We start from the raw sequence: 121,896 nt of genomic DNA, 5'->3' as shown, positions 1-121,896 counted from the left end.
ATTTTTTTTTTCTAAATTTAAGATAGTTTGGCTTGCACGAATTATAGGAATTGATTTATTCAGGGGAGAAAAGGAGTAAGAAAAAAAGTTGACAATGAACCAAACACTTGACAAAGTTGTGGCACGATTTGGTAACCAAACACGCTCTAAGCATTTGATGTTGTCCAAATTTATTGTTTGTAGAATTAGCATTTGCTCGAATGTGTAACAAGGCATATGGAATGCAATCAAATCTGTCAATCATTTAGCAGTGTTTTTCTCTCACAATAAATCAGCCAATAATACTTTTTGACATGACTTATTAGCCAAACGAACAATTGGTTGTAAAAGTCCTAGTGGAACTATAACCACACGGAGCATCACTTAAAAAAATTGGCAAAACCAAATATTGTGATGTGTTGTCGTCTCGGTAACATTTTGGTGCTAAATCAAATGGAATGCTTGCATTTTCTTCCACTTTGTATTACCGCGGAAACAGCAAATAACAGGCGCACGTCCGGGCTTCCGAAATCGTGCGGCATCGCCATCTCCACCGCTCCACGGGACACAGCACAATCCACGCTGCGACCTGCGACAACTACACGAAACCCACTTCTGATTTTCTGAAAAGGAGGTCACATATATACCCACTCCACCCGGCGCGTCGTCGCCGTCCGTCCCACCACCGGATCCCGCCCGCGCTGCCAGATCCAGGTGTCCAGATCCCCGAAGGGCGAAGTCCTGAACCCCCTGCGCGTACCCCCATGGAGCCCTCGCCGGCGCAAGCGGGCGCGTCGGACCGCGACCGCTCGCCGCCTCCACCTCCGCCTCCGCCGTCCCAGTCGTCGACCGCAGCGTCGATCTCATCGCCGCTCGCCGTCGTCTGCAGTTTCTGGAAAGGTGCGCCTCTGCCCTTGCTTGACCTTTTGGTTCAACTCGTCGAGTAAGCGGTGTAGGTTCGAGTTGGTGAGCTCCGGGGATCAGTTGAATGGGATGTTTCGAACTTGTCTCCAATTATTACGATGTAGAGATCGTACTCAGTACCCTGAAGCGCCGACATGCATTTGCCATTTCCATAGCCATCTGCTAGCATTTGCTCCGTCCACTTTATCAAATTGCTTGGAGTCTTTATCTGAATCTTCTCTGAGAACGTATAACTTTGCTTGACCACATTACTCAGCAATCCACTAGCACAAGTATGCAAAAGCAGTTTGAGTGCAAAAATGCTAGTCTTCGTCTCAAACTTGGCATTCTGATATTCCTGGAAACCATTCACTATCCTAGTGATATGCTTGTTAGGGATTTATGTAGTTGTACCATTAGAGTTTCCAGCATAGCAACTATCAAAAGTGTAAGGAGCTAGAGATTAAGAACCGGCATCCTGAGCTTCTGGTACTTTCAGTGCTAATTGAGGTTTCCATGTTGTAATTTATTTAGCCACGCTGAGGTAACTCTGTGACGTGACTTGGACTGCAATGCTATCAATGGTGGAAATTCTAACTCTGGCTTGTGTACTTTAGATTTTGATTTGGAGAAGGAAAGAAGCGGTTTGGATGAGCAAGGTTTAAAGATTGCGGAGAATCAAGAAACTAGTCAGAAGAACAGGCGTAAGCTCGCTGAGAACACGCGGGATTTCAAAAAGGCATCTTCAGATGAGAAGCTCAGTTTATTCAATTCTTTGCTGAAGAGTTATCAAGAGGAAGTTGATAACCTCACAAAGAGAGCAAAGTTCGGAGAAAATGCATTTCTCAACATCTATCAGAAGCTCTATGAAGCTCCTGATCCATATCCAGCTCTTGCTTCAATGGCTGTATGTTCTTTCAATTTTTTCTTCTGTTGTATACTTGCATTCTTCTAATTCAATTCTCTTATACTCCCAATCACAAATGTACTGTAAGAAGTCTGGAGAAGTCTTTACTCTTTCAAGGCTGAGATTGCACATCATCATGAAGCAACAGATGTCATCTCATTATAATTTTACTAACATATAAGATACTTTATATGATCAAAATTCATGCATAGCACCTATTTCATATGAAATCACCCAGTTGTATTCCCACCCCCGGAAAAATTTAAGGTAATTTTGTGCAATAAATGATGCAAATTTAACATTGAGAAATATAAGTGTATCATGGTAAATTATCAAATGTAAAAAATATGATAGTAGTTTGTGAAAAAGATGACGTGGTGTGGTTTCATCTGATAACATCATGAATTTTCAACTTCACTTTTTTTTCTTGATCTTGAATCAATTTCTCTAACAAGAGGCTTGTCTTCTGAATATGATAGGTGGGTTTGATAATCAATTCTAGTGTTAATGATCTATTGCATGCAGGATCAAGACCAGAAATTATCTGAACTGGAGACTGAAAACCGTAAGATGAAACTAGAGCTTGAAGAATACCGTGCTGAAGCTGCGCACTTGAAGAACCAGCAGGCAACAATTAGGCGACTTGAAGAGCGTAATCGCCAACTGGAACAGCAGGTCTGTTCTGTACTTCTGTCACCATTCAATTATATGCTCTACTATCAATTTATCATACATATCTTTGTTTTTTTACTTCTATATGACATTGATGTTACGAATATTGGTTTCTTGTCCTGTTTCTTTGTCAATCATAAAAAATTACTTTATCCATAGAATAATTCCAATTAAAATACTAGATTTCTCCTCATCTTAATGTGTTAGCAATTTTTTTGAGCATCACATTATTATCTACATTTTTTTTTGTAGAAATATGTTTCTTTGTGAGTGTTGTCTAAATGGTGTATAGACTACCAGTAGCAAGCATGTAGTCAGGGGTTCAAACTTCTATAAAAAAATACTTTACACTGTTCCAGATAAATTTATAATAACCAATTTGATTTCTCAAGCTTTTTACCTTTTTGCTTAATTAAAGTTTCTACCATTTTAGATGGAGGAGAAAGTAAGGGAGATGGTTGAAATGAAGCAGCGAAGCATGGCTGAGGATAGCCAGAAAACTCTAGAAGCCCTGAAAGATAGGTATGCAAAATCAGCTGTAATACTCCCTTTGGTTCAAAATAGGTGTTGTTTTAGAGTGGGCCATAAGAACTAAGAAGTTCAATGATACGACCATTTTACTCTCATTTTTATTCATACTTACGCGTGTGTATTAATTGGTCCGTGCATGACTGCTTACGTGCAACAGCACCGGAAACGAGACATGCTTGAAAATAAATTAGTTAAATTATGAAATTAAGTAGGGGGTAAGATTGGATAAAATGACTAAATTTGCCTAGAGATTTTAGAAAGGCATGTAGTTTGAAGATAGTAGAAGAGGCTATACTACATTTATGAAAACAAATTACTTTGTTATCACCTAACTCTTGACCTTTGCCCTCTCATTCTTGTAGGGAACGGTCGCTGCAGGACCAACTAAGGCAAGCTACAGAAAGTGTAAAGAATATGCAAAAACTACATGAATCGGCGCAAAGCCAATTGTTTGAGCTTCGCACTCAATCAGGTTTATTTCTTGTGACTTATATTTTATAAAACTTATAGTGAGTTCAAGAATCTCATTTTTTTTCCCCAGAGGAGGATCGAGCTGCAAAGGAGGCTGAAGTCAGCCTTCTGATGGATGAAGTTGAAAGAGCTCAAGCACGATTAGTCAGTCTTGAGCGGGAAAAGGTTGCAATTTGCAATTTCAGTTTAATGCTTTTAAGTACTGACTGCATAACTTGTCCAATATGTTACAATAATTGTTACCATCAGTCATGTGTGAATGGTTTAATATACAGACTGGTGTCAGTTATTTTTTTTGTGGCCATTTTTGTCCTTTAATGTTTCTAGTTTCTGTAGTAGTTTGTCTATCAGCCTGTATAAAATCTATGTTTCAGTGGCATGCAAGCAAGAGGAGCTTGTTCCCACATACCCACATACTCATTGTTGGTATGAGGCGAAGACATTTTTGGAATATGATTTGAACTTGGACTAAACTGTACCAAATCTTTCCTGATGATTTGCATCGTTAAGAGTCAGGGCCAAATTAACGAAACTAGGATTCAACCATTCAGGGACCAACCATTTTTTTTTCTGAGAAATAATGCTATGTAGTGGTACCTATATTAACGTTTCACCTTTTCCTATTTATCATGCGAACTTTGATTCCTAAATGTCAGCATCAAATTGTGGATAACTTCAAATGTGTAAAACTATTGCTTGCTCAGTGCATTGCCCAAGGTACCTTCTTTTCACTTCTTTTTTACTTGACTGCAGGGGGATCTACGTTCACAGTTGCAGACAACTAATGAGGATGCAAGCAAAAGTAGGTCAGTTTGTTTCCCCCCACAATTCATCCTGTGTACGATGTACAGAATTGCAGTAGTGCACTAGTGCTGCATTTTTTAGCAGTGGACTTCAATGGCTATTAAAAAATAAATTGAACTTGTGAACTACATAATTCTGCAGTGACTATTTGGAATCAAGTGATATACTTGAGAGTTCCTTGAACGCCAAGGAGAAGATTATCTCAGAGTTGAATGCAGAACTTCGCAGCATTGAAAATACTTTATCAAGTGAGAGAGAAATGCATGTGAATGAGCTTAAGAAGTTGACGACTTTACTCACTGAACAGGTACTAATTTGTTAAGTGGTCGTTTTGGACCAACTCAGTATTCTTGTTACTGATTAGCAAATACCAATCTAAAGATAATCTGTTTAATTTGCATGTATCTTCACGTAGTGTTCTAGAAGGGGGGCTACTCTGATAACCATATTTAGAAAACTTCCCTGTTTTTTTCCTTGAACATGCAGGAGAACTGCGTGTCATTACAGTTAGAAGAGAGTTTGTTACAGCTAGTTAGTTCTTTAGATTATATTCACACCTTTTACACATTGAACACCACCACAGCCTATCCATCGAGATGCTAATACCTCTCGCAACATTTGAAAACTTCCCTGTTTGATCTTTCCTTTATCTGTGAAGGTCACAAAGCCTTTATAGACGTTCATACAATGATCATAACCTGTTTAGTTACTCACCCATTGTAATCCATTGTCCAAAAGCAGTTCATGACATGCTAATATTTTTGCTTCCATCACTGTTCACTGGGCAATCTTCATTCACCTCATGTTTTATGGGTGATTTGGATAAACATGAGTAAATCCTTCAAGTTTGCATCTTGTCTTAGAAACAAGGACAGAATCATCATAGTGAGGAAAAATATGATGCATATTTTATTGCTTCTATTAGTATTTTTAAATATGTGAATTGGGTTCTCATGCTATTTCCTGATCTCTATGCAACTACCTCACCTATTTGTAATTTTATTAATTGATTTCCTATTTGTAGGAAAGTGCTCTTATGGAGTTGAAGAAAGAACTCCAGGAAAGACCTACACAAAAAATGGTAGATGATCTCAAGAAAAAGGTTCAGATTTTGCAGGTATTACAACAAAAATATCCTTGCTTACTGCAACTGGAACAATACTCACTTTTTCTGAGACCACCAATCCACCATTGTGTTAAACACTAACTCTACTAATTTCTAAATTCTTAACTGCAAGTCTGCAACTATATCCTATAAAAGGTTGTTCTCAACGCACATGCATTCTTTCAACTGAATCTAAATAATACATTAGGTCAGCTTCTTGTGTTACATTCCATGAGTAGATGACCCTAAAATGATATATTTAGGGTCCATTGTGAAGCCTTGTTGGTGGTGATCCTAAAAATAATTTATTTGCCATATGGTTAGCAATGTACCTTTTTGCCATTATTACATGTGATTTCATCTTTCTTTTGATTCTTTAGTCCTCCGTCCTGACACCCGTATTTCTTCCAACAGGCTGTTGGTTACAACTCCATTGAAGCTGAAGACTGGGAGCTAGCTACCAATGGTGAAGAAATGAGCAAGTTGGAAGCATTGCTTCTCGACAAGAACCGTAAAATGGAGCATGAGCTAACACAACTGAAGGTACCTCTAGTTTGGATGCTGTCAATTCTCTCTAAGGACATTAGTTTTTCACATGTATGCAAGGTTACAATGTATTTGTTATGTTTACTTGGTGAACTGGCTGATTTGCTTGTATTTTAAAGGTTAAAATATCAGAGAAGACAAGTCTTCTTGAGGAAGCTGAAAAAAAGATTGCTGAACTAACTTCAAAGGTCGAAGAGCAACAAAAGCTGATCTTGAAACTTGAGGATGACATACTAAAGGTTGATTTGCATGCTCCTTTGATAATGCACCTTATACTAGTTAATCGTAGCTTCCTACAGTTATCCATAAAATCTATAGTGGATATATGTCTTGTGCATTTAGCATGCATGAGACTTCAGCGCTGCAATCTGAATACTATCACTGTGTTGTTATAACTACATAATTCTATGTTTCGGAATTCCTAAGTTAGAAATCAAAAGGCTTCTATATTATTGCTCTACTTTTCAGAAAGGCATAAAATTGATATTCTTCATCTATGCAGGGCTACAATTCAACTGATAGGAGGGGCTCACTCTTGAATGACTGGGATCTTCAAGAAATCGGCTCAAGTGAAGCATCTGAGGTAATTTCTAGTTTAGTTTTGCTAATCACACCCTATCTTGCTGTAGTTTTGCAATAACTTTTGCTTATTTTAAGATATGCTGTGACTGTGAAGTTTGTTCTAGAATACTTGTATTACAATCATTTTCTGTATTAATGGTTGTACTTACCTTTGGTTTTTTACTAACAGCTTGTCAGTAAAATGATCCATTGCCAGTATACTGTATACATAAAAGCTCCAATGTTCTGATTTTGCAAACATGCTAGTAAAATATTTGGTAATATATGAGATGCCTGTGTCCAGAATTCACCATTCCAGATATTAATTAATGGAACATGTGAATATGCCAAGAAGTTTGCTTATATTGTGCTTTTTGTACATGTACTTTTGGCACTATAGTTGGCTATGAATGTATGCACTTGCTTCGAATTTTCATCTATCTACCATTATGATTTCAGTTTCTTAAGAGGATACATTGAAGTACTAAATTTAAGATAGATTATTATAATCTGACTCTATCTACCCTGTGTGTGATGGTCACTTTTCTCAGATTTATGTGTGCTTTTTATTTGCAGGGCTCTGATCCAAGGCATGCATCAGCAGATCAAGATCAAAGTTCGATGCTCAAGGTCATTTGCAATCAGAGGGATCGTTTCCGTGCACGTCTGCGTGAAACTGAGGAGGTATATTTGATGAATTTGTAGAAACTGGCAGCGTCATCTTATTGTTTCAACTTTCAAGTGAAATTGGTTGTCTAGTCCTAAGACCAATCTACACTATGGCTTTCTTTTCTTATTATTGAGGAAAGCTGAGAGCCACTGTATGTTTTACACTATTGGTGATCGGGGTTCAATCTTTGGAGTGATATTCATAGGAGTGAATATTGAGGTGGCATGGGGATTTTCGTTGATCATATTCATTGGCTCTGGCTTTGTCATGCTTCTCTTTAGATTTTGTTTTATCACGTGGTGTCTCTTGTCTACGTGAAACATGAAGGTGTGTCACTGATCAATTGCCATTTTTGAGGATCATAGGAACTGAGGAGACTGAAAGAGAAGTATGAGATGCTGACTGTTGAACTGGAAAAAACTAAAGCTGATAATGTGCAACTGTATGGAAAGATTCGATATGTCCAGGACTATAGCCATGACAAGATTGTTTCCAGGGGACCAAAAAAGGTTTATCACAAATCTTTTTGATGTAAATTTGTCTTATTTCCATTTTATCACATTTGACCTTTGTTGTGTTATTGCAGTATGCAGAAGATCTTGAAAGTGGTTCTTCTGATGTTGAAGCAAAGTACAAGAAAATGTATGAGGATGACATAAATCCATTTGCTGCTTTTTCAAAGAAGGTATCACTCACTTTATTGATAGATAACACATTATTAGAACTCTTGTTCTGTATGGTATTGCATATACTCTCCTTTCTGTTACCCAGGAAAAGGATCAACGATATAAGGAACTTGGTTTAAGAGACAAAATCACACTTAGTAGTGGTCGTTTTCTCCTTGGTAACAAGTATGACACTATCTTCCTTTGTGTAAAACTCATTCCTCCTTTTTTATTTATTTTATTCTGAATGCTGATTTTTGATATAACTGGTAGATTATTGTATATAAAAATCAAGTTAAATATGTCTTTATTTGTCCATTCGTTTTTATAATAGAAATTGGAATTGATTAGTATGGCTCTACCGTTTTGAAATCATGCTATGCTCATCACAGGCATGCTTAAATTTCATACATGGTCAATATGCAATGTCTAGATCTGTTACTTATTACTCCATTCCAAATTATAAGATGTTTTGGGTTTTGTAGATACATAGCTTTTGCTATATATTTAGATATATATTATGTATAGATGCATAATAAAAACAATGAATCTAGAAAAGCCAAAGCCAAAATGTCTTTTTAATTTGGAACAGAGCATTATTATTTTTTTGCTTCATGGCATGAGAAACTTGTTTGAAGTTGAAACACATATATATAAATCTTTCATGATACATGATCATATATGTTTGTTCTGCATAGCGCCATAATTTCTTTATTTTTGTCATGGAGTGGAATAGAACGAGGGATTAACATTGCCATCCATTTATTTCCACTCAGATATGCACGGACGTTTATATTCTTCTACAGCATCGGATTGCATCTCCTTGTATTTACATTGCTGTACAGAATGTCAGCTTTGAGCTATCTCAAGTAAGTGTGCAGTGCTACAGCAATTTAAGTTGTTTTTTTCAAACAAATTTCTAATGAGTTCCTGAGCATGGCTGACATGAATTATTTACACAGCACAACAACTCAGCATGATGAGATCATTCTGGATGCTGGCAATCAGACGCTATCGCACATGCTTTAGGTCAAGGTTAAGTTCCATATGACAGTAGAAAAATAGACCCTATGGGTTTTGATCTATAGGATCTTTGCATAGGATCATGACTGAGATTTCTATTGACTTGTTTACTCTGTTCCCTTGAGCGCCTGGATATGTTTCTGTAGATAAAAAAAAAGAGATTCCAGTTTTGGGGGCAGGCGTGGGCGGGGCATGGGCTTTGAACTCTACAATACTGTTGTATTACTAATTTACCATCTTGTTGGTAAATGAAAGCACACTTGTCACAAAGGTATGCCATACCATCATAATATTGTTTATAGAGTGAAATGTACCGTGAGTCTCTAAACTTTTCCTGTATTCTCATCTAGCTCTATGAACTCTCAAAACGATTTTTTGGGTTTCTTTTTAACTTTTCAAGTGGTTTATTCGAAGCGTGTGTTTAGATCCATGATTGGACCTAGAGTGAACTTAAAATCAACTTGAACCTAGATGAGAATGTAGAAAAAGTTTGAGTATTCATGGTGCATTTCACTGGTACGGATAGTATCCAAGTTTTAGAGCAGTATCATGAACTACCCCAATATGCCATAATAAAATAATAATAATAAAAAGCGGAGTACTATGAGCGTCCAATACGTATGTTCCTATTTAAGGTGAAACAATGGCCAAGCACGAGCGAGACATCCAGCTCCGTTACGTGGTTGTTCACTGATCACTGCAATCTTGTGCTTGACCCTGTGGCCCTCAGAAGCGGCAGCAACGCCGACCGAACAGGCCTGCAAAGCGGCGATCCGACTCGTACCAGCAGCAGACCTCCAGAAAGAGACGATTGGTGCGGCCGCGGCCAATTGGTGCGGAAGCGGAAGGCACCAAACGCGGGGCTGTGCAGCCATCAACGACTGGCTGCCGAATAGCCGCAGCCCGGCGAGAGCGTCTCGCCGGCACGGCAGGTGGGGCCCCGGTGGTACAGGGAGGTGGGGGCCACGGCGCCACTGGGGGGGAGAACCACCGGTCGTGGCATGATCGTCGCCTACGGGCCACATGCGTCCCATGGGATCGATGCGGCCACGTCGCCGCGGAGGAGCGGAGGGGGGCGTCGACGTGGGACCCCCGAGTCGCCGTCGGCGTGATCTGGCGTGCATATCCATGCGAGTAGCAGCGTGCCGAAGGTCCATTGCTCCATTACCATTGACACGTTGGCAGCAAGTATGCTTTGAGATAAGGACAACAGGTACCGTACAGACATTTAGATGCTGTCTGATATACGTGACTAGTTGCTACTACTTTCGTCCTAAAATAAGTTCTAAAATAAAATATTTTAGGTTTATGCTAAGTCAAAAAACTTACACAAAAATACTAATCTTTATGACACCAAAGTACTATTAGATTTATTATGAAATATATTTTTATATTCTACCTATTCGGTGTCATAAATATTATTATTGTTTTTCATAAATTTAGTCAAACTCAAAACATCGCTTATTTTAGAATGGAAGTAGTTAGGCTAAAAATTAGTATAGCTAACTAGTTGGCTAACAACTACTATGGTACCTGTCATCACTTAGTCCATCTATTAGCCTTTTTATTTGGATGAATTAGAGCTAATTTAAGCTAATTTTTAGCTAGATATCAATTAACCCTTCGTCTAAACGGGCCTTTGTTCACCCCTATAGAGTCATTACTAGTTGTTCTAAAATAAGAGAAAATAAAATAACATTCAGGAATGACATTCTGCTACACAACAACTTTAACTTGCTTTTCTCTAAACAAACTTTTAACTCTTTTCGTGGCACGTGAGTTTTGAGTAGATGCCAAGGCTTTCTAGTCTAAAACCAAATAAAGCGAACCACGCTTTACCAATATATACTTGCAACAACTCGCGTTGCTATGCTCCAAATGTTTCATAGTTGCATTTATATACATGTAGGAGAATAAATTCCTTTCTCCAGAGAATTTATAGAGAATAAATTCAACCATTCAAAAATAAATGGCCCACCAAGCGTAGGAATGATCAACAACAAAAAGGGGGCTGTCAATCTGTCGTACCTATACAACCTTTGTCGGTTTTTGTGAGTATTTGTGTGCGCGAGAGCAAAGCTCTCTTGATGGGGACTACATACTACTACCAATTGGGTCGACATGCTATCAACACCAACCTTTATCTAAAAACACCAACCGCTGAGAAGTTCTTCAAGCAAAGTGGGAACTACCCCGTATCATATTTCGCAAAAGATATCATGCAAGCAATAAAATGTTTTGTTTGCCTCTTTGAAAAACAAAAACTATTTTTGTTAACCTTTTTGCTGGTGCGGTGGGAGGTTGGGGGGATCTTATGCTCATTTTTTACTATCATTGAATACAAACTTTATGAAAGAATATGCATATATTATTGTGATTTTATACTAAATCATGATTAAGTTGTTAGGAAACAAACTATATAGTAATAGAGCTAAATAGTGCATGCTTAGTAGGCATCCTTTGCACTAGGATTAGAGAGCTTTAGGTTTGTGGGACAACCATTTTTTTACAATATCGAATATAAAGCTCAAGTCTTTTTTGACCTAGCTCTAGCTCTAAAGTAGTAGGATTCATAAGTTTGATTTTATGCATGTGTCTTCTAACAAAATTACTTGATCGAATATCTTCATATTACTTATAGCTCTGGCTCCAAGAATTTCTAGAGTAATGGGCTAGCTGAGTTGCATTGCGTGAAATACCAGAGTACATTACATATCCTATATATAGTTGTTTTAGGAGAGTACATTCAAAGCAATTTAGAATATAAGAGAGCACTGCTATAGTAGATTACCTAAAATTTGTCTACTATTTCTTCAATGATAGCGGGATAGGGGTTATTATCTCCTTGATTTAGGTCAAAGAATGCTTTTTAGATCTCTTAAAATGTTAAAAGTATAGGAGATGAGATAGAACATCCGCTGCAACACTTCCATCTCCTAAAATGCTACTTTTAAGTATAGGAGATGGATAGGATATCTGGTGGAGATCCTCTACTAGCTATGCGCAAGGTTGGATCGTGGTTACAAAACCATTTGAGTAATGTTTCTCTAGCTCAAAACTTTGTACTTCAAGATTAATTATTTTGCTAAAAGTTTGTACATGTTGCTCCACTACTTATAAGTAGTCACTTGGCTTGTTTTTGTTCTAGCTTTCTCCTGACTAAAATTTAAAGGTGGAACCTCAACACGGTTTGTAAATTAACACAAAACATGCAACTGAGTTGAAGGAAGTTAGGATGAAAGTACTACATATACACGATCATGAGAGCAAACAACAACGAAGACAATTCAACCTGTGCACATAATTGTACACGATCGGAGAAAGTAAAATATGCTCTTACCATATGAACTACAGGATTTGTATTGAGATATATGTGCACACACATTTCTCAATATGAATCTGCACTGAGATGTGTGCACATATTTTTCTTAATGCAAATTTAATAGTCTATGTGCTAAGATCATATGACCTTAAGGGAAAAAAACTGCCTTGACACAATCGAGCTGCTGAGTGCTGAGTCACCCAATAGGCCAATATCCCATGCATTCTGGACCTCATCGCATGCGGCATGCCCATAGAGGCAAGTGAGAGAGAGAGAGGAGAAGAGAGAGAGAGTAGCAGCACAGGCGTCCACGTCATCATCCATACCTCATGGGGCCCGCCGGAAATCCAACCCGTGACAGGCAGCCCAATAGCATTCCAGCCCAGCGGATTCCCCGTGCCGCGCCAGCCAATCGGCTTCGAGATAAGCATTTTTCCTGGGCCCACCTCACGCGCTGCTCGCTCCTCGTCGCTCCACGCAGCCCAAAAGCGCATTCAAGGGCCCCACGTGCCCGCTACGCGATCACGATGGCGGACGCCAACCCTCACTGACCTGTGGGTCCGGACTCTCGCGAACGGAGTTCGCAATTTTTATAAAGGAAAGGGCTTCCGAGCTCGCCCCCACACTGTTCCCGGTTTTGTTAAGCGCTCGCTTAACCTAACCGCCGGGAGCAGAAACTGTTCGACGAAATGACTACGAGCGCTGGGGCGGCGGCAGGCGCCGCGCTAGGCGCGCGCACGGCGCGGTCCTGCGACGGATGCATGCGGCGGCGGGCGCGCTGGCACTGCCCCGCCGACGACGCGTTCCTGTGCCAGACCTGCGACGTCTCCGTCCACTCGGCGAACCCGCTGGCGCGCCGCCACCACCGCGTCCGCCTCCCCTCGGCGTCGTGCTCCTCCCCACCGTGCGACCCCGACGCGCCCACGTGGCTCCACGGCCTCAAGCGACGGCCGCGCACGCCGCGGTCCAAGCCAGGGGGAGGCAAGCATGAGGCGACGACGCCCAATTCTATGGCCGCGGCTGCGTCGGCAGCGGTCCCCGACCTCGAGGCGGAGGAGTCTGGCTCCGGCATCGTGGGCGATAACGACGACCACGGGTTCCTGGTGGACGACGACGAGGACCTTCTGTACCGCGTGCCGGTGTTCGACCCTATGCTCGCCGAGTTCTACAACCCCGTGGCAGACGAGGGGGAGCAGAAGCCGCTCGCCGAGTTCTACAACCTCGTGGCCGACGAAGGGGAGCAGAAGCCGGCCTGCCTGATGCCGCCTCTCGTGGAAACATCGCCGGAGTTCGCCTCCGGCGGCTTGGCGGAGGCGGACGGGCTCTCAGGGTTCGACGTCCCGGACATGGAGCTCGCTAGCTTCGCGGCGGACATGGAGAGCCTCCTCATGGGAGTCCACGACGGGTTTGATGATCTGGGTTTCTTGGACGAAGAGAAGCCTCAGGTGAATGCGGACGCGTACTTGGAGGCCATGGCGGCGCCGGTGCCTGAACGAGAGGACAAGAAAAGGAAGCGGCCGGAGATGATACTCAAGCTCAACTACGATGGCGTCATCGCCTCGTGGGTCCGTGACGGCGGATCGCCGTGGTTCCACGGCGAGCGTCCTCACCTCGATCCTTACGAGTTATGGTCTGACTTCCCGGTAAGCACTACAGTACCTACACGGTTCAGAGATGGGCCGGGATCTACACATTTCTTCCACTCCCATGCGCTGTCTTGGGATAAATAACTGATCGGTTTCCTTTTGCCATATGAATCGCGTGCAGGCGGGAAGCCGGGGACTCCTCGGCGGCGCCGTCACCGCTGTGACCGGCGGCGAGCGTGAGGCGCGGGTGTCGCGGTACAGGGAGAAGCGGCGGACGCGGCTGTTCGCCAAGAAGATCCGGTACGAGGTGCGCAAGGTCAACGCCGAGAAGCGGCCGCGGATGAAGGGCCGGTTCGTGAAGCGCACCACGCTTCCGCCGCTGCCGAGGCCGCCGCCGCAGCAGCAGCAGAAGCAGCTGCCACGGGCACTGCCACACGTGGGCATGGTGCTCGCGCCACCTCCGGGAGCGAACGGGCGCTTCCAGTTTTGAGACCACGCATGCAAGCATGAAGAAACGTATGTGCATGATGATGCACCGATGCATCTATATCTAGCTCGTAGCATGTTCTTTCTACTCTACTACTTTTAATTGGGGATGAACGTACGTACGTACGTACGTACCTAGCGTTAGTTTTTTATCAGATACCCGTGCGTGCGAATTAGGGCTCCCCACAAGATGCTCCCTACTTACGACTGAAATATATCTGTATATGTACATGTGCAGAATTTCATGTGCAAATTAGTTAAGGAAGAGTATACTTATAGCTAGGTTGGTTGTTTTTCTTTTTCTAGTTTTTGTAAAGAAGGATCCACTAATTACAAAGGGGTGTAGATTTTGATGCCGCCATGCATCGGTTGGAAACATTGGAGCATGTGTAAAGGTCTGGAACTCTGAGCTTAGACTGTATAAGATTGAAGTGATGATATACTACGTTGTTTTTATTATGGTTTCTCAGTGATGACATACCATTTTGATGCGCCATCTTTGGTGATCATGCATGATCGTGGCCGAGGCGTGGGCAGGTCCTATATATATAATCTTGTAAATTAATATAGTAATTACCATAACTTAAAGTGGCTATAAAATAAGATATATATATATATATATATATATATATATATATATATATATATATATATATATATATATATATATATATATATATATATATATATATATATATATATATATATATATATATATATATATATATATATATATATATATATATATATATATATATATATATATATATATATATATATATATATATATATATATATATATATATATATATATATATATATGTTGGTTGTACTGAGATAACAGATTGTTTGTACGACTTTGCTCTCTGCTGTGTTGTTGTGTTGTGTAATGATTGAGATCCTTTAGGCTTTGTTTGGATGTTGTCGGATTCACTTCAATCCATGTGTGTTGGTGTGGATTGAGGTGGAATTTAGTTCAAGTTCCACTCTAATCCACCTCAACACATGTGGATTGATGTGAATACGAGTACATCCATTTGATGTGGCTATGGGCTTCGATCTCCTGTATACAAACCTTCTTTCGGACTACCGTGGCATTCTGCCTGTTAAGCATGCCAATCATTCGACTCCCCCGGCCGACAATAATCAACCGTTGCCTTACCGTGTTTCAATTAAGATTACATACAATACCCAACATATATTTGTTAGACTTTTCTTCGTTTCATGGCAAAATGGCTGTTTTATAGAGTCCATGCAACCTTCGCTTTGGGTATTATGTCCATGCCCCAACATCGTGAACTTAGCAAAGGTTAACTGGACCGTGGAGTCGATATTGTTCGATCGAGGGAACTAAAACTGTTGCAAGATCGACGTTGATTTACTTGCGGTTGGCATCATCACATCAACATAAATAGCGCGGTGCACATTGCTTAATTCATCTAACAGTTAGTGTACAAAATCAGAGATCAGAAATATGCAGTAGCACAGCAAGTAGCCCACCTGGATCTGGTCAAATATCTTCTACCAGCCGAGGCCCTTGGCAATTACACTGTTTAGGAGAGGTCATTATCCGGCCTACATCTTACAGGCATTTCCACACAACACACGCCCAACAACATGCCGTCTAGCAATGAACAAAGTACTCATATCGTAACGAGCAAAAAATGAAATCGCATGCGAATCATACATGTTTAGTAAAAGAAAATACATTCTGCGACAGCAATACAAAATCTTGATCTACTTACTATACTAGCTAATATTTTCTAGGCAGTCTTACAGTGCAAGAAAAAAAAAAGCCTCTGTGCAACAAACACCCTACGTTAATCACGTGAATTCCATCCTTACCCAACGATACAACTCAATAAATAAATTCTACATAAAAAGATAGTGGCTACATACAATTGATGTACACGAACGCCATTTACAAAAAGAAAAACAGACTATTTCTCAATACCCTGCTGCAAGTACTGAATCAAGTCATACCCTGCGGTAGTCCACTTGTTGTAAGCATCAGCACATGTTCGTATCATGAAGTTAGCGGCCTCACGTTCATTCATCTCTGGATGAAACCGCTTCCGAAGATTATTGATAGGATCTCCCCTGCTAAAGCAAGGAAGGCCACTGTCTATCATCAGGTTGACTGTACTTAAAATCCCATTCATATGCCTCCTTGCTGCTAGGTATCCTTTGACACACAATCTGAAAGCAAAATACTCAAATCAGAACTACTGTACATATCACACCAAAAAAAAAAACACAAACTGGTGGTGGGAGAATATCTGAGTCAACTAATCTTAATCAAATTTCAGAAACATAACACATCAGAGTTAAAACAAAAACAAACTACTGATCAGTTGGTTCCTATCATGAATGCATTAATGTTTGCTCCTCAAGTCTTCAGTATGACATCCACATCCACCCACAATTATGTTTAATCTTTTTTATTTTTTTCCAGATGTTAACAGTTCTCCTTAGCTGATTACAGTGCAGACCTGCTAATCAGCAGTTTTGGGTTCACAATCACCTGCATAAGTTGGTACTTTCATGCCCAAATATTGATAAGTATGTGCTCACAAATTGAAGGGAAGTGCAATATGGAGTCCACGGAGAAAATGGTTCAATCAAACTATGATCAACACTGAGGTTATTTTGTCTTCCAACCATCTTTATTCATAACAAGCTAGTAGGAACAATTAAGGTCATGCTTTTACCACCATAACAGTAAGTTAACTGTGAAGGCTGTGATGCAAAGAATTTTTCGTAACAAAAAAAGTCTACCAATCCTTTACTTCCCCTAACATTTTCTCTAGCTTCCTTTGCTGTGCTCTCACACATCTGATACTAAAACTGAATGGTGGCAAAAGTGTATACAAGTGCATTTATTACTAAGCATTCCTGGAAGAGCTCTTTCTGTGTTGAGGACAAATTACAACCTCACAGATTTAGTGAGTTTAAGGGTCCTGTTTTCCTAGATCGTATAGCTTCCTTAGTTTAGTTTTCTGCTGTCCCGCCCCTGGGTTTTTCTTTTCCTCTGTTGTTTCTCCTCCCTTGGAGGTTTTCTGTACAGCTCTGTTTTTAATAAAATCATACAGTGGGGGCCTCCCCTGCTGTATATCATTAAAAAAAAACTAAGCATACCAGTAACTCTGGTTCACTAAGGGCTCGTTCGTTTTGCCCTTGTTCCTTCTGGATTCATTCCAGGAGATCAAATATAATACAAATTATCATAGGATTCCAGGTTGGAATTAATCCAGGTGTCCATTTCCTGTGAAACGAACAGGCCCTAAGTGTGCAATTTATGCCTACCTGAGAAATTGGTTCCATGTATCACTCTTCATAGTTCCAGATGGATCCAGCAATTGAGTCATCTCGTGGCTTAGCTTGAAATGTGCACTCTCAAATCCCATATTACCTCCAGGTGAAATCTCCAAAATAAAACCAAAATCAATGTGGACTAATCTCCCATGGCTGCATAAACAAGGTGATGGTTAAGTTGCATATTCTGGACAAAACCATTCATTTAAAAAAACTTAGTGTGTCATACCTATCAAAGAGAAGATTGCCATTATGCCGATCCTTCGGTTGAAGGAGTAAGCTAGCAACAGCATATCCAGCACTACTGATCATAAACATTTCTCGAGCAGTTTCAAAAGAAGGTGAACCTACAGGACCATAATCTTGCTGAAATATCTCTAATAAACCACCATCAGTTGTTTCACCCATTTGATTTCTACTCCGAGTATCTGGGACCACCTGCAGCCACCTAGGATTAATAGTGGAAACCAAGAAACTAACCAATACCATTAGGTATAAAAGGAATATTCTAACATATCAACAAAAACAACGCACAGTAGCACATAATGAATTACTACCGATGCAATGATATGCAGGTCTCCAGTGTATACGAGAGAAAAAAAAATATTAGCCATGCAAATAGGAACTCTACTGACTGAACAAAGCTAAAGCAAAAACATTGAGAAACAGTGCAGTAAATCTTCCATGACTATAAAAACTAATACTTAAAAGTACACAGATCGACCACAACAAAAATAAAATCAGTACATTTGGCATCCTACCATAAATCTCAATCATTCACCAATATCAGAGGCTAAACTCGAATCTCAGAGATCAAGTAATGCTCACAACTTTGTATTTTTTTAATGGAATATAAATGTTATTGCTGAGGAGAAATTTAGAGCTTGGTTTGGTTGGTAGAGCCTCCAGCTGAGAGGCAACCCACCTGGGCTCAAACCCAGGTCCTCACAAGTCATGTGAGTACCTCCCTAAAGGAGGTCTTCTCCAAAAAAGTAGAAGTATCATGTAGTATAGTTTACTGTTAACACTTGAAGGGAATTTTTCTGCTTGAAGTTACTAAAAGTCTTTCATCTCTTGGGCCCTTGCACCAAATCTTCAAGATTTGCCAGTGCACACCTCACATTTGAGTGGAAACAAAAGGCAATTACACACTGATTGTTGCTTGGTGATTCGATAGGCCATACAGGTCAAAAAAAGTTGCAAAGATATGTTCACCTCAATTATGCCTCGGCCTGGTCCAGTAGGCAAAACACCATACGGAAAAAGATACAGGTTTAATCCAACAGCTTGAAATACATCCCTTAACAGAGCAATCACTTGCAGCGCCAGCACATCTTGTCTACAGTCATCACCAACCTGTCATATCAAAGAAACCAGCTAGTGTTCAGCAGTCGGTAAGTTACCAGTTTACCACTAATCTAGCTAAATGAAGAAATAGGACTGGTACACTACAATTTGGATAGGGTAAAATCATGAATGCACAATACTTTTTTTATAGGCTTAAGGTTTGATGCCTTCATATAGTCAAATGTTTAAGTAATTTTTCTAGTAAACTAAAAAGTTGGTAAGCTTATAGTTATTTAATAGTATACTTAATATTAATTAATAATATCAGTACTTAAGAACACACTCTTGAAGATAGAAATATGGAATGAGGTGTTGTGGATGCACAAGAGACGATGTCAGGGCCAGCTCCCACAACAACAGTAGGAGCTTAGCTCTTCCTTATTGTCAGTTGGTTAGGATCATTAGCTTGAGGCATAGGTTAGTTCAGTTTGTCAGTGAAACAGTGAGTTGTTAGATTGGATTGTTAGGTGCCAACTCTATATCAAGGGCTTTGGCAAAGAGTTAATCTAGCATAACAGAATCAAAGTTCCACCTAATAACTGTTAAGAGCATCTAACGAGGGTGAACACGCTCCATCTTTCGACTAATTGCAACCAATCCACTAGCCACATCATATTCATAAATGATTAAAAGATCTCAAGAAGTAAAGGTTGTTTGTGCATGTTAACTGCAAAGGAAATTATAATTTACCTTAAAAATACAAGCCTGTGGTTTTACATCATTTGGGTCCCCGTCACGGTCAACAACGTTAAAAGTAATCATTATTGGAACTTTTGCAGCAGACTGGAGAGGAATACCACTGTCCAACTGTATACCCCGTACTAACTTGTTTGTTGCAGTAGGTAGGTAGAGGTCATCACCTGGAATCGAAATCTTCTCCAGTTCCCTGCATGAAAATTATAATAAAAGTATGTTTTCAATTCTTTTCTTTTTGAAACATTACAATAACTCTAGAATTACCTTCTTATACCCGCTCTCCGCTCGTCCTTGGGAAGAGGGAAAAGGACACCAGAAATAGAGGTCACTTTGTCAAAGAAATCAAATTCTCTTTCAAACATGTCACGAGCCTCTGGAGTGAAACTCTCTATAATTTTGTCCTTAACAGCAGGAAGCAAGGATTGGAAAGCACTGCCCTGGAAAGAAAAAAATAATGAAACATGAACACTATATTTGTGACACCAATGTTTTGGCCTCCTGGGGTGCCGGCATCCTCTTTAGCTAAAATATCACGTAGTACACCTAAAGTTATGTGTAGCCACAACAATGCAGTTTAAAATTCATCTTTGATGTTGAGATTCAGAAAACACACTTAATTTTATGAGCACTACATACATGATTTTTGTGATGATCTTTGAAACATTACAACATGATATTTTAGCTAAATGAGGACGCTTGCACCGGAGGAGGCCAAATCTGCATTGATACCTGTATCTGTAACCTTCAAACATGAAAACAAAATTATACCATAGATTTAATGAAATCAATTGCTGCAAATTTCGTTATCAGCAGCAAACATCAACTATCACATGTTACAATCTACTCACTCGGTCACAAGTACTTAGGTTTCAGACAAGATTTAGTCAATCTTTTGAAACTATGACTATCAATAACTTTTAAAATATGTATTTAGAACATAAAAAAATCAAGTGTAGATTTTTCTTGAATATACATTCATAACATCACGACGACAACATGTGCAATCACCTCTTTGTGGTGCAATTATGCATTCAAATTATCATGAAAAGGAAATCCAAAAGGACTTTTCGCAGTAGTATACAAAGTGCTGTATCATTCTTTAAAACTTCAACTTCCACAACAAAAATTTGTTACAAGGTGCAAAAATAAGTTTGCTGGTATACACTATGTCTAGAGACATAGTAAAAACAATATATCCAGGAAAGCAACGTCTTATAATTTGGAACTGAGGGAGTACATATAAGTATACATGATTAATAAAAAAAATACACCAGTGCAATTGCTTTGCTTACTTTCACCCACTAAGTTAAATTATTCACTCCATGTTTAAATCCCATACGCTGTATGTAATAGCATTACATCATTTAATTGTTCAAGCCCATCATTTATGGACCATCACAGGCTGTGGAAATTCAAGATGATGTAATTAATTTATTTAGGGTCAAATAATCTTTGACTGGTTACTGGTTAGGTATTGGTTACTATCACCAAGGCAATGATACTCAAGCATTATTATGGCTCAAACCTTACTAATGAAGTTTAAGAAAAGGAGCGGAATGGAGAAAACAGTACTTCTTTTGCTAATGCATATTTTGATACGAAAAAGGAATGGAAAATCCATCTACATAAAAAAAAAAGAAGATAATACCTTCAGAGCCTCTGCATCTTTCTCAGATTCATCAACGTATTCTCCCTGCATTTCAAGTTCCAGACCAAAAAATCTCAGTGAAAGAATTTCACATAAGGAATAACTTAAATAATAATCAAAAAAACATCTTCTAAAAATGGGGGAAAAAGAGAGGATATGGTACAAGAAAATTTTCACCTGCAGATGCCATATTAAGATATGAGCAAATATATTACTTCTTCGAGTAGCTCCAAGCAAGTACCCTTCAACCAGTTTCTGATTGAGTTAAAAGGCATGAGAAATGAGATACATGTAAAAAAATATTTAAGAAAATAATATGGCTTCTATGAGCAATGATAAAGCAAAAGATGTAGACAGACGTTCTATGTGTAAGATGACAGAAACATGCATATCACTGAAATAATTCTCACCCCTTCATCATATCTGAGAGATTGTACCAACTGTGGCATAAAAAAGGTAACAGTCTCAGGGGGGTAAGTCTCCAAGACACGAAGGACATATGCCATAACACGTGGATGTCCTTTATAAGGAGGAGTAAGAAACTCCAATGCCTGTGTAACAGAACATGGAGCCCAGTGTGGTAGTTGCTGTAGCAGCACTGAATTTTCATCTACCGCCTTTGGAGTAATGAAAAAAGGTAATGCTTCAGGAATTGTACGAAGCTCCAGTAATCGTGTCTATAAAAGAAAAAACATATGAACATCAGCTGGCTTTTATCAATGAAAGAAAGCAGAAGTTAGAAAGATGTCAAATATGCATAATAAGTTACTAAACTCAGAAACCAAGTATATTACCCAATCAACATGGGTGGAGCTTAAACTCACTAGCATATTCCTACAGGACTATACGAATCTCTACACACATACTGATGGAACATGATGCAAAGCAAAAATAGTATGAAAATGAAACAGAACTCGCATGCGAAGAAAACAAAAAGAAACCTAGTACCAATTATAATATCTGAAAAGATAGCTCAGGAAAGAACTATACTTGTACCAACTAAGTGATCTCTTGCATGTGAAGAACAAACAAAAACTAGTAGCAATTATAATATCTGAAAAGGTAGCATCCATAGGAAAGAAGAACCATACCTGTACCAGCTGAGTAATCTCAGATTGCATTGTTGCATTTGTTGGAAACCTCAAAGGCATAGAAAGAGCAATTCGAGGATCAACAGCAAAAGCAGTTCTGACATGATCAATCCATTTATCCGAGCTGATTTTACCACGAAAAGTCGTCGTATCTCTGGCCACAGATAACATGAGACGCATGTTAACTCGAACTCAATAGGACCCAAAGAAACAAAAGGAAGATTGACAACTTAAAGTAGGGTAGTTACTTTGTATTTATAGGTTGTGCCCAGACTTCAAGTCTGTCTGCCTCATTCTGAGAAAGCGTCAGAAGTAACTGTTTACGCTTTTCCCTTGCAGTTGCATAGTTGTCAAGACAGCCCCAGACAGGATGAATCTGATCTACCTGCAACCAAAGAAAAAAATGGCAGAGAGAAAGGTTTATAATTTCAAAAAAAAAAATGTAGGAGATGAGTGAGAGAAGAGACAAAAATTTCTCTGAATTGAGGATGAGATCAGAGAAATAAATGGGAAACAAAAGTGTTGTTCAGTCATATACCATATTAGGTTCATCTTCACGTCCCTGTGACTTTGAAACAGAATCGACAGGACCACTGGTGCGCTCATTTTGTAGAAAATGGACAAATACTGACACTGATTGAGCTTCTCTCTGAGCATAAGTTTTGTTTTGAGATTCATACCACTCAGGCGCATAAGAAAACCATCCCAAAGCAGCACTGAAAAGACAGGACAAAGAAGATGCAAACTTGCAGCCGAAACAAGCATGAAAATTAAGAAATAATTACATACTCTACTTGACAGTAAGAGATAGTTGAAGCATAATTACTCCATCGGGGTAAAGGAGGGAAATAAACATTACTCCACCTGTGTTGTTTCAACATTGCCAGTCCCAAATCCAGATGGAGAAAGAATCCCTTCCCAGAAAGAGGGAGGGTTGTGATAGGCTTGGCAAGCCAATGTAAACACCCAGCCAAACCACTCGAATGGAGATGAAACACAATAGAAAAGTGTTTTCTCTCAAGTCTCAAGTGCATGTCTAAATTAAAATGAATACCATTTAAGGTTTTGTTAACTTGTCAACTACCAGTTTTGGTGATTGGTAATATTACATAGATATCCCTTTTGACTAAACCACCAAATTACTAAGAAATCACACTCAAAGTCCAATAGTTAACTATGAGTTCTGCAACTGATTTCTTGCAAAAATTGTATTTTTTATAAAGTGCCACAAACATATAGTTTTGATATAATTTTGTGATTTTTTTCTGTCATTGTAATTCAAGATTTTATATACACCCTTGACCTCTTCCTTTTGTTTTACCTTATCATTCAAACTATCAGGATTTTACAGATGAGACATAGAAAGCGATGTCAGAAACATTGTAGCATGCATATGATGAAACACCGAACCTAATACACATAATTATATAAGGACACAAAAAACAATGGAGTGAAGTAAAAAATTTACCGGTATACCCTGTCCTCTAACAACTGAAGCCCCATATTACACTTCTGCAAGTTAGATTGAGACTGACATGAGCAAAACTTCAATCCAAGGAGCATCGCAGTAAAGAAAGTGCCAGTAGCAGCAGGATGGTGAGAAAAATGAGCTGGAGACTTCATTGTTCCTTGTAACATCCGACCTAGAAGTAGAAGTTGTTCAATGCTGTCATGCCGAACCACCTGCCAGAATGGCACTTGTATAAGGCAGTGGAATTAACTATTCTAGTATCAAAATCAGTTGCCATACTTGCCAAAATGTGAAACTAGAATGCAACCGATGTGCAATCCACTACACTTGAGACTAAAAGTACTCCTACTTTGCTCCCTGAGTTCAATAAACTCTTCTTTGCATCTCATACACTGTAAGAACCTTTTACAGCATTAATTAGCTATTAAGCTGAATTTAGTCAATTTATTATGAAGTTATTTATAATATATCACAGAGTGAGGTTGAACATGTATGCACAGAGCAGAATAATTCAGACACACATAGACAGAAGTTCTAGAATCTAGACAATAAAACAACTTTTGAATAAGTGAAGGTAACAGAAGATAAAGTACAGACAATTCGGGAAGAACTTTGTTGTATTATTTGCTTTTCTTTTCGTTTATGTCACCCCTTAATCCCACACTCCAAAAGATCATGAAACAAGCTTAAGCGAAGCAGTATTGTATAGATCACAATGCCCTATTCGTTTTCTTCAGTGCAAAAACCTTCCACGCTCCAAACTTGTATGCAACCACAAATCGAATATGCTCAGATAATACAGAAAAAAAAAGAGAAAATAAGACAAGGTTGAACATCTGTTATTCTGTTATGCAAACAACAATTGAAGATATGTTGCATGCACACTAGTACCATAGTTTTAGCCATAAAAAACAGTGGCAATTCATAACATAAATGAAGAAAAGGTGAGATTATAACCTCAAACCGATCAATAAAGAAGCCAAGCCAGAGTCTATGGGCTATTATTGCTTCCACTGGGTCCTTTTCTGGCGGTGCCTCAGGCTCACCAGCGATAAGATGCGGCCTCAATTTTGCATCTGGGCCACAGTAATTCATATCCGACGCAAACAATCCACGCTTTGTATCTATGGTCCATAGCCACGCATCAACAAGTTCCGCAAGCACAAGAGGACCTAAAGAAGGCGCAGCCGATACAAGCCATGTCCAGATGTAGATTCCAGTCTCCATTGCATCAGGGGTAGAAATATAAGCAGGACACCAACATAGAAGCCGTATAAGCTGAGAAAACCCTTCCAGATTTGCTCTAGAATCAGACACCTACATGTTACAACATAGAAAAGTAGAATTAATCCAGAACTAAGAAAACAACAGGCCACCTAGGTCACTAGGTGCAAAAATGATCTTACCATATGATCAAGAAGTAATGCTGTAGCTTGAGAACATGTTTCACGAAATTGTGAATTATCTATTGGTTGTTTCTCCGCCGCAACAACAAAGTTCTGAAGAAGACTGACAAACTTGGAGACAAAAACTTCATCAAATGACTGATGAGGATTCCCAGATTGCGTGCCATGAGGAGACATGACCATGTTTACGCCTCCCATAGTACTAAACAGCCTTCTCATACCAGCAATCTCACCAGCATGGTTGCACTTCACAGTTGCACTCACTACTGCAGTAGATAGTACTTCCAAAGTGAAGTCAGGTGCTTCTTTTTTGGCTCCCGATGCTGCTGCTGCAGAATCCATAACTGCAGGAACATTGGCCGTCCTAATACCGTTCCAATCATTCTTTCCACTACAAATACGTATCTCAGATAAAAGTGAAACAACATCTGCTGTATGCTGTGTTCTTTGTACTCCACTTGGCTTGCAAAAATTTTCCTAAAAAATGCAATCAAAACCCTCTTCAATAGACATATCAGGCATTGGGTGCAAAACGAAAAGGACAAGTTACAAGTATGAACTTCTTATGCCAGCATAATGATGCATGTGGCATAAGTTTGTGCTATAGTCTATAGACGTTTAAAAGAAAGGATGATTTGAATGTGCAGTAATTCCTCACGGAAAATATAGAACACAAAAACAATCAGGCAGTTTCTTCTCCGATCATTTCTGTTGAGCATACATTAAGATGTGTATATCATTTGACACAACAGATGCCAACAAAGGACAGCTTTTGGTAATAAAAAATGGGATAATAAGCTACTGAACTGATGCAGTGATGCACCACTTAAGTAACCTGATGCCACTAGTGAAAGGTTACCTTCCTTATTTTCTGGCAGTATACAGAGTTACAGACAATGTTCCTTTATCCTACACTATATGTTATTAGAGCCACTCTGAAAACTCTGTTGATTAGATAACCAGAGACTTATTTCCATTCAGTATTGGAATGGAATGTGAAACCCATATGCAATAACCAAAAGTCAAAGCACAAATTTCAGAGATTATTCTTGCAAAATGTTCAAGCACAACATGCAAATGCTAAAATATGTAGCAAATTATTTGAGTCAGCAAAATTATTTTCATAGATTCTACTGATACGAATGCTAACCCAAAGGAAATAGTTTCCCAGGACATTCCATATCTAGCTAAGATAATCTGTCTTAAAAAGCAAATAGCCTCTAACAGATCACAAGGAACTCACACACAAGAAAACACAAACACAATGGTTTTGGTGGCTGGAATGACTTAGCCTTTTCTGATCTTCCTCCTAGCTTTATACAGTGCTGAGAGCAACGATTGTGGCTGTGATAGCCTCCTAATTAGAATATTACCCAAATAAACAGCCTACTACTCCTATTATTCCATGCTCAAATTAAGCTAAACTAAAGGTTATGAACCTAGACACTAGCATGCACCTAGACACACAGGATTATTTCCAACATGTCTGGTAACAGCCTCCAAAACAATAATAAATTGTGTGAGTCTGTGGTTTTGTAAGGGTTCTCACCCCCTTTTTCTCTTAATATAATCATACGCGGCTCTCCTACATGTTCAAGGAAAAAACAAACCAAAAAAATCCTTACCAGATAGCAAGAATTTCCACTTGTTTATTACTGAAGGTAGTATCAACAATTGAAAGTTACACAGGAGGAAAAAAACAATCCAGGAGATCACTATGCATGCATGCACAGTCAAACAGTTAATCAAAGTAGCAGCAGATCATGACTAATGAGCACAATTAAAGAAGAAAACAAAATGTTCCAAATGAAGTCAAAAACATACTGTACAGGAAATCTAATAAAGGGGAAAGGATCTACATGATAAGCAAGCTTAACCTCAACCAGACAAGCAATCGGCAACCTTAACATTGACAGGACAGTGACCATCTACTAACAGGAAATAAAGCATCAGCCTCACACAAACACAGAACAACACTGCTGGAACAAAAGTCTGGCTGAATAATATTGTTATTCATTAAACCTGTATAAGGCCTTGAGTGGTACACGGAGCATATGAAAGAGCACTTGTCAACCATTCCCTAGCAATCTTTTGATACAGTGAGCGTACAGTTGCAACCCAAGCAGGATCACTGACTGGACCAGAAGTCAACTCATTGTGAACAGAAATAAGAAGTAAATCCAAGCATGAAGAGTTCCAGAGGACCTGAAAAAAATTCAGAACCAGTCACATCGGTGTCTCAAATCGATAAAATCAAAACATGACAAACCAAATGAATGGGTACCTGTGGGAACTTTTCCTTCAGCTGCGTTAACAGCTTAACACTCACATCACGAACATGCTCATCTCTCTGAGACATGCTTTTTATCAGAAAGCAAGCATGAACAGAAAGAACTGATTCTCTAACATCAGCTCCTTCACCTATGTCAGATATGCGATCCTCCTGGTCAACAAAACAACAAATATAATCAATTTGCACAGTACCTCCTAGTTAAACGAGCAAAACACAACGGAATTTCATTGTGCAAATAAAATCCAAAATAGAAGCATTATGGAACACATGATGCATGTTGTCAGTGCCCAATTTTAAAACACTTTGTTCATGGATGAGCATTTACTTGTGAGGCATAATTCTTTATTTCAGATCAACAAAAGTAAGAATTCAAACATTATATATCCTTTTGCTACAACACATTTCCTAGCAACTTGAAGCTCAATACGAATCCTTGATATGAGCACCTACTAAAACTATCCAGACAACAGCAATAGTCTCTAGTATAGATACTGTTTTCACTATTCAACAGAAAATAACAGAGTACATATTTAGGGGCTGTTTGGTAGGCGGCATTGTCCAGCTGCCTGGGTCAGGCAGTGCCCCAGGCATTCAATTTCGGACGCCTGGGGACAGGATTACCTGCCTGGCCAGGCATAGCCTCGGAGGCCATGGTCCAAACAGCCCCTTAAACACAATGGCAAACAGGACTTCCAGCTTCCTACACGTTTCAAAGTAAATGATGGCATACAGGATAGTGTAACACATGCCAAATATGTTCCAACAGACAGCTAAAGTGAGGACTGTACCAGCCATGATAGCACTGTTTCAAAAGCTCTATGTGCAACTGCTGTCAAACACTGAATTACCGCCGGTGTCAAGTTTGGAGTGAGCAGGTATTCAAATACACAACTGAAAGCACTATTTGATCTATTCAATGTAGATGTAGCCGAGAGTATGCCACCATTGCAACTAAAACGCAGTATCTCCAGGAAAGCAACTGCAAGGAGGTACGTAGCTTTTACCCCTGAAAATAAAGTAAACAGGATTAATGGATACATCAACACAATTTCATCTGCCTAGTGCCTACTGTACCACTTAAAGACTGGCACGAATATGTCCATACCAACAATCCAGTCTAATTCTAATTCTAACAAGGGAAATGAATGGACAAACAATTATCTTTTGCTTTTCTTTTTGCGTCCAAAAGATACTAAGTTTTCCCTGTTTAAGTTGTTCCCCAGAGAAATCCATTTGTAAAGAACAACATGCAACAGATAAAATGCATTAAGCATATTGAAAAATGTGAACCTGAGGGAACATGTGTGTATTTATTTGCATGACTATTAGTCTGTTTACAGACCTTACACAGAACATTACAGTTAAGGACCTATGTACACCATACCTCATTCTACACATCAATGTATTTGAGTTGAGTTGCAATTTTCTCCAGAATTTTTTTAAAAAAATGCTAAACACTCATGAGAGGATAAAAACTGACCTGAAATAGTGTTCATTGCCGCTACCTCAACTCGACTTCCCAAAGCAGCAGAAAGTGCAGCTCTCTGCCCAACGGCAGAATTTTCATTACCATTACCACGGCGACTACCTGGGTTGTGTAGAGCATTTAACTCTAGCTCATCTTCAAGCCATTTTACAGAACTAACAACCTGGAATCAGGAAAGCATAAAGGATGTTAACATTGTATTAATCGCAGAAGAATACTAGCCATTTGCATGAAGTGATGAACAACGGACTATTAATCATAATTACCAACTTCTAATAAAAGGAGGGAAAACTTAAGAATTGGTAATCCAAGAATTCTTATCAATTATTATGGAAAACATCATTATGCTTTAGCAGATGGCACTTTGAAAGTTCGAAAAGGGAGCGAGACAAGTGACTGAAGTAAAGCTGAACAAGATGAAATAGCATTTAAATATTCATATTGGGTGGATGTCTTGTCCATCCAAATCAACTCTAAACTGCAATATTTTTTTATCTGAAAAAATTATGGTCCATGACAAATGGTGCATATCAGGAAGCATGCTGGCTGCCTGCAACCAATATGGCTGAATTCAAAATCAAGTTCCCGGTGCAGGCCTGGTTAAAAAGGTAGATCGGGCTCATTTCTCAGTTTCATAGCAAAGGCCAAAGGGGATAAACTGAAACTTGGACAGATGGAGTAAACATGACTTTTTCCGTGCAATGGAGATGGTACTGGGGTTCATTTGAACCAGCATGTAACAATAGAAGATATTTTTTACTTATGTGACCCAGTATAGTTGTTCTGTTAAATGCTCCTATTCAGAAAATATGATAAAACAGACCTTTCTACTAATGTAGTATTGGTTTAGGCCAAGCTACCTTAGACTAATGTAATTTCAACAGAACATGAAAATGAGTCAACGTAGGGACTAGGGAGCATAAATACCAATGACAAAAGTACAGAGTATGCAGGTTTAAATTATGGGGCATAAAAACCAATGATGACTGCTCTGCCACCCTCATTCAAAGCCAGCGTTCACCTAAACACTAAAAACAGTCAGTCATCCCCTGTTTAGCCCATTATTATTATTATTGGGAAATATAGCTATTTAATTAGCCAAATGGTTGTTTAAACAGGCTAAATGGCTGTTAAAAGGAGATGGTTGGCCACTGTCTAGTGTCTAAGTAAACAATGTTCAAAGCACAAGTTATGTTCACTAGTGCCCGGAAAGGAAGTTCAATTTTCTAATAACATAGCAAACAAAGTGTTTCTAGCTCTAAGCTCCGAGTAACTTACCAGAGGAGGTGTTCCTTGTGCAACACGTTGCACTGCTACAGACCATTGGCTGTTCCACATGTATGGTCCAGCTACAGCTTGAAGGGCTATAGCACTGCTTTCCATTGTACCTAATGAAGTGGAAACTGGTTTTGTAGGTGCCTCATTTTTTTGTATGGGTGGAGCCAGCCCAAATAATACAATGTAGAACCAAAGGTTTCGAAATAGTTTCAATAGTGATGGCTCAACAGTGGACACTGGATCAAAATCAGAACATATTTCAGCAACTGCGGGAAGTAACGGACCCATCAAATCAGCACCACTCCTGCATTAATGAAAATTAATATCAAAGCACACAATGTGTTAGCTGACTTTGTTATGAGTTATGACAAATAGACAAGCGTGAGACATAAAATCATGTAAAACAAATGAAGAAATGTACCAAAATCATGCATCACACAACCAGATGATAACAGGTAGTAACATGAGTTAGTTCCTCAATCTGCAATTCTGCATATTAACCGTTTACTCTTCACTTGGAAGCTAACAAGACAGCCTTTTCTATCTTTTGGTTGTCAAAGGCTAAGGTGGATGTCCTTAAAGCTTGTCTTGAATTAGAATCTAGACATCATGTAGAATTTTCTTTAAAAAGTCAAACTCGCATTTATTTACTACTTTGTGGTTTTGCTACCCTCAATAAATAGATCTAGCAAAGATCACCACAATAACTTGGTGTACTAGAGAACAGAACATATTCATTGAAATCACAGATAAACAAAGACATGTGCTCATGATTGTTCATTCACAAAGCTTACATAGATAACGGTCTAATCAAATATTATATCTCTGTCTTCAAACTTTTAACGTAGTATGTTGGTTGAAGTAACAAAAATTAACACAATCATTTATATGCCAAACCTACTCATGTCATTTTTATGTGATCAACCAAAATATTTTCAAGGTGACTGAAACCAGGCAGTACAGTTCTGGAGTAGAGAACGTAAGATGTGGTGCAATGGCAGCACTGCACATTACTGCAGGCAAAACTATAGCCTGCAAAGGTGGCTCCAAGGCAAAGCAGCAGCACCTCGGTGGCAACAGATGAGGGCAGTGATTAGTGTTGGAATATAAGTGAATTGCCCACCTCTCCCCATCAGCTTAAGCTTTTGGGTTGAACTGGTTGGTGCATGCAACTCAATATGGTATCAAAGCCATAGGTCTCGAGTTCGAATCCTGGTTAGCGCAATTAAATAAAATAATTGTTGCTCGCTCCTATTTCACGTCTGAGGCCTGAGGGAGCCTCCACGTGAGGGGGAGTGTTGGAATATAAGTGAATTACCCACCTCTCCCCATCAGCTTAAGCTTTTGGGTTGAACTGGTTGGTGCATGCAACTCAATAATTAGCTATTCACAAGCTTTCCACTTAAGCTGGTATATGTCTCAGGATTTGGTATTAGATGCATGCATATCTCACTGATTGGTAGATGCACATCATATGGTAGTTTCTATCTTAATAGGGGCCCTATGCCTGTTTAAAAGTCTGTCATTATATTCATTAAGCAAGAGTTGATCAGATAATTTGTAGTTTCCCTCTCTTCTCCAACTCGCCTCAGCCTAGGTAAGATACCATGGGAGAAGATACCCTCTGGATTCACACCCAGCCTTACACATAACAAGTTTAGAGAATCGTTTTAGGCGAGAGGTAGCACTTCATAAGATTTTTTTCCCACTCTGACAGAGATTCTAGCAGTAATTAGAGTTAGGATTCATCATCATTCATAAATTGTTGCTTTCATACAAATAAACTCAGGCACGCAAATTAGACTGCAGACATGACAGGAGTTTGTTTGCATCCAGCAATTAGTATATAGGCCATTTTTTTAAGACATAACGATATTTGAGCTCCATAGAAAACGTACATGATAGATAGAAACTAACAGCGCAACATCTCTTACCTCCCACTTTTAGATTCAGCAACTAGCCCCACATCTGAGCACAGAGACAGTAACCTATGACGATAATCAGACCTGAGTTTTGTGCTTGTGAGGTTGGAAGCAACAAGCAGAAAGCCTGCAGGAAGAGTCTAGAATGTCGTTTGGCATAGTTAGCATGGAGCATTGAAAAAAAAAATCACACTTCATAAGATAAACATATAGAATCAATTTTTTACAGAACTCATCGCATACCTCTGTTCGCTCAGTTGTTGCTTCTGATGGCACTGTATTGTTTTCTGAAGCCCCTAGAGCTTTAACTTTGTCAAGATAACTTCTTGTCATCAAGACAATACTCTCACGATATGATTTTTCAAAACCCAAGCACGCAACACGAGATATTGCATCTAATAACTGCAATATTGTAACCAAGTGAGTGCCAAAAAGAATGCCTTTGTTTAAATTGCGAAGTAACAAGAAAAAAAACAAAATTGTAAGGCCAAAATATGTAATTGAGTAGAGACAAAGTGTCATACTCGTAAACGCAATGAACTTGGAGATGAAGCATCACCCTCTTCTAGATGTTCAATGAAAAGGGGTAAAATCATGTCCACAACTTCCCATTTTTTCAAGCAAACACATAACTCAGCCAGAAGGCGTATGACATTAAGTCGAATAACTGGAACTGCCTCTTTTCCTTTGCCATCCTAGAACAGATTGAGTCAAGTAAACAATCAAGACAGAAATCTGACTAATGCTACTGCAATGCATATGTTTGGACATTTCAAATAGTAAATCTGCCAGCAGCTTGTAAGGTTAATTCTGCGACACAACAAATGTCCCAGTCCGAACCATAGAAGTGAAGTTAACTTTCAGAATCATCTCACCCCAACCATAATCAATTTAACAATCTGAATAGCTGTGCTTGCAATCTGCAACCATGCATAACGAGATGGGCAAGACTGTACTGGATCTGCTACAGCAGATCGAATTCTCCAAATCAAAACAAAGACCAACTACATGATAGCTACTCTGCTTGCAGCTTGAAATTTTGTGAAACTGGAAAACATTATCGTAAAATAAAGCCCACAAATGCATCAGGTCACAACACTGAAAGTATCAGCAGATGTTACAGATGGCATTCTAGAACAGCATGGTATTTTCAAATAGTTAAAGAGTGCTGCATTTTTAACACATTTACATAATTATACATGAGTTGGTCCATCAGATAAAAAAACTTTGCACTATCAGAACACCCCTGCTTAAAATCGGATGTTCTATAATCACTCAAGGCTCATGGTATAACAAAGTGTTGTTTTAAATACACCCTACAAGCAATCTGTATTGGAATATCCAAAAAGATCTCGGGCGCACTATGGCATGCCTACAAATGAAACAATGACTGGGATTGCACCGAGAAAAATATTTCACGGAACGTGAAAGAGCAACATCTAGTTACATTGATTTGTGGGTGCTGTCATAATTTAAGAAAAGATCCTGTGTCACAGGCTCACAGCAACTCTTCCTAGACCACAAAAATTCAATGAGTTAACTAATAAGAGAAAAGGGGAATACCTCCTCATAATCATTCCGCTCACGAACATAAGCAGCTAGACGCATAATGAATGTGTCAACAAGGGCCCTATCCTTTGTCCAGCCAAACTCTATGATCTCACAGCTCAACTTCACTACTGCTTCAAATAGAGCCCCAGGGCTACTACCTGCCATGTCAGCCTGCATCAAAATAATGATTTCATTAAACCACACCCCATGAGCACAGAAGTTTCTTTAGTCCAAGTAAGACACATGCCTGCGAACACGTGCTAACAACAAGCGGTTTTAAGGGAATCAAAAGCACCGGCAGGAGTTGGCCCCCGCGTGAGACAGTTATCTGGCTGATCCCATTGAGCAGTGTACAAAATAGGTCCTCACATATCTTCAGTTTCCGCCAGGATGACAGGATGCATGACTTGGTAGCCTCGATGAACCAAGCTAGAGTCTGCTGGAGCATATCCTTCGAAGACTTGCTATCTGTGTCCATGGTGGAAACGCTTCGCACCAGCACCACCACTGCAGCTTGGCAACACATCAATTTGGTGTTTATCCTTGCCCTGAGCTGTGCGCCTTGCTCCCTCCAGTCCCGCTTTCTAATCTGCAAGCCATCACCACAACAATGAGCAGAGCACAACAAGCATCAACACATAGAGGCACAAACGAAGGGAAGAATCTCACCTTGAGGAAATCCGTGAGTGATCGGACCTGTCGTGCAGCAGCATTCCTGACCTTCCCAACCTGCTCGGTCTCTAGCCCACCCTCGCCCCCAAGCATATGCACGATCAGCCTGAATGCGACTTCCTTCCGCTCCAGCTCATCGACCTTCTCCTCCTCGAACCTACGCACTACCTCCTTTACCCCTCCGTTCTCCTCGCCCGCGGCGTCCTCCCCCTTCCCCTTGGCCTTGGTCGGCGCCTCCTCGGAGCCAGGAAACTCGAGGAGCAGACGGGCAGCGATGGGCGCGGCATCCGCAGGGAGGAGCGGCAGGGGTGCCGCGGCGGCGGCAGCGGAGAGGAACGCGCGGGCGAGCGGCGCGGAGGCCTGGTCGGCGACGTCGAGCGCGGCGAGGAGGGCGGCGGAGAGAGCAGAAGAAAGGGCGGGGGAGGATGGGGCCGCGGCGAGGAGCGGGAGGAGCCTAGAGAGGAACGGCGCCGGGGCGAAGGACTGGGGCCAGAAGGCCGGCGAGAGAAAGGCGTGGGACGCGAGGAAGGATAGGAGTGGGGCCGGGGGCGACGCATCGCCTCCGACACCGGCGGCGCCCGCCGGGAGGAGGCGCGCCAACGCGAGGAGCGAATGGAGGTGCGCCCTCGACGCACGTTGCGGAGCTGCGGCGGCCGGGACGGCGGCGCAGCGGGAGGAGAGCCATGCGAGCTTGTCGGCGAGGAGGAGATCCGGGTGCGCGGCCACCAGGTCGCAGAGCTCGTTGAGCGCCTCCATTCCGGGGGCGGAAGGGGTCACCGCGGCGGCAATGCGGTGTCAGATCATGTGGCGGATCGGGGGACGGCGACGCGGGCGGGGCGGAGATGCGCTCCTCCCTCCCTCCCTCCCCCTTGGTTTTTCCCTTCCAATGACGCGAGAGCAATTGGTGGAGCCGAGGACGGGGGGAAGCCGGGGAAGGGACAGGGTGGGTGGACGGCTCGTGTTAATTTTCTCGGTTGACTCGGCCGCCGAATGTTTTGGGGCCGGGTGGGCGGCAGCCAGGCAGGCAGAGGAAACGGAGAAGAAAGGCACGCGACGCGATGTCCATGGCTCGGTGCGGTCGGGAGGAGGACGACGCGAGACGGCGAGGGCAGTTGCGGCCTCGCGGGAGGACGACGGGAGCCTGTCACGATTTTGACGCTGCCGGTGGTGGGCTCACACTCTCACGGGGTGCATTGATGATGATGGCATGATGCTGTCCAATGTCCACGGAGATGCTTCATGTGCAACCCATGTTGTGTATGGGCGCGCGGAACCATCTTCAGTGTTGTTGCTTGAAGTATTAAATGTTTTGTGCCCAGTACCTGGTTAACGCTAATGACCGGGTTGATATATAATGCATGGCGGACGAGTAGCTAAATAGTCTGCTTTAGTAAACATATGTTAATATGGATTAATTAGGCAAATAGATTGATCTCACGAATTAGTCTCGACTTATTATACAATTAGTTTTACACGATTCCTATCTATCAGGCGACTGATTTTCTAGTCGTGCGATGTAGCTCTGCTGCTTGCTTCCTGCTTTCGCCCAACAGGCGCCAATCATTCAATTCAAATCCAACAACAGTAAAGCGTCGCCTGAAGGATTAATTAGTTTTCAGGCACCTGTCAATTAGCATTTCTCTTAGTTTTATAACTAGCTCATGTTTAGTCTTTCTAATTGATATCTAAACATCTGATGTAACTAGCTCAAGTAGCCACATACTTCAATTCACAATCCTTATGGCTAGGTCCACAATGGAAGCTAGGTCAGGCCAGACTACCCCTAAAAGCTACAACAATGTGAGGGGTGTGTTTGATTTCTTAGCTTCGTTATAACATAGCTAAACTAGCAAGTCTTTCCATATTTGATTGTCTGGTTTATTCTAATACGGACACTTCTATTTCAAATTGGTAAGTTTACCCTTTTAATATGCTTCTCCTCTAAGGCCTTGTTTAGTTCACCTAAAAACCAAAAATTTTCAAGATTTTCCGTCACATCGAATCTTACAGCACATGCATGAAGCATTAAATATAGATGAAAACAAAAACTAATTGCACAGTTTGCCTGTAAATCGCGAGATGAATCTTTTGAGCTTAGTTAGTTCGTGATTTGACAATATTTGCCAAATAAAAATAAAAATGTTACAGTACCCGAAACCAAAATTTTTTAGAAACTGAACAAGTCTTAAGTTTCATTAACTAACTGATTCAATTTAACTATTCAGCTTATACTCCTTACTAATGGGGCTGAAAAAATAATCTAGTCTGAAAAGAATACTATTGTTCTCTAACTAGACAAATCTAGCTTCTTTCAGCTTAGATACAGTAAAAATGTCAGCAAGTCAAGACATCTTCTTTGTTTAGAAACAATAAGGATGAGACTAGTATAACAGATTTTTTTCACTCAAGTTTTTTACTTCTATTGATTCCTGCCTTCTTTTGAATTGGTAATGATCAGATAAAAAGAAACCAAAACACATATCTCAAACAGCAAGTTATAATAGCCTCATGCATACAACTCTAAGACATGTTCCAACTTTACACACATATATGTCACACAAGAACTATCTTACATATCGAGAATTATTTACATCTCTAAAATTTTGTCTCAACGGCATGTGTTGTGTCTATTCCATACTGAAAGCAGCATCCATATCAATGACTGCAGCTAATCCAGAAGCACCTTCTTGAGCCATCACTAGCATCCTTGCTGTTCACGAACGTCACAAAAGATGGAAAAATCTTTGATCCACTGTTATTACAACCATATCAAATCACATGGCATAAGCAGTAAGACAATTATTAAAGTTCAAAATTGAAATGTACAGCAACAGAATAACCCAAAATAGTGCTTCAGAAGAAAATTAATAATGGAGATAGTAATCTTGCAAGTATTTCACAAGCTATAAATCAAACACTTGCCCTGTTGCAGCTACTTCTGAAACTTATGACCAGTATGCCTGAGAAACATATATCGTTCTTTTGATATTACCTATGAAAACTACAAGTAAAATGCTCCCTCTATGATTCTTCATATGCTTGAATTATGAATTATCGGCTATTTAAACATAATACACCTCTCAAATGAATTCAGGTATAGTAACTAATAATAATAATAATAATAATAATAATAATAATAATAATAATAATAATAATAATAATAATAATAATAATAATAATAATAATAATAATAATAATAATAATAATAATAATAATAATAATAATAATAATAATAATAATAATAATAATAATAATAATAATAATAATAATAATAATAGAATTTAGACTCCATTTAGAACATGAGGATATCAGGTCAACTTACAAACAACTTCAAACTTCATGAGTTGTTGTCAGTTTTTTTTTTGTCAAACACTCTTTTCCAATATAGTTTATGGGTAAAGATATTTTTCTTCTCCTCTCACAAAGACAAGAGTTGGGATGAATTTAAAAAAGTAGCTTATCTTAGCTCTCTTCCCTATTTCTTTCTTTCATCTATGCACAAGCTGTTTTGCCAAATAACTTTTTAAAACAGCTCAGCTTTTTCTAAAAAGTTACTCATAAAGCTCTTTTCTAAAAAAACAACTTCACTAATAAAGTGAGTTGTGTCAAATAGAGCCTAAATGTCTAACGCCTTAGGAAGAAAATATTGGCTGAGCATTCTACACTAATCTAGGATGAAGGATCAAATGTTCATAAACTTAAAGATATAGAAAAACAAGGACTAGAACAGAGTATAGGAAAGAGAATGCACTACCCTGCAGACGAGGCTCATCCACCTCCATGTGGAACTCCTCTTTGTGCCTATTATGCATGTCATTTGTCGGCCTCCACTGCGCGCCACGCTCTATCCTCGGCACCGAGACGACAGAGTTGATCCTTGGCTAGAACATGGGTCGTAGATGCAGCTGACGAGGATGCACACAGACTCCTTGTCCACGAGATCGATACGACAACGCAGAGGTGCTCTAGCTTGTTGATTGTTGGATCTACTAGTAGTAGAGCATCGGTGGGGCCTTCACGGTCATCATGGATGGATCTGAAGGACGACTAGTGGCAGGGATGAGCAAGGGACCACCAACACCACCCACAAGGAGGTGTAGCAGAGTACTAACGACGAGGAGCAGACGGAGGTCACAGGATCAAAGATCAGGAGGTGACAGGATGGAAGACGGAGCGCTGGTCAAGTCTGGCTCCCAAAAATAGATGCCACATATTCTTGGAGGGTGGTCGGGCTACCTAGAGCCTAGTATCAGGTCCAAACAGATAACCAAATACTTCAAAAATAACTTCCTAGAGTCTGGTCAGAGGTTAGCTATCCAATTAAATAGGTCCATGTATGCTAGCTAGTACAAAGAACACGTCTAACACCATTTTTGTGTCGCACTTGTCCCGAGAGAGAAAAACCATAAAAGGTGTGCCTAGCTAGCTAGGTGGAGGCATGCTTGGTTTGGGATTCCCTCAATATTGACGCAGAGTCAGTTTAGGGGCTAGATCGTCCAATGGCCACACACGGCCTAGCATGTAGCGGAGGAAGGTCCCAACACGAGGCTGACCAACAGGTCAATGAGGCCGATATTAGACTCTTGGTTTTCACCCGATAAACCCACGAACACTTCTCGCGAAGACCCATCAGGAAGACGTGTGGTAGGATGTTCTAGGATCGGCAACATCACCTAGAATGCCATTGAACCTCGTCGAGAAAAAGTGTATTGACACCGATTCGGGTCACACACCAATAGAGAATAGATCGCCTAAAGGTCGCATTCCAGTGTAGCATGCAATGGTGGGAGGTCCCAACAGCAAGACCGACCAACAGGTCGATGAGGCCGATTAGACTCTCGTCTTTCGCTCGATAAACCCATGAACGTCTCCCGGGAAGATCCCATGGCTGAGGTGTTCTAGGTCGGGGTCATCTAGAATGCCAACAAACCTCATCGAGAGATGTGCCGAACAACAAAGAGTTAGAAGGGCTTGAAGTAGAAGATAAAAAGTAATAGGTATGGTTTTTGATGATTGGTTGTTAGATCTTTTAATTGGACGTCACCTTATTGTAACATCCCGGTCCAGAGCTTAATAGGATACTTATATCAATAAGTTGTAACTTTTCCCTGGAGCCTATTCAAAAGACTCTAAGGTTAAGTGTGTTTGGTCTGGAGCAATTTCGGGTGAGTGATCGACCGGGAAGTTCTTCCTGGTGCGCACGAGTGAGGACAAAGTGCGTAGAAAAACTGGTGTTGGTTTGTGAGAGTAGTCTATATTAAAAAAGCTGCCAAATATAAGCGAGGCTAATCGTGAAGACGGAATATTACACTTATCGGCACCGTTTGTCGCACGTAAAAGAGAATAAACTAACCTCAATTCTGTCCAGCGCTATCCATCATACGTCAAGAGTGAATAAAAACTTACCTCAATTCAGTTGGACCCTGTCCGTCATACGTCGAAAGCAAATAATAAACTGACCTTAATTCTGGTCATTCACCGTATCGCCACAGCCCGACTCGAATCCATCTATAACTCCATCCATCCCATGTATGTCATCATGTCTTTTTTTAAAAAAAAATATATAGTACAACACAGACACTCACAACACACGCACACTCATCTTTATGAATACACGTACACAAATCTTATTCCTATAAACACTTCCAAATGACTGAGCCGGCAGATCATAAAATTTATAAAGTCACCATAGACGCCTCACTGTCAAAAGAGACGTCGTCTGCCAGCCGAGTATGCAAGTTCCACCACTAAAAAAAACCTAACCAGCTTGTATGTATTTGTTGGGATCCAGATCATGCACATAAAAAGTAATTAATGTATGACAGCCGGTCAATTCATTGATGGGAAAGTGCATGCACTCGACACTGCCCAAGTGGCACAAGACTCGTTGATCTCGGACTCCCTGATCCACGCAGGCAAAAATTAAGCCTTTGCGTCCAAACATGTCTAGAATAATCAATTCGTAGCATTTTTCTTCCTATTCATGCGTGGACATATAAGAATATAAAATCTGCTTTTGATAGTTGTGTGATAAGCCATAACAGAAAGTAGCGTTAGACGATTTGTTATGAGAGAAAAACATTACTGAATGACTGGTAGATTTGACCGATAAGTTTAAGCGAACAGAGCTAGTAGCTAAACTCCATGTAACACAGGATTGTTCTCTCGCGCGCTAGACTATATCTATATACCATACAACTTCTGTCCGGTATAAAAGCTTCATAAAAATTGCTGATACTTTAGGTATGTTTTTTTTATGAGATCCAGTACACGAGCGTACATTCATCCCTATGAATGCACGCACGCCATCCTACTCCTATAAACACCTCCGAAGAATCAAGTTAAACCGATAAATCTTGAAATTGACAAAATCACCACAGGCATCTCGTTGTCGACGATTTGACTAAATTAAATTAGCTATTTGATTAGTACTTGATCCATATATAGCTTGAACGGTTGAACCAAATTTGAGTGTCAACAAATGTCCTCCTAAACCCTTGTTTATACGAACTTAAAAACATATAGCACTAAATAGCAATAATATCCAACTCATCAGCTACTTAGCATCTAAGATTGATTTATATATCGGTTATTTTTGTTCTAAAGACGATACATGTATTGATTGTTTATTCTGAAGGCTATATGTATATATCGGCCGTTTATCCAAGCCACTCTAGGCTTGCTAGAATTTCTTACAACGAGCACGTTCAAGCTTGCGCGTTGTGTCTTGGTTGAGCCCGAAGGGCACCTTGGTTGGAAATATTTGGACTCCAGCTTGCTGCTATCAACTCTATTTTTACTTGCACCAACTCTTTCCTCCTCTTTTTGCATAGAATTGAGCCAGATACTACGATTCCATAACGTGAGAAAAACAACCTACCTCCTCCCCTAATTCTTCACGTCACATTATTTGGAAATATTTGGACTCCAGCTTTGCTGCTATCAACTATATCTTTACTTGCAGCAACTCCTCCCTCCTCCTTTTGCATAGAGAGCGAGCCAGATACTACGATTCCATAACGTGAGAAAACCCATCTACCTCCTCCCCTAATTCTTCACGTCACATTATTTCAATTGCATCTGTTACTATTAATTGATCAACCACAATGTTGTTACCACATAAACACGACAAAACGCTGCTGTCGCAATAAATTGGCAACACATTCTGCTGCTGGTAGCCACGAAAGAAAAACAAAGAGCCCAACTTTCAGAACAAGATTTTTTTCTTTTTGAAGACACAGAACGAGAAGTTAAGATACTACAGACATGTTTAGATGCCTTCAAAATTCTAAAAATTTACAAGATTCACCATCACATCGAATCTTGTAACATATGTATGGAGTATTAAATATAAATAAAAAAATAACTAATTACACAATTTGACTCTAAATCACGAGATAAATCTTTTAAACCTAGTTAGTTCATGATTGAATATTGTTTGCTAAATACAAACGAAAGTGCTACAATGTCAATAATATTTTGGATCTAAACACACCCTACGTACATTGGCCATGTTTGGATACTCTATCTCAGCTTGAGGTTAGAGTTAGTTTCTAGTCCAAGACTAGCCCTGAACTAGCTCCTGAAGATGTATTTGGATGCAAGGGTTAAAATGACAATAAAAACAGCGGATCAATCGCTAGAGAAGAGGATAAGCTCAATCCGGTGCAGCCTAAGTTGGAGAAAAAAAGAATTGCTGTGGGCCCTACTAACTAACCCAAATAACCACCCCTTTGAAAGGATAGTTTTTATGGGTAGGCTAGTTGCAAAAAAAAAACTAGCTCTAACCTTCCTATTTGGCTACTTTTGGATTAGTTAAGCGTAAACTAGCACAAACTAGCTCTGCCCTGGATACAACCAGGACCACGATCGAAGGCAGCACTTTGCGTTGTGACGATCTACCGGTGACTTTTTAAAAAAACTTTATTAGTCTATTATGTATAAAAAATTAAAGAAATATGTTCAATCGATCACCAAACAGCTCATTATAAAAGGGAAATGTAAGACAATAGAGAAATGCTTCGTTAGTCATCTCACTGGCTTTGCTTAGCCATACTTCTCATCAGTTATCTACACTAGATCATCCCGTTTACGTGCTGTTATTGCACTTGGTTCCCAGTATCACTTCTCTTCCAGCGGCCAAAGCCACACCTGCAGATGTGTTCAGGGACTGGGCCCTTGTCTCCAGCAACCCAAGGATGCTCTGCCGCAGTCTGCAGGGTGATACGTTCCCCAGGATCTGCAAATCAATCACACAAGAAAACAAAGGATGTCCATTAGAGCACATCTGGCACCAAAACTCTGATATATCAAAATCATATGAGGATACGATTGCGTAAAAAGAAAGGGAACCTTTGCAGAGAAGCCTTTGGAGCAAATCAGCAAGCTGGGGGTTCATGTCATCAGGTATTTGCACAGGATCATTGGTTATCTATTCGGTGGCCAGGACTAAAGTGAGTTTCATGCATTCACCTTAGAATCAAAAGGAAATGAAGGAAACATCTTTGCACCTTATCATAAGTTTCCGGCAATGTATCTCCAAGAAATGGATAGTGCCCAGAAATCATACAATATAAAGTTACACCGACTGCCCAAGTATCAGATGTCCTACCATGATATGCTGAACCTGCACTGAGGTAAAGATAAAAACTTCGCCATATTTAGTGAGTCTATATCTGGTAGCCCAACGAACATTTGAGTACTTCTAAATTAATGAAGAATAATCTAGGCTGTTGTAATTCAGTTTATTTGTGATTCTGCAATCATGTCCAGGATATCTTGCTACCCAAAAATCACAGTTCTATAAATTTGGTGATTGACAAATTTAATGTGCAGCATTTTTGTTGATTGAAATATTAAAGGTAGGTAGTTGTACCTTGACAACACTCTGGAGCAGTGAAAACAGGAGTACCGGGAGATCTCCAAAGCATATCATCCTCATCCTACATTGTAACTCCGTCAGTACCACCATACCATTTTTTAAGTAAAACACCAAGACAAAAAATTTCGATAATCCAGAGGAATTCGCCACAAAAGCAAACACATACTTCAAAAAGATCAAGTGGATTTACTTGTGTTTAAGGAATGAAACAATATAAAATAAAAGTGGAACTACTGAGCAACAAAAATACTTCCAAAAGAATGAGGAAGCATCTTGGTTGTCAACTCAAGTTATCTTTAAAATCCTCAAAGAGACACAAGGAGAAGATTATATCTTTAAAAGTGTCACTTTGAGAAACTTGGAACCCACAGAGCCAAGTTTCTTGATCAGAGTAAGAGCAATTAAGTGATACAAATCATAATTTAGACAACTATTTTCAAGGATGAGTTCATTCAACTAAAAAAACATTTTTTCCTGACAAGAACAATAAAATTTCACTGAAACACACAAAGTTGCAGGATCATGGAAACACCTCAAAAACCTGGCTAACACTGAAGTCTCCTATCTTCACATTGCCTGAGCTTGTAACCAAGAGATTGTCTGGTTTGATATCACCATGAATAACATTCTGTGTATGAAAATGACAAGTTTCAGTGTCACATTCAAGCTAGGAAACATGCGGCATAGTGCAAACTGCATAACATAGAAAAACAACCAATCATGAGCACATGGTTAATGGCACATGTAAATAAGTTAAAAAATGGGAGAAAAGAAACATTAGATGGGAGTCTGGGAACTGTGGGATTTACTTTTCTAGGCAAGCATGATCTATCATGCACAGCAGTGATGAATAAACTAAATAAGAATTTTAGCATTGTTGTGAATCATCGTTCGCATTGTGTGCAGGGGATGGCCAGGTGGTGTAACTTCAATTAGGGTATTAAATAATTGACATGAGAGAAAAGAAGAGTTGAGAGTTATCGCGAACGATTTAGAGACTGGAGAGATGATTTCTTGCTTACTTTTATGGAGGATTTGGTCAGATTGGGTCCATCTCTATCTACCGTTATCTTTAACTTCCCAGCCCCTAGTAGAAACTAAAATGGACTCAATTGTTAAGTATATGAAGGCTCATCTAGTATAGGCCTATATGGCCCATGTGGCTGTCTATATATGACTATCTCCACTAATGGAGTTATCATCTTCCCTAATTCCAAAGGTTAGTAACATCGTACCAAAGCATGGTTTAGGGGTCGAATTAGGGCTAATCTGATCCCTAATCACCCCCAAGATCCATTTTTTTTTCCGGTCGCCGCACGCCCATCGCGTGTGCCGCCCATCGCGTTTCCTCTGTTTTCACGGGGTCGGCACATTGCCACCGTCGTCTTCACCTTCGCGCCTTCGCGTCTCGTCTCCACCTTCGCGCCTTCGCGACTCGTCGTCACGGAGCTGTCCGCTCTCGTGGGGACGCATCGCGCGCGGGGTCGTCGTCCGCACAGGCGTCCGTCACGCATCCGTCATCGCATCGCGCGCGGGCTTTTCTTCACGCGTGGGGACGACTTGCGTCCGCCCGCGGGAGTCGTCTTCCCGCGTGCCCTGCGCGTGCCCTGCCCATGGAGATTTGGAGCGCCCGCGGGAGTTGTCTTCCTGCGTGCCCTGTCCTCTTCCGCCCGTGGCTCTTCATCCCTGCACGCTGCACGTGGTCATCTTCTCTACCCGTGGAGATTTGGAGTTTCTTCCTCTGTTTCTGCAGAGACCATCTCAGGCTATTTCCAGTCACGGTGGTAACAGTTTTCTGTTACCAGACCAGATATCGCTCATGCAGTTCATATTTTGAGCTAGTTTGTGAGTGCTCCTACTTTTGTTCATTTTGGACATTTACTGCGTGTACTACGGTATTTAAGGGGGACAGCATCTCGATGTTTATTCTATGCTCGTAATAGTCCGCTTCAGCTCTATGCTTACTTGGACTCCACTTGGGCGAGTGACCCAACGGATCGTTGTTCCATCACCGGTTATTGTATTCTTCTTGGTTCCTCACCTATTGCATGGAAGTCCAAGAAGCAGACTGCTGTATCTCGCTCTAGTGCAGAGGCAGAACTTCGAGCCCTTGCCACTACTACTGCAGAGATTGTCTGGCTTCGATGGTTGTTGGCTGATTTTGGGGTTTCTTGTGATGCTGCCACACCTCTTCTTTGTGACAGTACTGCAGCTATACAAATTGCCAATGATCCTGTGAAGCATGAACTAACTAAACATATTGGTGTTGATGCCTTCTTTACTCGGTCTCATTGTCATCAGAAGACCATTGCTCTTCGATATGTGCCTTCTGAGCTGCAGCTGGCTGATTTCTTCACTAAAGCACAAACTCAAGAGCAGCATCGGCTTCACTTGATCAAACTCAATGCTTCAGATCCTCCAATTCCACCTTGAGTTTGAAGGGGGGTGTTAAGTATATGAAGGCCCATCTAGTATAGGCCTATATGGCCCATGTGGCTGTCTATATATGACTATCTCCACTAATGGAGTTATCATCTTCCCTAATTCCAAAGGTTAGTAACATCAATATAACAATACTTAACCTTCCTAATCATCTCGCTGAGTCCTAAGCAAAACCAACCTCAACTGTTGGTGCCATATACCACAGACATGGCATTCCCTCAACTATAATGCCTAAACTAATCTGTGGAATTAACCACATTGTTCACCATGTTGCTCCAGCCAGCACCCTCTGTAGCAGCTGCTGCTTGCGTCACATACTGCTGCCAGTGTGCAAGCACACAAGAAGCAAATAAATAATCTGCTTGACAGATAGACTGATATTAATGCTTACAGCTTTATACAACAACATAAAACCAAGTTTGATGCATACCACCATCTTAAATGTCAACCGTACTTGGACTAGTCCTTGAATGAGGACAGCATCATATTTTTAGATATATCCAATGATTACCTAAAAACCAAACGAATAGCAGGCAATTGGCAGTGCTCAAACTTATGGAAACTGACATCACAAGTTCAAGCTTACATATCCAGGACTTAAGTGTATTTATTTATGTCCAGTAGGCAGTGGCTTGCAGAAATCCATTGATCTTCCACAAATCATGAAATGACCATGCATTACAATACAAAACCAAGCCAGCATTTTCCAATGCAATGAAATACTGATTATAAAGCTAAAACAAGATCGGCAAAAAACAGTTCAGCCGCAACCACGGCCTTTACAAATACAAAAGGAAAAAGGAGGGGGGTTGTAGAAGAGGAAATACAAATGATTTTTCCAAAAAAAATGACACCCTGGAAAATTGTTTTCAACATGATGTACCTCAACTTATCTACCGTTGGTTTTCTAAATTGTAAAGTATGACATGGCACAGTATTCACCCAACATACAAGGTAACAGAAACAAATAAAAGACTTAAATCTTACATGAGAATGAAGATACTGAAGACCTGATATTATGTCTCGCACATAATTTCTTGCAGTAGCTTCCTCTAAACCATTATCACAAACAATTTTTCCTTCAACATACTCAAGAACTGGCAATCCAAATGGAAAATTGTAAATGACAACTGTGTAAAATAGATAAAATTCAAAGAGTAAAATTCATAAAACACCAACTATTTGTGCCAAAGTGTCAAGGAACTACAACTTCTGGGACTAGTTTCACAAAACTGAAACTACTTGAGGCATCAGTTTCACAGGCCAACAATATTTTCCACAGGGCTCACATGTTAGCCGTGCAAGCTGTGTGGACCCACATGTTGATTTTTGCGTCTGAGAAGAAATAATTGTAGTTCCGCGAAACTAATCCAAGAAATTGTAGTTCCCACACAAATAGCCAGGGGCGGAGCCAGCCCTGTTCAATGCTGTCACATGGACAGCAATGAATTTTTGTGATTTCCATTGTAATTTGAGGTTTACATATGAAGGTGACTCATAGTATAGTCGAGATGACATTGATGTATTTTTAGGCTAGATCCGCCCCTAAATAGCTGTAGTTTTGTGAAATTAACTCAATTTAAAATGCCATGTTTAGCAATAAAATAAAATAAAAAACATAATAATGAAAGCGTAATTACATACCCATGTAGAATTTATCTACGTTTGGGTCATCAATAACTTCAACAAGATTTACAATATTGGGATGATTTAGCATTTTCATTATGGATACCTGTTTCCAATGTCCAATACAGAAAAAAGGGAGCAAGCAATTAGAAAGCGTACAAAACAAACAATGCAGTCAATTATTAAAATAATATAAAGAGCATGGTACACTGCAGTGTGCTAACATAGGGCCAGTGACCACGCTTCTACATTTTGACAGGAAATTTCGACTGATTTCTAGCAATGGCTCAACCTCTTCAATTTCCATATTGGTCGTGGCTATCTATTTAACCTCTTGCAGTATCTCAAGACTAATAATGGTTTCGTGACTTAGAAACAGAAACGAAGCTACCATCCAGCATATTCATGGTAGTTAGCGTGCTAGGAATTCGTCTGGCAAAAATCATATAGGCAGAACTAACAATGTTAGCGGGCGTATAATTTTCAAATAGACAAAAGATACATGAATTTTGTTCCACGCTCCAATGAATCAATTTCTCCTCAACGGTTAAATGGGTTTCTATTGCACAATTAGTGCAGACGCTAATCAATAGCTGGGACTGGGACAAAAAGATTCATGGTTAATCAGAAGGAAACCAATACTGCAAATATATGTTGTTCGTAACCATTAAATAAACAAATGCATTCCTGATATGTGAGCAGGGTTGTTTCAGTTATGCTAAATGCCAAGGAGCAGGGTACCACCTAATTTGTTTTTCTTCAATCATAAAACAGTGGGTGCCCCACAACGAGATATCACACTGCAAAAGAAACTCTATTCCAATTGATCTATCTAAATAATTGGACACTAATTCTTTTATCATATTCAAATATTGGAAATGATGTTATCAATTAGCATTTCAAATGGTTAGCATGTGTATTGAGTTTGTGGCAGACCCTAGACAGAAAACATTTAAAACATGCAGAACAACTTTGGAAGAGAACTAAATTACACATGCATGACAAAAAAGGGAAAGAAGGTATTACATGGACAAAGAACCTGACAAAGTTACTCACCTCCCGAAGAACATCTGTCATGGCAGTTTCTGACCGTACAACATGCACTTTCAGCATGTAAGGCTTATTCAAGACCTGAAAGAGAAGGGCAACATCTAAAATTCCATCAATTAGACATCAGCACATGCACCGAGGACATGTACAACTGTTAAAAATAACAGTGCCAAGCAAAGAAAACGAGACGATAGACTTGAGAGATGGTTACAAATTCAGTCTTGAAGCAAGCAAATTAGCTAGCAGCCAAAAACATGCATAGGGTACACATATTAGAGAGAAACAAGTATAACTAGTAACTATCATTATTTAACAAGAATACACAGCATTGAAAGCCTGTTTATCATGGAAGGGATCATTAAAAGAAATATATGTCATCGACACGAGAGAGTAGCAGAAAGCAATACCTTCACTGCATATAGCTTCCCATCTTTCACGTTTCTGTATAGAACCTTTGGAAGCAGCAAAATAAAAGGAATTTAGACATCTATCTGGAGAGACGAAATAAGTATTAGCACATCCAATGTATCTTACCACTTTACCATAGCTCCCAGAACCAATCTTTCCCAAATGAACATATTGATTGACCATCTTATTACAATTTTCATCCTAAACATGGCAAAAGAGAAAAGGTTATTGCAGTGTCCTATGTGAAAGTTAAATGCTCTCATATAACTTGCTACCCTTCATTTGACATCCAAAAGCCAATATTAGAAACTGGCAATAAACCTGGTCAGGCTCTTGGATCCTAGCCAGAACAGTGAAACCCGTACTAAATTGAGTACTGGAATTACTTTCAAATGTCTCATGTTTATCTTTAAGAGACCATATGTAAATTGTAATAAGATTTTGCTGGGCAAATAAAATAGGCTATTCCTATCATGCCATTGGAAGGATGGATTAAAATTATTTGTTGTTTTAAAAAAGACTGATTAATTGTTTATCATCAAAAAATGGAAAGAAGATGCATCAGTCATAAACTCATAACCCATAATTGGTGTTTAGCTTGCTTCCCTGGCATGACAGGTCCATGTTCAGAATCCCAAACCTTGGTCTGAAGGGTATATTAAAAAAGATATCATTCCAGAAGGAAAGAAATTGATACATGCGTCAAAGTTTGATTCATGCATGGCTTAGGAACGGCAAAATGTGCACTTCTCGGTTTTGGAGCAAAAATGCATGTCCAGTCTATTTTTTTATAAGTACTGACAAGCATGACTAATAAGGATTACAAAAGGCAACTCATTCTTTCTGGAAGGGTACTGTGTGATCCTCAACAGAATGAACTTTCCAATAAGTTGCTCCTTTGATGAAAAGATAACCTTAAGCAAGGCCAAATGGTAAGAACATAAAAATTATTGGGTGGTGTTGGTTGCCTGAGATGAATGGAAACCAACTTCTTCCGAGCATTCAGGAAACTCAAGCGCGCGGCTCCTTATGGTGTAGGCTAGCTTACAAGAAAATGGTGGGCAAGGCTAGGTAAAGCCTGAATAGATAGATCTTCAAATATGGAAAGATAGTTGAACAAAAAAATAATATTAAGAGAATGGTACCTCAGAGCGAAATACTTTATTAGCCTCTTTAACTGGGACCTCTCTACATGCAAAGCCATTTTGGGCTCTTGATTGTATGATATCTTCAGAACTCTTCATTGGAGGTCCAGTGTCACTTTCATCAAGGTAGTCATTATCATCTCTATCGTAGAAGCTTTTATCAGGGTCGTCTCCATTGAGGAAGCTTGTATCAAGATTATTCCCATTGTAAAAGCTTAGATCAGGATCATCTCCAGTATAGAAGCTTCCGTCAGGATCTTCAGCTGATTGATCTTCCAGCAAATCTTGAGATAACATGACATCAGCATCTGGAGGCTGTCGTGCAGGTACACTGGGCTTCCTTAAAAAGCTAAAGCAGCCACAGCAGCCTATGTTGGTTAGATCTGCCATTCAGAACGTCTAGGCACCAGAAACCCTAGAACAAGAAAAAAGTAACAACGTTACCAAAAAGAAAAGAAACCATCATCAGGATAAGAAAGTCATGGGCTTGTCTGCTGCATTCCTTTACGGTTACTGCATCACCACCAGACTGTAACAGATTCTAGAAAAGAATAGACCACCGCAGAAAACTCAAAACTACATCGACAAACCATAGTTAGGTTTAAACTCGATCCTGTCAAACTACACAGGTCGGTCGAAGATTCTATCACCCACACAGATCAACACAGCCCAAACACAGTAAGCATCACTACACATCGATATGTACATTCTCTCTCGCTCAAAATCTCCATAAGCAATAGTAATATCAGCTACAGCAAACCGACAAGCACCTCGGCAAACACCGTCTCGATTCCAACTTCCAAGAGTCCCACGCGATCCTGTTGCAGCAAAATTGTCGAAATTGCGAACAGGGCTACATCAGCCCCCTCTGTCGCGACCAACGCCCGCCCTATTACTACCCAATCCCGCACCCACTGAGCTCGAGGGAGCGGTAAATACGGGAAGGAACGGAGGCAAATCGGACGAACCTCGGCGTTACCGGAAGTCCGGAACCGGAATGCGGAGGCGGGCCGGCAGGGAAGGAGACTCGCGTCGCGTCTGCTCTGCCTCTGCTGCGGTCGGTTCTCTCCAAATGAGTTTTTTTTATTACATGGTAGTAGTACTGTATGTATGCAGTAGTACTATCATCAAATCATCAAACGACTTTAATCCGTCATTACGGCAAAAGCAAATGCCTCACTGACAACCAGGGCGCATCCTCTCCAACGGCTGAGATCATCACGTCCCAGCATCAAACGGTCATGACCCCTCCCACCACCTCACCCCACCTCGAGGCTCATCAGATCCCCTGCGCCGAGATCTAAAACACCTCCCTCTCCCGTCGTCCATTGCATTCTCCTCTCTCTCTCTCTCTCTCTCTCTCTCTCTCTCTCTCGCGCGAGTCCCGACTCGCCCCTCCAGATCCACCCCCTCCTCCTCTTCTCCTCCAGATCCACCCCCTCCTCCTCTCCGTTCCTCTCCGCAGCTACAGCTAGGAGGGAGCTCGGCCTAGCCGCCGACGTGGCCGGGCACGCCGGGCCGGGAGGATGCTGACCAAGTTCGAGACGAAGAGCAACCGGGTGAAGGGCCTGAGTTTCCACCCGCGTCGGCCATGGATCCTGGCGAGTCTCCACAGCGGGGTGATCCAGATGTGGGACTACCGCATGGGCACCCTCCTCGACCGCTTCGACGAGCACGACGGGCCGGTTCGCGGCGTCCACTTCCACGCCACCCAGCCCCTCTTCGTCTCCGGAGGTAATTTGCTAGATCCTTCCTCGTCTCGCCCGTCTAGTGCGCGCTTCGCATGTTTAGCTCAATTTCTCTCTCGCGGATTGGTGGTGTTCCCGCGAGTTACGTGGTGGATGTTTGATGGTTCTGCGATTCGTTGATTGTGTAATCGTGGGCGCTTGGACTAGACTGGTTTACAAGTTCGTTGATGAGATCGCCTTTGGTGGGAGGTGCGGTGGTTAAGGATATATATATAATAGTTTGGTACGATGGGCTGGTCGAACTCGGATCTGGTGCTTGCTTCATCTGTGCATACAATGATCTGTATGGTATGGTAAATAATTCCTTAGTGTTTGATTTTTCCTTTGCCTGTAGTCAGTGGATTCTATATGATCTTTGAAACATGAGACAGAATACCTTGGTCACAAATCACAAAGGCATTCTCATTAGCGTGCACCAAGACAAAAACCAATGCTGTAATCGTGCTATCAATAATTGAATTCAGGCTAATGAAACTAAGACATCCTTCGACACATTACTATTGTTACTTGTAAAACTTATTAGTCTTCTAATATTCTGGTTACTGTGATACGATGCAGGTGATGATTATAAGATTAAGGTCTGGAATTACAAGACGCACCGCTGCCTCTTCACACTTCATGGGCACCTTGACTACATTCGCACTGTGCAATTCCATCATGAGTACCCATGGATTGTAAGTGCTAGTGACGATCAGACAATCCGTATCTGGAACTGGCAATCACGCACCTGTGTGGCTGTGCTGACTGGACATAACCACTACGTCATGTGTGCATCTTTCCATCCCAAAGAAGACCTGGTTGTATCTGCATCACTTGATCAGACTGTGCGTGTCTGGGATATTGGAGCTCTGAGGAAGAAGACAGTGTCACCTGCTGATGACATCCTCCGTCTCACCCAGATGAACACAGATCTTTTTGGAGGTGTTGATGCTGTAGTGAAATATGTCCTCGAAGGCCATGACCGTGGGGTCAACTGGGCCTCGTTTCATCCCACTTTGCCACTCATTGTTTCTGGGGCAGATGACCGGCAGGTGAAGCTATGGAGAATGAATGGTAATAGTCTTATTGCTCACTTTGCAATTTGCATGTCTTGTTTGTAGTTTTTGTGTACAAATGATAACTATTCAAGTATATATGATTTGATGTTTCCGCATGATAGAATTACCTAATAATATGCTTTTAATCATGGATATTTTTTCCTTTCTTTCTGTAATCTTTCGTTCACAGAACTTCATACCATTGGTAACTTGTTACTTTTGATTTATATTTAATATGTACATGTAAAATTGCTCTTGGAGGTTAAGTTTAGCACACAATTTAGCTGCTCAATTAGTACCTAGCATATGTGAAAAAGCGTATACATTCTACAAGGAAATGTTTGAAATGCAATAATTTATATTTATTTTTTGTGGACAGATACCAAGGCTTGGGAAGTTGATACTTTAAGGGGCCACATGAATAATGTGTCTTGTGTGATGTTCCATGCGAAGCAAGACATCATTGTGTCCAACTCAGAAGACAAAAGCATTCGCATTTGGGATGCCACAAAGAGAACTGGTATTCAGACATTTAGACGGGAGCATGACCGTTTCTGGATTCTTGCTGCTCACCCTGAAATGAACCTTCTTGCTGCTGGTCATGACAGTGGCATGATTGTGTTCAAATTAGAGAGGGAACGCCCGGCCTTCTGTGTTAGTGGTGACACTGTTTTCTATGTGAAGGATCGGTTTCTCCGGTTCTTTGAATACACTAGCCAGAAGGAAGTTCAAGTGGCTCCAATAAGAAGACCTGGATCAGTCAGCTTGAACCAGTCACCCAGGACGCTGTCCTACAGCCCAACTGAGAATGCTGTCTTGATTTGCTCTGATGCTGACGGGGGTTCATATGAACTCTACATTGTTCCCAAGGATTCTGCTGGCAGATCTGATTACTTGCAAGAGGCAAAGAAAGGAGCTGGTGGTTCTGCTGTTTTTGTAGCACGCAACAGGTTTGCAGTCCTTGAGAAGAGTAGCAATCAAGTTTTGGTGAAGAATCTTAAGAATGAAATTGTGAAGAAAAGCCCCCTTCCCATTGCGACTGATGCAATATATTATGCTGGGACCGGTAACCTGCTGTGCAAATCTGAAGACAGGGTGACCATCTTTGATCTTCAGCAAAGGTTAGTTCTTGGTGAGCTCCAGACTCCTGCTGTCAAATATGTTGTTTGGTCCAGTGACATGGAATCCGTTGCACTGCTGAGCAAGCATGCAGTGGTTATAGCTAGCAAGAAGCTTGTCCACAGGTGCACACTGCATGAAACCATCCGTGTGAAAAGTGGTGCCTGGGATGAGAATGGTGTGTTCATTTACACTACACTGAACCATATGAAGTACTGTCTTCCCAATGGAGACAGTGGGATCATAAAAACCCTTGATGTTCCTATTTACATAACGAGGGTTGTTGGGAACAACATTTTCTGCTTAGATCGTGATGGAAAGAACAAGCTGATTGCAGTTGATGCATCGGAGTACATTTTCAAGCTCGCCCTTCTCAGGAAACGCTATGATCATGTTATGAGTATGATTAAGAACTCCCAGCTGTGTGGGCAGGCTGTGATTTCTTATTTGCAACAGAAAGGTTTCCCAGAAGTTGCTCTACACTTTGTGAAGGATGAGAAGACCAGATTTAACCTGGCTCTCGAGAGTGGTAACATTCAAATTGCAGTTGCTTCTGCAAAGGAGATCGATGACAAGGATCACTGGTACAAGTTGGGAATTGAGGCCCTGAGGCAGGGAAATGTTGGTATAGTGGAATATGCTTATCAACGAACAAAGAATTTTGAGAGGCTTGCTTTTCTGTATCTTATTACTGGTTACTTGGACAAGGTCGGCTTCATGTGCAAAATTGCTGGACAGAACAACAATTTGATGGGACAGTTCCACAATGCATTGTATCTTGGGGATGCCAAGAAGCGTGTTGAGATCTTGGAGAATGCTGGGCAGATACCTCTTGCTTATGTTACCGCTGTCACTCATGGGCTCACAGAAATTGCTGAGAGGCTTGCTGCTGAATTAGGCGAGAATGTTCCATCTCTGCCTGAAGGAAAATCCCACTCACTACTGATCCCTCCTGCACCTCTCACAGCGTGTGGTGATTGGCCATTACTGAGGGTAATGCGCGGTATTTTCGAAGGTGGACTGGATGCTACTGGAAGGGCAGATCTTGAGGAAGACGATGAAGCTGCTGGTGCTGATTGGGGTGATGAAGACTTGGATATTGTTGATGCAAGTGAAGTGGTGGCCAATGGTGATGGTTTTGATGTAGAAGAGGGTGAGCCAAATGAGGAGGATGGTGAGGAAGGTGGCTGGGATCTGGAAGATCTGGAACTTCCACCTGAAACTGAGACTCCAAAATCTGTTGGCAATGCTCGCTCCGCTGTATTTGTTGCTCCTACACCAGGTATTCCTGTCAGCCAAATTTGGACCCAGAGATCTTCTCTGGCTGGGGAGCAAGCGGCTGCAGGGAACTTTGACACAGCAATGAGGTTGCTTAGCCGCCAGTTGGGTATCAAGAACTTTGTTCCACTGAAGCCCTTGTTTCTTGACCTGCACATGGGCAGTCATACATATCTGCGTGCGCTTGCCGCCGCTCCTGTTATATCAGTTGCAGTAGAGAAAGGTTGGAATGAGTCTGCAAGTCCTAACGTGAGGGGCCCTCCTGCACTTGTTTTCAGCTTCTCACAAATGGAGGATAGACTCAAGGCTGCCTACAAAGCCACAACTGAGGGAAAGTTCCCTGAAGCACTGAGACAGTTCCTTAGCATCTTGCATACCATTCCAGTTATTGTGGTGGATTCACGGAGAGAAGTTGATGAGGTAAAGGAATTAATTGAGATAGTGAGGGAGTATGTTCTTGGTCTGAGGATGGAACTCAAGAGAAAGGAATTGAGGGATGATGTGACCCGTCAACAGGAGTTGGCTGCTTACTTCACAAACTGCAAGCTTCAGAGAGTTCATATGAGGCTTGTGCTTGCAAGCGCTATGGCTCTTTGCTTCAAGCAGAAAAACTATGCAACTGCAGGACACTTTGCAAGGATGCTTCTTGAGAACAGCCCTCAGGAGGCCCAAGCAAAGAAGGCTAGACAGGTTCTGCAAGCTTGCCAGGACAAGAACGATTCTCACCAACTGAACTATGATTTCAGAAATCCATTCGTTGTTTGTGGCGCCACATATGTTCCTATCTATCGTGGCCAAAAGGATGTTTCCTGCCCTTACTGTGGATCCCGATTTGTTCCTTCCATCGAAGGGCAGCTTTGTACCATATGTGAGCTTGCTGCGGTTGGGGCAGATGCTTCAGGCCTCCTCTGCTCCCCTACACAGTCGAGATAAGCAATGGTAGTTAGAGGTCCCCTATATTCTTTCTAGTGTCAAGTTCCAAGACTTTATCATATATTTTACCAGGGAGTTTACTGATTGTAAGGAATAAGTATTATACATGTTTTTGTCGAGTTTTTTTCTTTTTTGTGTTCTGTTACCATAATTTTTGTTTGCTCAGAGCCTGCTGTCATCAGTCATCACCTGCGGTATGGTTTAGACTTTTGATCGACTTTGGAAGCTATGCTGGAAATTGATGTATGAGATGTTTCTTTCACTCTTTAAAATTCTTTTTTGGATGTCGCTGCGTTGCTTTAGTATATAGTCTGTGGAGGTAATCTTTGCTCCGTAGGCGGGCTAATGTGCTTTATGTTAAAATACCTCAAGCCTGAAAGAGTTTACCAGTTAAGAGTGCCAATCTCTCATCTCTTAGCCTCACGTATGCTTCGCATTATCAGATGGATTTGTTTGGTGGCCTCTTTTAAACCTCTAATCCATCAGATTATCAGATACAACCGGCATCAGGTTAACATCGTGGGATATTGCCTTCCATTGGCATCAGGTAAACATCGTGGCGATATTTCCTTCCATTTCTTCACTCGACGACGTTCGCTGCTTTATGGAAAAAAAACTAAAAACTGAATTAGGCTCTGTTTGGTTTGCATCGTAAACTTTTTAATCTCTGTCACATCAAATATTTAGATATATATTTGGAGCACTAGATATAAATTATTTGTGAAACTAAAAGCACAGCTCTAGAGTAATTTGTGAGACGAATCTTTTGAGTCTAATTAGTCCATGATTAGATACTAATTGCTAAATAAAACAAAAGAGTTACAGTATCTGTTAAACTTTAACACTTCTAACCAAACACCTCTTAGTTTGTTTTCCACATGATGGTGAATTCCAAATATGGGTACGGCAGCAACACCTAACATTCCAAAGAATGGGCAAGTTCGGACGTTTCTCCACAATATATCTTCACAAGAATTACAATCAACTTTATCTTAATCCTTGAGCAAATCCAGCTTAAGTTTGTGACGAGAACTATTTCAACATGTAAAGCATAGTTTCAAGTTACTTTTTAACCTTTAATCCAACAATGATTTGATACTTTGATTGCATAACTCATCTAGTCCCTCGTATCAATTCAAATACTTGTTTCTTCACCTTTGGCTATGTACATCGATTGCCAAATCATAGCTTATTCTTCACTTTCCCTTAGTTTCTCAAAGTCGTTTTCTTGATGTCTTTGCTTGTACCAACAATAAGCCTTCATTTGAAATCCAACTTGGAGTTCGGTAAAACAACTCCTTATCTTAATATTTTAGTAAAAAGAGAAAAAAAAGCTTCCTCTAGCAGTTTCATAAATCGAGAAAAATAGAAAGTTGTCAAATATCTTCTTCAACTCATAAATTTTCAAAATCGAGAAAACTCCCTATCTCTTCTCTTTGGACCTGTTTTCACGTCATTTCTCGTACATTCCTCTGGTCCGACCGTCGCTGGTATGTACCGGCCTCCATTGCCGCCGCCCTATAGGTCAACGCTATCGCTTCGTGCTTGCCTCCGTAGGTGTTATTGATCTTTGGTTCGAAAGCACAGCATGCTACCTTTACATGTGCATAGCGTGCTATCTTTATATATGCTCATCGCTTGCATTGGCCGGAAGACATGGATGCTAGGCACGCTTTGCGGCCGTACAAAGCTAGTGCTCGCGTCGGTGCCGATAAAAGATGCAATTTTCTTTTCAATTTTTTTATGAACAACATAATAAACCAAAAATCATTAAATATAGGCCCTATTATAACTTTTAGAAAGTTATTATAGGAGATTGTTGGAGAAGAACAACAATTAAAGTTACTATTTCTTTTATTAACTTGCTAAATTGATTACTTTAGCAAGTAAATTATACCAAAATCCTCTTATTTTGATCAATACAAAATCCATTATCATTTTTTATTTAGTTGCCAAGCCATATATGTGAAACCAACTCAAATGTTCAACTAATTATGTACTTCCTCCATCCCAATTTATAAGTCATTTTAAGAATTTTGGAGAGTCAAAGCATCTCAAATTTGACCAAAATTATAGAAAAAAATAGAAATATTTTTGACATCAAATACATATTACTATAAAAATATAAGTAATGAAGAACCTAATGATACTCAGTTAGTATCATAAATATTATTATGTTATCATATAATTTTGGTTAAACTTAAGATATTTTGACTCTCCAAGATTCTTGGGCCTTGTTTAGTTACAAATTTTTTGGCAAAATGAGCACTGTAGCAATTTCGTTTGTATTTGACAAATATTGTTCAATCATGGACTAACTAGGCTCAAAAGATTCGTCTCGTCAATTCCGACTAAACTGTGCAATTAGTTTTTATTTTTATCTATATTTAATACTCCATGCATACGTCTAAAGATTCGATGTGACGGAGAATCTGAAAAATTTTACAAAATTTTTGGGGAACTAAACAAGGCCCTTATAATTTGTGATGGAGGGAGTATATTTTCTTTTTGAGTGCCTTTATTAAGAAACGTAGGCTTTAATTTATATAGGAAAAAAGATAAATGGGGCCATTTTGAGAAATGGGGGTGTTAAATAGACTGTTTAATAATGAGGGAAAACTTGGACTTACAAGAAAATTATGGAACGCGTGCAAAAATTAAGATCTCGATTTTTTTTGTTTTTTTGCGATTTAAGATCTCGAAATTAACAACCGTTTTTCTGACAGACTGCGCTCTCACGAGTCACGCCACTTCGTACTGAAGTCTTTAGCGCGGGCACGGAGCGCCGGAGCGGAGAGGAGAGAGGACCGCAATGTCGTCGAGCGGGAGACTCGATCCAGCAGTCCCCGTCACCGCCATCGCAACCGCAGAGTCCAGGAGCGTGATAGGGGTGGAGACCCCAGGCCTGCAGAGAGTTCTCTCCTGGCGCAGTTCCGGCTCAATCTTCTCCGATGGCACTGATCCCAAGAGAGGCGTTTTGCATCGGATGGAGCTCCGGACCAAGGAAGCCACTCATGACTTCACCGCGATCAGAGACCACCTCACCGCATGCGTTGAGATGTTGGAGGAGGCCAAGGAAGAAATCGGCTTGTTCTATCAGATGCCGCCGCCGGAGATTGTCAGACACCGAGGTGTGCGGTGTGCCCTGGCCTGGCCTCTCTCTCTCACACATGCACCGTCTTCGTCAATTTTGTATTTTGATCTTTCGGTTAATTGTAATTGAATTGAATCCCCATAATGTTTTGCCAATCCAGATCTTTTTGAGAGAATATGGGGTTGGGAACGTTTTTTTCCTGTCTACAACCTGAGGTACCTTGAGGAATACTACCGGCGAAATGCCAGAGCGAGCCTCGCTCGACCGCAACCTATGCTATCCCTTGTTTCTCTAGTCTACCTGGTAACTCCATTTTCATCCTTACTAGCTTAATTTTTCAGGTTTCCATGTGTATTGCCTGATTGCTTCGCCAAGAATTATCAGCAATTTTAAACTGTTCCGTTGTTTGCATGCTTTCCAAGGGTCGCGAGAAACAGGTTGCCAGTTCTAGGCTGTCTGATGCCACCAGTGGGCAACAGCATGCCGATTCTGCTGATGTCAATGACAACTTGGCTACTATTCTCGTCCATTTGGTAACTCCACCGCCTGCCAATTAAGTACTAATATGCAGCCTTTGAGGCTAGGCTAGGTTTGCATTCGTTGGTTCTTACACTGAATTGATCTATCTTTTGCTTACTTTCTAAGTGCTGCGAAAAGGAGACCGAACTGGTATCTGAATGGAGGAAGCAGGGGTTAGATGGTGCCTCTCCTGAGATCAGGCTGAGCACCGCGATCCAGAAGCAAGTCATAAATCTTGTGCTGCCACAAAAGAAGCGTATCATACCTCCTGTTATTGTAAGTGTAGAAACAGCTTCGCATCAAGTTTAGATTCAATGCACTTTATTTATCTGTTTACTCCACTTGCAGCTAGATTGCATCAATTGTATCATGAAGGAAGCTGAGTTGAGCCTTGTGTCGATGAGGAAGGGGATAAGGAAGGGGTCGCTTGCTGATGACTGTGATGGAAACTTGAGCCAAAACATTCGTTATGAGGTGTTTTGTCTCATTAAAAAGTATTGGCGTGCACATCCGTCCTCTGCTTCTGTTGCTACCTGTGCTGTCCTGTTGGTAAGTGTTGGTGCCAGACCAGAAATGGTAGGTTTCATTTGTTGTATATGAGTATTTACTGTTTGATGGGTAACTTGCCTGAAAAAAGATGCAAACAATAATTTGAAGGGAACCACAAAGGAAGCTGAACAGATGTGTGAGAAGAGGAGGCAGGATAGTCTCTTATTTGGAGAGCATACCTTGACTACAAGCATCCGCTCGTTGGCCTTAGCTATGTTGTCTGATGATATGGATGCATATGTGCTTAATACAGCTACAACTGATGGCTTTTGCTATTGGGACTATGTTGATCCAGCTGCAATAGACATGCCTGCCTGGTACGATGTCTATATACTGATTGATATATTTCATTATATCTGAGAGGAATAATTTATAATGTTGCGAGGAGTGAGAAGCATATCAGTATTATATCCTCTATGTACTCTCTCTAGGTGTGAAAGTGCTAAAGTGCACGTCGATGGCTCTGATGAGTTAAGCAAGGGAAAACATTCAACAAAAAACAAGGTACAGCAATAAACCAGCGCACAACAGTTTGTTCTTATTCTTATATTCTGAATCTTTTTTTGCTGACCTGAACTGTTTGCTAGCTGGAAGAGGATGTGACTGTTTACAACATAACTAGAGGCTCTCATGCGTTAAGTAGGGAAATGCATTCAACCAAAAACAAGGTATAGCAATGACTTCACAAATTAACAGTTTTTGCTTACCTTCTGATTTTTTTTTCTGACTTGAGCTTTTTGCTAGCAGGAAGAGGATGTGATAGTTTGCGACATACGTGGAGGGAGGGTTGTATTGACTTAAAAGGCTAGTAGAAATTATAAGGCTATAGTGAAAGTCAGAAAGGCTTTCATGCATGCATAGAAACTTGGGGGAAGGGTGGTGGTTGGTTAAAATTAGTGAGCACACGGAGATGCCAATAAATTGAATATGGACACTAACAGGCGCCAATAGATCCAACAGAAATTTCAACATTAAGCTAAGATCTGCACATCTTCGCATTTTTTTTCGTTCATGACGCAATTACTTTGTTATTTCTCTCTTAGATTTTTTTAGATTCATCGACTGCTTTCCCCTTTCTGTCGTTAATAATAGCAACGGGCCGACATGGCATACAAACATGCGCTTTTCCCCCTTTCTCCCGTTCTTCTCCGCAAGCCGTGGCCACGCTCGCGTCCGCACCGCCGGCCCGTGGTCCTGTTCGTGCCACCGCCGCCCAGCCATACCCGCCCGTCTGCGCCTTGGCCAACTCCACCGCGCCCCCGGCCCCTTGGCGCTTCGCCGCCCCCTTAGCCCGGTGGCAGCTCCGTCTTCGGTCCGCCGGGCCCCCGGCCGTGTCTCCGCTCGCCCCAGGCCGGCCATCTCCCTTCTCGCCGCAACGGCAAGGGAGAAGGCGGCGTCCTTTGCCTCCTCTCACTCCTGTAGCGCGAGTCAATAAGAACTTGTGCCGCCGGTGAGGGGTGGCAGTCCCGCGGAGGACGCGGGGCGCCCCGCCATGCGCGCCCCGCGCGCTGCCGGCGGCTTCAACTCGCCGTGGACGATCACCATCCGCGCGGCGGCAGACCAAGGCCGGCCCCTCCGCGCCATCGCTCTGTACCTCGCGTCCCTGCGCTCGTCCTGCCGCCCCTGCCCCTTCGCCCTCGCCGCCGTCCTCAAGTCAGTGCCCCGCCTCCCCGAGCACGACGCTCTCCCCGCGGCGGCCTCCCTCCACGGGCACCTCCTCCGCCTCGGCCTCCTCTCCCATCCCTACCCGCACGCCGCGCTCTCTCACCTCTACTCCCGCCTCCTGCCCCCGCACCACGACCACGCCCGCGGCCTGCTCGATGACGCGCCCGCGGCGCTGCACAGCCACTCCCGCCTCGTCTCGTCCAACTCGCTCCTCGCTTCCCTCCTACGCGCGGGCGATATCACCGCCGCGCGCGCCATGTTCGAGGCAATGCCCGAGCGGGACGTTGTGTCGTGGAACTCCATGGTCGCCGGACTCGCCAAGGCCGGCCACCTCGACGAGGCCATCGAACTGTTCGACCAAATGCCCGAGACGAACGCCGCGTCCTGGAACGCCCTCGTGTCCGGGTTCATGGCACAAGGCCACTTAGCCCAAGCGCAGGAGCTGTTTGAGCGGATGCCCATCAGGAACAATGTTTCCTGGATCACGATGATCTCAGGGTATGCCAAGGCAGGTGACGTCCAAGCTGCTGCTAACCTGTTTGATAGGATGGATAGTAAGGACCTTTATGCATGGAATGCGATGATCTCATGCTATGCACAGAATGGCTGCGCAAGAGAGGCACTTGGCATCTTTAACAGGATGTTGAAGCCCCATATTTGGGTGGCACCCAATGAGAAGACTTTCTCCTCTGTCATCTCGGCATGTTCACAGCTGGGGGACTTGAGGTTCGGCTTGTGGGTTGAGAGTTTCATGGGGTATGTGGGGGTTCATCTGGATGATCACCTGCGTACAGCTCTGATTGATTTGTACACCAAGAGTGGGCAAATGGATAGGGCTTTTGATTTGTTCAGAGGCTTGAGATCAAGGGATGTGGTGTCTTACAGCGCGATGATTGTGGGCTGTGGAATGCATGGCAAGTTAAATGAAGCTATTTCCTTGTTCAAGGAGATGTCCAAAGCGAGGATTGATCCTAATGCAGTGACCTTTGTGGGGTTGTTGTCTGCATACAGTCATGCAGGACTATTGGAAGAAGCTCGTGCTTGCTTCACTTCCATGTCAAGCAAATATAAGATTAATCCTTCAATGGAACACTACACTATTATGGTAGACATTCTTGGGCGCTGTGGAAAGTTGGAAGAAGCATTCCAGCTGATCATGCAGATACCTGTATGCCCACATGCCAGTGTTTGGGGTGCCTTGCTTCTTGCTTGCAGGTTGCACAACAACATTGAGCTTGGGGAGGTTGCTGCTTCCAAGTGCTTTGAACTGGAGCCAAAAGAGAGTGGATATTACATTCTCTTGGGTAACATATATGCACAAGCAAAGAAGTGGGACAAGGTTAAGGGTTTAAGGAAGATGATGGCAGAAAGGGGTTTGAGTAAGACGCCTGGGAGTAGCTGGGTGCATGTTGCATAAATTGATTATATTGATCTTACTCATTTTATCATTTGGGTCAGTTAGTTGACAAATCAACATGCAACTCAGATTTTAGGCACTAAATTTGGGAAGATGAGGAGTCAATAGAAACAGCTGTTTAGTTGCCATCGTCCTGGAATCCCCATTCCTCATGTTTCCTGACTTCACTACGTGGGTTCAGAACCCATTGGAATCGGTTGTTCTTGTGGTCCTTCTTGGGAACTTTAGGGCATGTTCTTCAATCCAAATCACATCTGATCTTCATTATGTGTAGAAGATAGGAGGATAATGGAGGTTTAGATGCAAGAATATAAGAAAAGAGAATTCTTAACCAGCATGAACATGCGAGGTTATCTAATGCATATTTTGATGAGAGCAGTGTTGAAGATGTTATGTTAAATTGGGGAGACTATGAGCTATATCTTATGTTCTCTAGATGATACGGATGCTCCATGAAGATGTACATATCCATACTTGCTACCTGGAAAAGTTCAAGCATTCATCAGGAAACTCATAATTTGTCTGTTGCCAACTCCACCACCTTTTATTCAAGTATATCTGTACATACACTTTGCAATTTCTACTAGTAATTCAGAAACTTGGGGAAAGATATGTTGTTCTTGTGTGTTACATGCAAGGGGAGTGGTTGATGGTGGGTTAAAATTCATGGGCACAGGAGATGCTAATAAACTGAATATGGACACTAACAGGCGCCAACAAATCCAACAGAAATTTCAACATTAAGCTAGGATCTGCCCATCTTTGTAGTTTTTTCGTTCAATGATGCGATTACTTTGTTCTTTTTCTCTTGTTGGTTCTGTACAACCACCAGGGGGTCTATGCAATAGTCTCTTAACTTATCCACTGGTAGTAATCGTTCATCAAACACTTTCATGTTTGTATTCGGTTGACGGATGCTGTTGGTTATAGTATGATTTTGTCCTAACAGATTTGAGCAGCACCCTGCTCTTGCACTTGTTTTGCTATTTGTAATTCAGTACTTAGTAATTTTACCTCCAATCTTTCGAGTTACCAGATTAACAATAATTAACACAGCACTTCTCGGTTATGTATCACTGATGATTCACTAACCCACCCGTACCCATATCAGATACTTCAATACTATGATTCTCTGTATTACCACAATGTTTTCAAGAGTTAAATATCGCGGTACCCTTATTGCCGTGCTGGTATCTCATCGTACTTCTCTGTATTACCACAAGCTTTTTTGCACATGTTGTAATAGACCATTCCTTGTTCAATGATTAGACTAAGTAACCAAAGTAGTGCATAGGTTACATATATTATGTTGCTTTTCTCTGTGATGTTTTTTGGTGGGTAGATTGCCGTTACAATCTCATTATTTACCTGCAACTTTTTCCTGTGTCTTTTTAGCCTGATGACACATCTTATTGGTAGTCCATCCACTGCCAGCATGGATAATGATGTGCTGTACAGAAGCAGAAACTGTTGCGCCTCCCTGATGCTTCTGAAAACCAGAGATGAAACGCTGCAGTTATATTCTGTCATCTGTTTGAATTCATAATTAGTCCGTGGTTCATATGTCTATTCTGGAATTCATAATTAGTTCGTGGTTCATGCCTGCAGATGTTGTGCTATTCTGGAAATCATAATTAGAGCATGTTTGTTTGAGCTTATCTGCCGAATCTGTCAGCCATTCAACAGTGTTTTTCTCTCGCAATAAATTAACGAACAATACTTTTAACCATGACTTTTCAGACAAGTGATGTTGTACATTTCCTTTGCTTTGTTGGGTAATCATGTTAATAGTCTAGTCAATTTTACGAAGAAAGAAACGCGCTGCTGTGGCCTATTCATGACGCTCGCCAATGCGAGCAGCGTCAGTATGCACGCAGGTACCAGCTTTGCTGCTACTTTGCCTAACTGACAACCGGGAGGTAACCAACAGGTCTACAGAGATCTAAGGTTAAACAACCTCCACTCAGATTTGTAAACATCCAACTGCACGATGTTCACCTTCGTTTGCTGAATCTCATAAGCCAAATATTCAGACCTTCATCTATTTGCCCAGGGTTTCAGACAGCTCTATAATTGGACATCGGGAAGGTTAAAGTCGAAGCGAAGTTAAGAAACTCCACATTCTCCTGAAAGCTCAGGCCTTGTTTAGTTCGCAATTTTTTTTTGTTTTTGGGTACTGTAGTATTTCGTTTTTATTTGACAAACATTGTCCAATCATAGAGTAACTAGGCTTAAAAGATTCATCTCACAAATTACAGGTAAATTGTGCAGTTAGTTTTTATTTTCGTCTATATTTAATGCTCCATGCATGCGACCAAAGATTCGATGTGACGGAGAATCTTGAAAATTTTTGCGAACTAAACAAGGCCTCAGCTGATGAGCATATGGTGAACTGGCAGAAACATTGAAGGCGACGCCCAAACAGCCTGTAACTGCAGCCAGGCTGAAAATTCCCAACAAACTCCGTTAATTTCAAGGCTGCCACACTGAAAGCAGTCTACTTCCTACTCAAGTGAGATTTTATAACAGATCGTGATCTTAAGCTAACACGACTACGCGAGAAACATCACAGCCAGTAGCCGCAGCTTGCGTAAGAGACAAGCATCAGAATGTGTCATGCTCAGCCCACCTACCACTGTTCAACAGCCTTTGCTGCTGTAGCTGACTATCCCGTATCGCATTGGTGCCTCCATGAAACCTAGGACCGGCCAGTGTCGGTGTCACCATCGCCAGAACTGACATCGGACCACCGGTGATCAGCTTCTATACGTCAGCAGATCACACGCGTTTCATCAGACACAGTTGCCGTGTCATGTCACAAACAGGTGTCAGGTGTCACACCGATAGTGCTCATGGATCCCATTCACAATGCATCAGCACAGCAGCAAATTCATCATCGTCACTAACGGAACGGCAGATCGAAACAGGCTGATGGCAGTCGAAAAACACTATAAGCAAGCATATTCCATGCGACCTTTCGAACACAAAGGGCGAATGCGTTGCAGCAAGAACACAATCCACCCATCAGCCAAGGCAACTACAAGATCACTGCAATTCTTGGTTGTTGGCTGAGCTAAACAGAATTCCGTGGATCAAGACAAGACTAGCAAATGAAACGATCAGACTAACTGCATTGCATTGCGCGAGCGCGACAAGGAGACACAGGATACACCGCCGGAGCCACACCACTCCGGCCACCACCCACCCAATAGTAAGGTAGAGAAACACCACGAAACACGACACACCGCCGGCCGCCGGCACCGACGCCGAAGCTGCCTCCACTCAGACTCCTGCCCCTACACGCTCCCCGGATTAGACAACAACCACACGAACTGAGACGAAACCCACATCATCAGACAGACAAGAGCTGGAACAAGGGCAAAATGTTAGCTTGCGCCAGCTCGCCGCCGCCCCTGGGCCGGTCGGCCGGCCAGCCGGCGGGCGAGAGCTCCTCGGCATCACACGAAGCCGACCTCGGCGAACTGCGGGCGCGCAGCCTTGGCCGACGTCGGCGCGCCGGGGCGCGGCCGCGGGACCATCCCCTCTGGAAGCGGGTTCTTGCGCGGCCGGCCGCGCGGGCGCGGGATCTTGGGAGGCGCGTGCGGGTCCCGCGGCTTGGGCGGGCGGCCGCGCCGGCGCGGCGCTGCGGCGGGGGACGCGGCAGCTCCAGGCGCGCCGATGGGGGCAGCTCCGGGCACGCCGGCCGGGAAGCCCGCGGGCCGCGGCTTCGGGGGCCTCCCGCGCCCGCGCTTGGCGGGCAGCTGCGGCATAGGCAGAGGCTCCGGCTCCTCCTCCTCCTCCTCCTCCTCGTCGTCGGCGCAGTCGTCTTCTTCTTCTTCGTCGTCAGCCGGTGACTCCAGCGCCGGCGGGGCCGGCGGCGGAGGTGGGGGCGGGGGCAGCGCGTACTTTCCCCCCGCGACGGCGACGAGCTCCCCGGCGGCGGACATGCGCGAGAGGTGGGCGGCGACGAGCGCGGGGTGCGAGGCCGGCAGGTCGCCGCGGGCCTCCGCCTCGATGCGGCGCGCGATGGCGGCCTGGCTGGAGCCGTTCTCCTCGGCGAGCGCGGCGATCGCGGCGACGATCATCTGCAGCAGGCAGGGCAGGCGCAGGGGGGTCAGTCAATTCGGCAGATCGGCGTAGATCTGGCGGAAAGGAGCCGCGCAGAGGGGAGGAAAGGGAAGGAGAAGGAGGTAGGGTTGGAACGGAGGGAGGCTTGCCTCGGGGTAGGAGGGGGGCACGAGATCGGAGGAGCCCGGGGGCGAGCCGTCGCCACTGGAAGTGGGAGTGGCCATGCCTGCGGTGCGCTGGCCGCCTCGGCTGCTGGCTGTCGCTTCCTCTCCCTCTCCCTCTCGGCGTGTCTGGGCGCGCGGGGGTGGAGTGGGAATTGGGGGCGCACGGGGAGGGTGGGAGGGGGAGGGGGAGGGGAGGGGCCGCGAGCGACGACGCGGATCTGAGACTGATGAGTGGGGCGCTGCCGCTGAGGCCTCCAGGAATGCAAGTACAGTTTCGACAAGGAATCTGTCGGGTGTTCCGCGCGTGGTACCGGGGCTGACCCGGCCCACCCACCCGCGAGGGGCCTGCGCGGGCGCTCCCAGTCGGATCGCGGCTCGACTCGACCCGTTCGGCGCTGCTGGCTGCTGCCGCCGAGTGCCGCCTGCTGTCGACCGTGGTGGTTGACCGCGGCATTTAATTTGTTTTTTTGTGCGGCGGCTGACCAAACCAGGACACTGCGCCGTGGGAAAATGATGATGATTTGATGCAAAGGAGAGAGGGAAACTTCGTGGTGATTCTAATTTCTAACCGGTGGAGAAATATAAACATGGGCAAAACACTCGACGGCAAACCGTGAGAATGTCCGTTGTTGATTCTAAACGAGTGAAGAAATGGTGGTGGTCCACGTGACTACGTGCGCCAAGAGGACACGTAGCATGCGTCCCTCCACTTTAGAGCCGCCCATTGTTTCACTTTATAAATTGATACCTTCTTCTTTACTCTATCGATTGTGCTGCTTTTTATGTTACTAGTATGAGGTATTGCTGTTGCACATCACCTCTGCCTCTTACATGTACTCAAGTTTAACATATTTCAAATCAACTATTTCCTTTGTTTTCAAACTATTTTGGTTTTTCCAAATCCATTGCTTTTAATATGTACTGCCTTTCAGTTCAAATTGTAAAACATTTTAATCATTTCTAAACATATTGTTTTCGCTATGTATTTAAATATATACTATGTCTAAATACATAATACAAATAATCTTATACTTTTATAAAGTAAAACTCCACTAGCATTTTTTTCTTGGCATGCAGGGTATCCACCTTAGCAGCCCATTATCACTTGCAATTTAAGTTCACTAGCACGAACAATTATGATATTTGTGTCAACGAGACACATCATCCACTAATATATATTTAGTTGTCCACACTATCCACTAATATTAGTTTATAATCTCTTTCCTAAGAACTATATAAATACTTAAATTTTTATTTTAAATTAGTAGTTTCCCGCAGCAATGCATGAGGTGTTCTTCTAGTATATATGTATGAAAAAAAACCAAAATAACTTACATAATAACTTGTAAGAGCAACTCCAGCCCACCTCCTAAACAAGTCCCTATTTTAAATCTAGGGATTTGATCTAAAAAAATCAACTCCAACCCACCTCTTACCCGGGCTCCCATTTTCTATATCCTCCTAAATTATAGTTTCAGCCCCTCACATCAAGACCCCCCCCCCTATCCAGTGGGTCTCATCCACTTTCCTCTCCCCACCTATAAATCAAGACAAGAATTACAAATGGTGGAGTTGATGTAGAATTTGTCAATGACAGGTGGGTCCCATATAAAATTAAGACTTTGGTCTGTTTTTTATTGGAGTTGGGTTAGGAGCATTGGAAACGAGACGAGGAGTGTGAGAAACTGAGAAAGGAATATATCTAGTCTCAATTTGTAGTAGGCTGTAGCTACCGTTGTTTTTTCCTCTTAACTTTTCTTGTCTCCTTTCGCTTTTGGTAACAAACGCATATACAGGGTAAAAGAGGTGCCTCAATAAGCGGAAAACGCAAAGCTTTTCTTTCACACTTCGCTCCTTCAAATAGAACTTGAAATCTGGTACAGCCGCCGTACAGGTAATGTGTAGTAATGAACCATGCCCCAAAATCCGGACGGTAGAAGTTTATTGCAATCAGTTTAAGGTATAAAGTGTTGTCGAACAAAGAAGGAGAAAAAAAAACTAGCGTTAGCTGGCTAGAGACCATTGTTCAAGGACACGAAGTTCACAACAATGGTAAACAAAGCTATGGTAGTCGGAGAAAACGGAATGTTCTTATGCTAAAAGTAATACTACTACGTACTATTATTCCATACGCATTGTTATTCTTCCCCGTCGAGCTGCCAGTGCCACTTATCACTAGTTGCTTTTGTGAGAGCTTAGTTTAATTCATCACTGCCAGGCCACCCATAAACTACTCCTAGTCTTAGCGTAGAGATGCATGATATCACGAGGCACTTCCAAGTTAGGCAGGCCCATTGGGCCAAGATCGGGCCCACGAAAAACCCTATACGAGGCCACACAGCATGAGGCGGCGCTTGGCTTCGTGCGCGGGGAGGGAGCGTTTTCCAGCAAGCGGCGGCGGCGGCGGCGCGGTAGCGGGAACTGGGCGGCCGAGCAACCGATTGCCATGGCGTTCTGGCAGGCGCGCGATTTTCTCTTCTGCGGCGTATGCGGCACCCTCCTCACCTTCGACTCCGTCCACTCCGCCTCCTGCCCTCTATGCGGCTTCAAGCGCGGTGCCAAAGGTCCCTTTTCTCCTGTGCCAGTTCGTTGATGTGTGCGATTAAGCGATAATAATGACTAATATTTTCCCCCCCGGTTCGCAGAGATGGAAGGGAAACAAATACAGTACACCATGACCGCCGAGGTAAACTCACGGCTCCCTTTCCTGACTCCTGAGGCTATTCCCATCCCCTTATGTAAGCTAGACGAAAATGCATAGCCTAGAAGAACTTTTCTATCAAAATTTTCCCCATCCTGAACCTATGCCATTGCCAACCATACTGCTGAGGCCATTCGCTCTAGGTCTAGGGAATTTCTGGGAGGATAACACGCGACATAGGAAGATGGGCATGTTTCTGACATTATGGAAATTGCCGTGATTGGTGAGTTCTAGTGTAAATATATCTTGTTTAGCACAGTAACAGTTGAGAGCAACTCCAACAGTTTTGCAAATAGGTTTGACATTCTTATTTTTTTGTCAAAACTCTCAAAATCTACTGTTGGCAATTGGGCTTGGCATTTATAGCAAGTTGGCAAATTCTCCTCCTTTCTTGTCATTTATGCACACCTGGAATAGGCTTGGCATTCTGCATGCGCGCACTTTTATAGCAAGCTGACAACATGATGCTTCTTCGTTGATCTCCAGAACCAGTAGAATTTTTTTTGCCAAGTCAAAATTACCAAACACTTGGAGATGCCCTTTTTATTCCCTCCTCATATCGTTTTAGGAGTTGGCAAATAATAACATTTGCCCAACAAAATTTGCAAAACTATTGGAGTTGCTCTAAACACTGATGGCTTTTTAGGCTAGTGCATACGGACCATATGCTATATTGGACAAGGAATTTTATGGGATGTGTTACCAAGGAATTCTATGGGATGTGTTATCGGACTAAGCTTTTGCAGCATGCCGTAGTTGCTAAATGGAAATTTTAATTGCTGGACTTGAGGTGCTTTTTGGTTCAATGCTGGGAACAGTAATGGGAATGTAATCGACAGTGCTAGCTTTTACAGTGGAACTGAAAGCATCATTTGTTGGTTGGCTTTGGGAATGTTTTCATTTCCATTAGTGTTTTGATGGGAGCAATGAGAACTGCAATGATCAACATTAGGGTTTTGAAAATATGGCTAGGGTTTTGGAGAAAAGGTTGCTAGAGAGGGAGAGGGAGGGGACGGGGGATCGACACTCAGCAATACTCACCGGTGTGGATGCAGCAAGGCAGTTGGGGTCGCCGGGCATGGGTGCTGGTGGTGAGTGCAAGCAGAGAGGGGTCACGGAAGTGGAAAGTAGTTGCGTCTGTGCGGCTTAATTAGATAACAAAGGGAGGTGTATGGTAAAAATGTTTCATAGGACCATATAGGATCCCTTGTTATCGTTTCCAGCCCAAACCAACGTGATGTGTAGCAGTGTGAACCATTACAGGTGCAAATACGCTGAGCCAAACAGATCCTCATATCCTGTATGTGTTCAAGCAGAAACTAATTGTCAGATATACTGAAATAGACTGTTTCAATCATCAATGTGCTTCTTGTTTTTTACCGTGTGCTTTTTTGCAGGACATTCGAAGAGGGTTAAAGACACTGACGGAGGAAATTGTTGTGCAAAGACCAAAGGTAAGTAGTTTGTCCTTAAAATGTATTGCTAGTCGAATAATTTCTGTTATTCTGGGATATTCACAAAATCTGGTTTTTGCAAATAGACAAATAAAACCTGTAAATTTTGCGACCATCCAGAAGCCGAATACTACAGCTTGCAGGTTAGCAACCAATCCTTCAGCATTGGATGGCCAATCCTTCCTGGTTTTATGTATTCAATTATTGCTCCTGACACTGGAAATTGCAGATGCGTTCAGCAGATGAGGGAGAGACGATATTCTACACATGTACAAAATGTGAAAAAAATTTCAAAGACGACTGAGGGACTTTTCTACCACTTTTACGGATATGGTGTTGGTGCTAAAGAAATTTCCAGCGTTGACCTGACAAATGATGTTAAACTAGTAGTTGAAATCTACTCCTTGACATTGCTACATGGATGCGCAGATCCATGCGTTGTGCCAAACTTCTTTTGATGGACCTGTTTCGTATTTTATTCGAGTGGCTTCAAACTTTCCAATCGCTATTGATCTGAGCTGCATTTTCGAACCGGTTCGTCGTCATTGGCGTTATTTGTCGGAGCCTCTCTCTGTGGTAAACTTGTTCTTCAGTATTCTAATTTCTAAACAAGAACAGCAATATCTAAGCTCGAGCTAGCTGGGTTAAATGTCTAATCCGTATTTGACGGGGTGTCCATTCGAGTTCTTATATGTTCTTGTATGACATGACAGTGCTCTTGGCGATGTTAAAAGAACTATCTAGTCTACACGGCTACAAGAGTTCGAGTTCTGCGAGTTTAAGAAAGGTAGTGCGAGGAACAGGGTCGATCGTTTTCATCGACGACTATGGTTGCATGCGATATGACACGGACAAACCGTTGTGGTTCCAACTAGCTCCGCATACAACTACAGTGTATATAGACTAACTAGCAGGTGCCCCTTGCTTTCGCACGGGGCAGTAAGCGGGTTTTTTTAACCCGTTATGTTTGAAACCCGTAAATATTTACGGGTGTAACTGTTTTTACCGTGTGTTTGGTTGGAGAGCGGGGCGAGTCGGGTTGGAGCGAACCCATTTCCGTGGCTGTTTGGTTGGAGGATAGGAGGGTTGGGTTGACTCCAGGGTGGAATATTCCTCTTAGATGCGGGTTGGACCCGTCCGTCAAAATCTGACGGACGGAGCCGCTCCAACCGGGTTGGCTCCCACCAAACACTGAATTCCTTCATCCAAACACTGAATGGAGCCGCTCTGTCCCCAATCCTTCAACCAAACACTAAAACGGGTCGGCTCCGTCTCCAAAAGCAGAAGTGCAACCAAACACTGGATGAGTTGACTCCATCCCCAAAAATTGGGTTGGATCCAACTCAACCCACTCAACCCCAACCAAACACACGGTTAGACGGGTTTATTGTTTCTTATTGGGTAGTACTATGTCTTAATGAGTTGTACTGTTCCTTAATAGATTTGTACTGTTCTGTTAATGGGTTTACTGTTCCTTAACAGACTTTTACTGTTCTTTAACGGGTTTACTGTTAGCAGAACAATGTTCTGTGAGTGGGAACTGTCCATGAACAGTGATATGTGAGAGAGGGCTCCTTGTCTAGCTTTAGGAGTATAGTATAGATTAATCCATATAAGCAGCTTTTGTGTCACTAAATAATATGTTTTCATAATGTTTCAGCCAATAACTAGTCCATATAAGAGTCTCATATGAGATAAAAAGATTATTTCTCTTTATAAGCCTACGCAAAACCGAGAAAAAGAGGAAGGAGTAAGAAAAAGTAATATTTTTATTCTTTATGGGTAATCCATTGTTTCCCTTTTAAAGATTGGTATCACAATGTTCTAGCTATATGATAACAAATATTTTAATCCTATGAACTACCTTATTGCACACATATTTGGAATTTTTTTATTTTAGTCCTTTTTTAAACAATTTTCAAATTTGACACTGAATTTTTCTTTTTTTTAAAAAAAAAAACTAACCCTTTTAAACGCGCCATGACCTATGGCGCAACACTTTAACCCTGCCGCATCATGCATGCCGACACGACAGAGACGACACGTGGCAGCAACTTGCATGTCAGCAAATAACGTGGCGGACGCTGCCGCACCTCAGCCCATGGCGCATCAATCATGGACACGGCCCATGATCTCCCGGCATGGCCACGTCAGCAGCTCGATCGGGTCAATCGGGCTACGTCAGCACTCTGCCACGCCATCATGCATGGCGCGATAGTGTTAAAGTGTTGTGCCATGTATGGTGGCGCAGTCAAAGGGGTTAGTTTTAAAAAATATTTTTTCCATATCAAATATGAAAATAGTTTTAAAAAGGGATAGAAATAAAAAAAATAGTTGCTCTAACATCTGTACACCGCCGTTGGACTGTTACAGCCAGGAACTCATACATGACTGATCGGCGTTGGCCATCGAATTCTGAATTTCAAAAAACGCCGCTAGCGTTTGATATCTTATAATGTCGATCAATTAATATTCTTCTTAATGTCCCTTAATCTGTTGGGACCCTGGACACATTTAGCAAAATGCTATATTCCACGGCCATCAAAATGTTCCGAGCAGTTCTGGCTGCGCTAAATCCAGCAGGCTAGCATCTTCAACTTCAAGAGTACCCTATATTACTTCCCCATTTATGTTTTTTTAGGGAAAAAGAAAAAAAGCATCTCTAAGAGTACCTCATATCTCTTCCTCATCTATTGGCAATTAGCAATAGGTCAACATCAACCTTTGTCACGCATATCGCTCTTCCCCGTGCTTTCTTCTAAAGGTGGAAGGACATGAGAAAGAATAAAGAGGAGGAATAGGTTCCTGAAGTAAATGTATCAGAGAAAAATATAAAAGTGGTTATGATAATTTAGAAATAATATAAAAATTTTGATGTAAAATTATCTTCTAGTTTAGGAGTGGATTATTGAAAACTCTCGAAGATGGCCTTTTGTTTCTCCCGATTCCTTTTTTAGGATTTTCAAACTTACATGATTTGGGGAGGAAAAAAATATGATACTCTTGGAGATGCTCTTAATGAACCATTGTCAACTATCCGAACCCTTAAAGCATCTACAACAGTCCCCTAATACCACCTCTCATTCTCATACATGGACTTATTGTTTTTATAAAAATATTTATCAAAAATTGATATATGTATATTTTTATGAAAGTATTTTTTGAGATAAATCTATTTATATGGTTTTTATATTTCCAAACTCAATATTTGACTCAAATTTTATGCAAAATAATTTTTCTTTACAGATATGGAGGGCACTATTTTATCTTACTAGAGATGCTCTTATTTTCTTATCCAAACATATCCCAAACAAGATATACAAACTATAGAGGCCTTGTTTAGATGCAAAAAAATTTAGGATTAGGACACTGTAGCATTTTCGTTTGTATTTGACAGACATTGTCTAATTATGGACTAATAACTAGGCTTAAAAGATTCGTCTCGCGATTTACAGTTAAACTGTGTAATTAGTATTTTTTATCTATATTTAATGCTCCATACATGTGCTGTAAGATTCGATGTGACGGAGAATCTTGTAAACTTTTGGGTTTTTGAATGCATCTAAGGCCTTGTTTAGTTTTCAAAAATTTTTGGTTCATGGCACTATAGCACTTTCGTTTGTTTGTGACAAATATTGTTCAATTATAGATTAACTAGGCTCAAAAGATTCATCTCACGATTTATATAATTAGTTTTTATTTTTGACTATATTTAATGTTTTATGTACGTACCGCAAGATTCAATGTGACGGAAAATCTTAAAAAAAATTTAGTTTTTGAAGTGAACTAAACAAGGCCTAAACAAGAAAAACTGCTAGAGATGCTCGTTTCCCTACCCAAAGTCCAAACAAGGGATACAAGCTATCCTATTCCTACCCCTTATTTCCCTATCCCACCGTCTATTTTCCACAGTCCAAACTCCAAACGCCACCTCATTCCGCAGCCGAGGAGAGATCTCATCTCGGCTTCTCCGCCCCCGTCGCCGCCATGCCTCCCTCCCCATCCTCCGCCGGCGCGGGCGCCGCCTCGCCTTCCGGTTCCGCGTCCGCCTCAGCCTCCGATCCGACCCCGTCTTGGTGGGAGTCCGTCTCGCAGGCGCGGTCCCGCATCCTGGCGCTCTCCTCCATCCTGCCCGCCGCGGTCTCCCACGACGTGGCGGCGCTGGCCGACGCCGACCGCCCGGCGCGCGCGCTCCTCCGCTCGCCCGCGGCCTACGCGGGGCTCTCCGACGCGCTCAGGGCGGGCGGCGGCGCCGACGACCCCGCCTGCCACTGGCTCTACGACACGCTCCTCTCCGCCGACCCGGACCTCCGCCTCGCCGCGCTCGCGTTCCTGCCCCTGCTGGCGGCGCTCTACCTCCGCCGCCTCCCACCCGAGCTCCCGTCCTCGCTCTCCGGCTTCGAGGCCGTCCTCCTCGCTGTGTACTCCTCCGAGGCCAAGAATCGCCAGGGGAAGCCGATCCTCGTCCAGGTGCCCGACCTCTCCGTCCCATCCCTGTACCACACGCCGGCGTCCAGTCCCAGCTCCAAGTCCCCTCGCCGGTCGCAGCCCCCGCCGATTCCCCCTCCACAGTCGACTCCCGTGGTGGGAGTGCTCTCGCCGCCTCTGGAGCCCCAGGCCGCGGTGAAATCGACGAAGCGCGCCGGAATTATTGGAGTCGCATTTGAGGCCTACTACTCCAAGATTTCGCAGATGCCTGCTGCGTCGAAGGTGGATGCCTGCAATGCTGCGGCTGCGTGGGCAGGGCAGTACTGCAAATGCCGTTTTGAGCTTGATGAGAACGATCTGGAAGAAGAGGAGGGTGACTCTTTGGGGTCTGTCTCGCCAATGTCCTCAGAGGCTGAGAATGGGAAGGAACTGGAGGACGAATTGGCCAGGATGCGAATCAATGGAGACAGCAGTGGCCGGAATTGCAGTGAAGATGACAAGGAGGCGAGGGTGCCACTTCCCTGGGAGCTGCTCCAGCCAGTGATGAGGGTTCTTGGGCACTGCTTGCTTGCGCCACTGAACCCAGCCGAGGTGCGTGATGCCGCGGCAGAAGCAGTGAGGGTCGTCTATGCCCGTGCATGCCATGACCTTGTGGCACAAGCAATCTTAGCAGCCCGAAGCTTGATTGAGCTTGACAAGAGTGCACGAAAGGCTGCCAAGGCAGCAGCTTCTGCGGCTTCGGGGCAAATTGTTGCAGTTGGCACTGCCGGAAGCAATGCATCAAGCTCTAGGCCAAGTTCAAAGCCAAATACACCAAGCAAGCAGCGGAAGCCTGACACACTGCTCGTGTCCAAATGAAGTCAAATGCGCTACCTCCAGTAAGAGTGTTTGCGTATGGTAAAGAGTTTCTTCCTGATGAGTGTTGTGTGTGTGCCACATGAATATTGGTAAAAGTTCAGTAGACCTTGCAATATGTAAAATGTTATTATTGCCGCAAGACAGATGGCTAAGGTTGTTTCCAACTTGGTGTTGTATGTTGAATTGCTTATGTTACTTTTTGCATATAGTTCATGAATCAACATATAATTTGTGTTTTTGGTGGTTCGGCGAGGAGCAAGCCTTTATATATTTGCCATAGTTATTATTGGTTTTGCTGTAATGTTTATCTGAATATCTTGCAGCAGTGTGCGCTAGTAATTCTGTATGAAGGTGCTTTATTGTACTTCAAATTTGTCGGTTCCATGTACAAACAACAGCTAATATATGGATTTATACTCTTATTTATTCCAGCGAAATTTCATTGTTCAGTTTGATATGAGCACAAAGTTTTTACTGCACCATTGGGAGGTGTGTTGCCAATAGGCTCCGTTGGAGGAACATCTGGCAACGAGGATGAACGGTGCAGATAAGGAGGACGCCAAATCATTTTTGATTTGGGAAGTATGTCAATTGTTGTTCTTTAAATGAAACCAATGTGAGCAGGAGCAATATTGCACATTTGGAACGGATTATGTGACTATTTTAGCCATGCATGTTATACTTGTTCTTTTTTCCCCATTTACTTTAGTAGTTTAGTTAGACATTGATTTAATCCTTCTAAGAAAAGTTATTGATATTATAATGAAGATTCCTCAAGTGATTCCAATCAGAGGCAAAGTATCAAAATGAACTATTTTTCCTTATAGTTTAGGGGAAATCCTGAAGAAAGCTCAATGCCTCATTGACTAGAACGGTGCCGAGCAACCTCCGGATAGTGCAGTGGCAGGTGTGCAGGAAGAAGCAGAACAAGCTGGAGTTCCTCATGACGTGGTGGGATCTGCAGCTCGGTGTCTCTGTCAACCAGTTCCTGTCCATCTTTGCCTCGAAGAACTCTGACTTCAGGTACTCTTGTTCTGCCGCTGACTAGTTCCAGGCCGGGTGCCCGGCATTCGGCCGCTTGCTGCTGTGGGAAGCTAACCTTACTGTACCTCTTGGTCCTCTTGACCGTGCAGAAACTGAGCATTCGCGTTCTTGTTCATCCATGGTGCCAGCGAGGAGCTGAGCTCGCTGCAGGTGGTGGAAGCGCACACGATCCCGCAGCACTTCTCTAAGATGAAAACGAAAGTAGGACTCGCCCCTACTGCAATTGTTTCTTCTAGGGGTTCTGACAACTCGGTGCTCAAATCTCTTGATGCGAACCGACCGCTCAGGCCTACTTACCCTTTGATTGTTAATTCTTTTTTCAACTTGGCAGGATAGGGGCCTAATTCCACAAAGGAGAACAATAAAACCCAGATGCTGATGGCTACATTAGCGATCCTTACTTGTCCATAACTGTGGCTAGGGACTCGCTGAGGCAACGAGAAGAGGCCAAGAAGAAGCAGGCCGAGCTTACAGAATTGGAGAAGGAGGCCAGTGGGCTGAAGCAGAAGAACAAAGAGGAGCGGGTGGCCATCCAGGGCTTGGAGGCCCTCCTAATCAAGAGGAGGTGCTGAGTTGAAAAGTGCCGTTGATTGGAAGAGGCTCAGTCCGACTACAAGGCAGTGCTGGAGAAGATGATCAGAGATGCCATGCACCAGTAAGCATGATTGCTTAATTGAAAGAGCATTAGCACGTGCTATTCAGAAGTTTAGTGATGCTAATTATCTGTGAATATTTGAAATTCAGGTCCGTTGTGTACAAGGAACAACTTAGGCTGAACCAAGCTGCAACCAGCACTCTCATGACCAGATTGGAGGCCCAAAGAGCAATGTGTGACTCATCTGAAACTGAGCTCCATAAGAAGTACCAACGGAGATGATTTGGAGAGGCAGATAAAGCCAGAAAGGAAGAGGTATCATGTTGATGATGGATTGCTCGAGGAGAGGCACAGTGAGAGTGTGAAGTATCTTTCAGCAAGAAGATTGAGGAGTATCCCTCTCAAGCAGGAACTGAGGGTTTTCCTGGAGGAAGATCAGAGGAATTCAGACGCATACCATTCCCTAGGGGAAGAAGAAATTGGAGAAGGAACTTCAACTCGTTCTCCAGCATTCGGCAATGCCAGAAATGAACCACTGAAGGTGATAAACTCCCCGAGGAGATCTCCTTCATAGAACAGAACACTGTAAATACTGAGAGGCAGAACACTGGTGTGGGAGAAGCTAGAAGAGTTGGCCATCAAAGAACGACAACATAGCAGGAGACGGGAAAGAAGAGAGACCATGAGATCTAGAGGTACTGGTACACCTATAAGATCAAGAGATGACAAGGCTAAAACGACCCTGCAGAAGTGCTACGAGTCTAAAACTGAGAAATATCATGCCAGTGAGACAGTTTCAGTACCGAGGACCTCATCACTTCCAAGTCCACCCTATAGAGCAATGGGCATGTATGGAACTTCCAGGTATGGTACAGATCAGTCAATGCTAGTTCAAAAGAGTGAAGCACATCACCACTGAGGTTTTACCAGACCGGAAGATGATGAAAACATGAACCATGTTGTCAAAGAAAATGTGGATAAGTGGCTCCATATGCTCATGGATAACTAACAGGAAGATCATGCTGTATACCATTCTTCAGATGAACATGATAATGACGAGGAGAACGCTTCAGATGAGCAGCAAATGCAAAGCAGAATTGACAAAGAGAGCTACAGGAATGTTCTGATGAGATCGTTGAGGTCGAGGACGAGATTGTTTCTGACCAGGGAGCTGAAAGAGGCAGGAATAGCTTTGGAATTAAAGAGAGAGAGAGGAAAAGAAGATTTGGTTCCCTAGGTCTGGGTTTCCGGTCACTGCCATCATCACCCTCTAAGATCCTGGGAATGAAGAGGTGCGGGATGCATGGGCAGGAAGCCTAAGGTGGCTGGCGACGATGACTGCAGATATGGCTATGAGGATTCAGTGTCCACAAGCAGCAGCAAGTTCCTCAGCAGATGCAAGCAGGCAATCAAGAAAGCAGTACAAATAGGTCATTGCACCATACATGTGAAAACCTACTACTTATTCTTCTTTCAGTGTGTTCAAAATCGATGCCATTTGTTATAGTCTCGGTAACTGAATAAGTGAGTCAGCAAAGCTTGCAGACTTCTGTCTGACGCTTTGCCTGTTAGTTGTGTGATATTTTTTATGATCACCCTGATGTGATCAGATTAGTGTGTACAACAATTTTTTATTGGTTTCTTTGTTAGAAAAGATGAAAACTATTCCTGTTCCCGAGCTGTAGAAGTCTGAGATTAACAGCCATTGATCACCGTCCTTCAAGTACAACATCCCCATCTCATGACGTTGACTTGCGCCAATTTGCGTTCGGCGTCGCCGTGGCGGTGCTGCTCTTATTCGCCTTTGGCGGCGTCCGGCGTTCACCCTCGCAACATCGGCGCCCATGCCACTGCCGAACCAGAACGCGCTCCACTTGAAGAAGCCGCCGCCGCCACAGCTGCCGCGTCGCCGCCTCTCCGAGCTTAGCTTGTCCAGCTGGGCCTGCAGCGCGTTGCACTGCACCTGCAAACGTAGAGTGCGTATGTTTCAGTGTCAGTGTAGCCGATCTGAGCACTGAATCAAACATCGTGCGGACTCGGAAGCTCAAGACGACAACGAAGAAGAACCTGGAGGATGGAGCCTGGCGACGTCCTCGCGGAGGCGGCGCACCTCCTGGTGCTGCGCGAGCGCGAGGACCTCGCGCTTGGAGGGGCAGGCAGCGGCCGGGGAGCTCAAGCGCCGGGTTGGGGCTGCGCTGGCTGCTGAAGGAGTTGCTCAGCTCGGCGAGGCGGTTGAGCTTGCCGTGCTACGAGAAGAGAGCGCACCGGCATGCGCTCGTTCTGGATGGCGTGCGCCGCGGCTTCCGCCGTGAGCTCGCGCGCGTCGATCAGCCGGCACAGCGCCTTCCGCTCCCGGCTCCTCTTTCGCGGTGTTCGGATGCGCCTGTCGGAAATGGAGCCATGCCAAGGAATAAGGATCAGTGTCCATTTGTTTGAAGCATGTCACAGCACTTTTGGATTATCTTAATGCAATCTTAGAGAGTGTTTTGGTTCAACAGGGTGTCATGTGAGTACTACATGGTGATATCTCTAGTCATGTTTTTAGTTTCGTAAATAAACAAGAACAGTTATATTTAACATGTAGTGTAGCACATTTGTAACTATAGCACTTAGTGTCCAATTATGGACTAATTACGCTTAAAAAATCATTTTGCAAATTAATCTCTAGTCATGTTTTTAGTTTCGTAAATAATCTATATTTAATACTTTATGTATGTGTCAAGCATTCGATGTGATAGGAAGTAAGTTCAACAGTGCGAACCAAACAAGGCCTTAATTCTAGCAAATACAAATCATCAATGTGCATAGCCAGTGTATCATCGATTTGACATGCGAATTTTCACCCTTGACTTAACACCGTTTAAGTGCTAGAACCTGACAGAAGGCCATAGAAGAAACATAATTTTGAGTAAGTTCAAAAAAATCAGACCATACAAGAAAGATACATTTTTTTCAGGACCACACAAGTAAATGTCTCAGCTTCCTTTTGATGGAACCTGTTCTGTACTTCTATTAGAGTGTGCACATGTCTGCTAAAAGCTTTCCAATCGCTATTGACCTGAGCAGCTGAGCTGCATTTTCAAACCGGTTCGTCGTCGTCGGAGCCTGTATCTGTGTTAAGCTTGTTGGTTCTTCAGTATTCTAATTTCTAAACAAGAACAGCAAAATATCTCAAAAATATCTAAGCTCGAGCTAGTCAGGTTAAATATCCCATCCATATTTGAATGGGTGTCGATTTGAGTTCTTCGTCCTGTTCGTTTGAGCTTATCATCTAGAATCAGCATTAATTTTCAGTCATAGAACAGTGTTTCTCTTGCAACAAATGAACTTCAGCAACAACCGCAGAAACCATGAGCCGAACAGCTTCCTATATATGCGGACTGTGGCACGTTTGAGTTTTTGTATGACATGCCAGTGCTCTAGGCGTGTTAAAAAAAACTTTCTAGCCTACCCAGCTAAGGCAGCCACAATAGATGACTTATAAACTAGCGCTATTCTTTTTTTCTTTTAATAGAAGAGAGAAACTAGCTCTTGATTAAAAATTAAGCTCATAGACAGAAGATCATGTGAGTACTACATGGTGATATCTATATTTTGAGCTATATGTTAAAAGTTAGCCCTATTGAAGAAATTGGCTTTTGCTCTCTACACTTTCTAAGTCACTTTGATTTTTTTAGTACATCTATTTTACTACACATCTAATAAAAAAACAGAGCAACTTGCAATTTAGAATGAAGTAGCTTATATCATTGCGGGTTCCTTTGAATTCTGTCGGTTTAATATAACAGGTTGCATGCGACATGACACACCGTTGCGGTTCCAACTAGTTTTACATAACATATGTAGACAGCCGTTGGACTGTTACAACCGGTAACTCATATATGACTGATGGGCGTTGGGCATCGAATTCTGAATTGCATAAAACGCCGCTAGCGTTTGGTATCCTTATAATGTCGATCGGTTAATATTCTTCTTATAATGTCCCTGATTCTGTTGGTACCCTGGACACATAGCAAAATGCTATATTCCACGGCCATCAAAATGTTGTGAACAGTTCTGGCCGCAGGAAATCCACCAGGCTACCAGCTTAATGAACCATTGTCAGCTATATGCCAGAATGGCAATTTTCTGAAACCCACCTACATCTTCAGGGGTTGTATTCTGAATACAGTAACCTTGACCAATCTCCGCAAACCCAAGGCTCATAATGGGACTACAATTAAAAAAGAAAGGAAAGGAGAACAAAAAGACAGCGCTCCTAGGTCTCATGCCAAATTTGGTCAAGGGTGATTCACTGATGATGGCATGGCAATTGTCATGAAAACAAGGTAACAGCAAAACTGTACTCGGCTCCGCGAGATGTAGGAACAGCCTCGAACAGACCATGCCTCACACTTTGATCTGCAGAAGTGACAGTAACATTTTGAGAGATAATCAAGTGCAAATAGAAGAGGTGATAATAAGAGTGAAGTGCCTACTTACATGTACAAGACCTACATCACGCGAGCACCTTGTAGACTGTTTGATTACTCAAATGAGCCAACCAAAATTTTGATTGATTGCTACGTTTCTGTTCTTGGCGGTTGATCATCCTTCAATCCTTTGGTGAGCAGATCGTAGTTGATGGAAGCAAGTTGTGATAGATTCTGCATCGAAAATGGTGTCAGGAATGTTGTGGTACAATCTTCTAGGCAAGTTTTCAATGGATTGCATCGAAAATGGTGTCAGAGGAATGTTGTGGTACAATCTTCTAGGCAAGTTTTCAATGGATAGCAACTTCGTTTCTCAAACTCGCAGATCTGCGTATCATCATATTAAGAAGAAAGGATACTGCCCTCGTAGCATTCAAGATCTAGCTCACAGGTACTACAACTGTGATAACATTGCAAATGTTGATACTACTTGTGCAAATAAAGACTTTTTTTTGCCTATTTCTGAGATGCAAAACAAAGAGAGGAGTGAAGTGGCTAAAGTTGAGAGGGAATCAAGTAAAAGCAGACTGCCTGCTCTATGATAATTTAATCTTGTAAATTGCCAAGCTTCGATTGCTGTCAAAGACATGACACGAAATCATAGCCCAGTATATCTACCTTGAACGAGAAGTTGCTGAAAGAATAATTGACATTTGCACTAGATTCAAACTCATTGAGGCCCCCACTGTCCTCCCCCTGGTACAAGATATATGGAACAGTTAGCAAAGGAACTTAAAAACAAAAGGCTAGATCAACTATGCACAATACAGTATTCTTTTTGACTTTTTTTTCTCTAAGGTTAGTTTTTGTTTGTTGTTCAGCAAATAAATAAGAAAATTAGTCATACCATGTCATCTTGGCGGTTGCTCACACAACTACTGCTTCCACTAAGGCTTCCATTATCACTGGAATCCTCAAACTCGTATGCTTCATATATGTTTTCATCAGATGGATTCCAAGAATAGCGACTGGTGAAGTAGCTAGTATCAGATGCACTATCTGAGGAGGGAACAAAGGCAGCCTGCAAATGATTTTCTGTTATCCCTGGCATACATACAGAAACAATATGCACTACAAGTTTGAAGAGTTAGGTAAACTTTGCCCCTTCCTCACCTTCTGCCTAGCAAGGGTATCCCAGCTAATGTCTTTGAAAAACGGATGTTGTTTAACCTAAATGAAACAGGATTCCCGTCATGTCCATATCATATTTTTTTATTATAAAAAAAAAAGAATAACCAAGAAAGATGGTCTGTAGTGTCTTTAAAATACCTCTGAGGCACCATTTGCTCCTAGTCGTTGATGAGGATCTTCTGTCAATAATCTGGACAAAGTTGTTGTAAGATCTTCAGGTTAGTTTTATTTAATCATAGCAGAAATTAAATTGCTATAATAATTAGAAATTGGGTATGAACTAGATAAGTAGCACTGCAATTGAGATTTGTATTGTCGATAGCATATGCCTGTATTAACATACAACATCCGAACAAATATAAGGGAAAAGCCATAAAACTAGAGTAATTTAAAACAACATAACACAACTGATGGGAGAGAGCATATCCTATAACAGTTTGATGCTCTCATTCTCAGAATTTAATAGATAACATTGATCCAACAGCTAATAAAGTAATAATAGACTAATAGTTCATTGATGATTTAATAATCAATATATGGAAGAACATATTTATGTTCTCTTTTAAGCATATTTAAATAGTTAATGAAGAATGCTGGATCAAATAACATTGGTAATATGCGTGGACTTTGAAGCCTGAATTGCTACACTAAGTTAAAAGGAATGCCACAAACGAAAAGAAAAACGATTAACTGCAAAAAAAAAGGTGAAAAAAAATGCAAATCAAACATGCAAAAAACATAATGTGATTAGCCTTAAACTGCGTGCACTATTAAGATACTTGCAGACGAGCATAATTATCTACCAAATAGTCATTTGAACACAAGGGGCTATAACATGAAATCCAATATCACAAACAGTTGAGTGCTGAAAAAAGGTTTGACATATTTCTTACTTGTCAATTAAATCTTGTGCATCAAAACTCATCTCTTCTGGGACATGCGGCCAAGGTATTTTGCGATTCAGAATATTGTCAAAAATTGTCTACAGAAACAAGTAGAAAATAACAATAATGTTAAGCTAAATCTAAACAAAGTTTTCAGATAATTGATCTACAGAGAAGTCTGATATGATAATGGTGAATATTTGCTCCAATGGCCAATACACTTGATAATGAACACTTCTTTCCAGAAAATATCTAATGAGCCCTGATTGGCTGCAACTGTGTTAAACTGATAATTCGATGTTATGATTTATGACCATGTAAGAGTTACAGGAAGCATGATAAAACTAGCTGCAAACAATCATTCACTTAACATAATGTACAATACCTGGGGGTGTTCTGCATTGAACGGAGGTATGCCAACAATGAGCTCAAACAGAATGACACCAACAGACCACCAATCTGCACTGCAACCTAGGAGTATGTACATAATAATAAAGTAGTTAGTACCAAATAGTAATCAAAATGAATAGGTGTAGTGAGCCTAAAAACTGACTTTGCTCAGAATTTACCATGTCCTGTCCCCAAAAGAATTTCTGGTGCTAAATAATCAGGAGTTCCAACAGCAGAACGATTTTGTCTTCGTGCTCGGTGATCCATTTGCTCAAGTTCATTCATCTGAGGCTCATCATCTCCATACAGTGAAGCCCCACTAACAGCAGGACCAGACAGATCATCTGTGCTGTTGATCAAACCAACCTTGGACAATCCAAAATCTGTCAACTGGATAAATGAACATTAATAAGCAGCACACATAGAAAACACACTAGTACAAGTCCATAGAAGTATAAAAGGAAAGGATACTCCCTCCGTTCCAAATTATAAGTCGCTTTGACTTTTTTGATACATCGAATTTGCTATGTATCTAGACATAACATTGATCTACATACATAGCAATTTCGATGTACCAAAAAAAGTCAAAGTGACTTATAATTTGGAAAGGAGGGAATATTAAATTAGTCAGATGAAAAATTGAACAGTAAAAATAGTCCGTACTTGGCTTTTATGTGAAATACAACAAACTGATGCCAATAACTGTTGTCATCAATGTGGTTATCATTGTTAGAAAAAAATGTTATCATTATGCATTTTGATTGCAAGAACAGAACATATCAAATTGTGGATACATAAAAAATATTCAACCAGCCAGACAACAAACAAACAAAATATAACAAGGAGAGAAGGTTTAATGAGCATGTGCATGTCTCTGAACCTTAATATGTCCATCATGGGCTATCAACAAATTGTCAGGCTTTAGATCTCTATGGACTATGTGCATAGAGTGCAAATATTCCAAAGCTAGTACCTGCAGAACAAACTGATAATGAGACCAAGGGAACGAAAAAGATGGAAAATTAATGGATACCACAAACTTACAACTTCCGCAAGATATACACGAGCAACATCTTCATCCAGGCACCCTAAATTCCTCAGTAATGAGTAAAGGTCCCCTCCATTCAGGTATTCCATGACCAGATACAAATTCTCCCTTGAGGTAAACGAATAGAAAAACCGTACCTTCAAAAAGCATGAGGATTTCAGAATAAAATTATTAGTGTTCCAGAACAGGGCAGATTTGTATGTTCACTCACCACAAAAGGGTTCCTGACTGTAATCAAGATATCACGTTCAGCCAATATACTCTCGACAGCATTTTTCCGAATCATATCTGCCTTCCTAAGAACCTGCTTAAAGTAGACATCTTGTTAAATCAACCAACAAGATAGCAATGTATGCCCTGGAATGAAAGGAAGCAGGATGCACTGAAATATTTGTGAGAATTTTCTATTATGATTATACAGGAAAATAAGCTGATAAATGGTAGTGGAACTGGTGCCATGGTATTGCTACTTGCTAGAAATCTACCTACATTGTTTCAGCAGAGTCAGATCCCTCCTATGTTGTTTCAACATTGCTGGTACCAAGCCCAGGTGAAAGAGGAGGTTTGTGAGTTATCACAGACTTGGCAGGCCAGCTTAAAAACAGTAAAACACAGCCGCTCTTATAGAGATGAAACCAAAATTAAAACTGTTGTTGTATTGCTACTTGCTAGACGAAGAAAGCAATATGTCATATATTCAACAAGAAACCCATACCAGAAGTATTACGATTAGCAATAAAGGTACTTAGCAATAAAAGCTATCATGCAAAAGTTAACCCAAGAACAGCACAGACATGACAGGGTGCAATCTGAATCTGTAATAGACACTTGCATTTACCAGTTGTGAGCTCTCAGATGATATGCAGTAGAAAAAAGAACATTGAAATTGTTACATATCAAGACAAAGCCATGGTCCAGAAAACACAATTACAACTTGCAGCACAAGAATGCAAATATTGAAGTGGATAGTCAAATCATAATGGGTGTGGAAAGTGATCAGCCAAGCTGCAATAATCGTTTCCTCTTTAAAAGAATTGTTAACAAAAACTGATTACTGGATAGGCTTCAATGACAACCATTCGGCTTGAGTGTAACTTCGTGAGAACAGTTAATGAATCAATGGTGCAGGGACAAGGCAGACTCGCATTGTGGATCTGAAGGTGACATAAGGACATCAAACTAATTGGACAGCAATCACAGCACTAAGAAATATGTGCACACGACTTGGAAACAAAGTAATTGGATGAACGTGAACCCCATGCTATGAAGCAATACAGAAAAGTTTCAATTTCTGGAGCAGAACTACTTGCACAAGATCTGCCAGGGTATGAACCATAAGGCTAGTGCCTATGGTTGCATGAAAGAACAAAAAAGTTTGGGCAATGAATACCTTTATAGCAAAAAGATCTCCTGTAGTTCTTTTCTTGGCCAAGAAAACACGTCCAAATGCTCCACGGCTAATAGGTTTCATGATTTCAAAGTCATCAATTGAAGTGCGATCCTTGACTGGATGGACAGGACTTGCGCGCAAGCTACGAACAACGTCGTCTTCCTCATCCATTATGGTGCTTGCTGAATCAACCTTGTCCATATCGACTGAGTCACAGAGCTGCAGATACTTCTCCCTGAAGGATTATACAAATGTGAAGGATGGATTAATTAAAGAAGTTAAAATGTTAACATTACTGTGTTGATAAGCTTCGTAAAATGAAGTGGCACGCAAGAATATTTTTTATGTGGTCAGAATATCAACTAAAACAGAAGGCCAAGTCCAAATAATAATCACCTGTGTAGTTTTTCGATACGTGTTCCAAATGTCTGCACTGTGAGAGCCTCATGCTTCCTGCGGTTAACAATTTCTTGAAGATCTTCTATGCAGGTAACCATTTGGGATAATGCACTTTCTTCATCCAGAGGAGTATTCGCTATGCATCGTGCAATATCAGCAAGTTCAACAATCTGCACAAATTGAAGGAAATTATTACTATAGCAACTCCTAAAGTTTGATATCTAGATTCTACAATTCAAGGTGGAGTCAAATATCCAGAGTAAAAGTGTTAAACACCTAAGTTTGTTTTCCTTACAGGCAAACAAGGAATAATGTGAACACAAGAATGAGAACCTTTTCAACTACTACCAATACCAGCTAAAAAAACTAAGGCCCACTCTTACACCAGCAAGGACTGTAAAATCACTGTTATTAGATGAACCATCATTTCTGGTATGACCTATGTGTTGGAATCATGCACCCCTTGTGTTGCCTACTTGCCGTCTAAATCTTGTGCTCTCTCATATCCCAGAAGTATATATATATATATATATATATATATATATATATATATATATATATATATATATGTTTTTTCAGTCTGCACGCCCACCAGTGCAGAGGACATCTCAGACCATCAAGCTATAACCGATTGACCATGTCACAAACTTCAAATATTTCTGTGTCCTGAAGTCTGTGGACTTCTGAAGTTTTCAATTTTCACTGCTTCTGTTCTTTCTAGCAAATATTTGTTGACACGCCACTTTAATACACTACTCTAGACACTTTCAGAGTACCACAAATTCAATATGTTTGAAACTTCCATACAAACATATCCAGCAAAACTCAAGTCAGTAATAGGATTTACAAGATAAGCCAATCTTTTTGACGATATAATCATTTTGACTTTTGTTGTGGTCAATACTTTGCACATTTCACCAGAAAAAAAATGCTACTTCTTTAGTCACACATCAAATGACGAATTTGTAGCACAATCATCATCAGGTATGTGAAGAGAAAGAGATAAGCAAAATACAGAAACTGTATCTCTTACCTGCGGAAGATCATCACTCTCATTAATTGCATTTTTACCGGCTAAAAGCATGTCTATATGATTTGATCTTGGAGTTGTTAATGGAGACCTAGGAGTCATACTTCCCGCGGATGATGTAGCCATTCCATGATCAGATTTTGGTCCAAAACGAGTCTTACATGTCATTGAAGGAAGATTTTTAATATCATCCAATGAAATAGTGTTATCAGCCTCTTGGAGATAGTCAAGCATATCAGCAGATCCTCTTCTAGACCAATCAGACAGTTTAGGAGAGGGACCATCAGATTCTTCATTGATGCTTGAACTTGAAACTTTTGCAACATCTGGACTGACTGCAGCATTTGGCAGGTCTTTCGGTGAATAAGATTCTACCATCTTTTCTAGCATTTCCGCAACTCTGATTAAGCGTTCATCAACACTAACACCTTTTTGATCGCACCTGTCAGCAATTGCACAGACCCTTGAATGGTCTTCTACATAATGTGTCGGAACATATTCTTCACATATGCGGCACATTATTGAACCCTCTTCAGAAATATTTGGCTGGTCAGACCAGTGTCCCCATGAAGTTTTATGTTGATGCTTGACAGGAAGCTGTTGTTGTGGTAAAGATTCAACTGGACTGCTTAATTCAACATGGCTACTAACTGTAGAGTGTGCATCTGTTTTCTTATTAGGTGATTCCAATTTAGTAGGGGTAGATTCTTTTGGGACCTTTGTAACAGGCGATGGAAAAGGTTTCCAGGAAGATATCCGTTCTTTGGTTGGAGAATCAGGCTCTTTCTTAACATCTGTGTCAAGTGGTGGAAGAAGCTTAACAGGCTTTATCTCCTGGCTGCGCTTCCATTTCAAATTATGCTGCTCCTGACTGTATGATTTTCTTGCATCACTTTTACTGGCTCTGGATGTTGTGTCATCCGCACCTGGTGGAGTTAAAATCCGCCTATCTGCAGACTGTATAATCTTATCACGCTGATCGATAACAACTTCATCCTCAGCAAAACCACTTTCTTTGTGGAACTGAAGCAGCCTTGTGCATCTTGTAAGGATAAAAAGCATCCGGGTGTATAGTTTCTTCAGCACACCCATTGAGAGCTCCTGACGATGGTCATCCAAATCTTGCACTATACCTTCACACTGAAGCCAGAATTCCCCAGGTGTCATGACACAGCAGGTACGTGCAAGTATTAGCAAGTCCTCCAAGGTTTCTTTCCACTCAGGATGAGAGTCTGCATACTTTTCCATTACGCTAACCAAGTCTCCTGCAAAAACTGCCAAATCTGAATTTACCTCCTCCTTTGCCTTCTCAAATCTCACCTGGATAACTTTTATTACCTCCTGCATAGATAACAGGAGACAGTATTGTTATTACCTAACAAATATTTAAAAAACTGGAATGGGTAAAAGAAAAGTATCATTGATACTTGTCTCACACAAACGGTGGACTGGGATTACCTTTAAGTTGTAAATGCCCCGAGGTTTCCAAAAAGGAAATGGGCGCACCCCTTTAGAATTCAGCTCATGTGAAAAACTTTTTATATCTGCAGGGTGTCTCTTCCTCGGTGCACTAGTAGCCTGCATAATGGCTTTAAAGCGTGGAGACTCAGACTCCTTTGGTGTCTCACACGGATCATATGCACACTAAAATGCAAGCAAAAGGAGGCAAGGATGGATTAGCAATTGTTTATTTAAATGAAAGTCGTAGAAAAGAAAAAAATTAGAAATGTCACTACCGCAGCCTCTGGTATGTGAGTAGGTGTCCTCAAATCTCCAGAATGGTTCCGCTGTGCACTAGGTTTAGCTGTGTATGAGATGGATTAGCCCATGTATCACATAAGGTTGTGGAGAGAGAGGGAAAAATAGAACAAAGCCCCAAAAGGAGAGCCCACCAATTAGCGTTACAAATATTTTCATATAATAACAGACAAAAAGAGGGGAAATATTGGAGAAATTACTATGGGCATACACAAACAAGATATCTATGCTGCAGAAGAAGCATTTGACTAATATTTTTGCAAATCAAATCTGCAACTGTTAGATACTGTCCTATGGTCAGCCTCAATGCAATTTCATGTGGGATGTGCAGAAATATATAGGCACAGATCACATAAGCATAAGCTACTTGGGGTAGGAAATGGATCCTTGTAGTAAACTACTCTCACTCAACCACAAACTACCATCCAGGGTGCTGTGATTCTCAAACAGATTGATTTCTTAAAGTGTAATAAGCAATTCAGAGAATTGACTTCCACGGTTCCTATACACATTGATAACGCGTCAATGAAGTAATGTAAAGCATAGATGGTATCTAGCATGTGCTACAAGAATACTTCATCAAGCACATATCCAATGAGCTGTATATAGAGAAATAAACAGGACTTATGAGCTCGCTCGTTAGAAATGTCTTATGTTCAAAGCGAAAAAAAGAGCAAGCACTAGCTAACTCAACTTATAAATTATAACCCTCCTAGCTTGCTGATTTCACTTTAAACAGCTAGAAACTTCCTTCATTTGCACTAGTGTTTCAAGTGTGAACGGATACAGCATAGTAAGATGAATCGTGCAATGTTAACTCCTCCTAACATCTTAGTAAGCATTTGAGGGAGTAACTAATAGCTATTGTTTGCTCACACATTTTCCCTCACCCCTGCCTAAACAAGAGCTCAAAATAGCAAACTTTACCCCTAGCTTTGACACAATCAATAACCAGCTTACAGGCTCATTTGGAAATGAAAAAACAACAGACAGAATTACTACCTTTTACAGTGCTCTTCCCTCCTGCTCCCAAGCTCGTCCCAGCCGCACTTCGCGTCGGCAGCTCGGTCGTCTTCCCTTTCCCGCGGCTGCTACTACTAGTATCCGCCCAGGAGCTGACGCCCTTTCTCCCGCCGACGCCGGCTGAGGCAGCCGACGGTTCCGCCTGGCCCTGCCCGCGCGAGAGGTTGCTGCTCCCGAGCGCGGCAGCCATGCGTTGGCCCTCCTGCGGCAGCGGCCCGGATCTCGTCTTGATCCGGTTGAGTCCCAGCGAGGACGCCAGGATCGGCGACAGCGCCGCCGCCGACGCGCCACCCCCGCCCCCGCCGCCCGCATCCCTATGATGCGGCACGGACCCCTTCCGCCCATCACCCGCTGGGCTTGACGAGGCCGACGACGCGGCGCTCTTGGGGGCGGTGGCCGCGGAACCGAAGAGCTTGTCGCGCTTCTTGGGAGTCTCCGATTTAGTCTTCTTCTTATCGGATCTAGAGGACGACGACGACGCCGGCGACGCCGCGGATGCCGAGGCCGGCGCCGAGGTAGGCGTGCGTGGACTGTTGCTGCCGTCTGGGCTGGAAGAGGACTCCGACGACTTGTGTCGCGACGAGAAGAAGCGCCCCTTGAACACCATCGCGCCCCCTCGCCCCGCCCGCCGGGGAGGGGTTCCGTCGAACAGGCAAGGAGGAGCAGAAGCAGAAGCAGAAGCAGAAGCGAAGCAAGCGACACAGACAGACGGGGAGGAGAGCGTGCGAGCGGGGGAACCGGGACTGCGGCTGCGGGAGGAAATTGCAAGGACCGAAGGAGTGACTAGTGAGTGTGCTGGACTAGATACACAGCCTTAAGTTGGTATCAATTTTTTTTTACAGTATGTTTGGCTAGAGAGATAGGAGTAGAAGATAGTGTATGAATAAGATAAGACATTGATAGTAACTACTAACTAGGCAGACATAATATTATAAATTTATAATGACTAAAGATTTATAATAATATGCTTAAAGAGAGATGAGAGGATGACTGTGTAGTGGATATAGTAAGAAAAATATTGATTAGTAACAATTAACAAGTAAAGATGCAAGCAATACGAACATAAAGAGATAAGAACGTGCAAGCAGAAACATTCAAACTTTGGGAGAAAATTATAGGACTAGCAAGTGGGATGGGCTAGCTGTAGCATTACACAACTTTGGGTGACTATATAAGTTGTAATATACTTGATTAGAGAGAGAGGATGTCCAGTGAAGACAGCTGGCATGGTCTTAAGGTGATTAGAAAACATGCAATACATTGAGAGAGAGAGAAGAGCATAAATAAAAAACATAGAAAAAATAACTAGTAGCAAATAGGGATGGACGAGGTAATGAAAATTCGTGGTGTTATAGAGCAGTTGGTTCCACTCATAAATCGAATGGGACATGTCTGGTCTATGTGTACATATGTATCGATTGGAGAGGAAAATACAAAACAAATGAGTGAAAGTAGACTCGCGTTTCACAAAGTTGCGTGATCGAGGGAAAGGACATACTTGGTAGAGCTCTTCCTACTCATAATCCTCCAAAAGATCTTTTCTTTATGTTAAATTTCATATAGAAAGTAATTTTTATGGAAAATAAATCAGAATAAGCTACTTTTCAGCTCCATGTCCCCTAGTTCAATTTAGATAATCACTTTACAAAATCCACATATAGACACTTTGTAAAATACTACTTATAGAGTTCCTTGTACATTTACTATGAGAGATGTTTTCTGAAAGTTCTACCAAAAATCCACAAGATGTTTACAAAGAGAGAATACAACATAGATAAACATATAGTGACTACCAAGTGGGATGTATAAGACGATGGACCAAACAACGTCGCAATGCTATTGGGAGCTTAGAGCCGTCCCTAAATTGAGTAGGTCACAAATCCATGTATACGTATTTCTTTTATATTGATTTATGACTAGAGAGAAAAATTTATATACCTGCTAATGGGGACTTAAGATTTCATAATATTGGTGACCGAAGAACTTGTAAGATATTTGTAGAGAGAGGGGAGCGTGAGATGGCAAATCCATGGACAAAAATAGCAATTAAAAGCCGAGGTTGAACGAGGTGACAAAGTTGAGGTTGAACGAGGTGACAAATAAGTAGATCTTTGATGATGTAGATGTTAGATCCAGCTTAAATCAAATATGTCACCTTTAGTCTTTGTGTATTGTATACGAGTATTTCTCTATGTTGGTTTGATGACTAGATGGTATGCTATAGTGACAAGGCGATATAGACCAAAGGAGACATAAAATAGGGTACAATATGGCAGAGCGAAGACAACTAGCAGGTATTAGCGAACTAGACAACTAATGAATCAAGATGTGATACCATATTAGGACTGTGAATATATGCCCCCTTGCATCGAGTAGGCAATACTTGCTTCTACATATCAAATGTACTGAGGCTTACTCCCTCCATGTTCCTAAAGATAGTCGTTTTGAGGTTGTATTAAGTCAAACAATTTAAATCTTTGACTACAAATAAATTCTTTTGGGTTGAGTTTGAAGATATGAAAGTGATGAAAGTAGATTCATATTGAAATATGGTTTTATAAAAACACATATTGACTATATTTTATAAATATTTTATAACAAAAAGTAGCAGTCAAGAAGTTATTTTGGAGACCATATTGAAGTCCAAAACGACTTCCTTTAGAAACATAGAGGGAGTAACAAAAACTGCAAATTCGTGAACACCAAGGTTTTAAGAACGAAAGAGTTTGTTGCACCTAAACGTTCCTCAGCTTTTCATATATATATAAACTTGTATCATTTTTCTATACTAAATCCTTTGCATCTCGATGAATTTAACTCACACATGGTAAGGCACCATTTGTTTACTCTAATATTATAAAAATCATAATTGTACGGTCATAAGTGTAAATAGATGAGTAGATTATACAATCCAATTATAACAATCTAGACTCTAGATTGCCACAATCAAGCAATCTTCTCCCTCCTTGGTTTCATCGTATTGTGATACTAGAAGCATACCTACGCGTTATTGTAGGAATCATGGATAATTTTTAGTGGACATGTATATATGGTAACGTAGACAAATAAAATGCATGCCACAATCAAGCAATATGCTCCCTCCTTGGTTTCATCGTATTGTGATACTAGAAGCATACCTACGCGTTATTGTAGGAATCATGGATAATTTTTAGTGGACATGTATATATGGTAATGTAGACAAATAAAATGCATGTTAGCATATAATGTGGCTTGCTTAGCTTGAATGAATAGATAGGTAACATAATTATATGCGCTAGTGAACTGCTAACGTAGATGGATTGCATGTCAAGATAAAATTCTAGTGAGGAATAGCCTTATGAGATATATAGATAGTCTCCATCGAACCACACCTATGTTCGCAAAGCCCATGCTAGACTTCCTCTACCTGACCATCTCTTGAATCCCGTTCATCGTGATGTTTCTACCAGTTTCGCATATCTAGTACCAAGCAACAAAGGTAATAGGTCGACATCTTATCCTTTTTAATTATCCTCTACCTTAGAATGACAACTGATGAAATGAGTGTTGGATGTACCTTTTGTTCATGTCAACAACTTGTTTTTTAGCATGTCGCCTAAAATGAGTATTGGATGCGCCTTTTCTTAAATAAATGAATTTGTCAAGATATGGTTTTTCAAAATTTAACAAAACTAATTTGATGTTTTAGACGTTAGTACATTTGTTTAAAATCTTGATTGAAGTTATAGAATTCATAAAATAAACTATCAAGACATATTCCATGATAATTTGATAAAACAGATTTGGTGTTGTAGATATTTTTTTAAAATAATTAAACTTAGAGAAATTTGACTTGACAAAGTTAAATTGACATATAAACAGATAGAGTAGTACTTTAGAAGGGACTCCCTTCGTCCTAAAATGGATGCAGTTTTAAAATAATGATCAATCAATTTATTTTAAGTTTCACTAAGTTTATGTAAAAGAATATTAATATTTATTGTACCAAATAAATTTTAAATATTGATACTATTTTTCATAAGCTCTATTAAACTTATGCTAATTTGACTCTAACCTAACCTAGCTAGAATTGTATCTTTTCTAGGACGGAGATAGTAAGAAGTACCATTGGCTTTTTGCAAAGCGAGAACATCCCAACTGGAGACATATATTGAATCCTACTTTACATTATTATAGTTTTTATTCACGTTTCCCGATTTAGTTCTTGTCAGAAGAAATATTAGTAACTTTTTTCTGACAGAACATTATAGTGTTCCCTGTGAAATAAAACTTGCGAAGAGCGCAATTGAATTTCTCACTTCATTACTGCACAAGGAAAAGTGGAAAACTCAAGCCGCAATTGGCAGTCGGTCAGTAAAAACAACACACTATAATTGTCAGATTTAACAAGGCACGGTAAAAAAAAAGTCAAAAGTTGAAGCTAAATAACTAAAGACTTTAGGGTTAGAATTCAGAGGTGCTCCCTTCTTGAACTGTACGGTATAGTATTCTGTTGGCTTGAATGCCAGGAAAGCGTCATCCTCCACCTCCAGGCTCCAGGTCTATCAGCATGCTGGACAGCCGGCATATCTGACTCCAGGCCTCACAGCTGAAATAACACAAAGAGAAGCCAAGAAACAAACAAAACAAGGAAAGTGAGGAGATAATCTTAACCAACACATGCTCGCTCCACCAGGAAAGAAGAGACGAAATAAGCAATGACTCTGTCCACCGTCGTAAGTTCAGCCGGTCACCTTGTATGCAGCTCAATTTTAGGGGAAAAATGTAGAGAAAGGCTCCTGATTATGCACTGCTACTCAAAATCTCTCGAATCTCCGGCCCGGAGCCGGAGGTCGCTGCTCTCGACACGGCAGCGATGCGATCTTGCCTCGATCCCGATTCAGAACCAGATCCCGATGACGGACAGGTGGAAATGGGCCCTCGTCTTGGGCCTTGGGGTAGGCGGCTTGCAGAAATGGCCGCAATGGGAAGAACCCGTCATGGCATGGACTATTTATGCAAGCAAAGCAAAGAATGCGCCACTTCTTTCAACGCTGCTGAATACTCCCTCAACACCAAAAAAAAAAGTCGTTTAAAACATTAATACGGTTTCTAAAGCCTAACTTTAATTCTTTATTTTTACAAAAATAGTTATCAAAAAATGGTATATGTATATTTTTATAAAAAATATTTTTTAAAACAAATCTATCCATATGATTTTTACATTTTCAAACCCAATAACTTAACGATTATTCATAATTTATATTTCTAATATTTGACTTAAATCTTATCCAAAACAACTCCGTTTATAGGTATGGATGGAGTATACCTATAAGCACAAGCGCATGTAACGGGAAGTCTGCTGTTTCCAAAGCAACAGCTAGCTGTTCAAATACAAACTGTTGTATAAAATTCCCCTGTGTTTCCTGTTGCCCTACCAAACTACTCAATCCATCCTAAATTTTAAGACGTTTGACTTTTTAACATCAAGTTTGACCACTTATCTTATTTTAAAAAATATACGAAATATCATTTTTTTTGTCGTGGCTTGTTTATTAATAAAATATTTTCAAAAATGACTTCAAGTTGACTATGTTTACATAATTTTTTTGAAGATGAGTGATCAAATTTGAGATAAAAAAAAGTCAAAAGTCTTATAATTTGGAATTAAGAGAGTACCAAAGAGCTTCTCATTTTTTTCCAGTATTTGTTCATCCTATAGGATTGGAGAAATACGACACATCAATTCCTATGTTTTTTCCTAAATCTATATTTTTCAAACATTCAACACCTCGGTGAGGAGGGCTCACACGGGGGATCTACGTGGCTACCAGGTCTAATAAAAGCCCTTTTGGGTTGGCTTTTCAAAAGCTACAACTGCTTTTATCTAAAAGCATTTTTTGCTCTAGTACAAAACTGAAAGCAAGTTTCCTTCACTATGAGCTGCTTTGGGGGTACAAAATTAACCAACTATCACTCATTATAGACATGCTGATTCGATTTTTTTCATTTTTTTTTCATGGTGGACTCTTCCTGTCGCGCGACTTCACCCTCATGGCTGTTGCGCACCTCGCAACCTCTTGCTCGAGGTCTGGCGGCCGGCGCGAGCGCAACCCCTACCTCAACACTAGTTCTGATTCTGACATGATCTCCTAATGTTTCCTGTGACACACAAAACATGCTTCAGCGACCTTCGAGCTTGAGCTCCGGCAGCTCTGCTCTCTCAACCTCGAGCTCTGCCTCCTCGCTGCTCCTTCCTCTCTATCTGCACGAGATCTCCTCTCCCACCGGTGAAGGCGCCTCGGACGCCCAAACCTATTGAGCCTGCTTCCAATCTCCTCAGATCCGGTGGCTACTACCCTGACTGTGGCCACTGGCGAGCCCCTAACTTCGGTCGTCGGCAAACCTCCTCCTGCCATGGCCAACGAGCCCTCCCCTGCGTGACCTCGTCTCGAGTCTAGAGGAAGAAGAAGAGGTAACAGGTTAACGAGTGGGGTTCGCAGCTGCCTTTCTAAAAGCCACAGCTGCTGAACAAAATAAGATTTTGACTTTCTTAAAGCTACTTTGTAACAACTACTTTTTCAAAAGCCACAGCTCATTGCTATTTTTTTTCAAAAGTCACAACCCAACTAAAATGGATGAGTCGGAACTAAGGGAGCCTTTTAGTGCAAGTGCACAACAGGAAACATGGAGATAGAGTTTATTTAAGACTATCTCTAACAATCGTCACCCAAAATACAAGACACATTTGTCTTTTGGTTAGCGCTAGAGGTACCTATTTTTAGTCTTCTCTAACAACAAGATCTAAAATATAACACTCTCTGCAAATGAGTCTCGAGGAGAGATGATACCCAAATTTGGGTTATGACTCTCCTATACCCAAAATAAGTCTTTTGTATGGGTCCTCTATTGGAGGCTATAGATATTGTGTTGGAGACCTATTTTAAGTTTGAGTTCCCAAATAAGTCTCCTGTTGGAGACAGAGTTTTGCAAAAAGTTGGCCAAGCCTTGGTTTACCAAAACCCTGAACAAAGTAATATTACAACATACTGTGCGACATATAGGAGTAATAATTTACTGTGCGGCACAACAATTCGCGAAGTTGTACCGAAGGTTTGTAATTTCGCCGATCTAGACATTTTTGAATTTTCTCTGCTGTGTCCCTTGAGACCCTTGGCGCGTTGCCCTGGTCGTTCCCTTCTCTAAAAGTCCCTTGCCCCGCAAGAATGCCACGCTTCCACGCCGTGCGCGCGCCATGGCCCTCTCCTGCGCCGCCGAGTGCGCGCTCTCCCTCGCCTGCGCGCGGTGGGTGGCCCGCCGCCTCTCCCTCTCGGGCGCCGACGACAGCGCGTCGTGGCCCGCTGCCTCGCCCGCCTCCTTCGCGCCCGTCCCGCGCGCCTGCCGCGCCGCGCTCGCCGCCTACGACGACGACGAGCAGCCGGCGGGGCCGCCGCCCTCGTCGCCGCTCTGCCCGCCGTACCGCCTCCTCCACGACCGCGCCCGCGGGGAGGTGGTGCTCGCCGTGCGCGGCCTGGGCCTCGCGCGGCCAGAGGACTACCGCCTCCTCCTCGACGCCGGCGGGCCCGAGCCCTTCGCTGGAGGGCACGCTCACCGCGGCCTGCTCCGCGCCGCCGTGTGGCTGCTCGACCGCGAGGGCCCCGCGCTGCGTCGCGTGGTGGCGGAGGCCGGCGGGTGCCGCCGCCTCGTGTTCGTGGGCCACTCGCTCGGCGCGGGCGTGGCCGCGCTGGCGGCCGTTGTGGCGGTCAGGTGCTGGCTCGGTAGGCTCGGGCTCCGCCGCGAGGACGTGGCGTGCTACGCGATGGCGCCGCCACGGTGCATGTCGCTCGCGCTCGCCGTCGAGTACGCGGACGTTGTCCACTCCGTCGTGTTGCAGGCAAGTCTTCGCAATTGAAAGCTACAAGAACGTACAAGTAATGGCCTCTACTACTATTTTAGCAATTGACAATCATCGTGATCATGCACATATGTGGAACCTCTGCAGGATGATTTCTTGCCCAGAACTCCGGCACCCCTGCAGCACATTTTCGGATCTATCTTCTGGTAAGTATGCTCTGATGGCTGCAGTTTAGTTGCTGTCGTTTTTTACTACTAGCATGCCTCTAATTTCTTCTCCTGGATTGCAGTTTGCCGTGTCTACTATGTTTCATTTGCATGAGAGACACGTTTGTCTCAGAAGGGAAGCTCACGGATCCAGCTAAACTCTACGCTCCTGGCACAGTGTTCCATATCGTGGAACGTAAGAATTGCAGGTATTTCTTGTCAAGTTTCCACTAAATCTGCTACGCCTTTTGGGTAGCAGGATCACTGTATGCGATTAATTACTTGTACACCTCTCTACTTTCATGCGCTGTTGGCAAGATAGGATCTGAATATTTCCTCAACAAAAAGATAGAGATTTGACAAGCTTCTGAAGAAATCATATACCTTCTGAATTATTTGCACCTTTGATGTAATGTATGCTCTCCCTTGGCATGACTATATATTCTCCAATCTACGGAGAAATAAAATCAATCGGTGAGACGAGAAAGTGATTTTCATGAGAACCACCATTACAGGTGATTCTCATGTGAGTAAAGAAAAATATTTCTCCTGAGTTCTAACAAGAATTCAAAGCCAAACTATTTATGTTACTCCGGTTTCTGCCGAAAAGCAGAATCCAGACTCTAGTTTCTTAGAATTTGAGTTATGGAGTCACTGGTACTTAGAATTGTAAGCCATGTTGTTATTTGTGTATAGTAGATGTGGAAGATTTCCACCGGAGGTCAGGAGTTATGGAGTCACTGGTACTACTTCTCAATCTACCTTTTTATGTGTTTGTTATTATGTGAATTGTGACACTACTTCGGCCATTTTGACGATATCAGTTGATGGAGCAAGAAGAGTTGACATCGCCTCCAACGCAACAGAAGATGCTAAAAGCGCAGTCACTCAACGTAGAAGAGGGCACGGTTGGGCTTCACCATATCGAGCATCTGATATCTCTTGATGAGGAGGGGACTTCACAGGACAATTTCTCGTCGTCGTCTTTGGACTTTGATAGCCCTAGGACCTCTGCAACGTCATGCAACACCTCACCGTCGTCGACGACGACGAGTGGACCACCTGAGTGGGATGAGCTTGTGGAGGCTTTCCTGGGCGACCGTGATCAAGACAATGACCTAAGATATGTCAGTTGTAAAAATTTCTGTAATATTGTTATGAATCATCTGCCTTTTCGTTGTAAATAGGACCTTTTTATTGCGATCACCACCCATATAATTGTGTATATGCAAATGTGTACTGGATGATGATTTTAGTTCTATATATCGAGGCTATGGAGTGCTAACTTTGCTTATGCTAGTAATGATACATTTGTGTGAATTTGTTATCATCCGTTATGTTTGCCCAGGCTCTAGAAATTTTCCAAGTCCGCCACTGAGCTATGATGACAAGGAATTGGACAGTGATGCTCTGGTCGTGGTTAATTTTTGAGAGTGGGCGAATGCGACAATGGTGGTCAGGGAATGGTGTGGCTGTGGCTTGGTGGGCGGCAATGGTGTGTCTTGCGTTGGCCTTTTATAGCCGTGTCAGGCTCGGCGCATAGCGTCACCAGAGCGAGGGAGAAGTGCTTGTAGACGCTTGGGCACGCATGATGTGCGAGCGAGAAGCATCATGGGAGTATTTAGAGTCGATTCCATGAGCTTTCGTTTCAGAATTAAGGTGCCAGGATAGCAGGCAATGCAGAGGTTGGGTTCAGGTACCTGGACTCCTGTCTCCAGGTGTGTTTGGAACATGGCATGGTATCTGAAATTTTGAGGCCGAGTCTCTGTCGAACTCCTATAATTCATGATGCATATGCATTTGAACTCTCTCCGTTCGTTGCCTTTCCCCGTCGTCGTCAGGACTGTGCATGCAGGCTTATGTGATGAAAGCTTGCTTGTTGTCTCAAGTTTTACTGATGGAGTTCATCAGCACTTCAACAGCTTTCTGTAGCGTCACAAACGAGTAGCGCGGGCCTTTTCAAAAATGCAAAGTACAGGTGCGTTGTGCACGTTCGGTTCGCCACTCTATTCTTTCAACTGTGAGGCCATTCTGTGAGTCTGTGAGCTCTTCTCAACAGCCTACCGTCACTGTCGCAAAGCCCGATTGTAGTCGCTCCCACTTTACCTCGGCTGATGTTGCACAAGAAAATTTCATACCACCTTCACCAAAAACCAACTTGCTAAACACAATAAGGAGTAAAATACATGGTGGTCCTTCAAAATATCGTAGTCAAGGTTCATAAACTTAAAAACTGCACATTAGGGTCCATGGTCTTGCTATTTTTTTCCCCGACAGGGCTCCCCGCAAATAAAATATAATATAATAAAATAGCTAAAATGTATTGTACTGTATCTCCAACGGTCTCCCAGCCTAATATCACTTTCTAGATTTATTGAGAGAGATGTTGCATACCCCAATATATCTCTCCCAATACCTATATGAAAGGTAGTTCTCATAAGAGTGTAGAGAGAAAATATGAATGAAAAGTGGTAATTGGGATTATCCCCATAGTATTGGGAAAGTTTTATCTCCCTCTTTATTTAAGGGGAGATAAGGTAAATATTGGTGACCACCAAAAAAGGAAGAGGCATTAGGGGACTGCTAGAGAAGAAAAAATAGCATATTTTTACTATTGGAAAAGAAAAAATAGCATTTTTTTTTCTAATATGACAATTTTATGGGAATGAGGGGTGGTATTAGGGAACTGTTGGAGAGGGGTGGTATTGAGGAATTGGAGATGCTTTTTACCATGAAATCTACACACTAAACATGCACTTTAGATTTCTCGATAACGTATCTAACAAGTTAACGGACCCTAATCTGTATTTACAAAGTTCATGGGGCCTGAATTGAGTGATGCTTCATCATAAGGATGTTCGTACATTTTTTCACTTTAAATTAAAGAGAGGGAAAACTAGAATACCCAAAAAAAAAAAACCGGACAGACAAACATACGGTTATTTTTGGCTATGGTATATACTCGTTTGGTAATTGGTTAGAGTGTAAATACCCATAGTGTGTTCTCTGTTTGCATCTCGGAAGATCGGAATCCTGTGGACCGGACCTCATGTGTATATATATATGCATTTGAGTATGAGGATTTGACCAAACTCATGGTGTGACACGTAGCATCATTCATGGGTGAATGATCAAGAAAGGAAACAAAATAACAAGTGCTGCATTTCCCTGCATTTTACTAGGGTCTTATTTAGTTCCCAAAAACTTTTGTAAAATTTTTCAGATTCCTCGTCACATCGAATCTTTAGACGTATGCATGCAGTGTTAAATATAGACGAAAATAAAAACTAATTACACAGTTTGATCGGAATTGACGAGACGAATCTTTTGAGCCTAGTTAGTCTATGATTGGACAATATTTGTCAAATATAAACGAAATTGGTATTATTCATATTTTGTAAAATATTTTGGAACTAAACAAGGTCTAGCTGCCTTATGCGTCATGGCCTGATGGACAAAATGGTAAAAATATAATACTATTCCAACACTTCTGCGGCACCCGGCGCTCATAAAAAATAGAGCCGTTTGTTACCTTTGTTCCATTCGAAACTTCACAGAGCCGTTGGTTCGCTAGCACACTCAGCACTGAACCACCAGAGTACAGATCCGCCAAGCACCACAACCTTGCAAGCCGTCCAAAGCCGCCGGCCTGACGCCGCCACCATGGGGAAGCTCGGAGCCAAGTCTGACTACGAGAGTCTCCGCGACGCCCGCATCTCTGAGAACAAGGTAAGGCGCAGGCACCCTACCCGAATTCGATCTCCACCGGATGAGGAATTTCTTGCGTCATCTCCGATTCTTGTTCCCTGGCGTGTGCGCAGGCCCGGATGGAGCAGCTCGGCCTTCTCCGCTGCGCGGGGGAGCTCAGCGACATCGCCTCCGCCTCCAGCCACCGCGCGGCCGGGAGCGCGACGCCTCGGAGGACCCCCAGGCCACGGGTGACGAGCATGACCCCGCTCCGCCGCTCCGGCCGCCTCCTCGCCGCGACGCGTCGCTGTTCCGCCCGGCTGAATGGGGAGGGCACAGGTTCAAGCATCGAATGCTCTCTTCCGTGGATCGACTCGAGTTGTTTGTGACGGGAAACAGCTCAACTAAGTTCCTTTTATTTTCTGGCAGGAGTTACGGCGGCGGGATCGGAGGAGGAGGAGGAGGAGGAGGAGGAGGAGGAGGATGCATGGGAAGACGATAAGGAGAGGAAGTGGGCGATGGCGGTGGCCAAGGAGAGAGTACAGGCGCTGCAGGAGAGGCGGTGCGACAGCAGGGGGAGGGGCGGCGTGTACGATCCTGTTCTTGGGATCTGCTGCCATTTCTGCAGGTACTCGTAATTACAAACATGAATCACCGATTGGTGCTCCCGATTGCGTTCTTGAGAAAGATCGTGCGGGATTAGTGTGCAAGTAGCTGACAAAAGTCGTTCTCTATGATTAAAGGCAGAAGAAATTGTGCGGCGAGGAGGACTGCAAGCGCTGCGGGGAAGGAGACCTGAAGCAGCCATGCCTAGGTAAAAGGAATCCGTAAAGATTTCTCCTATTTTCCGCACCTAGTAATGATCATGTCAACACTCAATACTTTGGCAAATATTTGACAGGAAAGACGGAGTGTTCATCTTGCCATTCTTCTAATGGGATACTCTGCCGTGCTTGCCTGAAAGTTAGGTACGGCGAAGGTAAGCGGACTTGCTTAGTTGCTCAACGCTGAAATGCCTTTGTTCTTGGTGGATTGTATTGGCCTTGTTACTGAACTGTGAGACACGGTAGCAGAGATGGAAGAGGTGAGAAAGAACAAGAATTGGATGTGCCCTCACTGCGTTGAGGAGAAGGGTATCAAGAAATTCTGGATCTGCAACAGGTGAGCGCTTCCTCAACCTCTCTCTATTTTGTTCTACAATCAGAGGTCTGAAATGGTGCTTCCTCAACCTCTCTATTTAGTTCTACAATCAGAGGTCTCAACCTCTCTCTATTTAGTTCTATAATCAGAGGTTTGAAATGGTGCTGTCAGGATATGTAGTGTTTTAAAAAGTTCAGTTTCCCATCGCTCACTCGGTAACCTTTGGTCATACGACGATGCAGCTCCTTCTGCTTGAAGAAGAGGAAGATACCAATACCACCGACTGGGATTGCCATATATAATGGTAATTCTGATTCGACTCCTGTCTACATCTGTGAAACATGCTGTTCTAGCTGTTACTGATAAACATATCTGTTTTTTTTTCTCTTTTTCTTTGCCATTGCAACAGCAAGAGAGCAAGGATACGAGTCAGTTGCGCACCTCCTCATGGACAGGCTGAAGCGACAAGCTTTCTGATGACGACTGGTTTTGGCATGTTCACTTCTGCAGCGAACAGCGACCTCACATAGAGATTGTAGTGACGGTCTCTTGTCTGACGACATCTGTTTTGGCATGTTCACTTCTGCAGTGGTTTAGTGATGATGGTAGAGATTGTAGTGAGAGTCCGTTTTCTGGAAGTTTCGATGATAGGCTCTTAGCCTATAGGAGAAAATGGTTCTGTTGAAATGACTTTTGCCCAAGAATGAGGCTAGGAACTCTCGGTAGTCTTATGTTTCAGGAGTGGCAGCTTGTCTGTTTCTTTTTGTAACCGAATTTTGTTGAGGGTCAGAGCAAGGATGATGCATATGCACAGCCCATTTATTTTCTGGGTTTGAACGTAAAGCCAATGCTGCTTGTTATTGAGGCAGGGTCGTGCGGAGTCACCAAAATGACTCCATATGGCTAGCCTATGGTTAGCTAGAACGTTTTGTAGTATTATTTTATTATTTTATACCCTGAGCACAGATGGATTTTTCTGAGCATAAGGAATCACACACAAAAAAAGTACCATATTCTCAACTACAATTACATTAATTTGTTTCCTTTATGTAAAAAAAATAGCCAAATAAAGCTGCTTGTGTAGGACTTGCATATTGAAATATCAGTAAATACTTGAGTCTTTATTGGTTGGGCCAAAACTCATTCCTCCTTGTTGTGAAAGCTCTAAGTTTTAGTTGGGCCAAACAACCTCTGCTGCTTTAGTTTACCAAGCTGGACCGGGCCCTACAGCAGTTGGGCAACTTGAAACCGGCCGGAGGCCGACGCGGTTTGGACATCTCCACTCCACCTGCCGGATGCACCGCCGCCTTGCCACCGCGGCCGCAGCGCCAGCGCTCCGGCGGTTCTCGCACCACAGCGCGCCTCCCCGGCCTGACCCAAGGCTCGCCTTCCTCCGCTCCGAGGTCGACGACCTCGACCTTTCCCCCTCTCATAAACCATCGCCACGGCCTCCCCATAGAGAGGAATGCCAGGTGTTAGAAGAGCTAAGAAGTGGCCTTGCTAGAGCTGGAGACGCTCCGGCAGCTGTGGATATAGCGCATCCGTGGCCGGAGTGGGTTGCGCTGATGGAGCTCCTCCTCCGTCGGGGCCACGTGGACCCCTCCGCCTTCGCCTCTGCCTCGCTGTCTTCTAAGGACGCCAACGCTGTCCGCACTGCGTGCCTCCAATTCGGGCGCCAGCGGCCGGAGCTCATCAGGTGAGGTGGCCGTGCTCGGACTCGGACTAGTGGTTTTGGGGTTGGGTTCTTGGCCTGGGTTGGTGTGCGTGTTGAGGTCATTATTTCTGCTGGGGCTATGATTTTAGCTGCAAGCTGGGTGTTTGTTGAAATGCGTTAGCCATTCGCGGTGCCTTTTTTCTTCCAGGCACACCAGCTGTGCATGTAAAAGTGGTTGCGTGTTTACCATGAAGGGCACAAACTTTGGCGGTTGTTGCAATTTCAACATTTTGGCTAATTACATGTTCCCTGAAGCTGTGCAAATTGATGTGTCACACTTCAATAGCAACTCGCGGAGCAAAGCTTGCCTAATAGTACCATTTCTGGGGATGGTAACAAGTGCAAAGTACATTATGGGTTTCCTCAAGTTATATCACTGTACCCTACAGAAACTCTTAGATGTGTGCGATTACAAGGCATTGTTGCAGCATGTAGAGTAGTACTGCTATCTTTTGTTTCATGAGTCCCAACTCTCAACTAAAGGACTTAATGGATGCTGGAAGCTAAAGTTGAAAGTTTTTTGTTGCAGGCATATATCAAGATGGAATATTCAGGTTGCCATGCGATGTGGTTGTCCCAGCATTGACAGGAAGGTTGTAAACTCTGGGAAGCGACTGCGGGCTTATGTAGGACTTGATGAAGGAGAGGTAACCTACAAGAAAATATGCATTGAAGATTTCTCTTGGTGCACTGCATTTTTACATTTTAATTTTATTTTAAATATTCTGACGGTAAACTCATGATTTTGTGTAGGATGTACACATCAATACTGAATTATAGACACAAAAAAGAATAGTAAACCAGTTTATGCACAAGCAAAAGCTTTATTAATCTTGTGTATGGTAATACAATACAATTGTGTGTGATCTTAACATGTTTGCTTATAAATTGCATGTTTCACGTTTGAACTCTTTGAGTGCAAACATGAGGTGTGAAGGAATAGAACTGTTCGCCTATTTGACTTCATTAACAACCTTTCTTTCACTAAATCCACTTCACACTGGTGAACTGGCTAGTAGAAAATATGTGCAATATGGTTTTTCCTTTCTTGGGAACTAGAAGATATTTGCTTACTGTGCAGTATAATTTCCGAAACCTGTTGGATCCTCGATCTTTATATCGTAAATATTAATTTCGTTTATGCTTGAAAGTTTGGTTTCTTTAAATCTAGGACATTAATTTATGTAGTATCAGCTTATGCTAACAGGTTTGCAGCCAATGCAATTTAAGAGGAAGTTGTGATAGGGCATATGTAAAGGCTCGGAAAGAGGAAGTTGGAAGAACTGTGGATGTTATGCGCATCCTTTTGACTTATGGTCTTGACGTTATTACCGGCAATGTAGAGAATAGAGCATGCCTGAACAAAACTGTCAAGGAATCAATAAAGATCCTACTAAACGAGGTTGTCGAGGTCGATTCTAGGGGACCTGGTTCCAGCACTGTGAAAGCTGCACAACGCAAAGGTCAATCTGCTGTACCCATGAAGCAGGGTGATTGGAATTGTCCCAAGTATGTTTGAAAAGTTAATATGTGTGTCTACCACCTATCCCCCTGGTCATAATGCCTTGCATTTATTGTCAGATGTGACTTTCTGAACTTTGCAAAGAATATCAAATGTTTGCGTTGCGATGGGGAATTCCAAGAGAGGTATCAGTTGTTGCATGAAGACCAAGAGCATCTACCTCTCAAAAAGGGTGACTGGATATGCAAAAGGTGAGCCTGCTTATAGTTTTAGTTTATGAGAAATATTTACGGCAAGTGCTGTTTTTTTTTTCTTTCTTATACTGACCTTAAAGTTTCAGGTGCAACTTTTTGAATTTTGCTAAGAACACAAGATGCTTGCAATGCCATGAGAAACCAACAAACCGTTTACTCAACCCAGGAGAATGGGAATGTGTCTCGTGAGTGCCTATTATATCTTATTTGTTGAATATTTGAACTGTTCTCATGTCTACTGCCAATACGATCTTATAGTTGAAGATGATGTTAGTGTTGTATGGCCATCCTTTCACTGCTATGATTTTTATTCCTAGTACATTTCAGAAAATGGAAGATAATTATGTTTATGTGTTATGTTCAATTACAGGTGTAACTATGTGAACTTCAAGAGGAATGGATTCTGCTTGAAATGTGGCTGGAAAAGGCCAAAGTCTCTAAACAATCAAGATACTATTGAATCACGTCATGACTTAGAGCATAGTAAGACCCCCAGTATTTCATTTGTTCAAGACGGCGTCCAGCTGAAGAGGTGGCAAAGTCCGCAAAAGAGTGCTTCACCATCTGACGAAGATTCAGATTTCTGGAGCGCAGACGATGAAGGAGGTGATAGCAGGGATAATGATGCACTCCTGCAACAGAAGGACTACAGATTTCTTGACAGTTTTCCCATTGTCGGGGGCAGGACTGCTAATTCCCAAGATCGTCTTGCAAGGGAGAAGTGGAAGGACGAAATGTCCAGGAGAAACAAAGGCCTTCAAACTAAGGAATCACAAGAAAGCGTTCGGCCTTGTAGCCCCGGCCGTCTTCCAAGAAGCATGGAACTGGTTGAGTCTGATGATGATATCGCTTCTTGGTTTTCGGGTGGGAATAATATTAGGAACTTGGACAAGACATAAGGCCAGTCTTAGTGGGGGTTTCACCAATATGTCATGTACATTTATTAGAGCGTCATGTCAGCAAAACTGTACTTTTTTGCATGAAACGAAGATGAGAGAGAAGGAAGTAGTTTCACCATGGTGAAACCCCGCGGACGTTGTTTCCCACATGGTGAAACGGTATGAAATTCTCACTGAGGGCTAAATCGTTTCACCATCTTGCATGTGATCCAATCATTTTGCAGTAATTAAATGCTTTGCCCAGCCTAGGAAACATCAAGGTGAAACTCATACATTGTGAAGGTTGTTTCATTATTCGTTTCATTGATGCTCTGTCAGCGGATTTGTTTTGGAAACGGTGCATTGAAACGGACCACTGACACTGGCCTAACTAGATCTTGTAAAGCGGGGGCAACTCGTCAATTCCGTCAATAAAATTTCATATCTTGGAATTATTGAAATCCAGGCAAAAAAATAAATACATTTAAAGCTCATTGGGGAATTGTACCATTTAATGCTTCGGAATTCTGTTAGAGCAAAGTTAATAATAGAGTCAAGTGCTTGGCTACAAGCCAAGTTATAAAAGCCAAGTCATGTAATAGTTGTCTTATATTTAGCTATAAAAAAGTTTTTTATTATTATATTGTATCATACTTTACTTTCTCTTTCTTGTTTCTTCTCACATACGCTATTGTTTAGGTCAACATATATGTATGCTTTCATATCTAGCTTGATGCTAGAATAAAAGCCAAACTCTCTTCTCTCTTTTGTTTTATCTTCTCTATATTAACAAAAATGCTGACTAGCTTGTCTACTCAGACAGCGGCTCAGGAATAACATGCTATGATTTTTGCAAGGGGCTTGTATACCTGCTCTCATGCAATTAAGTTTTGGGGACCAAGCTAATTTAGTATAGTGTCATGTGACTACGTGCGAGTGTTTGGTTCGGCTCCGCAATTGTCTAACTGCATCCAAAATTTCTTAAACTAAGAGGCCTCGTTTAGGTGCTTGGAATAACATTCATTCTAATAAATTATAATTTAAGCACATACTTTCTCCATATCTGTAAAGAAAGTTGTTTTGGACAAGTTTTAGGTCAAACATTGAAAATATAAATCATGAATAGCTTTAAATTGTTGCGTTTAGAAATGTGAAAACTATATGAACAGATTTGTCTTGAAAAATACTTTTATAAAAATATACATATACTAATTTTTGATAAATAATTTTATAAAAACAAGAAGTTAAAGTTAGTCTTTGGAGACCATGTCATTGTCCTAAACAACTTTCTTTACAGTATGGAGGGAGTATTAACTAAGCTAATATGATTATATATGGAGTATATTTGCATATTATTGCCATGCAAAAGAGATGTTTATATGTTGTATTTCTATTATAGGAAAACGAGTTTAAGGGTGTGCTATAATTTGGAGAGTAGAAACATAGTATGGTGATCAATACAATCAATTTTTATCTTTCACCCTATAAATTTGAGATAGGCTTATATGTGAATTTTGTAAAGTTATGAAATGCTAAATTCCAAACCAAATAACTTAATCCATTAAGTAGGTTCTAATTCCTCCAACATGAAGGGATCCATAATGCCCAGAAGCGAAATGTAGCAATATAAGAGAGGAGGCCAGGGCATCCTTTGGATCACAAGTACCGACAAAGTCATCTTTCACTATAACTGATGAGATCATACCGGTGACTTATTCTTCACCATAATGTCCTCCTTAGGGCTTCCTCAAGGCTCCAAGCATGTTTGGTTGTCTAAACAAGCCTCCAGGCCATGCCCAACAATGCATTGACCACACTGAAGCCAGATCAAGTGCAAACAGGAGAGGAGAAGGGGTTTGCTTCCCCATAGCTAGGCTTTCACCCATGCTTTTATCACCTCTCGGTGTTCCTTTGTGTTGAAGTTAGAGGTCTTGCAGCGGCCCCTAGACCGGACACCCTAGAACTCACCCATCTTCGGCCTCGACCTGCTCCTTTGCGACCTGTACACGCGCCACAACCTCGTCATCTCTACCTGCCTCTTCTGCATGCTTGTCTTCATCGCCTTCAAGTTCTTCAACCTCCACGCAATGAACTCCAGAAGCGGTGATTGAGACTCGCCTTCAAAAAAAGATGATTGCATCCGAGGTAACAAACCAACCAAACATGATCTATACAAGCTAGGTTTATTTAGGATAAGCAAACCAAACAACAATATCTTTCATTGCTGGAACCAAGTTTTAGCTGCTCGCTTAGCTAGCAACCTAGGCTAGGTCTAAGATGAGAACCACTCTACTCTATACGCAAAAGCCCAAATATGAGTGGGTGGATGTTGCACTCTAAGGATGAAGTTAATACATGACCAATAGCACAACAATGTGTGGGGTGCGAGGATCTCTTAACTTGATAATTTAGATTCATAGCTAAGGTTGTCTCCAATAGGAGATTCATTGGAGAACCCAAATTTAAAATGGGTCTCCAACATAATATATATAGCTTCCAACAGAGTATCTATACACAAGACTCATTTTAGTTATTAGTAGAGACATAACCTAATTTGGGTATCCTATCTTTTCGAGACTCATTTGCAAAAGTGATGTCTTTTAGATCTTGTTGTTGGAGAAGACTAAAAATAAATATTAAACCTTTTACCTATAATGCTACCCAAAAGACAAATAAAAGTCTTGTATTTTTTAAGTTACGGTTATCGGACATAGTCTCGGAACCTCTTTGGCATCGCTCGCTTCTTATGTTGTCGTGAACCGTGTTAAATGTCCATCTTATAAAAATGCTACTAGAGCTGTTCTTGTCAAATTTGTTTTTTTAAAATTATTTTACCTCTACCGTGTTATAAGAGGAGCGAAGCTTTTTTAGAAGGAGACACAGCCCTGACAAACTGCCCTAAAGTGTCGATTATTTTAGGGTAGAAGTATTTATTTTAGTTTTTAATTATTTCCTTTTTTTTCAATAAGTGGGAGCTAAAGCTAAACAACTCCATTTATTCTCTCTGCTGTATCTTCCCTGCAGAGCAGTTCCTTTCTTGCTGTCTTCTCTACTCCTCAGTCGCCACTCGGACGGACCTTGGCGTCCCACCGAAGACGACCTCACGCGGGGGCGGGGCTTGCTATATTCCTTCTCCTCCCTGCTCGGTTTAGCACGGCCGCTTCCAGCACGCATCCTCCTCTCTCTCCCCGTCTCAAGAGGTCGCAGGGGGCAGCGTCGAAGCTGGAGGAAGCGGACGGGTTCGCCATGGGGTCCGAGGGATCCTCGGGTCCGGTTGTCGGTGAGTAGCTGTCTCTGTCCGTCGTTTCTCCCGAGGTGCCTAGTTGCATATGGTGTGTTTATGTGTTCGTCGGCCTGCGAATTCGAGTTGAGAGTCGGGATCTCTGTGGCCAACAAAGCGTGGCTGTTTGGATTCCCGATCGGATATGGCCGCCCGTCGAGCAAGAGAGGAGGGAGCTTGGTGGGAGTGGGCTCAGGGTCACCTGGGGCTGCTTGGGGAACCCGATCCGGCATTGCTTCTGATTGGAATTGACTCCACATCGAGATTGCCGTGCGCGACTTCGGTGCAGAATTACCGTTTGTATCGCCATGTAGTCAACAACCTCTTAAGCTAAAGATAGGTCTATCGGGAACTAGGATTGCCTTCGGATGGGATTGCAGACTTGTAGTTCCGAGGTGGAATACCGGGGTAAATTAGGATCTCCATGTAGTTGTTGGTGAGGCCCAGCTGACCTTTCCTTCTAAATGATAGTTATTATGTAGGATTTGGTCTATACTTGGAAGGTTGTTCCTTCATGGATAAGCAAAGAACAGTTTAGTTACTCGATTATTGGCGCAATTCTATATGGATCGATTGGTTAGGGATTTGGCTGGACCACCTGATTTTGTTGCACAGTCACACTCATCTCTTGTTGGGAATCATTGCTCTTGAAATAGTTTTGTAATCTGAGAGCTGTACGTTTCCGGATGGTTGAGTCATATATTGATTCGGGTACTAGCAACTAGTGTGGTAGTGAACTAGCATGTGCATGTGGTGCTTGTTATCCTTATTCAGCAGGAATGCCCAATAATCCACAAGTGCAATCTGGTAACTGGAATCAAATTTCCACGTATATAGTAATCTAGTGATTATAGATTCTTATGTGTAGCTACAGTAATGGTATTCAGAATTGAGTCAAGATTAGCTATTTCTGACTACAATGCCTCAAATAACCAAAAGATAATTTTCCAAATTGTAAAGGAATGAAGCTGAAAGTATTCCTAACAGTTCTAACATTTAAATGGGGCCCATGCTTGCTCTTCTTGGCAGTGATGCTGATTCTAATATTAGTCTTTACCTACTTGTTTGTCCTAAGCCTACCCATGGCCATCTTATCATTTCCCTTCATTTCATTTTAGATTTTGTTAGCCATTCCTTGATGCATATAGCACAAATCCACAACTCACCTTGTTCAACTGAATTTCCTGAAACTAGCATGCGCTGAGTTAATGTGTGGCCTTGCTTACATAGAAGAGCCTCAGAGATCTTGCTGAAAGATTTACGTGTGTTTGCCTAAAGTGGATAAATAGACATTCACTAGCTATGAGCTAAATAGCAGCTTTCTATTAGGACAAGAATAGTGAGATAACATGAATGTACTTTGGGTTAGAGTTATTGATTTGGTGTCTTCAGTACAAATGGTCAATGTAATTCAAAATTGTGTGTGCACCAATGTTATCAAGTTTTTTATAGTCACCATAGGACTGAACAGGTGACTAGTCGCGATTAGTCGTCGACCAGGGCGGCCCTGGTCGGTCCTATTCATCCTATATATACTAATATACCAAGTATACTAATATACTATATGTTCTAGAGTACAAATCAAGCACGAAGATAACTCTAGGGTGGTTGCTGCATATAGGGTTGCAGATCGGGCTGAAAAACATGACCCCAAGTGGCCTAAGCCATTCCAGATGCAGCTCATGTCCTCAGCTGCCCAGCAATTCCATTTCTGTTTCTGGTCATCCACCCCCTAGTCGTTTGACTAATCGGCCTAATTAAGACGTAGCCCCTAGTCGAGTCCAGGATAACGACTTGGACGACTAATCGCGATTAATTGGATTACTTGGTAATACTGTGCAGATGCAGACGTGCTTTGCTTGCGAGCGGGTGGGGTGTTCATTGGCCCTAGTCAATAGTCTTCTTTTAAACCCAATATCACAATTTCACAACTATAATGACTAACTGATCATCATCAAGCGCAGATTTCAATCAAACTTATTTTCATACCATTTATTCATGTTCACTTCCACCAGTACTTTTCCATGGCCCAACAACATATTCTGTGAGATCATCACATAATAACATGTCAGCCTGCTATAGCGGACTGGTGGTACTGGTAGCACATACTCAAAGATGTCAACATGTTGATTTCACTGACTACACAATTAGTGTTGGGACACGTTTAGTGGACCTGTATGTGGCTTATTTGCTAAGTTTAAGCTTCTTCTTTGCTCAAAGTCACATTAAGCTTTAAGTATCAAAATAGTTGTTTGAAGGCTGGGATTGTTCGAGTGCACTCATAAGTTGAGTGGGAATTACATGGTTGGTCCTTCATCTTCATTTTAGAGTAGTGGCAAAATTTACTTTCCTGAAAAAGGTAAGGCTATAGGTCACCTGTTTATAATATGACCAAGCCTCCTATATTGCCCTAAATATAGAGGATGGTATTTATGCTACTGATTTGGGGGCACTTGGTTCCTACAAAAGGATGCCTTGCACACTGCCACAAAATGGAATACCCTTGAGGGTCACCAATTTCCTACTTTTGATGCCTCCAGAAGTCCAGATCATGTTCTTATGGTTTTTTAAAGTTGCAACTGTCGAACAGATACGGATACACGGATACGTCATTTTTCAGTAAATCCCGATACGTGGATACATTTTATTATTTTTTACAAAATAATAATACTTTAAAATTACTGGCAGCTGATCAGTGACTACTACAATTATTTCACAATTTCTAATAGCTACTTACTATAGTAGTATAATAACAAACATAGCTCTCTTCTCTGATGTCCACCACTTATCCCCACCGACACCTTAAAAAAAATGCAGAGTCACCCCTGCACCGCTCGTTCCCCAGTCGTTCTCCTTCTCACCCTTCCAGTTTCCACACGGGAAGACAAAAAAAGCAAGAAACAAAGTGGAGGTCACCATTGAGGATGAACTAGTGACTAGATCAGGAGGGGAAGAAAGAAATCAAAAGGGGAATCACCAGAGGTTGCTGCTGAATCACCAGGGGGAATTGCAGGAGGTCGTCACGGCCTCCCGGGCAGGTGGGCAGCCAGGCGGGAGGCGTTGTCGGTGCTTGCGAGTGCAGGCAGGCCCTGGCGCATGGGGCGGTGGTGCTCATGCCGCCGTGCGCCCGGACGTGAGGCGTCCATGTGGGATTGCAGGGTGTGGGCAGCGTCGGCGCCTCGGCAGCACTCGTGCGCAATGACACGTCTAGGCCGGCGGCTGGATGCGATGTGTGTCCAGGCGGAGGCTCGTCGCTGGTTGCCGGCGGCTAGCGAGCGGCAATGCGGCGTCACTGAGCGGGGAACGGGGATGCGGCACGAGGCACGGGCTTGCGACAGCGGGCGTCGGGGTCAGAGGATAAGGCAGGGCTGGGCGTATCGGCAAGGCAGATACGTATCCAGGTCATGTATCCAATATTTACGAAAATAAAAAAAATGGATACTCTGAGGATACGTATCGGTGGCGTATCGGACGCGTATCCGTGTCGGATACGTATCTGATACGCGATACGTGGCCTGAGCGACGTATCCATGTAACGTAGCCTCAGACTTCTTGCATTAATCAGTTCATTGTTTTCCATGTATATATATGGCACCGTTTCTCAAAAATATTGGAATTTACTATTGTGCACATAAAGCAAGTTCAATATAACACACTGATATCTGTGATTCTGTGTTCCCCTACAGGATGTTTTGTTTTTTAGATTCCAATTGTCATGGGTAACCGAACTAAAGTCCAGTAAATCATGAAACTTTTTTGCTCTTTTAACTTAGTTCACAAGAACAATGAATTTGAACTCTGAATACCTGCTATGCATGTTGCTTGCTAACAATTTAGATCATTCTTTGTTTTATGATGTTTTCTTCAGTTCCCAGAAACTTTAGGCTGCTAGAAGAACTAGAACGTGGTGAGAAGGGCATTGGTGATGGTACTGTGAGCTATGGGATGGATGATGCTGATGACATATATATGCGGTCCTGGACAGGAACTATCATTGGTCCTCCCAACGTATGCTGCAGAAATACCCATAATTCGATACATATTACATTTGCTTTATTATTCTCAAATCTAAGAGGTGCATTTTTTGCAGACTGTTCACGAGGGACGAATCTATCAATTAAAGCTATTTTGTGATACGGATTATCCAGATAAACCACCGACTGTTCGATTCCAGACTCGGATCAATATGACATGTGTGAACCAAGAAACTGGATTGGTACACGTGCATTTTTTGTTTCTTATAACGTGCAACCTGCCAAGGCAATTTATGAATGATATTAGGCCTATTAGTACTTAACTAGCACCTTTTCTAGGTTGATCCAAGTCTATTTCCTATGCTTGGAAACTGGGAAAGGGAACATACAATGGAGGACATCCTGGTTAGCTTAAAAAGGGAAATGTCAACTCCTCAGAATCGCAGGCTGTACCAACCTCATGAAGGTATTTTTCTTTCCATTCCTCCAGTAGCTTATATGCCGACAATGCTATTAAACTGTAGCTACTTGAAATAAATCTGTCTTGAATATCCGAAATCCTTGATTGTCAAACCAAAAACATTAACTTGCTTCTTGGAAAACGACTAGCAAGCACCCCTAGCTGAATTTTTTTATTGTCAGAAGCTGGCAGCATGGCTAGATACAGGAACCAAATGAGTATGGTCATCAGCAATCTTCTTCATTATGCACTGTAATTAGTACTATTAGTTAGTTATTAGGTCAATTGGTCATATTAGCTTATGCCCCTTCCATCTTTGCAAAAGTGCTCCCTTTAAACCGCCCTGTCAGTTGTTAATCTTAGTTTCTTCTGTGCAGGTAATGAGGATCAAAGAGTAGAGCAGAAAGGGCTGTCTGTTAGATGTGTCATCATGTAATCTATGTGCATTGCAATGTACAGCATTGAATTGAGTAGCGAGATGCCAAGGTGAGAGAGCCTCTCAGGAAATCCTGTAATTCACCTTGATCATGCCACCATCACAATAAAGTGTCGATGACTGTTAAATTGCCTGCACACCATGTAACCGATTCAGATTCTGTGAAAAACAACGGGTTCAGTGTCTGCTGTTTCACATATCTTCATCTGCCTGTTTGTTGCACTTTGTAGTCTGTTCTGCTGGGTAATCTGTCAAGGGCTCTAGACCTGGTATTTTCTTGAGGAAACACCGTGTGGTATCACAATCACAGCCGTCGTTATTGTTGCTCTTTCGACCATGTGTAACGAATGACATCGATTCTGAAGAAGTTGCGAAAGGCTGATAAAACATCAGAAACACACATGCTAGCCAGTGATCATCACCTTGAGAAATCGGGTTGAGCCGCGTGTATGTATTCATTCCGACCAGCTGTTTGCAGAAAGATCTTAAATCAATTTCGATCAACTCTATGTATGTAGGTCGTATGATTCCATGAACTTAGCGGTAACTCTGAAAAGCTGTCCACGTCGATCTAGAGGCTGCTGACATTTCGCCGCTAAAGTCCCTCTCATGAAGGACATGGACGGAGAGGAGGAAAGGACGGCCGGTCGAAAAAGGCGCGCCCCGAAAGGCATGGGAACATGTTGCCGTTCGCGCCAAAAGCCCCCCAGCACGAGCAGAAGAAAGCGAGATGCTCACGCCCCCCCGCACTGGTGCTTCCCCCCATCATCTCGGCATCTCGCGCTCCAACATTGCGAAGCTGACGGCGCATCCTAAATTCGTTTAGTTCCAAAATTTGTTGGAAAATTGACATTGTAGCACTTTCGTTTGTATTTGACAAATATTGTCCAATCATGGACTAACTAGGCTCAAAAGATTCGTCTCGTCAATTCCGACCAAACTGTGTAATTAGTTTTTATTTTCGTCTATATTTAATACTCCATATATGCGTCTAAAGATTTGATGTGACGGAGAATTAAAAAATTTTGAGAAATTTTCTTGGAACTAAACAAGGCCTATCCTGCGGAAATGGAATCACCGCCGTGGTCGACTGTTCCGTCGTCTGCTCAGCTCTTCGCTCGCCGCCGCAGCCGGCCAACTCCTATCACTATGAACACTTGTCTGTCGCACACAACGATTGGCAATGGAAGCTTGCATTGCATTACTAGCCTTATTTGGCTGACTGAAAAAAAGATTATTGTTGATGCTGATTTATTGTGAGAAAAAATATTATTTTATAACGAAAAAGTAGTGTTGATAAATTTAAAAGAACGGGGCGATATAATTCAGCTGCTGTTCATTCTCCAAATCCAGTAGTGGTCAGTCAAGTTGGAGAGGCACCATTTGACGGAAAAGATGGCAGGACCCAGATGTAACCACTGAGAATGAGTACAGTAGTAATCAGTACAAATCCCAAGTACTAGTTCAAAGTACAAAGTAAAACTAGCAAAAGCCTCCAAGTCCCAAGTCATCTAGCATCTAGTAGCCTTCACCTTTGCAGCACCATCCCAAAACTCCAAAAGTCATCGTCACCTGTTCTGTTGAAAAAAAGGAAAAACCACCATCGCCTTTCATGGGACAAATTACTGGTCGTCTACCGCCACTCCAAATTTCCAAGTGATAGCTGCATAACGATTCATTTTTTCTAGAGTCTGAGACTTTGACACGAGCCCTTGATGAGCCATGCATGCTGGGAAAGTGAGGTGTTACCCCCTTTTTCAAAAGAAAAAAAAAGAAAAAAAAGGAAATTGTGACCTTTGTCACTCTCAGCGTAGACTACGAGCGTCGCCTTTGGCCAACAAGCTAAGGTACATCCTCACAGCCCGGTGGCCGGCTTGTTGTGAAAGACAGGACTACGACACGCGCATTGCATGTCGCGTTATCAGGTGATGTTTTCTCACTTTCTCTTGATGACATGGCTGCCACATGGCTGTGTTTTCTCCTATTCCTTGTGGTCAATTTCAGGGTTCTGTGAGCCGGAGATGATTGGTGTGGTTGTGTGCCTGGACTGAGGTTTACAGGCGGTGCAGGGCTGTCCCGGAAAACTTTGAGGCATGTGGGCGGCCGGCAAGCTCTCAAATGGGTCCCAAACTTAAATAGCAAACAGACGCACAGAATTGTGACTGTTGCTTGAAAGCATATCTATGAACTGTTTGCTGTATAATCTTCACACTTACAAAATAAACTGGAGTAAAATGGTTAGGGGATTGTTCACCCCTTGACTAAATATTCTTTCCCCCACTTGATAATAGTACTACCAGAGAGAATAATCTTGGGTTGTTCAGGAGGAGAACTGCTGTGAAGTCAAGCAGGATCCAACCAAACGTGTGCATGGTTAGGTAGCAGGTTAGATTAGAAGAAAGAAGGATCTAATCAAGTTCACATGTTTTAGCGAGTATTAACATATTCTTTCCCTCACTTAACAATGCTACCAGAACATTCTTGGCATAATAGTCAATGGAGGCATAAAAGCAATGTCAAAATCATAGCCCTTCATCTTAAACCTCTTTTTTTTTAAAAAGCCATAAAACAGACGGCAATCGATCGGATAAGTAGGAGAGCGACCATTGACCGAAAAAGAACTGTCGCTGACAGGTGTCGGATGTAAGTATGTAGGTCATGCATGTAGGCACTGAAAATGACTTGTAAGTATGTAGGTCATGCATGTAGGCACTGAAAATGACTAAGTACAATCCCCAACAAGTTTAAACTAGCATAACCTCTCCAGTACACGTCTCTTTCAGAAGGCATTATATAAGCAATACACGTAGCATTTGCAAAGACTATCCATCCCAAACAAAAGTCATCATCACCTACTATTCGATGCGACTATCTATGCGAGAGTTGCATGCATGTCCATAGTTTTTTTTAAAAAATTATTCTAGAGGGTCTTGGAGACTTTGACACAGGCGATGTGGCATGCTGGAAAAGGGTGGCCTCTGTCGCTCTCAGCTTAAACCTGCGAGCGTTGCCTTTGGCCAACAACATCCTCGCAGCTCGGTGCCCGGTGCCCGGACTGTGGAAGGAGGAGGACACAGGACGCGACAATGGAACATATATACATGTCACTTCAGTTTGTATCAGATGCTTTTCTTCTTTTCTTTTTCGTTTGAACGATGATTACCAGATGCTTTATTTTCGTGATGACATATATACATGTGTTTTTTTCTCTGGATAATCCTTCTGGTCAATTTGGGGGATTAGAAGTTTCTAACGTAACTCTGACCCGGAGATGACTGCCTAGCTACCGGTGTGCGGCAAAAACCAAATGCTCAAAGACTCTTTGCTTTTGTTTGCACATTGATGTAGTTTCCTTGAATTATATTGTAAGGAATAATTCTAGAAGATGTTGATGTGCTTTCCTTGACTCCTTGTAGTATTTGCTTGGGACATGTTTTTTTTTCCAAAGATAATTGAGTGGACTAGTGTTCAAAGCTAGAGTAAATAAAATATATACAGAGAACTATAATCTGCTTGCAGCTTGCTTAGCTTACCTGTGTAAGAATTTTGGATGGTTCAGTTTACGTGTAGGAGGGAGGAAGAGATCATCTTGTTATGAAGTCAAGGGTCCAAAACCAAAGGTGGTAAGGTAATTAGACCAAAGAAGGATTGTCTCATCTGGCGGAAGTTCGCCTGTTTAATTAAGTTCTCGCCGTGCGTGCTGCTTACTGTTCCCACTTAACATGGTTGGATCATACCTGGTGCGGTACTAGTCAATAGAGGCATGAAAAGTTTGTCAAAATCACGGTTCTTAATCTGAAAACCTGATGCGTTTGGTCAACCTCTCACCCACCTACCGACCTATACGTGTTTCAATGTTTAGCAAAGCCGTCCCAATAACTAACGAAGCAGAGACGTCACGCTCCACCAGAGCCCTGCGACACCAACTATTACCTGCTCAAAGTTTGGATATGCTCAACGCTGCATGCATGATGCATGACGCGGTTTGATCTGGCAACGCTCTGCCGTTAAAACCAGCTAGCGTACTGTTGGAAGTAAAAAAAAGATCTGGTGCATACTGTTGGGAGTAAAAAAAAAGATCTGCCGTTAAAACCAGTTAGCATACGGTTTAATAATATTAAACAATATTTGTTAAAACAATATTCTTGGGATAGGCACAACCCCTCAGATTTGTTCCATGGTAGCGGCATTGGCAAGCCACGCACGTCTTCTCAAACCACACGAGATTTCGACGGCGGCGCGGTAGAGCTAGAGGAGCATATCTGTAGGAGAGAGAGGAGGTAAGTGCCCGTGATCCGTGACGACGAAGCGCTTACGTACCAAGTCTACGGCCTTGTTTAGTTCATCCGAAAACCAAAAACTTTTCAAAATTTTCCGTCATATCAAATCTTGGAGCACATACATAAAGCATTAGAT

General features: G+C 42.2%; 14 protein-coding genes across 17 annotated transcripts; 10 read left to right on the top strand and 4 right to left on the bottom strand.

Annotated features, from left to right (window-relative positions):
* On the top strand, window positions 563-9,147 carry LOC8063395 (protein CASP). Its single transcript, XM_002466543.2, has 18 exons — window positions 563-879; window positions 1,500-1,789; window positions 2,315-2,464; window positions 2,895-2,983; window positions 3,355-3,464; window positions 3,534-3,628; window positions 4,217-4,269; window positions 4,409-4,574; window positions 5,292-5,384; window positions 5,787-5,915; window positions 6,038-6,157; window positions 6,421-6,501; window positions 7,056-7,163; window positions 7,515-7,658; window positions 7,736-7,834; window positions 7,921-8,000; window positions 8,591-8,683; window positions 8,777-9,147. The coding sequence occupies exons 1-18, from the start codon at window positions 744-746 to the stop codon at window positions 8,841-8,843; spliced, it is 2,103 nt and encodes a 700-aa protein (XP_002466588.1). The 5' UTR covers window positions 563-743; the 3' UTR covers window positions 8,844-9,147.
* On the top strand, window positions 12,771-14,690 carry LOC8062912 (zinc finger protein CONSTANS-LIKE 16). The gene is made up of 2 exons (XM_002466542.2): window positions 12,771-13,802; window positions 13,927-14,690. The coding sequence occupies exons 1-2, from the start codon at window positions 12,849-12,851 to the stop codon at window positions 14,233-14,235; spliced, it is 1,263 nt and encodes a 420-aa protein (XP_002466587.1). The 5' UTR covers window positions 12,771-12,848; the 3' UTR covers window positions 14,236-14,690.
* On the bottom strand, window positions 15,878-35,501 carry LOC8062911 (phosphatidylinositol 4-kinase alpha 1). Its single transcript, XM_021451940.1, has 26 exons — window positions 34,405-35,501; window positions 33,983-34,324; window positions 33,748-33,906; window positions 32,709-32,879; window positions 32,428-32,586; window positions 32,197-32,324; window positions 30,263-30,566; window positions 28,979-29,147; window positions 28,287-28,504; window positions 27,490-27,648; window positions 27,228-27,410; window positions 25,206-25,682; window positions 24,757-25,116; window positions 23,797-24,011; window positions 22,867-23,044; window positions 22,577-22,713; window positions 22,329-22,482; window positions 21,648-21,914; window positions 21,415-21,492; window positions 21,238-21,282; window positions 19,854-20,026; window positions 19,584-19,779; window positions 18,762-18,902; window positions 17,776-17,984; window positions 17,538-17,699; window positions 15,878-16,430 (listed from the first exon to the last, which is right to left on the bottom strand). The coding sequence occupies exons 1-26, from the start codon at window positions 35,161-35,163 to the stop codon at window positions 16,172-16,174; spliced, it is 5,802 nt and encodes a 1,933-aa protein (XP_021307615.1). The 5' UTR covers window positions 35,164-35,501; the 3' UTR covers window positions 15,878-16,171.
* Window positions 42,313-51,083, bottom strand: LOC8063394 (serine/threonine-protein kinase GRIK1). Of its 2 annotated transcripts, XM_021463338.1 has the most exons (12): window positions 50,928-51,083; window positions 49,960-50,374; window positions 48,941-49,015; window positions 48,814-48,858; window positions 48,413-48,487; window positions 47,375-47,462; window positions 46,718-46,827; window positions 43,821-43,916; window positions 43,283-43,349; window positions 42,918-43,033; window positions 42,760-42,838; window positions 42,313-42,646 (listed from the first exon to the last, which is right to left on the bottom strand). In XM_021463338.1, exons 2-12 carry the CDS (start codon window positions 50,347-50,349, stop codon window positions 42,507-42,509), a joined length of 1,281 nt encoding a protein of 426 aa, XP_021319013.1. In that variant the 5' UTR covers window positions 50,350-50,374; window positions 50,928-51,083; the 3' UTR covers window positions 42,313-42,506. The 2 variants fall into 2 exon arrangements, with proteins under 2 accessions (XP_021319013.1, XP_021319061.1); XM_021463386.1 differs by lacking the exons at window positions 46,718-46,827; window positions 47,375-47,462.
* LOC8063393 (coatomer subunit alpha-3) lies at window positions 51,315-56,346 on the top strand. Its single transcript, XM_002466541.2, has 3 exons — window positions 51,315-51,693; window positions 52,266-52,760; window positions 53,124-56,346. The coding sequence occupies exons 1-3, from the start codon at window positions 51,486-51,488 to the stop codon at window positions 56,072-56,074; spliced, it is 3,654 nt and encodes a 1,217-aa protein (XP_002466586.1). The 5' UTR covers window positions 51,315-51,485; the 3' UTR covers window positions 56,075-56,346.
* On the top strand, window positions 58,887-61,256 carry LOC110436010. The gene is made up of 9 exons (XM_021462168.1): window positions 58,887-59,205; window positions 59,329-59,471; window positions 59,591-59,701; window positions 59,814-59,963; window positions 60,036-60,263; window positions 60,345-60,553; window positions 60,668-60,740; window positions 60,824-60,904; window positions 60,984-61,256. The coding sequence occupies exons 1-9, from the start codon at window positions 58,887-58,889 to the stop codon at window positions 61,035-61,037; spliced, it is 1,368 nt and encodes a 455-aa protein (XP_021317843.1). The 3' UTR covers window positions 61,038-61,256.
* On the top strand, window positions 61,371-64,220 carry LOC8062910 (pentatricopeptide repeat-containing protein At4g22760). Its single transcript, XM_002466540.2, has one exon. It carries the CDS (start codon window positions 61,729-61,731, stop codon window positions 63,316-63,318), a length of 1,590 nt encoding a protein of 529 aa, XP_002466585.1. The 5' UTR covers window positions 61,371-61,728; the 3' UTR covers window positions 63,319-64,220.
* On the bottom strand, window positions 66,423-67,724 carry LOC8063392 (HMG-Y-related protein A). The gene is made up of 2 exons (XM_021450897.1): window positions 67,536-67,724; window positions 66,423-67,403 (listed from the first exon to the last, which is right to left on the bottom strand). Exons 1-2 carry the CDS (start codon window positions 67,608-67,610, stop codon window positions 66,777-66,779), a joined length of 702 nt encoding a protein of 233 aa, XP_021306572.1. The 5' UTR covers window positions 67,611-67,724; the 3' UTR covers window positions 66,423-66,776.
* LOC8063391 (DNA-directed RNA polymerase I subunit RPA12) lies at window positions 69,890-72,236 on the top strand. Its single transcript, XM_002466539.2, has 5 exons — window positions 69,890-70,114; window positions 70,196-70,236; window positions 71,649-71,705; window positions 71,792-71,848; window positions 71,935-72,236. Exons 1-5 carry the CDS (start codon window positions 69,997-69,999, stop codon window positions 72,007-72,009), a joined length of 348 nt encoding a protein of 115 aa, XP_002466584.1. The 5' UTR covers window positions 69,890-69,996; the 3' UTR covers window positions 72,010-72,236.
* LOC8063389 lies at window positions 75,599-80,303 on the top strand. Of its 3 annotated transcripts, none has more exons than XM_021450256.1 (5): window positions 75,599-77,573; window positions 77,819-78,014; window positions 78,125-78,236; window positions 78,367-78,690; window positions 78,780-80,303. In XM_021450256.1, exon 1 carries the CDS (start codon window positions 75,693-75,695, stop codon window positions 76,989-76,991), a length of 1,299 nt encoding a protein of 432 aa, XP_021305931.1. In that variant the 5' UTR covers window positions 75,599-75,692; the 3' UTR covers window positions 76,992-77,573; window positions 77,819-78,014; window positions 78,125-78,236; window positions 78,367-78,690; window positions 78,780-80,303. The 3 variants fall into 3 exon arrangements, with proteins under 3 accessions (XP_021305931.1, XP_021305928.1, XP_021305925.1); XM_021450253.1 differs by having other exon boundaries at window positions 75,599-77,607; XM_021450250.1 differs by having other exon boundaries at window positions 75,599-78,014.
* Window positions 82,356-92,946, bottom strand: LOC8063388 (probable serine/threonine protein kinase IREH1). The gene is made up of 18 exons (XM_021450244.1): window positions 92,135-92,946; window positions 91,111-91,178; window positions 90,833-91,018; window positions 89,378-90,715; window positions 88,342-88,514; window positions 87,946-88,180; window positions 86,767-86,859; window positions 86,552-86,692; window positions 86,388-86,480; window positions 85,687-85,897; window positions 85,503-85,588; window positions 85,127-85,215; window positions 84,372-84,423; window positions 84,216-84,272; window positions 83,950-84,123; window positions 83,721-83,798; window positions 83,113-83,276; window positions 82,356-83,031 (listed from the first exon to the last, which is right to left on the bottom strand). The coding sequence occupies exons 1-17, from the start codon at window positions 92,760-92,762 to the stop codon at window positions 83,193-83,195; spliced, it is 3,786 nt and encodes a 1,261-aa protein (XP_021305919.1). The 5' UTR covers window positions 92,763-92,946; the 3' UTR covers window positions 82,356-83,031; window positions 83,113-83,192.
* Window positions 99,390-100,046, top strand: LOC8063387. The gene has a single exon (XM_021462117.1). The coding sequence runs from the start codon at window positions 99,390-99,392 to the stop codon at window positions 100,044-100,046; it is 657 nt and encodes a 218-aa protein (XP_021317792.1).
* On the top strand, window positions 103,712-105,870 carry LOC8063386 (cell division cycle-associated protein 7). The gene is made up of 8 exons (XM_002466534.2): window positions 103,712-103,924; window positions 104,017-104,221; window positions 104,312-104,510; window positions 104,626-104,696; window positions 104,784-104,861; window positions 104,956-105,043; window positions 105,265-105,326; window positions 105,432-105,870. Exons 1-8 carry the CDS (start codon window positions 103,859-103,861, stop codon window positions 105,497-105,499), a joined length of 837 nt encoding a protein of 278 aa, XP_002466579.1. The 5' UTR covers window positions 103,712-103,858; the 3' UTR covers window positions 105,500-105,870.
* LOC8063385 lies at window positions 106,303-117,685 on the top strand. The gene is made up of 11 exons (XM_002466533.2): window positions 106,303-106,718; window positions 107,266-107,383; window positions 107,944-108,245; window positions 108,318-108,449; window positions 108,539-108,637; window positions 108,823-109,348; window positions 112,316-112,610; window positions 116,479-116,618; window positions 116,701-116,826; window positions 116,924-117,050; window positions 117,422-117,685. Exons 1-11 carry the CDS (start codon window positions 106,318-106,320, stop codon window positions 117,478-117,480), a joined length of 2,325 nt encoding a protein of 774 aa, XP_002466578.2. The 5' UTR covers window positions 106,303-106,317; the 3' UTR covers window positions 117,481-117,685.

The sequence above is a fragment of the Sorghum bicolor genome, chromosome 1 (genome assembly GCF_000003195.3).
Source record: "Sorghum bicolor cultivar BTx623 chromosome 1, Sorghum_bicolor_NCBIv3, whole genome shotgun sequence".
Taxonomy (NCBI): domain Eukaryota; kingdom Viridiplantae; phylum Streptophyta; class Magnoliopsida; order Poales; family Poaceae; genus Sorghum; species Sorghum bicolor.
The sequence above is the reverse complement of the archived record's forward strand: the minus strand, read 5'-3'. Positions and strand labels throughout refer to the sequence as shown.

Excerpts from the sequence above, each read along its gene's own strand:
- LOC8063395 (XM_002466543.2), top strand. The coding sequence starts at position 744 with ATGGAGCCCTCGCCGGCGCAAGCGGGCGCGTCGGACCGCGACCGCTCG. Across the intron at positions 5,385-5,786 it reads AAAAGGTTCAGATTTTGCAG|GCTGTTGGTTACAACTCCAT; the intron begins GTATTACAACAA and ends TTCTTCCAACAG. Across the intron at positions 6,502-7,055 it reads GCTCAAGTGAAGCATCTGAG|GGCTCTGATCCAAGGCATGC; the intron begins GTAATTTCTAGT and ends TTTTATTTGCAG.
- LOC8062912 (XM_002466542.2), top strand. The coding sequence starts at position 12,849 with ATGACTACGAGCGCTGGGGCGGCGGCAGGCGCCGCGCTAGGCGCGCGC. Across the intron at positions 13,803-13,926 it reads AGTTATGGTCTGACTTCCCG|GCGGGAAGCCGGGGACTCCT; the intron begins GTAAGCACTACA and ends AATCGCGTGCAG.
- LOC8062911 (XM_021451940.1), bottom strand. The coding sequence starts at position 35,163 with ATGGAGGCGCTCAACGAGCTCTGCGACCTGGTGGCCGCGCACCCGGAT. Across the intron at positions 28,505-28,978 it reads GGCAATGAACACTATTTCAG|GGGTAAAAGCTACGTACCTC; the intron begins GTCAGTTTTTAT and ends CTTTATTTTCAG. Across the intron at positions 27,411-27,489 it reads TGAAGGAAAAGTTCCCACAG|GTCCTCTGGAACTCTTCATG; the intron begins GTACCCATTCAT and ends AATTTTTTTCAG.
- LOC8063394 (XM_021463338.1), bottom strand. The coding sequence starts at position 50,349 with ATGGCAGATCTAACCAACATAGGCTGCTGTGGCTGCTTTAGCTTTTTA. Across the intron at positions 49,016-49,959 it reads ATAAAGTATTTCGCTCTGAG|GATGAAAATTGTAATAAGAT; the intron begins GTACCATTCTCT and ends TGCCATGTTTAG. Across the intron at positions 42,647-42,759 it reads CCAAAGGCTTCTCTGCAAAG|ATCCTGGGGAACGTATCACC; the intron begins GTTCCCTTTCTT and ends ATTGATTTGCAG.
- LOC8063393 (XM_002466541.2), top strand. The coding sequence starts at position 51,486 with ATGCTGACCAAGTTCGAGACGAAGAGCAACCGGGTGAAGGGCCTGAGT. Across the intron at positions 51,694-52,265 it reads GCCCCTCTTCGTCTCCGGAG|GTGATGATTATAAGATTAAG; the intron begins GTAATTTGCTAG and ends GATACGATGCAG. Across the intron at positions 52,761-53,123 it reads GAAGCTATGGAGAATGAATG|ATACCAAGGCTTGGGAAGTT; the intron begins GTAATAGTCTTA and ends TTTTGTGGACAG.
- LOC110436010 (XM_021462168.1), top strand. The coding sequence starts at position 58,887 with ATGTCGTCGAGCGGGAGACTCGATCCAGCAGTCCCCGTCACCGCCATC. Across the intron at positions 59,206-59,328 it reads GGAGATTGTCAGACACCGAG|ATCTTTTTGAGAGAATATGG; the intron begins GTGTGCGGTGTG and ends TTGCCAATCCAG. Across the intron at positions 59,472-59,590 it reads TTGTTTCTCTAGTCTACCTG|GGTCGCGAGAAACAGGTTGC; the intron begins GTAACTCCATTT and ends ATGCTTTCCAAG.
- LOC8062910 (XM_002466540.2), top strand. The coding sequence starts at position 61,729 with ATGCGCGCCCCGCGCGCTGCCGGCGGCTTCAACTCGCCGTGGACGATC.
- LOC8063392 (XM_021450897.1), bottom strand. The coding sequence starts at position 67,610 with ATGGCCACTCCCACTTCCAGTGGCGACGGCTCGCCCCCGGGCTCCTCC. Across the intron at positions 67,404-67,535 it reads TGCCCCCCTCCTACCCCGAG|ATGATCGTCGCCGCGATCGC; the intron begins GCAAGCCTCCCT and ends TGCCTGCTGCAG.
- LOC8063391 (XM_002466539.2), top strand. The coding sequence starts at position 69,997 with ATGGCGTTCTGGCAGGCGCGCGATTTTCTCTTCTGCGGCGTATGCGGC. Across the intron at positions 70,115-70,195 it reads CTTCAAGCGCGGTGCCAAAG|AGATGGAAGGGAAACAAATA; the intron begins GTCCCTTTTCTC and ends CCCGGTTCGCAG. Across the intron at positions 71,849-71,934 it reads CCGAATACTACAGCTTGCAG|ATGCGTTCAGCAGATGAGGG; the intron begins GTTAGCAACCAA and ends TGGAAATTGCAG.
- LOC8063389 (XM_021450256.1), top strand. The coding sequence starts at position 75,693 with ATGCCTCCCTCCCCATCCTCCGCCGGCGCGGGCGCCGCCTCGCCTTCC.
- LOC8063388 (XM_021450244.1), bottom strand. The coding sequence starts at position 92,762 with ATGGTGTTCAAGGGGCGCTTCTTCTCGTCGCGACACAAGTCGTCGGAG. Across the intron at positions 90,716-90,832 it reads GGGGCATTTACAACTTAAAG|GAGGTAATAAAAGTTATCCA; the intron begins GTAATCCCAGTC and ends TTATCTATGCAG. Across the intron at positions 86,860-87,945 it reads GAGATCTTTTTGCTATAAAG|GTTCTTAGGAAGGCAGATAT; the intron begins GTATTCATTGCC and ends TACTTTAAGCAG.
- LOC8063387 (XM_021462117.1), top strand. The coding sequence starts at position 99,390 with ATGGCCCTCTCCTGCGCCGCCGAGTGCGCGCTCTCCCTCGCCTGCGCG.
- LOC8063386 (XM_002466534.2), top strand. The coding sequence starts at position 103,859 with ATGGGGAAGCTCGGAGCCAAGTCTGACTACGAGAGTCTCCGCGACGCC. Across the intron at positions 104,511-104,625 it reads ATCTGCTGCCATTTCTGCAG|GCAGAAGAAATTGTGCGGCG; the intron begins GTACTCGTAATT and ends CTATGATTAAAG. Across the intron at positions 105,044-105,264 it reads AAATTCTGGATCTGCAACAG|CTCCTTCTGCTTGAAGAAGA; the intron begins GTGAGCGCTTCC and ends ACGACGATGCAG.
- LOC8063385 (XM_002466533.2), top strand. The coding sequence starts at position 106,318 with ATGCACCGCCGCCTTGCCACCGCGGCCGCAGCGCCAGCGCTCCGGCGG. Across the intron at positions 108,638-108,822 it reads GGAGAATGGGAATGTGTCTC|GTGTAACTATGTGAACTTCA; the intron begins GTGAGTGCCTAT and ends GTTCAATTACAG. Across the intron at positions 116,827-116,923 it reads TGAACCAAGAAACTGGATTG|GTTGATCCAAGTCTATTTCC; the intron begins GTACACGTGCAT and ends CACCTTTTCTAG.